Source organism: Hypomesus transpacificus, chromosome 3 (genome assembly GCF_021917145.1).
Source record: "Hypomesus transpacificus isolate Combined female chromosome 3, fHypTra1, whole genome shotgun sequence".
Classification (NCBI taxonomy): domain Eukaryota; kingdom Metazoa; phylum Chordata; class Actinopteri; order Osmeriformes; family Osmeridae; genus Hypomesus; species Hypomesus transpacificus.
The window spans coordinates 10,770,855-10,892,799 of NC_061062.1; the positions used below are offsets into that span (position 1 = coordinate 10,770,855).

Consider the following 121,945-nt stretch of genomic DNA (forward strand, 5'->3'; position numbering starts at 1 on the left):
ACCATTACTGATCTAAACTGCCTACTGGAAATGTTTGAATTGGAATTGTCCCCTTTTGTTTGCTTTAACCAAGTTGATAACCAAATCAATTTATAGAGTAATTACAAAATATTTGTGTTACTGCTCTCTTCAACATGAAAATAATCTAAACACAAAGTAATTAAAATGAATAATCAGCTAAAAACAGCTGGTCTTTAATCTCTCACTTTTGGCCTTACTGATGAGGTATTTGATCTCACAGGGTCTGGTACAGCCCTGTCAAAATGATCAAGACACAGTAGGCATTACCTTTTTGGAGCAGCTAAATTAACTTTTTTTCTGCTCCCAATTCCATATTTTGTGTCATATTGGGAAGCTACATAGGACGCCATGTACTAAATCACACTTTCTTAAACTTCAGTTTGAGTCATCATGACCCTAGGTTTAATCTAATTCCGATTATAAGGTTGCAAGTATACCATATTCCTAATTATAAGGTGGTTTCATCTATTACTCATTTATGTAATTAGTCATTACATGTATTGTATTGTGCAATACAACAAATGAAATAGCTCCTTATGGTGCAAATTCTAATTGGGCTTTTGACACTTTTGTACATAATATTTGGTTGTTTTATTTTCGAGAAGATCCTCCACTAAAAAGTCTATATACAGCATATTATATTGTACTTGAGGATAACATAAAAACCTTATCAGGATACTCCACACTGTCACGCATCACCCACCGTTGTCGTCATCTGCATACCTTTACACCAAGTCGTACTGTCTCTGTGTGTGTCCACTATTGCCAATGAATGGCTCCAGTACAGTCAGATGCAAAACAGATTGCAGCACACACAGTTCACACAGCATGGGAAACTAGTTTACACTACCCACATTTACATTGAAATCTGTGTCAGCCCACGGCACCTCACCAACACCAGGATAAAATGGAGGTCTGTCGGTCTGTGTATACATATCAAGATTTTGTATTTTGTCGTCGCTATGAGGTAATGATGAATATAAAACAGTTACTGTGTGTGGCTTGAAAGAGTATGGGGGGGAGAGGTGGGTGGCAGAGCATACTGTGATCAACAAAGTCAGTACAAAGCTAAAATATGAGCTCCACACAGGCAGCTCAAAAGGCTAGGTCATTTGTAACCAGGTTTCACAAATCATATGATAACTCTTTATGAAAGAAACGTTCATAATGTAGAAACGCTTTGAATCAAAAGTAAAGTTGTTGTGAACTACACAAAGTAGGCCTATGTTTGTAATGGAGCTGTGTTGACAGCAACATTCAAGACAGAAATATGATCTATGAGGCAATCTTTATCACATTTTACCTATTTTCTTTTTGACATGGGTTTTGAGCCAATACATCATGTCACTTAGAATACAGTTCATGGCATTGACCTGAAATCATGACATATTTACTTCATACTTTCTCATAATGGCAGCTATATTTATGTAGAAAAACACATGGACCGAATGCATCTTAACTGATCAAGGTCAGTTTCGCAACTCTACAATATTCATATTCATAACAAATATTTATGAAATACTGTTAAGAGAACATTGTTGCAAATTGGGGACTCTTACAATGTTTCATACTTTAACACAGCCACATTGGTCCAGAGAAACCATTACAAAATCACGTCAAAAGCAAACTGGATTAAATGGTCATCTTAAATTAACTGAAGCACTAATGGTATTAGAAAAGAGAAACCCTTTTCCAAATTCCCTGTAGTTTACAAAGATGAAGACTCTGAGATTACCAAGTTTACTGGTGTCATTTATGTTATTAGAGGGAGTAGAGTTCACAACTTTTCAAATACACTACTATGGTAGTTGTATGGTTTGCTTGTGTGGCCTATGTTAACCCACTAGAAGTAGCCTGGCCCAATGGGGCGGGAGAGGTTGACCATGTGGTTCACTTATGGCTCTTAACATACTTGGGACAGAGCCACATGTGGCTTTATAAAGTCATCTTGTATTAGATTGACACTTTCTCTTGTAATTCCAAAGTCAATACCTTTATATTGTTCATAATGAATCTTGTTTGGCGACCACAACAGGTATTGATGGAAAGTATGCTTGAACTATATATTTTTTATAGAATATCCTTAGACTTTTTGATGTACTGTATGTATAAAATTTAAAACTGTATAGGTGGCTCTGGCTGTTTCATATCAGGATGTTCGGCTTGGTTTGATTCTCTTATCAAACCTTCTCACTTTATGCACAGATCATGAAATAAAATATAGGATTTTACTGATATAAAAGCAATACAACGGTATTTACAGAGGGGAATAGCATCCAGATTGCCTCATCGATTTACCACATCAGATAAAAAAATAGGAACAGATTTTTCTGTTTAATGTTTCACCAAATTTAGCTTTATTTCACATGATACCTACAAACCCTCCTCTTCTCCACACAGGGCCACCCTTTTATGCATTAGATGGGACACAATTATTACTTCCACTTACAGTCCTGCAAGAAACTGCTTCTACAGCATGGTGAGAGTCCTGTCAAGGTGATGGACACACCATCATACTCACAATTTATACATGTTATTTGAGTACAAATGCCATCATTTTCAACATCTTTCACCCCATCAAATCCTTCTATACTCAGGTTTCTTTTTCATCTAGGTTTATTTTGACCACACGGGTATGTTAGACACAATGTCCAATAAGGTTCAATTAGTCTTGAAGTGCTCCACATGCACTGATTAGTATTGTGAATACAAATGTGCACCTAACGTGAAGTCATTCCAATTATGTTTTTGTTTTTTTCATTACAATTTATCTAACTGCCCATTCAAATAATTGCATTTTGTTTCTTCTAATTTGTTTAAACCCAGCATTGCAAACAAAAAGAAGTAGAGGAGAAATGTTCTAATATTCGACGTATCGTAGTAGGCTGTAGTTAGCAGTCAAACTAGGGTTTTCAAATTGAAATGTTGATACAAATACGGTTGAAATGCAAACGCATAAACGCATGTTTCGCTAACCTGGCACGCTTTTCCCATTCAAATTAGCCTAATGATACGTTTGCTAAATACTAAGCAGAATTTTCAGAAAAAAATACATCTGAGTTCTATGGATTGTATGAAATATAAAGGCTGTTGTAGCCTATAGCTATATTGGATTGTAACTGTATAAATCCGTAGCCCTATTGATAAAGTTCAGAGATCAGAAATTGCCTATGTGCTACTATAATGCTTTTAACCTCTCGGAACCGAAAACCAAAGACAGCAATAGGTATATTATCTAGGTTTTAGGATTATGCATGTATTTTAAATTGAATTGATTTTAATGAGGCTTTGTTTTTTCAGAGCCTACACGTTTAATTAAAGCTCCGACATGGCTATGATTAAAAAACAATTGACAAACAATTTCGATGTTTTAGATATGATTTAATGTATATTCATTATTATTGTATCATTGGTTGTATAAAACACAAGTTACCAATCAATTCCACGTTGCAACCTACTGCGAGGTTTATTTATCTCGAATAGGCTAAAATCAAAACTTTGCCCATTCACATTGTTAAATTAAATGGTTTTTAAAATGACTGTTATTAATTTAAACATCTTTCAGCTTTCAACGTTTGTTAAAGAAGTTCTACCACTCAAGTATGACAAACAATAGGCTATCAGATTTGTAACATGTAATATCCATATGAGATGTCAGATTATATTCAGGTACGCCATTAACTCCATTAGGTTTCATGTCATTATTACCGTGCGCAACATTAACACTTAAATTAATTATAAATAGTCTACACATATAGCAATAATAACAGTAATTTTTACTTTACAATTGTGCAACATAATGGCAACACATTTCATTACACATATGTCATCAATTCACATGACATTTACACTATGTACAAGTCCAAATCGTCTATAATAAAGGCATGTGCAAGATTTGCGCATCCACTTAAATGCAATGTTTTTTTTTCAGCTGTCTGAATCGACATCACTTTTGATTTCCTCAGTTTTCTCTGTGGGTGTTTTCGTTGTTTTGTTCCATTTCTGTGAATTTTCAGACTCTTCCGAAGACGACCTTTTCTGTCTCCTCCATTTAGCGCGCCTGTTTTTGAACCACACCTATATGTGAGAATAGAAAGATTTAATATTTACAATTATAAGTTTGATATATTTCGTTTTGTATTAAGTTATTTCATGTTCAAAAATAGGGTTGGCCCAATCGAACACGTTTCTGCATTATAGGGAAAACGGTTGTGCGCAACGTTTGGCATATGGGTTTGAGAAATATTTGTGTAGGCCTAATTCATCACAATAGACAGAGGAGCAACTCAATTGGAAAAAAAATACGATTCAGCCTACATCTATTTCTTCTAATAGCCTACAATTAGTTGCATGTGTCCTTAGTTTAAATCCCAAAACTCCAATCGCACGCAGAATAATAGGCTATCTACACAGGCCCAGACTCACCTCAACCTTCTCCTCTCGCAGGTGTACTTTCCGTGCGAGTTGCTCCCGTGTGCCAACGTCAGGGTATTTGGTCTCCTGAAAGAGGTTCTCAAGGGCTTCGAGCTGCTCATCGGTAAAGATGGTGCGGTGCCTCCTCTTGCGTCGGCAGTGAAGCTGGTTCAGTAACTGAAGCTCCGTCCGCGACAAGGTACCAACGTTCATATAAGACATCATCTGATGCGGGACGGGAGATAAGAGCACCGATCCAGAGCTGTCGTAGCCTACATGGAAGAACAAGTGATAAGTAGTCTAATGAAACCTACAGGCTAGTAGCCATACACAGAAACTTGGAAAATTATTTAAATGACTTTGGCCAGGGATAAGCAAGCATGACGTTTACTTTTGGCTACTTCATAAAACATAGTGACATTGGTCGAAACAACGGACTGTAGAACGTTATCTTAAACTGTGTTAACATCACTAACCAAAAACGTTATGAAAGTAGGGTTACTAGGGTAAGATTAAGTTTACAGAAGTAATAAAGCAGGAAAACAAAAAAGGAAACGTACCTGTCGGAATGCAAGGGCACTGCTGCGAACCGAGGGTTGGGATGGAACCACAGCACGCAGGGCCAGCGGGGCCCTGCACATGCAGTTGTCCATAGTAATAATTATTATATCCTAATCTGGTTCCGTTTACCGACTGAATACCGGGGGGAGACGGTCCAGTTGTGTGCGAATAGAGTCCATTATACTCGGTGGCAGTGTAGAGAGAATCCGTCAAATTCGAGAACACAACCGGGGCATTCCGATGAAGCAGCACGGAGTCCTTACAGCTGGGTCTCGCGGCCAAGATACTGTCGATGCTAAACATACCAGCGGGCATCACCAATACGAAGTCGATCTGAAAATACGTCGCTTAAAACTAATGAACTATTGTTAGAAGTCCGTAAAAAGTTCTTAAATCTGCGTCATAACGAGTTTGTTGATGTGTGTTTTTTTTCTCGTCTTGGTTGCAGTTTTCCTGTGTTCGAGGTAGCTACGCTTAGTTGTTTTCGTGGTCCAGTGGAAATCCAGCTTGATTTTATACTCGGCTGACGTCATCAGGGAGTTAGTCTGCCCTAGGAATGGGGATGACAACCCGAACCAGAGATTGGCTGTTTTAGGGTTAGCGCACAATGGTGTGAAAGGCACCGATCTGTGTATTGAGAATTAATGCAATTAAGTTAATCCGTTCTATTTGCAGACTTTTTAAGCAAATCCAGTGTTGTGTCAGTCGCAGTTTATTGTAGGCCTACAAGGTAATCAGATTAATTTCATTGTCAGCAAAAATAAGTGCAAACAAATTCCCCGAGAGATCATTAATGCAGATGTTAGCCTACTTCCGATCAAATGTATTACATTTCTGCCTATGCAGGCCTTCGTCGGTTTGTCATTACATTGATTACGGTTTGAGGCTGGTTATAGTGTGTGCGTGTGTGTGTGTGTGTGTGCGTGTGCGTGTGCGTGTGCGTGTGAGAGTGAGAGAGAGAGAGAGAGAGAGAGAGAGAGAGAGAGAGAGAGAGAGAGAGAGAGAGAGAGAGAGAGTAAGGGGTCTGTGTGAGTATCAATATAATCTTAGTCAGTTTTATTCTCCGTCATCGCAAAACTGGAGGCCATGATTTAAAGCCTTGGGGGGTTGATTAACAAGTGCCTAACCAACAACAACTTCCTAAATACGAAGGCTCTCTTTCCTCTTGTGCTTCATAATTCAAATGATTATGTCAAATCTAAATATCTAATATGTAATCAAACAAATCTCACTACCTATGGGATTCTGAGGGATACCGTAACATAGCCTACAGTAATTTATGTTCCTCATTTTATTTGCAAAACTGTCGGTCTGACACGACCGTCATAACGTCCGCCGCAGGAGATAGTTGTGAGGAGATGATCGCCTTTAACCCATCAGCGAGGCTATCTCAGCGTGTAGGAAATCGTGCGTGTTAACTTTAAACACCTCCGCTAACTACTGCGTTCACTGAACATATTACTCTAGCTGTGATAAGATAACTACCATTAGTGCTGCTATTCACCACGTAAACGAAAACGTATTACAATTACATAGTTAATCAAATGAAATGCGTGCAGGGGAAATAGGAGAATGTTATCCGAGAGAATATTCAATTTATCATGTTGTGCTTGCGAAGTGGGAACGTGTATTCTGAGTCTTGAGTTATCCATTCGGTAATTGAGCTCACGCGTTATGTGTTTGTATTCAGGGACTTGTTGATTGCATTCAGAGTCAGTGATAGACCGACCAGAGGTGCAAACACGAACCAGTGTTAGTAGGCTATAGCTCGATAGAAAAGTTTACTGGAAAAACTTCATTTAATTGAACACGATAAATAGGCAAACTTAACCAACCTGGATCTAGTAAAGCCAAAATAACGACATTGAGAATTAAAGTATCTTTAAAATATAGGTCAATATACACATGTGAGCGTTCGAGTGTCCACAGAGAATCTAGGCCTATATAGGCCTACTTAATGAAATGTAAAAAGTACAACCTTATCTAAAACTCTGGCTGTTTTGTAGCCTAACTGTAATTATGGTAGCTTTTAATAGCCTATTAGGCCCACAATAGCATACGTGTAGGCTACCCCTTATTCAGGAGTTTAAAATGTAAGCTATGCCAAAATGCAACCATAATTCCTTAACGCATGCTAGACAGTGTGATCAATAGAATTTATGTAAGATGAACACGTAGTAGGCCTACAATTTAAGTTGGCTACAAAGTATTGTTCGGCAAAATAATTGGGAGAATTTGTTATTGTCTTAATCACAAAACGACTGCTGACAGTCAGATGATTACATTTACATATCACAATTTTGACTAATACGTTTAGATTTTCGAAATGTTAACTGTTGTCGATCTATAGACTATCTGTAGGCTTAATATAGCCTATCTAGCATATACATGTCTTTGTCAAAAATGACTTTACAGTTTGTGTAAAGGGCGTGTTTAGATTCATAAAAAAAAAGGTGGGCTACTTTATATTTCAGGAGTAAATTATAAATTGCAGTCACTGTAACCGGCTCAATGTATTTATGTGAAAGAAAATACAAAAAGCTCATACGTCTTGGATATTTCTTCAGTGACTAGTGTTTAAATGAATTGCTTGTACTGCTTAACTTCATGTATAATTTGGACAGAAAGTGGCCCGTAGCCTTTTGATATGTAAACATTTCAGGCTTTTATGCGTTATGAAAAGGCACTTGCACTTTAGGCTCTGCTCTGCAAGCACACTGTAATTCAAGTAAAAAAAAAAAAAGTAAAAAAAAAAGGGTATATTATTTTCCTCCTTTTTTTAACATTTCTACTTCCTAGTGGGAGTGAAAGGAGAGAGTAAAAAGGATTGCTAAAACGAAACGGCCATTTGAAATTAAAAGCGATGTGAGAGGTGTGAAGGCGCCACTTACTAACTGAAAGGATAGCGTCAATCATGGACGTAAATGGTGGCCCAGCGGACAAGCGGATACAGATATGTACAATGGCAGCTGCTCTCTGCCTTCTTTATCCATCAGGAGCCTGATCTCTAAAACCAGTTTAAATACAGCAAATCAAACAGGATTGTATAATGCAATGGATAAATAAATTGAGGAGAAAACAAGGCTGTCAGCATCTGGGTACGAAATATGTATTTATTTGATTTAATAGCACCATTCCACCTAGTGTTTGCATGCCATCACAGTGTCCAATGTTTGACAGAGAAAACGATGGTATACAAATACTAGACACCTGACATGAAAAATCTAATGGATACATAGATTTATAGGGCCTACATAGATACATAGGATTATTCAACATCTCCATCCTGACAATCAAAATGGTTTACATGTCTGGAATTTGGTCAAATAAACATATTGAGCATATAGCTGTGGCATTGATACATCAACATTAGGTCTGATAATCAGATAATCCCTTCAGTGCTAAATGTGTACTGTGGAAGGATTGTGAGGAAATGCTAGGGAAGGGGGGGGGGGGTGACATAGACTAGACAGCTTTCTATTGCCCCAGATGTGGATCTAATGTGTGTGTGCATGCATGTGTTTGTTTGCATAAAAATGTAGTCTAGGGTGGAGTGTGTATGTGTGTGTGTAGTCGAGTGTGTGAGATGAGTGCTAGACGGATACACAGCCCCACATACCTCTGTCCGGTGCCAGAGTGGTCTGTGTGTTTATTTCCTGTGTATTTCAGCTCAGATGTATTTAAAACACAGGTTGAGCACACGATTAACATGCCTGTTTCTTTCCCATCTATCATTTCAAACACGCAGTGGAGAAATGTATATTTATTGTCGATTGTCAGACCTGTCATGTGGAGGCCTGTTTTACAGTATTGCCAGTTGGAACACAGGGGCAGCGTTCTATGTCAGCAATAAAACCCATGTGTACGGGCTGAGTAACAAGGACTCTCTAAAAGGGTGTGGGCCATGAACAAGAGCTGTAACTCAGGCACAAATGTAATATCAGCATCAAAGCACAAATGTACCATTTATTATTTGTATCATGGAGCAGAATGTAGTTGTTGTTGTCGGTCATCACATGTGTATGAGAGTATGCTGTAAATAGTAACCTTTTTCTGTCCCCCCCCCCCCCCCCAAAACACACACAATTATTTTCTTTCTTTTTTTCTCATAAAATATCATAAGTCGATAGAACAAATCTTGAAACATGGAAACATATTTAACAGTTAATGTAATTTTAATATCATAAGGAGAGCTGTTTAAAAAGACCATACCTATAAATTAGATACATGACTAATATTGCATGTTACTTGAATCCGTGTAATATCAATATCAATTTTACCTGTGGTAAAAACTGTCTATTATGTACAATGCTCAGGACTAACCAAACTAAAAGAAGCACATATGTAAACTTTTTATTTTTGACACTGTAATAACACAAGGGAAAATATGTTGTGTAGTATCCTAACATAGAAAGTTATGGTTAGGGTTAGGGCTACCTCATGCTTCAAAATGCTGAATCCAGAGGCTAATACTGACACAATAGGCTACCTTGTGCATCAGAACAGTGACATTAAGACTTCTGCTCAAGCGACAATGTATGATTTATATGGCAGAGACCAGACTAATGACTGCACATCTATACAATACAATGCTAAGTTTATTTATCATACCCTAAAACATAGCAAATGTCTAAAAAGTATTCATTCTGTATCAACAAAAGCAATTCAGAGTTTGCCTCCAAAGGATGACCCCTCATGAATATGTAGTAGAGTGAATATGTATGTAGCCATGCAAAATGTAATTTTCCTGCACATTTGTTACTTATCTTCTACTTTCTTCTTAAACATTTCTATTCACTAATAATAAAATAAAAAATCCTCCTCAAAGGATTGGAAAATGGCCTCTTAATTTCAAATGTTATCAATCATTCATTATAAATGAGAATCCATCAGCCAATCCTGGTAATTACTGATAAGATGCAGCTATACGGTCATCTGATGGTATCTTGGAGTGTCGTGTACACCGAAATTACAGAAACACATTTGCACACTTATAGGGTTGACACACACCCCTCCCCACCTCCCTTCCTTTCAAAGACCAGTGGAAAGGTACTACTTAACATGCTTTAGAATTGAAAGAAATTCCAACCAGTGCTGGTAGTCATGGCAGAATCATAATAGAACCTAGAATTATTCTATCAAAACAGTCCAGGAAGAGACATGAGGGGGATGGATTGAATGTAACATATTAAATCTTTAACCCCCACCACCTTAATTCCAGACTGAGATGCACTTTGAAATATTACATGTCTATGTGGAATTGTCATTGAAATGTAATGCATAGAGGTGCTAAAAAGCTTTCAATTACATTCAAATATGCCATTATATTTTCCACATAGTTATCCAGGTCAATCATTTCCATGACGAGGCCTCTTGGATGCAATTATTTTTTCATTTTTTATTCATGGATATTTTTAGTCTATATGTATTACAGTCTGGTTTGAGTTTTCAAAGTAAAATCCTTAGTAGCAAGACGTGTCATTGTTCTATTACCGTGTGTGACTTATTTGAACTTGACTATTTTCACAGTGTATGTCTAACTTGTGGAAAACACTATTGACAGCATCAAGGACATCTCCAGCTTGTTTGCCATAGGAGGGCGCAAGAGGGCTCACATTCGGATAGGCAAAATGCCCCTAACATTATGAATAATGTGTCATATACTGAAGTGAAATCACTCTCACTGCTTTCCACGTATTCCAAAATATAGTCAACATTCAAGGCACAGATGTTAGTATAGTGTTTTCCCAGTAGAAACACATGAACAAACATTCCAAAACCCAAACATTTGCTGATCATACCCAGACAACATTTGCCCTGTATTCTCATCCACTGTCTGCAAAGTACAAAAGATAAACAGAGAGGCTGAGGTCCAGGGTATATTCTCTGTACCGCACTCATAATGCACAGAAGAAAACATCAAGCCTCCAGGTGTGTGCCAAGCCTAGTTAGCATGAGAACAGACTTGGTTTGGACATACACACAGAGACAACCTCCAGTTAGCTCACCATGGCATAGAACCAACTCCGGGGGTGGAAGGGGAGAGAGCTGGAGAGAGCAAGGCCTGAAACAGAACCATATTGTTGTGATCTGGGAGGTATTACCCACACAGCACCTGGGCTGAGTTGGCCCGCCCCTCTGCCGTAACTCAATCTAAAATCTTAAATCTGTCTGTTACTGATGGTGGTCCCCCATTAATCCAGCACAGGTGCCAAGGAGCCTGTCCTGGCCGCTGCCCTGGGACTTGTAGATGGGAGCTCTGTATGCCCTTTTGTTTTTTTCCTCTAAACCCATGGATGATAGTGTTTGCTTGCATCGAGTTTATTGTAAATATTTAGGTTTGAAAGATTATATGAGCCATGGTCTAATGTCTATATTTGCCTACTATTAAATCTGTGAGAAAGCGGGTGATAATAATGAAATTAATTATATTGTAGTGAAGCACTATATCGTTCATTTTCTATTCAACAATGGGATACAAATCCTTAAAACCTCGAGGAGGAATAGTAATAAGACGATGCCCCACTAAACTTCAGGTCACTTCTAGCCTCTGGAAATTAAAGATAATTTCAACAGTGCCGCCATTGTGATTTACAAATAATTCTACGTGCCAGTTAATGATCTTTAATATCCACTGATGACAGAATGGAATTAGCCGCATATTTTCTTCCAAACATTCAATTTTCTTCCTCGTTGTGTAAGCCCAGGACCTAATCCGGTCTTTATATGACTCGAGTATTAACCCCACTGAAAAACTTGCTCAGAGTTTGCCAAGTGCGCGCTCTCGGACTCCACCGGCAAGGCGCGCTTGTTCACGAGCCCAGTTCAACGCGCCTTTTGTTGAACCGCGAGGTGTGCATAGTGCCAGCGCAAGGGGTTATTCAGGAGCCTGAGAATCAATCCAGCATTATTACAGTTAAGCTATGTAATAATTACCATCATTTGGCGTAACTAGAGCGCAGAGGGGATGGATTCGCTTTGACGTCGCCTAATACTGTACATTCTTAGGGAAGTTTATCATGAATAATTCAATAATCCTGGAAATGTATATAACCATTCCCCATATCTCGAAACTGTCAATGTTTCGCCTCTGGCACGAGAAAGAAAATACCGAGTTTATGCTCTCCCTGAAGCTTTAAAGGGTCAAATTCCGTATTTCCCCTCCTTTATCCAAATCCTAGGAGGAAGTCTTTACAAAAAGGATATTATTATTTTTTCTATTCTATTTCTAAAGGTTTCAAATAATCAGTGAAATACATTATAACCAGACAGACAAATGTTGTTCTTGACTTGAAAAAAATCACCAGTAATATATTATTTTGTTATAATTATTTACTCCTGTAAATACATGGACTATTCCAGTCAACTGTCTACTCAACTGCTAGGTTTCCTGTTTTGAATGGAAGTCACTTACCATATTTTCTTGATTAGGTCAGTTCATGGCTAAAATAAACGGAACATTCAATTACAGAAAGCATAACTGTTGTAACAAACAATGCATGGTAATGCTTTAAACCTTAACTCAACCTCAAACTACAACCTATCATATTAAACCACTTTCAGTATGTTGTTATTGGCACTCAAGTGCTCTAGATGTTATCATGGGTTGGGTAATTCAATAAGAGCAAGGACATTTTACCCATAGCCTCATATCTATTTGCTGTTATACAGTATGCTTAAAGTACTGGAATACTACAAGGAAATAAAAACCTTTGTTTTCCTGGGACTGCCTACATTATTTGTTTCTTGTATGTTCCATTTTACCACACAGATAAATGAATGAAAACAGGTTCAATAACAAGGGATTGCATTAGAACACAAAAACTGTTAATAAAAGAAACAAATAAATAATGTACAACATGTGGATATTAAACTGCATCAAAGTTCTAATGTTTGGATTATAGCCAACACAGTGCAGTATGTAGTGTATGTTAAATGTGTGTGTGTGGATGATGTGGCTAAGCTGCTGACCATCTATGCACCTGCAGCAACAGGGGTCATCTTAGTGTGATAGAATACACATTCACTACGGTGAGGTAGGGGATCAGGAAGGACTTTGGATGACTAATTAGGTTTTAACTTGCCAGAGAGAGAATAGTCATTGGCAGCCTTGAGCCCAATTGTAGAGGACAGAAAAAAAGGTTTTGAACTCTCATTCGCTTCAATTTCCTCTTCACTGAATGGAAAGGAAGATTAATGAAACATCCCCAAATCCATCCTGTTTCATTTGTATTAAATCAGCAGTGAAATTGAAGCACTCAGCCGGGCTAAGGAAGGGGGACCATGGGATAAAGTTTCAGTATTTAGCCAAAGAAACCCGGGTCTAATTTATGTCAGCGAGTGATGATGTTTTGAAAAGTCAGCATCTCAGGATGTACTTTACTTCTTCAGCAAGGAATGACTTCACCTTATTCAATATTGTAATAGTTCTTAAATACCTGAGTAAACAAGCCTATATAATCTAAAATAGGCTTACCATTCCCTTTTGCATGGGATTTAGACTTCTTCGCAAGTAAAAGAAGTCTTTAAATAATTAACTTATGTATTGTTAATACTGATATTGACCATAGATTTCACCACCAATGACAAAAAAACCACACATACAATGCCAACAGGTTTAATTGAGCTTGAGCCAACAGTTAGTGGAGACAGAAGCAAAGCAATAGAGACCAATGTTAATTCCACTTCCCCAGTTTACTCCATTAAGACCCACTATGAACATCCATAGGTTTACCTCCTTGGAACTCCCTAATCCCATTCCAAGTAAAGCAGGCTGAAGAGGCTGCTGTAATTAATCCAACAATGGAATGAGACAAGGAACAAACGTCTTAAAGCGCTAAACCCATTTAGGCCTGTGGTTATTCGTCTGCATCTGGGCGGGGGGGGGGGGGTGGTTGTCTATAGGGCCTGCTGTAACAGTCAATAGGTTGTGTAGTCTATTCGCAACTGGTCCCAGTGTCATTCATCTGGTAATTCTGAAACTTTGGGTTTGGGATGTGGTTGAACTGATCACCGATCTGTTTGTAAATTGTGACATTTTGACAATAGCCTTTACACCCAACTAGGTGACACAATATGTCCTCCAAAAGCCACCACAACCTTCTAGAAAGATGGACATGACAGATGCTCCTTTCCCCTAATTTCTATTTTCACAGCAACAAATAAGAAAACCTGATGTTACAATCCTAAAAGTGTATGAGCTACTCTAAAGTGGATTTATAACAGGGGGTTCTCAGAGGGTGAAGCGAGCACACCGTAGCAACGGCTGCCAAGGAGTCAGACAGATTGACGGACGAATGGACGAACGCACGGCAGCTTTAGGATATGTGGCTTTTAAAGCCACCATTAATCTCCTGAGCTGTCCTGCATCATACCTCAGGGCATTTTGTCCTTCGCAGACTGACAGTTGGCGTACTCAAGTTTGACGATGATTGTTTTCAGTGCGCTCTCCCCCTCCTCCACTCCCAGCCACTCGCCACCATCCCTACTGCCTCCCTTTACTCTGCACTCTGTCATTTGGAACAATAATAAACAAGCGTCGACGAGAGCAAAAAATCTGCTGAAATCTATTACTGGTAACAGTGCGGTCTATGGTGGGGCGGTCGGGAGAGCAAATAGGGATCGTTTTTGCAGTCTTGTTCTCCCCCCTCCCCCCTTCCTCCTACAACCCCCTATTACAAACATCAGTGTAATTTCCAGTGCTATGCTGATTCGGGCCAGGCTTGCCACATAGCCTTATCTGATACTTATGGGTGGTCCTCTCAGCTCGGATCCCCTTATTTCTCTCTACCTCAGTCGTGGAGATCATGATGTCTGTTCCATACCACATTCAGTTTGGGGATTTCAACAGTACACTGAAGAACGTTCGGAATTATTTTGAAGGGGGAAATGGAATATGTGTGGTTTGGAATGGAGGCTTTAATATATTTCACTCTCAAAAACTGAAACTGTAACTGTTTTCTATTTGCTTGATTGGTAGTCTGGTAGATTTTCTGAAAAGGATATTGGGGAAAGACTGTCCGTCCTTTTAACATGAAATATTATACTGCAAGCTAGGACTTTTCCCTGGTCTGCAATGTGACTTTACCGCAAAAAGATTAAAAGATATGTCCTATGATGATGACCTAAAGTGTATGTTTTTTTTGCTTGAACAGTCTGGTCAGAGAAAGCTCCAGTATTGTTTCAACATGAGATAAATTGCCACACATTTCAGTTGCACTTCACAGGCCAGAATATGTAGGTAGGAAGCGCATGGTAAAATCACAATTACCAGTTAATTATATAGTACCAACATGTGGAATTTGTGTTACTTTAACTTAAGTATCAATTGTCACCACACAGTTACCTAGTAAATACTAAGTACCAGCTGTAAACTGGGCTGTAAAATGTGGTATTACCCACAATTTATCATCATGACTTACCACTAGACTGAAGTGGTTTAGACACTTGTTTGACCAGATGGTGGACTACGTAGCACCTCTAAATCAAAGAGGTGAATCTGATCTCAGGGCTCAGGAAACCAGGTTACCCCCTTTGCATTGAACCCAGGTAGCCTAATGCTGGAGTCTATATGACATGGGTGTACATGTACATGCATATGAACAACACCCCCATTTGTCTTATTGCTTCTTGACAGATGAGATGACCTGTTCAATAACCTGTTCAATGTCCATATGAAAGTAATTATAGAGTATAAGACCTGTCTGTCTTTGATGAAAGAGGAAAGAAGTAGGAATAGTAATGCGTTGTCAATATAACAGTTGTTGGCATTAACAGACATTTCTTTGATCATACATTTTTTGTATCTATGTTGTAGGATTCCGTTTGCAGACCTATGAATCTTTTGTCTGTATTTTATGTATCAAGCAATATCTTTCATCTCTGGCATTTTATTTAATAATTATAATGCCATACACGTGTTTTCTAAATATGGAAAACACTAGCACACAACTCAAATCCAAAAGGTTCATAGCTAAATAAAACTACTATGAAATCACAATCCCATTTCTGAGATACACACTATATATAACAGAACAGTAAATAAATTATTAAAAAAATTAAATCGGACAAGAAATATTGCTTTACAATGGCAGGCCATTTTAGCACATTCATATGTCAAAACAAGCAATACTAAAGTTTTAAATCCCTCCCTGATGTTTGGTGAACCTTTTCCCTCACCAAGACATGAAAGTTAAGGTGCACTTCACACACAGCCAATCTGTTTTCGAGCGATCCCATGTACAGTAATGGTCAGGGCTGTCCACCATACTCTTACAAATGCGTTTTAGCCTTCGTCTCATGTCAGCCTCACGTTACAAACATAAGAATTTAATAACAGCTTGTCAGTGATGAATAAAAAGCCATCCAAATCGATTCATTCGTTTTCGCAACCTCATGAATACAGTTGTCTGTCCAAACATGCAATTCTCCATTTTGCTAATGTTATTCTTGGCTATGCCTAGCTCACAGATTAGATTGTATCGATAGAGAAGATGCATTGGAGATAGAAAATTAAATGGGCATATGCCTCCTGCCATAACACTAAATTAGTTTCAGACTTGTTACATGTGTTCTTAGTTAGATTTTAAGCTTCATAATAAAGTATATACGCTGCTGAAGCATCTGTTATTTCTCTGTGCCCCATTCTATTTGGTTTCAGAGGAAGTTCTTCAATTTTTCCTTCAGGCTCGAGGTCTGTATTGAGTACAAATTACGTTTTAAGAAAAAGGAAATTCTATGGTTGTTGGTGTACTTTTCAGTTAGAGCGAAATAAGACACCGAATGTTTGTCTCCTATTCTGAAATTATAAGGAACCAGGGAGTTGCAATACACAGTCATGTGCATTCAGTGATCCAGCTCAGCAATCACAGCTGATGACATGGTGATGATAGAGTCTGTCATTTCCATGTGTTCAATCTATTTCTCAGGTAAACATGTGAATAGATATTATAGAGGACTTGTAACAAAGAAACAAGGTATTCATCTGAATACAATATTTACAAACTAAAATAATAGGTGGTAAAAATCAAGAAATACAAGTCAGATTAAGTTTCCATCTCAGGTTAATTCTTTACTTTTCAACCTCAAATTAGACCAAGCTACTATGGCTGTGTGGGGTGACCTCATCGCAAGGACAAACCTGTTGGTCTCATCAGTACAAACCCAGCCATGTCCTAACCTGATAGAGCTAAACATAATGTCAATTGCCTTCATATATGTAACCATCTCCAGGACTCCCTAGAAACCATGTCAGACATCACAGGAAACCAAGCTTGAAATTAGAATCTGATTGCGTGGTTGAAAGCTGGATATAATTGGTCACAGTGTGAGTTGATGGTAGACTGAAGGAAAGTGCTCTGCACACTAAACGCTGGAGACAGGATTTGCCTAGTTCATCTACACTGTTAGTGTCACGGCCACAGCCGTGCCCCCCTATTGTTTTTGGTTTTGCCCTGCCCTAGTGTTTCCCTGTCATTGTCGTCACCTGTCTCGTTCAGTTGTCGTTAGTTTCATTGTGTTCACCTGTGTCTTGTTTGTTTCTATGAATTTAGGTTCCTGCTTTGTGTTCAGTCTTTGTCTTAGCATTACCCTTTGTCACTGCGTGTACCCTGTCTGTTTCCTGTTTTGAGAATTAAACCTGTGTTCCTCGCTATGCCTCGGTACTCCCCTGCATTTGGGTCCAACCCCACCTCACGTCGTGACAGAATGCTAAGACCAAGATGGGACCCAGCAGAGAGTTCACCCAACCCTTTCCTAGGGACCCGCCTGGCCTTTGGTGGACCCCAACGCATGCAGCTCAAGGCCCACCCCAAGTCCTGGTTCCAGCCCCAGCCGGAACCCCGACTCCAGCCTCGGTCCTGCCCTGGGCCCCTGCCTCGATCCTGCCCTGTGCCCCTGCCTCGCCCCGAGGTTGTGCCGCCCAGTGCCAGGCCATCCGAGGACTCCTGGCCGCCTCCTCCTCCGCCCGAGGACTCCTGGCCGCATCCTCCTCCGCCCGAGGACTCCTGGCCGCCTCCTCCTCCGCCCGAGGACTCCTGGCCGCCTCCTCCTCCGCCCGAGGACTCCTGGCCGCCTCCTCCTCCGCCCGAGGACTCCTGGTCGCCGCCTCCTCCGCCCGAGGACTTCTGGCCTCCTCCTCCGCCCGAGGACTTCTGGCTGCTGCCTGCCCCGGTGCCCGCGCTCCCATGCGCCCCGGTGCCTGCGCTCCCATGCGCCCCGGTGCCCGCGCTCCCAGGCGCCTCCTCGTCCGCGCTCCCAGGCGCCTCCTCGTCCGCGCTCCCAGGCGCCTCCTCGTCCGCGCTCCCAGGCGCCTCCTCGTCCGCGCTCCCAGGTGCCCCCGTGCCCGTGCTCCGGCGTCCGGGCCGCCCCCCGGACCTGCCCCGACCCTCTGCCCTGCCTCCGGGCCGCCCCCCGGACCTGCCCCGACCCTCTGCCCTGCCTCCAGGTCGTCCCCCGGACCTGCCCTGACCCCCTGCCCTGCCTTGTGGGTCGTCGGGTGACGTCCCTTGAGAAGGGGGTACTGTCACGGCCACAGCCGTGCCCCCCTATTGTTTTTTGTTTTGCCCTGCCCTAGTGTTTCCCTGTCATTGTCGTCACCTGTCTCGTTCAGTTGTCGTTAGTTTCATTGTGTTTACCTGTGTCTTGTTTGTTTCTGTGTATTTAGGTTCCTGCTTTGTGTCCAGTCTTTGTCTTAGCATTACCCTTTGTCACTGCGTGTACCCTGTCTGTTTCCTGTTTTGAGAATTAAACCTGTGTTCCTCGCTATGCCTCGGTACTCCCCTGCATTTGGGTCCAACCCCACCTCACGTCGTGACAGTTAGGTACACCAGAGTTCTTGTGAGCTATCCGAGCGCTAGAAAGAGAGATGTGGAAAACGAGTGAGGGGCCTGAAATGGCAGCAGATGCTGGCCCGACTCATGTGTACCCCACTCCACCCCAAGGCAGTCCTGAGAGGGTTTCTAAAATTTCCAGTGACTTAACACTTGCTGGAGAGGTTGAGTGGAGGATCTGTGAACGGCAGACAGACTAAAGAATACAGTTTCCATCCCACCTCCCATGTGGTGCCCTCTCCAGGCCCAAGCCCACTCCACAACCGTATTTATCCTATTACCACAATCTGCCAGGATCCAGTTCATACGCATACAAAACAGACGGAAAATATGTGATGCAACAGGATCGACAAGTATCCTCGCTTGTGGTGCACATCATGTCGCTGAATCTAATTCCTGCTGATTCCAGCTGCCAAAAATCCCAGACCGGCTTAATACTTCATATCAAATCCCTCTAAAAGCGTATAATTTCCAGTGATTGCTCACACTTGCGGCCTACTTACAAACACATTGACAACTGAGTCATGGCTCAGGTCCAGAGCACACATGCTCTGTCTCGCTAGTGTTTCCTGATGTTGCAAGCATATTTATTTTGCAGTTTTAAGTGGTGGCAGTGGATGAGAAAGGAAACAAAAAGTAATTATCAAACCATGTGCGAAGTTCATGTTTTTTTCACACTGTTCTGTGAAAGCAGACTTTTTGGTGTGTATTTTTATAGCATACCCATATTTTACACAGTTGAGACAGTGCAGACCATTTTACATCATCAATTCAAAATAACAATGAAGCAACAAAGCCAAGGAAAATAGATGGATTTTGCTAAATACATTGTAATGTATGAATTTAAAGCAACATTTCCCGAAGATATCCTATCTACTACACAAAACTGGCACCAAATATACACATTTCTTCCTATGATGGCTTTATAATTCAAGGCCTTGTGCTAAAAACAATGCAAAATGTATGGCTGCTGTTTTCTCCTAACACAGTGATTACCAGTGACCTTTCTGCGACCAAACAAAAGTAACCTTATATGTTTATATTTGGCCATGTTTTAGTACAATATGTAATTTAGTATGCATCAGGGAGTTAATTCTCTTGCTTCTGTGTGTGTGACCGCGTCGAACAGCTGCAAAATGTCTCATCCAGACGGACAAGGTCCCCTTCGTTTGATATCACATAATAAGTCAAAGCTCAAGTGGGGAAAGGGTCACCAGCGTTCCCCACACCCTGGCGTTGTCCCAAGTGAACCGCCCTGGAAAAGACTGCTCTCCTCTCATTCCTGTAGTTTAGTCTGAGAGAAAAAAAGAGAACATACCCAGAAAGGTTTCAGCATCATTTAGAAAGGGATAAACCCCCGCCAGTGCCCCATCCACTCCCAGAACAGAGATTTGGCTACTGATATCTAGCAACCAGCTTCTTGTCAACAGTTGCATTACCCGTTGACAAGTACTGAGGGTTTATTTTGGGCTACTGAGGGACAGAAGAGGGGCTGGCTAGCTAACAGCGGATTATGCAATGAGCTTCAACTCCACCCTCCATCTTTCCAGTTACTTGTGGATTAATGTCTGTTTACTCACCATTATGCTAAGTACCAGTCCACACAGCAGCCCCTGTGACACCATCAGCCCTGTTTTCCTACGCCTAATGGCCTTAGCTAACAGCAAGTTTTCCGACCTAATGAACGCATGATTAATTAAAGAACTTCCAAAGCACTGCAACGGCCAGGACCGAGGAGTTTCTTGGGGGCTACCTCAAGGTTAAAAAGTCACTGGCAGGCCCCCTAATTCTCCAACTCCCATGACATCATAGCCCTGGTCATACCCACACGCTGAGCAGGGACTCAATGACGTCATTTGGTTTGCTCAGATTTGAACGACTTTGTGTTCTTCTGACTGGTTCTTTTGTTTGTTTTCTTAATTCTGAATATGGCTTTCCACAAGTTTCACATTCACTCTAAAACTCAATTAGCTTAAACGTCTCTGTTTGACTGAGCCAACACCATGGCTCTAAAAGTTGCCGTTAAACTGTGGTATTGTAAGCTTTGTTTGCTTTTCGTGGCTTAATTAACAATGCAGTACCACCTTTTACAAGACCCCTGGCTATACATTTTAAGAGCTACTGGAGGTTCAATTTGCAAACGTTCTAGCAGAAGCCTTGTTGGAGTGCTTGACACTTCCACTGCAGTCAATACAGTGTTCCCCAGCAAACAAGAGATTTTTTAAGGTCTGCAGGGATGTGAATCCACAGAAGGACAACTTTCCTTATACCCCATGGGATTATATATCGTGAAATTATACAGTTTAGATAGATTCCAAGAGCAGCATATGAGAGCAAATATATTGCAGCATGCCCCTGGGAATGATCCAGTGACATATCAATTGGGCAAGCATTGAGAGGCTGTCTCTATGACTTGGCCTCACAACAGTGAACTGATAAGATACCATGACAGTGGGAGAGATATCCACATGATGTGCAATAGCAAAGAGCCGTCAAGAGTGAAGATATTTTTTTTCTCTTAATCGGTTGTAATGACCTTTTTTCTATTACCTCTTCATCCAAAGCCATTTTAAAGATTCTACTGGGACATTTTTACAGGCAAGTCATCGGCATCATGTCGTAAATTCTACCTACGAGCGCCGAGGAGAAAAAAAAAGCACATGGGTCCCTGTTTTATGAAGTCCAAGTTCAGTGAGAGTGCAGCCTAAACGTGAGGCCCACCGTCTCTGGGTTTCATCTGATTTGCGGTGGCAGTAAAAAAAAACTCCAGCGGCCCACATGCCGGTCGTCTCAGATGTGTTTTGGATTGAAAATAGGATTAATGTGCTAAAGTGTGATTAGAATGGTTAAACACGATTAATTGGAACGGACTCCCATCGTCAGGGGAGCTGGGGGGAGGGGAGGGCGTGGGTGTTTAGGGGGTGAGGAGCCTGTTCCTGGACACGCTCCAGCTACACACCAAGTGAACAAAGCACACCAACTGTCCAGGATTTTCCATGTCTCAGTGTGTGTGTGTGTGTGTGTCTTTGTGTGTGTGTATATGTGTGTATATGTGTGTCTACGTGCGTGCCTTTTCCCTTTGCATTTTCTCATAGCCAGCTTGTCTCAGAGCAGATTGAATACAGCTGAGAATGTTGGTCTAGGCCTGCAGCGGGCCATCCTCGGGGAATACGCAGGAACCGCAAGCCTGGACTTGGCCGGGCCTTGCGACGGTTGAAAACTGCCATGCACCCAGGGCAGAGGTCCAGGTGGAACGGCTGGGGAGAGGGGAGTAATTTGGGGGTTATTTAAAATGATCTATTAAACCCCTGAACTTTAATCAGGGTTGCTACTATACTGACAGCCATGATTTACTAACAAATCAGTTGGACGGGGATGGGAAGGGATGAGTAGACTCGCGGGCCACTTCATCTGATTGACTTTTTTGGAGGGTACTGCTCTTGGGTTGGGTGGATCATTGGATGGAAGACTACAATTATATCAGAATAATTAGCGTGTCTCCTAAAAATATATTTTCATCAGCAACCACTTTATCTGTTAGCATTACTTTTCAGCACAACCTGTTAACCATAGCTAGCTGCTAACTTTAGCCCATTGGGGCTTGGGAGCTGAAGTGGCTATATGGTCTTGTCAGTGGGGGCCAGAGCGCTCAGAGCTATGTGTAAACACGGGCGGGGCCTGACAGACACCCCAAGTCAAACTGCTTTATGGTAGGCTGGCAGAGTCACAAAGCAGGACCTTGCTCTTACAGGTCATTACCCTTGTCTGCCCTGTCACTGGGATAATTGGTGAACCACAGGCGTAGAGGTGTGATGTAATCCCTCTGCAAAACCACACAATTCACAGGTAATCAAATTAATGATTATACGACAAGTCCAATGAATGGACAGGTAAAGTTGGATGTTTAAAATATATTGGGGGGGATGAATTGATTAATACTGTAAATGGGCAATTTACATATTGAATGGGATGAAAATATGGTATCATTTGAAAATACAATTATGTGTTTGATTAAAAAAAGTGTATACACCATAATGTACAGTATTTGTAACTTATTTGCATTAGTTAGTAAGAAATATTTGTAATGTAACTGCTATGAAACAGATATATTACCTACAAGGATTTAAAGTTACTATTTCAGAAACCATTATCACCCCAAAGTAGGTACTACAACTATATGTGCTAAACATAGATTCTAGATACATATTTTATATGCCCCTTCCACCAATCCGTATGTAGGCTTAAGTCTTTATTAGTCTTGTAGGTCTTTATTAGATTGTACTGTACGATTAACAGCAATCAGGTGAGGTCAGACATGATTTCACTAAATGTGCTGTCCTCAGCTGTTACATAACACTAAGTAGATAGAGACTAACCCAGCTTCGGCTGGAAGGGACCTGTGGAGGAAGATCCTTAGTATGCCATAAAACTATATGGAGTCTGGCAGCTGCACCCAATAAATGACTGCTGAACCCTGTAAAGCCTTTACGAGTTCCTGCACGGGTGAACAGCAGAACGGGAGTCAAAACGGGGATGAACGCAGGGAAAAGACACCAATAAATCAGAGAGAGGATTAGTTTGGAAAAAAATGGGATTGCACGTTTACTGTCAGGGCGAATTGGCCTTGTCTACTGTCATTCCTACTGGTTGAGTGACTGGAGGGGTGAGAGTACATGCTGACCACACAGAGAAGTTGACAGCTGAGGGTACATTTTCAGAACGCCCTCTGGCCTTTATCTGAAAATAAGTGTTCCCATCAAAAAATAAGTAGATGTAATGTCAAAGAGCCGACCAGCACTTACTGTATGCGGACGGTCCAAGCCAAATACCCACCATATAACTTGGCAAACACCCCCTCCATGAAAAAGAAACATGCTTTATGAGAGTGTTAGCTGAATTAACAAATTGAAAAGGCAAACGAGAAATATGCACACAAGTAAAAACAACGCCAACTTCTTGTCAGATATCCAACATCGACCCCCTTCTCCTCATAGTTCTGATTCGACCTCCACACTGGCAGTTTGTGACATGCCCTAGTTTCTGAAAGGTGGAGGTGTTTCTCTAGATTAGATTTATAAGGTTCTGCAGTTTCCGAAAGAGCCAAGCATTAGCAAGTTTATAGGCTTTGGCCAAAAACCTGTGGTTGCTATGCCCTGACAGGAGAGCAATATGCACAGTCAGGAGAATTCAGACAGGACCCAACTTAAAGGGAGGCTTTGCTGATGCCTGTCTGTAATTGCCTTGGGTCATGGCTGTGGCTTCACAGCAGACGACCAAGGCAGGTATTATATATTTTTATACAATGAGAGACTTGAAACCTCCATAAAATAAAATATTTCTCCTAACTTTCAGTTCAGGGGTCTGGATTTTGTAAAAATCAAGATCTGGTTTCACTTTTTTTTTTTTACATATTCTTTTTTTTTTTTTACCGAGGTACTTTTCATCTGGGTGAGAGCAAAGAAATCCCTCAGCTTGTGGTGGAGAGTGAAGACATGGGAAGATTCTTTGGAGTGACTAAGTACCCTTTTTGAGCAGTGTCTAATGATGACCTGGCATGTGGTGTCTGTATGGGGATATATAGTGTCTCTACCCAAAATTACAACAGCTGCAGGGATTTTTCACTCCTCACAAGATTGAGTTATGCAAGTGTTAATTCTAAAATATCAGAGACCTGGCAGTCTAAACCTAGGCCACAGCACAGACATTAAGCCTGATTTAGACAGTGCCTCGAGTTATTTACTTTCTGAGAGGCTGAAAGTGAATGTGCACCGTCTGTTTCTAGCGGTAGTTCATTTTCCTGAAATCTAAAAAACTAAGATGAAAGTTGTAGTCCTCTGGGAAAACAAACCTCACAAGTCGCAGGGAAGTTAATTCCAAAAACATATGTGAACGAGTCGGATTGTTCTAGAAACATTGAGTACCATTGGGGTATTTGGAAACAGCCATCAAGAGCAAGTCAACATTCATTTGATAAATGAACACTACTGACGATTTTTCCCCTGTCCAAAGTTTACAGTATAACAATACATGGACTTGAAACAAGGACCATTAGCAATTGCATTGCTTGTTGTAAAGATTTGGGTTAGTGGACAGAAAAATCCCAGAGAAAGATGGCCCATCAAATATCTTTGGGAAAACATGTTTTATTTATTTTCATGAAAAGCATAATCCCTGTTTTTCCATGATGGTACTATTTTATGACTCCTTAAATTACGTTTTATTGTCACGGGAGATGATGCCAAGAGAAAGTAAAATTGCGATCACATTAAACAGTGATACTCTGAGAAGGTTTTTGGTTCAGAGTGTATTTTTGGATCAAATAACTATTACTTCCACTTGGAAATGTTTACACATATTGAAACTCCTATAGAGGTCTACTACTACTACTACTGCTCACATTGTATCTAAACTGTATCACAAACCAATCAGATTCAGAATTAGACAAAAGATGATAGAACTCAGGTTTTTCTATACGGATTGGAAGGTGTTCTATACCTCTGTTTATATAGGTTGTAGCGTATTATGTTTTACAGCACACAGAGTTAGGCCCTTATCATCCTCACAGGTAATCATACGTGTCACCTCTCTCCACTTCCAGTTGACAGGCCAATCACCAGGCCACTCCAAACTTTAAAACATCCTTTTACAATGTCCTGTTTTTTATATTACTTTTTTTGCTTCTCTTTTTTTCTTCCTTTCTGCTGGCTTCGTGTGAGAAGAGGCCTGTGACAGGCACACAGGGAGATACTGTGACACTGATGGAGGGCTGAGGGGATCATTTCCATGAGTAAAATATCAAGCCCCCGTCAGACCTGTCATCTCACCTAGTCAATACACACACACACGCGCGCACACAACTAGAGAGCCTGCTGTGAAGGATCAGAGGAGTCATGTCTCCGTGTATTTTTCTGTTTGAGTGCTGCCGACTCAGATGCTTAAATGGCGAAGACAGCGTTGGTGGAGGTCTCCAGGGAAGAAAGAAAGCATTCTAGTTTACATCTGCAACACATCAAGGAAGCAGCGGGATGCATGGTGGACATGTCTTCACTCAGTGTCAGGTGTATTACTGCTCGGCCGGCGTTGAAGGGAAGAGAGAGAAATGGCTGCACTTAGCCCCACATTGCAAGTCATTTTGTTTTCAGTTGGCACTATTTGCAGACATGCGATTGCGTGTGTTGAAGAGGTTTGGGGAGGGAAAATAATTTGTCTCCTTTATTTGTTTTTCTCCTTTCTTGTTGATTCATTTACCTTTTCTGCAACTTGTTTGTTGTTTTTTGTCATATGGCATTGCTCAAGACTAGAGTGCTAGGTCATAAACATATGGTCAATATACATTTTATAGGGCCCTGGGGCTTTGATGCAGTTTACATCACTGTCCAAATTTAATTTGATAATTTTATACATGTGTAATTCTCAATCACAGAAACACAGAGGTATTTTGATTGAAAACAGGTAATAATTGACACTATGCAAACGCGCTCTGCCGTTCTTTCTATCCGTCTCTTAATATCTCTCCTTTTTCTTTTTTTCTTTCTCATTCTCGCTCTCACTCTACCTCTCTTTTTGACATTAAAGTGCCTGTATCTGCCTTAACAAGAAACATTGGACAAAGACAACACAGCTAATATTTTATAATTCTGCTACAATCATATTATGTCAACACAGATTGTGACATCATGAAATCTCTTAAATTACCCCCAAAATTATAATAATACAATATATGTAATACAAAGAACTACCATCAGAATCATGTGAGACAACCCATTTAGGCCATTCCACTAAACAAAAACAGTTTTTTTGCCTTTATTCTCATTCCCCTAGCAAAATCCTATATGTTTTGACTCTCTCAACTAGACCATGGCAGCTCTGGATCCATAATCCTTGCTGACAGACATGATGCATACACTTTGGTTCCAGTTCCTCCAGAAAAGAGGCCAGATATATAGGGTTCAAACATACCAAAGCAGACACACATACACACACACGCAAACATGCTCTTATCACCAAACCCTGACATTCTCAATCTAGTGACTTATTATGTTCCGCAATCGCACCGCCCTAGCGCCACATAGTCCAAAGGAGCAATTTTTTAATCAGGAATGATGGAGCATATCACTTATTGTGATTGATTCTGAGGGCTTTGCTCTCCAAACATGCTCTGTTGTGTGACAGTAACCGCCCTGCCATGGGCCCAGACAAGCCAATGACGCCATTACCCTCAAACGACAAGTCCTGTCTAATAAGTCAGCATGGTTTTTAAGACAGTGCCACACACTTGAATATCAATCCAACCATTATGGGGGACATAGATCTGCATTCGGTGTTGTCCACTCCTCTCTCCTTCTCACATGCATCCCTCTCTCCTTTCCTCCCTGCTGTTTGGTTAAAGGAATTTCCCCATAACCTGCGATGGATGAGATTAATTCTGATTATCAGGTGCTGCAGGGGCCCTTGCCGACCGAGTTAAGTTTACTCTCCATCTGGTGACCTAATAGGGAAAGCAAACACAGATATTGTTGCTTCTTATTCGAGGACAATTGTTGCAGATGAGGTAGGGAGATAAGAGAGGGAGCACTCAGGGAGGAAATTGGGCTCCAGGGCTCCTTTTCCGGGCCCAGTGGGAGGCTCCTGGGTAAAGCTTGAATAACAAATGAGTTTTGCTGCGGATTTGGCTAATCATCTGGAGCCCCCCTGAAACCCCCCGGACAATTCTCGACTTATCGCAGGGAGAGAGAGAGAAAGAAAGAGACAGAGAGTGAGAGAGAAAGAGGTAGAGAGGGTCCGAGGCACTTGAACTGCGGACCCCTGTCCCTAATTAAGGACGGCCGCAAATGAAAAGCAGCTGGCAATAATTACATAATTAAAGTGCCTTTGGGGGGAAGAAAAGCATAATTTCTGTAGCCATCGCCATAAATCTTGTGCTGTCCGAGCCCATACTTTAACATGAACTTTTCCCCGTGCAGGTTAATGCATTACTCATATAAAAACACAGTTTCCCTTTGTGTTTTCCTTGGACCTGCGTAATAACAAAGAGTAGGCGACGAGGCGATCTCTCCGTGAGCGTTTCACAGAGTTTCTGGAGCATGGTGTGTCTGACACCTCTGTTAACTCCATGTGTGAACTTCCCCCACTGTTTTAAGTCGGGTCAACTATTGGGTGTGCTCCACTGTAAACCTGACTGAACCATAATACTGCGTTGCTGGGATAAAGCACACCCCAGAGTTGGAAGCAAACATCTAATGCCTCTTGTAACACCTGCGGTATTAAAGCCTCAAACTGGATTACATCTTCTTTTTTTAAATCTAAATATACGTTCTAAAGGAAAAACAAAGTGTTATATTTGTTCATCTTTAATAGTTTAAATACATTTATTGTGTTCTTAACTACATTACTTGATTCTAAAAGAAAGAAATTAGAATCATTTAAAAAATCTTAGTCAACATTTGGTTTTACTTTAGAAAATGTCTATGAAACTTGATTCGGGGCTAACTTTTACCATTTGAAACACTAGACCCACCAATAGACTGGCAATTAAGCAATTACACCCATTTCACAGAATAAGCTATAAACACCTCTAAGTGTATTGTGAATCGCCCCAGCACGTTCCGCTTGGCCCTTACGCGTGATCTTTTGTCAGCCCTTTCTCTCTGGGATGATTAATAGTTTAATTTTTCAAAATTATTTAGACACACAAATAATTTGATACAAGTAGGGGCTATTACCACATCTTGTAATAGACATGTTACCATGATGAAAGCTTTAATTTGTTTTCGGAACACTTAAAGGGTTAGAAAAGCCACCCGACTCCCTATCATCAATCATGTGTCACTTAGCAGAAGTGTTATATTATGTGAGCAATGAAAATATGCCGACTTAAATGGATGCAGTTGGACAGCTGGCTTCCCCTAGCTTTTGAATGTCTGCTTACTGTTTTCACTGTAGAGACAATTACAAGTAGTCGTCTAGTTGATGGTTTGTCCACTTGACATGAAGGATACTATTGGCAGCAAGCACATCAGCTATTACAACGTTTTTAACTTAGTTGAATGCCTGGATATGATGTCAAGTGAAAATGTGGTGACTGCAAATAAAATGCCAGAACATTATGTTTACTGAAAATGTGGTGACTGTTAAAAATACATTTCTTTTTAAGAATGACAAGGAACATGAAATTGTTTTTGCTTTAAAGAATTAAGTAACATGTTAAAAACAGTTATAGTCTCTACAATCTCAGTATCAAGATATATTTTAAAAGATGTGTTTCAGAAGTGGGGATGATGTCATATCATACTATAACATTTTATTGGACAAGGTTTTGTAGTGCTGGGTCATGTATGTGACCTCAGCAGAGGATTTTGGGATTGTTTTTAAGAATTCCCAGATTACCATGAGACTCCAATGACTGATGAAACAGTAACGGTAAAATTATGAGGAATCTACGGTTGACTCAAGGGCACAAACACAAGATAAGTGGACAGGTGGGGTACGTGAGTGAGTATAAGTGAGCACAGTACATTGATGTCAAGATATTCAAGATATAATTTTGTTTTCCCATTTAAGGTTTAATTAGTATGTTATCCATTGTTGAGCACCAAGTCCTAAATCCAAGGTTCTACTCAATGACACTTGACCCCCACAAACCAGACCCTTTGTTTTTATTTTCGCTAACCATAGGTGGTGTTATTTTGATGGGAGAGCAGTTCAAAAGTTGATACGACAAGTAAAAAGCTACAATGGATTCCCACATTAAAGGTAATCAGGATGACAAGGACCAAATCTGAAGCAGGTTTCCAAGTATTTATGTTACAGTTTTGTGACTTTAAACAGCGTAGACCAATTATAAACTCAATGCTTTTTTTTTACTGTGAGGATCCCGCCTCCTGTGTTCTCTCCAGCAGTACTGTAAATGAGTTTTCTATGCTTGAGGAGCGCTGTTTTCCACACCACGCTTGTTGACACATCAGCGTGCTGCCACACGGAGGGAGACGTGATTGGTACCATGAGTGTTCCAACGCATTTCAAAAGCCCTGACAGACTTCAGGGTTAAGATGTTCTGAATTAGATTTGAATTACAACCACTAAATGCCCCTGTCAAAGCTAATTACGGTTGACACTGCCCATGTGCGTTTAGCTGAGTCGGGCTTATAGGAAAGCATAGAGCTTAAACAAAGACATGCTCCAAAAGCATAGCCCCTGAAATTGTCATAGTGTAAAAGGGTAATAAGAAGGTATTTCTCGGCTAGGAATGTTAATCTACATTCAGTCTTTGTGCTATAGCCAGGCAAAGGAAAGGGCTGGAATATTTCTGGAGAGGTTTTTGTACTGAAGAATGGCATTTGATACAAGATCATTTCATGTTTTTAAGTTTTGTGATAAAAACCAGCTTTCTCAATCACCAATATTTAAACATATGAATGATGAGTGCTATTTGCATTACACAAATGTTGTTTTGTTCGTCAGAGGACCCAATTCTGTCGAACATTCACCCTTAAATCTAGCTAAACATTTAAACATTACTTGTTTAAATGTAAATGATTTAATCCTCAAAGAAAAACTACACAAACTGACCAAAATAATCTGTGAAATTACATAATTTTCCATTTATAAAACCAATCAACTAATCTAAACAGAAATCCAGCTTGAGTCATATCTCTTCTAGATGATGATACCACAGACCACTGTGACCATAACACAGAGCCATCCTTACCTCTTTAAAATGGAGGATCTTTCAATGTAGAGCTAAATCAGTCTTTTGCAGTAGGCCACAGATGTTTGAGCTCTTGCTTCCTGACACAGTAATTGCCCGGGATAGATGGCAAGGGGGGATGGGGGGGGGGGTCCTTAAACAACGGTCAAAGTCTCTGAGAAAAATGAAAGGATAAAGAAATAAATTTGAATTCTCGCATGAAATGGGGAAAATAAACAGTATGCCTAAATTGGCCACAGAGTGGCCTCTGCAGTTTGTCAGGCCCCCAGACCCCAACAGTGCTACAGTATGGGCCCTTCAGACTTTATATTGTCCTCTCTCTTTCTCTTTCTGTCTGTCATTCTCTCCCTCTCAAACACACTCTTTGTCTCCCTCTCTCTCTTTCTCTCTCCACCAAATCACCTTGTGATTTGGTGGAGCCCAGGTGTGCCAGCTTCCCACTCCTCAAAGCTATGCTCTGTTCTTAGGAGGTCAAAACTGAGGGCGTACTACAGAAAATAACTCTTAATGTACTTCTATTGTTTAATAATGGGGCAGAATTATGTACTGAATTGACAAAATATCTGCCAGTGGGTCTTTTAGAGAGGTTAGCAAATGGAGTATTTATGTATTTACGTAATGCAGTACAGAAGAATGATTGTTTTCTCCAAAACACCGGATTTGAAGACCAATCTGTTTTTATTCATGTTTACAATGGCTCTGCAGGGCTCTGATGTAATTCAAATCTATAACACGCGTCCAGCAACACCTCATTACTACCTAAGGTAGCCCCCCTCCCTTGTTCGGCTCATTTCCATACCCCTGCCCTCTGAACCAGTTGAGGTGCACCTTTTGTGACATTAACATCGGACCTCTTATTTCTCAAAGCGACCCCTCAAGACACACCACCAGCCTGAAAAGTTACCCCCACCCCTGCTCTTCATTTCTTATAGGTGTACATTACATACAGCAAGTGCAAATTAGGTTACTCAGTAATGTCCACAGAGCCAGACCCCGTGGGGTTCTCGCCAGCTCTCGTAGAGCGTGTTGAACAAAAACAGTTACTCAGCTTAACGCACGGCGGCTATTATCAGGGGTGGGATTAGACGGGGTATTTGGCCCGCCGTAAAAGTATCACAGCTTCATTAAATATGGACAACTTCACTGTGGTGCAACTGAACCGGATTGGTCCAAGTTGAGGGAGGGAGGTGAGGTTGGTGGGAGCATTTGGGTCAGTCCAAGTTGGGGGTGGGGGTAATATGGAGGGTTACAAGGCCCAAGGCTTTGCTAATGCTCTTATTCTGGACTTGGGGAGCAATAGGGGGTGACATGGCAAGCTACGGAGGGCAGAACAAACTGAAAAGCCTTTCCATCTGAAAGCACTTCATTAGGGGCCCTCCCTGAGCTTGAGTATGGCCCCCAACGTTCTAAAGAGGCATTAAACAGCTGAGGTCGAAAGTCGAGAAGGGCTGAGTAGATTCACCCCAAAGTGGAGGCTGATTTAGTCCTGTTTGAGCCTCATCATCAGCCAGTGCAGTCTCAGCTTACACTGTTGTCGGAGAGTCCCACAAATTACCTTTGATGCAGTTTAGGAATATTGCATAAACAACCAATTGTGAGTTTAGAGGGATTACTTTGTCTGAAACAATTCATCTTGATGGCCTCTAAAAAGAGGGGTGAGTGTAAAAAACAACAACCCAAAGGCCAAACAAGGCCAGCTGTTGAACAATTGAAACGGTTTTAGCTGTGAAGAATGAGGAAGATATTATATTTGGCAAAGCAATTTCTCTTTGGAGGAAATATATAAAATTGGGTGTTTTGCTTATGATGAACTGTTTGAACCCTTTGCCTCACAAAAATCCATGTGATTGCAAACACCCAAAAAGTGTGCAAACAAAAAAGGTTTTATTCCAAATGTTACACATTCTTTTTTAAACAGCCTATTTTAGGAATAACGCTGCCCCTTACTATCCTAAATACTCAAAAAGAATAATACTTTTCCACACCCTGAATTCAGTTATATTCTGCATACCAACTGTCCAAGGCCTCACACAAATACACCCAGAGCAACTCAATCCAATATTTTAGCAGTGTTAGGCCAATACAAAGCTCTTTACAGCAATATAGTTATCCTTGAATAATACTGCAATTCTATACAGGGGATTGATTTTTCCCACCAAAAATGCATGCATCGTGTTACGCTCTCTGTACAAATTAAAAGAGAGGGTAGTTCTGCATGCATCTCCTGGCACTCAAACAGACACCCCAAATGGAACCCAGGTTCTGCCTCTCTGCCCCATGGTTGTTAAAAAGAAAAATACATAGAGGAGAGGCTTGGATATCAGATTATCATCAAGTAGCTGCAGATCCCCCAGTATTTTGTCGAAGATTTTGGTATTAGGTCTCCGCTTCAAAGTAGCTAATTACGCTAAGTCCTGATTTCATGGTCACAGCTGCACTGTATTACCAATCACAACATCTCTATGTAGACAGCTGTGGTTTTTGCGCTCTTTACTGCTCTCTCTCTCTCTTTCTCTTTCTCTCTGCCTTTCAATCTCTCTCTGCTTCTCTCTTCCCCCTCTCTCTCTTTTACGCTCTCTCTCTCTTTCTCTCGCTCACTCTTTCTCTCTTTCTCTCTCACTCCCTCCCTCCTTCTCTCCCGTCTGTCTGTCAAGCCAACTTGGTAGGAGATGTGGTTTATCTCAAACTGTATCCATGTCAATACAGACATAGGCAGAGCCTATTCCAACTGATAACTTTTCCAAATGACATTGCTATTCGCAGCCAGTCCTATAATCCAGACAGGGTTTTACATTCCATATCTTGGATTTCAAGAAGGCAAAAAAAAAGAATTGCATGCAATTACCTTTATATCGCTCTCTCGAGGTCCAGATTTTTGGAATTTGTTGGTATGGATCCAGTGTCTGTATGAGGCCCTTACACCCCCCCCCCCCCCCCACACACACACACACACAAACTCACACACTTTACACAATCATAACACACAGCAAGCAAATCCATCCATCTATACTGTGGTGCTTCACTAAATTGCGAACATAAACATGATACGCTGACAGTGAAACTTGCATCAGTTGTCAGCCCCTAATTCAAACAGACACTCTCAATTGCTGTGGTGTAATGCTCAAGGAACACGACAATCACTCAACTTCATCTTCAATTTAGTAGTGCACGTCTGCTGCTGCTGTACTTCTGGGATGCCGGACACAATCAGGATAATATTTGCTGCTCAAATTACTAAAGGCTAATAATCATGGTGTAATGGAATAACAGGGTCAGTTCTACTCAGAGTTCAGCCAATGGTTTAAAAAGACAAATACATTTGGCTTGAACATTTTTGAACTTCACTCAAAAAATTGTCAAACTGGACCATATATGAACTTGATGTAATATATCTGTCTGTCTGTCTTTATATTATTATATTATAGTCCGTTCAGAGATTTTGCTGGTGTGAAATACAATGGGTGGACCTGTCCATCTTATTATATAAACATCTCACTTCAAGGACTTTCTCACACTCTCAGCCTAGTTATTGAAGGCTAACACTGGACAGAGCTCTACCATGATTCACAAAATCAGAAGGGCAAGACATTTAATGTTAAGCAGGGCTTTTCACACACACACACACACACACACACACACACACACACACACACACACACACACACACACACACACACACACACACACACACACACACACAACCTTGCACACACACCTCACATACTCACCAAGGGCCTATATGAGCTCCCCCCCCCCCTACACACACACATAAACACACATTCCCCCCTGTTGGCTGGGGGTTAACATTGGGCAGGACTCCCCAGCTGAGCAGAGAGGCTGCACAGCATCACTCCTCAACAAATCCATTGTTGCTGGTTATGCTCGAGGGGTTCAACATACAAGGCCAATTACCCTCAGATGAAAGAAGATGTATTTGAACCGTTCTTGACCACAGGCCTGATGTTAGGCATTAGGTAGTGAGCCACTCCAGTGACAGGGACCCAGGGTGGAGGGATCAGTTACAGGAGCTGTGCTCCAAGCATCAGACACCATAAGGGGATGGGGTTGGAAGGGCACTTGTTTGATATGAATGTACTGAAAGACATTTTTGCAAAATCTTCCCGGTAAAAGTTACTTTGAATATGTGGGTCTCGTTCAAAGTCCCCTTGATACTTTGACTGGCCTTCTTGGTTTGAAGTGAGGTCAACAATTATAGTGTTAAATTGTATTTTTGTTCAGTGTAGTAACACCTTCAAAAAGGTATTAGGTAAGTGTTAGGATTGGGTACATATAGGCAACTATTCTGCATTCAGTTCTGCTTTAAGACAATATTTCAAATCCTGGTGACAAATCTGAGTGATGATCCCATATGTGGAGAACGATTTGCATATGCATTATCTGAATAAAAGAGCACGAACAGAGAATTAGTTTAATTAAGGAAGGATGACAGTTCAACATGGCTCACTCTCACTTCTCTTTTTGAGATGAATACACACAACACACACCTGATCATATGGATATCTCTTTCCATCATCCAACCTAATTTTATACTTTACATGCTTGATTCAGCCTCTCTATTTCAGTGAAAGCGCATATTATATTTAAAGACGGTATGATTGAGTTCTTGCTACCAATGTCATCTTTCTTATTTAAGTTGAATCAGTGAGACATGTCCACAGACCTAAACACCACTCATTACCCACATAGGGGCCAGAAGTAGGAGCAATTTACAGTGCGACTCAGGGCTCAAAACACAGTTATTGGGCCAAGCAGGGGACAAAATGATTTTTTAATTATTTCTCGGCTCAATCTCCATCCCCATACCCATGCTGTTTCCAGAGGCGCTGCATGTCCAAACCTCATTTCAATATTTCAAAGATTGCATTTGTGTCTCATCAGTGATGGGAATGAGGAAAGGGATGCTAGGGGGGCACATGGTACGAAGGAGATGGGTGGGAGGGAGGGGGACACTGGCTATCTCAGAACAAATGTTGTGATCCTAACAACTCAACAGGGGAGGTGACGGCATCACTGGCAGACGGTCAACATTTCATTTATTTTCTACCCTAAACTCGGTCCATCACCTCATCTTCCTATGCCCTAAGACTCTAAGGCTTCAATCAGGTTGTTCATTCTCATCAGGGTTTTCATTTGTGCATGCGGTTGTTTTGATTATCAAGCTACCACTGGGGTTTCCAGATTTGATGCAAGAATAACAAGGGTATGGAGAAGAATAACACAAGTAAAAACTGGGATAAAGCCTTTACTGTAACATGGTCTTGAAACAGCTACAGCATGATTACTGCAGCAAAATCCTTTTGAATGTTTTCAATTCAAAATTGAAATTAATTTGATGATAATGACAAACACACCTATCAAAGTCATATTTGTACATTTTAAGTGATCAATGTCCCAAGACACAAAATGTCATGTTTTCCCATAATTCTCAGAATACACAAAGCCTACTGTTTAACTTCACAGGGGGAACATGAACCAATAGAAGGTGTTCATATATGACATATATTGTATGAATATCACAAATGGTATGTGTTACCCACAATATTATAGGGCTTTAAACACTTTTGTTATCCTGGGTAAATAGGGGCATTGAATATTTCTTTTTTTCACATGTTTTTTTTTTTACTCTTTAATATAATCCAAGAACAATGAGTCTCAGGTTGAAAAAATAAAGTATATATATTTTTCAAATGGGTCCCACAGATCTAAACACCACACAAGGGTTAAGTTTACAGAAACTCCAATGCCACAACTAGTTTCTGCATAAGTTTGTGTCTGTACCAAGGAAACATATATATAATGAAGTTACACTATTGAAAAGTGATCTTATCCAATATTCATCTCCACCATGTCAGTTAGTGCTAAGCACACTGCCAACACCTAGTGGTCATCTCAAATCTCTTCATGTATAATGAGATGAGCCTAATTTCCCCCAGGTCGTCCTCTCCGGACTGTGAAAACACACATAGAGCCATGCTGGTATATTATGCAGATAACAAGTCCACTTCCAAACAAGAGAGCCAGCAGGGCTAAGTGACTGTTAGTTCTAACATCCAATATCAACTGTTAGAGAGAGGTGTTAATCCCAGACAGGCCCTCCCATTCACATGCAGTGCCCTAGTGGGACTGCATAATCCCAGGGGGAGATGGCCAGGCCAAAGAAATGACCCATCAAAAATCAAGTACGTTCCATTCACAACTTAGTGTGATCACATGGTAATGGTGTTATCTTCAAAACTTTAAGTAATGAAGACCTTTATTTAAGAGGTCCATTGTCTATCTAGTTGTTCTTCTGTTACCTTTGTCAACCCTTGAATGTGTACTAGCGCCCTCTCTCGCTCTCTTAATCTCTCTCTCCCAGACTCACAAACACTCACAAACACACACACACAGGTCTGGATCTGGTTACCCGTGAGGAAGGCCAGACTCACCCTGTAGCTGAAGGGTCATCAGTAAGCCCCCGCATTAATAACCCATCGCTGGACCTCTCATTGTAATTGTCAGCCAGCAATTTACTGTAATCCTCCAAAGAGAGAGGAACAATGATAGAAAAACAAACGCGGCTGTGCTGTCTGTGGGTGTGTGTGAAAATAGTCGGTGTGCTTGTGTGTCAATAATCCATGTGTGGGATTGAGTGCTTCTGCATCAGAGTGGTTCTGGTTTGACACAAGTGTATGTGCATGTGGTTTAGGTAAATGTAAGTCCTGTTAGTGTGTTTACATGTGCTGGTGTGCGTACAAAACGCTCCATTTCAGTCGTGGTGCAGCCCCAAGGGGGCTCCAAAGACCAGAAAATAACAAGATGCCTCTGGGTCACGAGGGCAAGTTGTGTAACGAGTGTGTGTTGAGTGACGGACAGTTTAGTACTATCTAGGGACCCCACTATAGAGGTCAGAGCAGCCAAAAAAATAGTATTTTGGCAATGGAATGAGCAGAGAAACAACGCAAGGTCTGCATATTTATTTGCCATCTCTTTTGTTTTTACAGCGCACAGAATAAATGGCTCAAATGGCAAACTGCAAGCCTGCACATTGTCAACACAGGTAATAAGTCCCTATTACCCTCCCATTCCCACACTCGAGCCTTCAAAAAATCACACTGCCCTTGTAGACAAACAGGACCCAACCCTTATTTGCATTACACATTGAAACGGTACCGAAAACACAAGTTTGGTCTTCCGGGACAGGCAGACAGACATTTAATCCACCGCAGTATTTCACAGGGGCTAGGCTAAGCTTCATTAAGTTTACTTCAGATACAACAGGCTCAGATGTCCCTTGTGACTGCCCCAGAGCAATCAATTATTAAGGGGCTCATTATTTATTCTCATCCCCCCTCCAATCTTTTTCTCTTTCTCCTTCAAACACAATTCTCAGATTTGTGGGGAGATCAGTGACTATATACCTTCTATTCTCTCCTCTGTCCTTTGACAATTGTGGTAGTGTCGTATCATCAACAGTCACATATGATAGGCCTCACCACATGCAGGACAATAGAGAGCGTGCCACTGACAAAACTATGGTATGCTGGTTGTGTGTCACTGACAGATGACGAACTTGCATTGGATTTTTAGTGAGAGATTAACAGAAATTGGTGTATGGTTAAGAAGGCTGGATTTGAACCCAGGCTGTTGCGGTACTGCAGCCAGTTTTCAGAGCATGCACACTAACCCAGTGAGCTAACAGGGGAGCCATGCATTCATCTGGTGTTCAAATTTTTGAAACTTGTGTGAATCGATCGAAGACTGAATCGCGATTCATATGTGAATCAATTTCCCCCCCACCCCTAATTATAATCCAACATATTTTACCCTTTCCCCTACCCACCCCATGCAGTCTTTTTCTATTAAAACAAAAACTACTTACATTAGTTAACATGTAAGACAACAAAGTCTGATTGAATTTAATGTATTCACTGGGGTTGAAGACATTTCTAAGGATATCCTTACATATTAACATATGAGAACAGTACATGTTTCTCTTCGTAATGGTTGAATAATACATTTAATGAAGAAACACTTTAAATGTAACCATGACGTAATGTATCAAATATTAAGAGTAAACGTCAGATGTGTACCTTGGACTTTGTACCATTCATTTGCAGCAATAAAATTGATAAAAATGCCTGGTTTGAAGCTGGTTCAGTAAGCATGAAGTCATTTCTCTCCTTGCAAGTGTTTATAAATCTTATTTTCTCGGAAACTACTGCAATGCATAAGCACAAAAATGATATTACTAACCTTATAAAGAGGCCTGGGAGAGTGTAAAAGTATACTTAAGCAAACATGCACTTAAAATGTGCTTCATCTATTTCGTAGGCCTTGGTGTGAGGTAATGAGAGAGGGGGTCAGGGTTTCTGTGTGAACCCTCTTGTTGCCCATAAAGTGACCAGCCTCTGGAAGAGGCTGTGTCGGGTGCTGAGCCCACACTACCACCACACACCTCTAATATGGTAGGTACAGACAGCTTGTAATGGTGTTGTCCAAACCATGAAGTCAATAAATGTTGTGGTTCCAGCACAAGAATGTACAGACATTGTATGTTTCATATCGAGATTAAGCCAACTAAGAGGATGACATCAACACCAAAATGACCATACCATAACTTTATTGTAGATATACTTGGCTACAATTACAAAAAGGAAAAAAACAAAAGAATATTAAAGGTATTCGTGATCCATAAGGTGCAGACTGCAAACCACTGCAGCACGGTATTACAGTATGAGTGAGAAGTATATATTTTTTTTCCTCTCGTCAATGTCCCTTAAAATTCAGCTGCAGGTTGTGATGGCCCATAATTTCCCATACTGAAATCATTACATCTATCCAGTTCCATTCTATTTTGCTCCAATCTGCTGGTGTTCCGCTGTATGGAAACAAAGTTCATTTGCCCTAAAGTCATCGTTGAGAGTCCTCACTGGCTTTGCTGGAGCAACTTACTGCTGTAAAGAGTGCATTTGATTTAGATATCTGTAATTTCATGTCATTTGTCATCAAAGGCATTTCTTTATGGCCTGTACACTTTCATCCTTGACCAATTTTTCAGCCCTTGTTTACCAATGCAAAGAGCTGGAAAATTGTTTCATTAGACCAAAATACTAACACAAAGTGAAATACACAAGGGGGGAGGGGGGAACCTCTTTACTAGACATGCACTATTCCATATGGAACTAGTTAACTGGAATCTGGGGGGTGAAATAATAGACTAAACATAATTCAAGTCATGCCTGTCCAAAAACATGGTCGTTTCTAAGGTTACATTACAATTCAATATTCAAAACGAATCATATTTAAGGCAGGACATCAATGTATACACAATACATACATTGAGCCCCAAATCACAGAGATCTCTACTTTTATTTACTACAGTGTATTCATCAGATAACCTGCAGGCACAATGTATCTTTCGTCAGATCATTTCTTCTCCTAAATACAATTGTAAAATACCAGCTATTGAACAGCAGCAAAGCCTGAACCACATTTTTTTTTATTAATCATTTTATTTTTGTATCTGTATTGTTTTTACTTCCTCAACGTAACGACATATCATATACACTTTTTCATCTCGCTCTTTCACTCTCTGACATGAGGTAACGTATGGCGCCCAAGTGCAATGCTCAATTGTGCTACATGTACAAAATAAAATAAAGCAATAAAAAAAAAGGAAAAAAAAGAAACGAAAACTCTGCCTGTAAGAAAAGTGTAGCAAACCATAGAGGACTACCTTTACAAGTTAACTGCCAAAGACAATTCAACACTGAGGTTTCAGAAATTTCATGTTGCTAGATCAATTATCTTTTTGTAATTATGAGAATATCCTTATTTTTATCCACCAAATGACAATGGGTGTGGCACTGTATGAGCGATTTCACATTAACTTGAGTGTAGTCCACATTTCAGCTTGAGGCCAAGAGAATTCCATGAAAACAAAACCAAATGACATGATATTAAATTAATGTCAAACCAGTTCTTATAGTGTGTTAATAAGATAACACCCCAACATAAAGCCCAAACTGTGTTAAAATTCCAAGGTCCGCCAGGATCAAACTCATGCTTGACAATGAATCCCAGATTGCACTCTATTTCACAGCTTAAGCATTTCAGAAGAACTGAAAAGGGAGCTCAAAGTAAGTAACTTCTACCACAGTTAGCACTTGTGATACTTATGTTAACTTTCAACAGTTCCTATCTTTTGGAAGTCTGACTATGTAAATGAATATTTAATGTTAAAGAGCCAAATTAATTGTAATAAATTCACACATACTCAAAATGAACAAACAGCACAGCTGTAGCTACTTTCTGGCTGTAGCTTGATTATAATTATACTAATTCCAAAGGCACTGTCTCAGCTTGCACTCCTTCAGTTGACAAAAATATATAATATCAAATTGATACAAGTTTACTCTGGGAATGTTGAGTGCAAAGCATTGTCTTGTGTTTCAATAGATGTTCTATGTTCATGTATATCTTGGTTTTAAAAGGTACGTATATCACAGTAAAAAGACTACAGTATATGCCCCTAACATAGCTATTAGTCAAATTGCAGGCATTTCCAGAAATAAGTATAGTTCATTCTTGTTTATATAATGATATAAGACATAGTGACTGGCATTGATCAGAGTGCAGTATCTTCTGAGGTAGTAGCACCTACAGTGGGATTTGATGGCTTTACCATACATTTGTCAGCCATACTAACACATAGCTTAAAAGTATACAATAAATATATATATATCGTGTTCAAATACTGTACAATCCTTAACAGGAGTCTGAAATGAACGGACCTTGAGGACTACCAATAAAAATCTGGTTCCTCGTTTAGACAATGTGGAAGATACAAGTGATGTAGCTTCACCCGATGTTTTGGGGCAACAAGAGTATAAGATTGTTTCAGCGCTGGTAACCACACCCTGGTTGGTACCCAACCGCTGGTAGGCTACACAAGGAATGCAGAGGGAAATAAATGAGCTTCAGAGTGGTATGAGAGAATTCAAATTCAATTATCTTCCAAAAGTTATATATGCAATTTAGAGTGCAATCTGTTTCTCTACAGGCAATGAAAGGACCCTTCAGACCATCGGGTAATATGAATGCATTGTGTGTATATATAAAATGATATGGTGTATGCTTAGGCTTATGTTTGGAGAATACCCTTGGTGTCAACCCCAAATCTTCAAGCTTTCAATCCAGGGAGGATGGGTCAGGGTAAGTGGATGGGGGGGGAACACAGCTCACCTCTAAAGCTGGATGGCTGATAGAACAGGACAACCAACAACAGATTTTAAAAGGTCAAATAAAGAGGTATTATAGTTACAGTGCAAAAAGATGAGAAATTCAAGCTTAATACAAAAAACATAGCACCAAAAAAAAGCATGCAATTAACTGAGGTATTCAAGTGAAAAGGGCTGATTGATACAAGGAGGGGAAGGAGAAAAAAAAAAGACAAGGAAAAAAACATTTAGGCAAGAAGCCGTCCACAAAAGGTGTTTGAACTAAAATTTAAATAAAAACCAAGGCTGGTATCTGTATCCCTTAGAACTGACTTCACATGTGCAACCCTGTAGTGTCACATCTGCTATAGCTTTGGTAAGTGATGGATGTGAGAACAGAGTTGGTTGGATTATTACCTTGCAGCTCCTAATGACTAATGTATTTTAAAAGGTGCTCCGTGTCATTCAGAAGTATCCAATTCATATAAAATATGCAGCATATTGCTTGGGTGATATGTTTTCCTCTTATGTGTGTACTATCAAAACCCAACGATTCAGTAAATGAAAGAACAAAAATGAAAAAACAACATTTAAATGCTTGAAAATGACTGTCAAAAGGAACATGCCCGTTCTTGGTATCGAAATACATTTTGCTGGAACCAAGGGGATGACTTATGTCATAATAAACATTTAATATCTCTTTCTCTTTAGATATATTGATAGATTCTTTTCGTTTATATATAAGCCATTCAGTTGCCATGGTTAATACATAAGTTACACAAACATGCATCCTCGAGTGCTGTTAAAAACTTTGAAATTACAGTAACTGGGAATGTTGAATTTCTATCCATTTCTCAGGATGAGGGAGGGCCTTAGCAAGTAAGGCAGAGAATAGAATAATAAATTGTTCTATATATATCGCTACGCATATGATTTTGGTGTTCATTTGACCACACAATTCTCCACATAACAGACCCTAATGGAATAAGTGCAAAAATTATTAAGAACACCATCAAGACAGAATTTTTTTTTGTTTCTTTTTTTTTTTTTTTTTTTTCAACAGAGGTGACACTGGTCCTGCCCTGGTGGTGTCTATCCGTTAGTCCCACCTGCCACAGCGAGTACAACTGCCACTAGTGCAGGCTGAGGGGTTTAGCGTATTGTTTTTTTCTCTCTTTGTTTTACACCTTTGATTTGAACTATGTACAAACTAACACTACATGTAATACGCATTAGCCTCACATCTCACTGACACAAAGCAAAGGTTAAACAAACAAAAGAACAGTGAGAAATAGACAAAGCGACACCTGACCTTTTTTTTTTTTTTTAACACTTTGCTAAACGTTAATAAAGCACTCTTGTGATTACACAAAGCAGAAGAGAGAGGGAAAGTAAGGATTGTGTTCGCGCAAAAAAAAAAAAAAATCCAATATGAAATCCGCTGCGGTGTCGGCCCGCGTGTCTAGTTGTCCCCCAGTGTTCCCTGGCTGCCTTGGTTGTGCCATTGTGGGCAGAAGATACAGGTTTTAAATATGTGATTGCTAGCAAAGCGTTAGGTTTCTATTGTCTGTAGCTAGGATGCTAGCAACGTTGGATTAGCTAGCACGAGAAAGAAGCTCAGTTGTTCTGGACCTGAGGTTGGTTGGCTTTCAGGCTGCGCAGTGCTCGTCGAGCGGCGGCAGACTTGGCGATGCGGTAGCTGCGGCCCACACCTTTGAACTTGCCCTTGCCCACGACCTCCACCGTCACCCGGACCTTGCCGTCGTACGTCCGCTCCGCAGGACTGAGAGGGCATGGAAAGCAGGGTTAGAACCGAAGGTGAACACTTAGACGGACCGGCATGGATTGGCTGACAGCAGCACCAAGTTGATTGATTAATGTATCGTTTTAATCAATCGATATACGCACAGAAATACAGCACAACTACATTTTAAAAGCCTGAACATGAATACCTATGCTAACATGGGGACATGAGCAGCATCAGTGTTATTTGAAAGTACATTCTGATTCAAGAGGAGACAAAGGACACAGTAGTGGACATGTTCCCACCTGAACTTAGCTGTCTCTGGCTCCATCTCCAACAGCTCTCGCACCGGAGAGCGGGGGACGTTTGCTGAGAATTTCTCTGCGAGGGGAACGAGAACTTTAGAATATGACTCCCTCATCTCTTAAACTTCTTGCCAGGGTGCCACCAGGACACAAGATATGAATAATATGAGAACATTTGCACATTGCAAAAACATGGTGGGCCTCCCTGCATGAACCGCCGAACAATCAGAGACAAGGAAAATAAAATAGTGGTGCAGTTTGACTCTGCGTCTAGTTTTCCTTACCTATAAGTGGCCTCATCATTGGATAATACACTTGCCACACCGTCTCAAGTGACATCCTGCTATCCATGTAAATTGCTCCGGCTAGCGACTCGAAGATATCCCCCATGGCCTTTGGGACCTCAATGTCCTCCTCTTTCTCCTCATCTTCCTCTGAGCGGCGAAGCTGAGTGAGGTAAAGAAAAGGAGACAAAAACACAAATTGATTTGTTAGTGGTGAAGATGTCCTCAAGGGGATGGTGTAAAACAACTTGGCTTCCAAGACAAAATGTTGTTCAATTCAGAGAAATAATGCTAGGAATTTTAACCCAGCCTATTCATGTGCCCATTTAGTGTCAAATGAATTCTGTGAGTAAAAGGGGAAGACAACATGGATACATTTGATTATGTTACTGTTGCAACCTTCTGTTCACCGTGCTTGGTAGCTGAGGCTACTTTCTGATGAAGCTAGAAAATGGGCGACAGACTTTCTTGACTGACCACTGGAATATACAGTAGTACTATGCACTTCTGATCCTTGATCTTCTGCTGTACCTTACACTATTTGTAAGTCGCTTCAGATAAAAGCGTCTTGAATGAATTAATGAATAAAATGTCAAGAATACAAATCGATTTCTCAGGAAGTCTCAAATCCTTTACACATACAAGCCAACACAACATCCTATGGTTTTAATACCTCGAACGACCACACTACAATTGACTCCACTTAACTATAAATGTGCCCCTTTTCTGTTCAACAGTTACTAAGTCTAATACTTAGGCATAAAACAAACTAGTTGAATATGACATTCAGATCCAAGACAGTCTTTGAGACTAATTCAGTCCAACAGCATCTCTTCCTTGAATCTACGAAATCCAAAACAGCCAGCCAATGTCTTGGGACATGCCGTTTAAAAATGTGCAGACATGTTAACACTTAAGTGATGATCAGATGTAGAAGACCCGCCACACACCTCAGAGTCCATGCCTTGCATCTCGTTCTTCTCCAGCTGGAATTGCACAAAGTCGTCAATGACGTGGAACAGCTCCGGTGAGACGGCCTTGAAGTACTTGTGGTAGTCATACTTGACGGCCAGCGAGGCGAAGATGGTGTTGTTGACGAGCGCAGAGCGCAGGTCCGTGAGCACGCCAGGTGAGTGCTGGCGCGGGTCTTCATAAAGGTGCTTAGTTATGAGGTAGTCTAGGATTGCATCGCCAAGAAACTCAAGCCGCTGGTAACAATCTGGGAACGGGAGGAAAAAACAGAGAATGTGTTGTCAGCTATAAGAACACAGAGTTGTTGAACAGTTAGACAAAAGAAAGCATACGAGAGACACTAACGGCACCTGGTCAGGTATTCAATCCACAAGGTTGATCCGATGTAATATCACCAATATTACCTCTGATAATAGGTGCTTGTAGTTGTTGCACTCACCTGTAATGGTATTGTAATGGTAGGAGGCGTGAGTGAAAGCCTGCAGCAGGTAGGCCTTGTTCTGGAAGGTGTAGTTGATCTTCCTCTCAAAGTTCTCAAACCCGGAGATGAGGTGGTTCAGGGTGCGCTCCGCGTCAGGGTGGTCAAACATGCAACGGGGTGGGATCTTCAGCCAGCCGTAGTGGAGGTCAAGTGTCGTGGTCAGGGCAGTCATGACCTCACTTATACTATTTTGGCTTTTCCTCTCTACTGGCAACACCTGTTCAAAATGAATGAAACATTTCCATTGAACACCAAAAAGTTTACAAAATGCTCTATTTTAAGAAGCGGAATTGACTCAACACAATTACGTGCCCCGAGTTTGGCACAGTCAGGGATCGCAGTTCTTTCATGTCAGGTAAAGCAGCCGCACAGCCGAGCAGAGGCCATGGTCGAAGGCCTCACCTTGAGTCCGAGGGAGCAGAGGAACATCTGGGCGGCTCTCTCTCCACAGCTGGTGAGGTAGCACCCCAGCAGCGCCTCCACGCAGTCGGCTATGCTCTTGTCGGCGATGCACTGCTCCGTGTGGAGGTCGTATGAGATGGACTGCTTGCCCAGCTCCGCCCCGCAGTTCTCCTCCGAGGGGTTCCAGAATCCCACCACAAAGTCGTCCTCCTCGCCCGCCTTGCTGGGGTCCAGGTAGCACATGGCATCCCACGAGCTGTAGTCAAACTCCTCCGCCCCGCCCGAGACGCTCCCCCCGGCGGCGGCCGCGTCCGAGGCGTACTGGGCCGCGGCGGGGTGTGAGGACTTCTTAGGGGGCTTCCACTCGCTGGGAGGGTCGGCCGCAGGGGAGGGGGACGGCGAGGGTGAGGAGGCGGCAGCCGGGGTGGGAGAAGGGGGGAAAGTACTGAGGGAGATCTTCTTGCCGAAAGCCCCTGAGCCCATGAGCATGTTGTCGATGAACTTGATGTGCTCATGGTAGTACTCCAGGTCGTCCTCCATGTTCGCCTCGTCCTTGGGCTCCTCCTCCTCCTTCCACATGAGCTCCTCTTCCTCCTCAGGCTCCTCCGCTTCCTCCTCCTCGTCTTCGAAGTCCTCGCCGGCTCCGTTGGCCAGAGGGTCCTCTTTGGCCTGACAGGAGGAAGGAGAGAGACGTGGAAATTTGGAGTGAGCAAATTAAGCAAAAAAAAAAAAAAAAGTGGAATTCGAGAAGTACAGAGAGGAAAGGGCAAGAGAAAGTGAAAAGGAATGACAAATGATGATTGCCAGTGTGATTTTTATTTTTGTTAAAACAGGAGTGGAACGAAGACAGAGAGGTACATAGAAAAGATTACAACTTGAAATGTATGGTTTTATTATTAAGATAAACTCCTATAATCCAGGGCCATTGACTTTTAAAGACACGGTCAAGGATTTCAGTGGGATTTGGGGAGATTATAGTCTCAGGATTTCAGTCTAACCGCAGCATTAGGTCAGTTAACAGGACTTGTGTAAGGAGATGCTGCCTATCCAAGTCAATGACTCATTCCTCTAATGCAATACAATCTCTGACGGGTGAATGGAATTTTGCATTTATAACTGTTATTGTTCCATGATCTTGACCATGTGGGACATTAAGGCATGTTCATTAGGAATCAATGACAACGTTTTTGACATTTTATATTGTAATGAAAGAGACCTGATACTGAGGATTACTTCTCCCTTAGTAACTCACACGATTTAAGGAAATGCAGGCTAGCCAACCTAGTTGTATCCAACTGTGGCTGACCTATACTCTGAAACACATCTCCTTACCACCACCTGACCAGACAGCTTCCAAACCACTACCCATGTCCTCATTTTCCTTGGTCTATAGAAACTGGGGCTATATATAATATATATAATTATATATATATATATTTTTTTTTTTTATCACACAACTTAAAATATATATCCTACAGGTTGAGGGCATAAATGCTACATAACACAATTCAGCTCTCATGTAATGATGCATATAAAGAGTACACCTTCCAAAAATTCAAAAGAAATATCCATTATTACCTACATGCTCAAAGGAATGATGGCAATATGGATATTTGGAAGGAGGAAGCCTGCTCTCTAGTGGCTTGGTGATGCAAATCACAAACAACTGCAGAGGAAGGAAGCTGCACCAGTGAAGAGACAAGCGTACCTCATCAGAGTCCCACTTGTCAGGGCTGCTCTTGTCCTGGTTGACAACGTAGCCAGGGGGCAGCCAGTTGACTGGGGGGTCAAATATGGAGACCACCATCCTGCTGGGGAGACCCTTCTTCTTTCCCAGACGGTATAAATTACAGTTGCTCACCTGACAGTGAAGGATTAATGGTGTAGGTTCATTGAAAAGACAAATACAACAATTCAAATTGTGAAGAGAAACCAAAAAACCATGAACACCAGCGCCCAAACTGTCGTGAATAACTCCAGTAAACATGGGCTCTCTACCTTCTTGCTCCTCATATAGGACAGGCGCCCCTCGTGCGCGTCAGGATAGGTGCAGAACAGGTAGGTGGTGATGGCATGCTTGAGGAAGGAGTCGCCCAGCATCTCAAGGCGCTCCAAGTTGAAGCCATCGCTGGCGTTGGACAGGGTGAGGGCCTGTAGGATGAGGCCCGGGTTGGGTCCCAGGGTCTTGGGGGAGTCTGCTGCCGAGGAGGTGTCAGGTGAAGGTTCTGAGGAAGCGGTAGGCCCCTTGGCTGCAAGGTGGCAGCCGTCTGAGGTAGGTTTATTCACACGTCTGTGGCCCTCACAGGGCTCTGAGGTCCTCCCTGGTCTACATTCGTCGCTGGCCTGGGGTTGAGGCAGGTTCCGGGGCTGGGGAGCAGGAACTGATTTCTGGTTCTCGGTGCTGGGGGAGGGGTGCACAGGAACTGAGGTAGTGGTTTGTGTCATTACATGGCTCTCCAGCGGCAAGACAGCCTGGGAGCGTTGGCAATTCTTGTCACATCCGTCAAGGTGCGTTTCATGGCCGCCGCCGTGTTCGCCGGCGAGGGCAGTGCCGTTAGTGAGGTTCCTGGTGCAGGCGGAGTTTTGGTCTTCAGGCTCCGTCTCCAACCCCTCGGCATTGTGGGATTTGTAGTCCTCAGAGGGGTCAGAGCCCTGGTTGGGTGGGGAGGCGTGGATACTACATGGTTGCTGGGCATCAGGTGAGTCGGGTGCTACAGTTGTATGGTGTTTACAGTGATCCTCGCTGTCCTCGGCACACGAACCAGAACAGGAAATGAACGACTTGCTGTCGATCGACCTTTTCCAGCCAAAGTCCAAGTTTGGATACCTAGATTTTAACAAATACAATGTGAGGGATCAGAAAATAGCCCACAGTAAAAAAATAAAAATAAAAAAAAAAGGGCCCCAAATATATAAGGCTGTTTTACAATCAAAATTGATCTTCAGTCAGATGTAATCTCCAGGAAACAACTTACACCAAATGGTTTTACCATTGAGGTGCACAACTAATATAATGCTGTAACACCTGTAAATAGGACCACCTACTAAGGCCCAGAGATCCTAAGACGTGCTCCAAGCCACACTGAGCAGGTGTACCTGAAGTCGGGGGGCAAGGTCTGGGCTCCCACCCCGGCATCGCTGGCTGTCTGAGCCCGGAGCTCCTCGGCGGTCAGGAGGCAGTGGAGGCGGTACAGGATACTGGGCAGGCACACAGCCTTCCTCCACAGGGAAGCAGGGATGGGGTGGATGGCACACAGCTCTGGGACCAGGATCTTTGAAACAGTCCAAAAAAACAAAGATTGATTGGTTAACGCCCCAGCATGTAATTATGTAAAAAATTATTTGTATGTACACCGTTCACTTGATTTGTTCTACCTGCTTGTTTTGAAGACTCTCCCATTTGGCCTTCCTCTTCTCAGCACTGCTGAGAGGGAGGGCTTTTCCTTTCTGGTTCAAGTGACGAGGGGTTAACAGGTTCAGTCTGCAAAGAGACAAGGACACAAATCTAGTTAATATGTGAAATACAAATATAAATAAAAAAAGAACAATATACTGCCAAACAACAATGTAGATGAAGATTTGATTTAATATCAAAATGTTTTTGTCTTGTGTACAATGCAAGACAATTCTTATCATCCATGTTGGTGTTTTTTGTTGTTGCCGTCTGACCTGGAGGAGGTGTGGTCGACATCCAGGAGGGGCTGGTTCAGGTTGGACAGGTCCAGGTTATACTTGGTTTTGTAGTACTCTGCAAACGTCTCGTACTCTGGTGAAGGGAACTTGCTGAGTGGGGTGAGGTCCGTGTACACATCAGCCACGTAGAAGCGGTGCGGCTGGTCAAAGTTGCGATACCTGGTTGAATGGAGAAGTGGTCAGGGCTAACTAAACTAACATGTATTTTGGTAGGTTCAAAAATATATCAGTATTTTGTAGATGCACGACTTAACCAATCCCAACGTGTAAAGTACTGAAAATGTCTCATAGTGATACATTGTCTGTCACCATATCAAATGGGTGTCAAGTAAGTATACCTTGGAATGATGACAGCGTCCTGGTAGTCCTCCAGTTTGAAGCTGAAGGGGTTCTGCTTGGTGTACAGGGTGGTGGGAATGCCGATGCGTGCCTCAGACTTCTCAATGTCTTCCATGAACTTAAAGTCCAAATCTAGAGTGTTGGAATCATCCACTGGAAGGGGAAAGCATTGTTATCGGTTCAAACTTGACAGAGAGCAGTAAATTAAGCTCAGCTCCGATCGCCATTGCAAAGAGTGAGGTTCCATACTGCCTGTTTCAAAGTGTTCCACTAACCATAGTTGAGCGGTAGTACACAATAAGCAGAGTCCGCTTGCGTGGGCCTGAACTCCAGAGCCGGCTTCTCTAGACGCAGGATGTGGGAAAATATGTACTGGTGCAGGCGTGTGATGAGATCCAGCTGGGCCGCACTGAGGGTGAAACCTAACTTCTGCAGCTCAATGGAGATGGTCACCTCGCCCGAGCGCGTGTACACTGGGAAGTGGGGGATCTGGGAGGAGAAGAGGCAGGTATGGTGACATGGGTATGCCTGCGATATCAGTTAACTTTTAAACATAAAATCCAAAGTAAATTGGTGCTGAGCTTGACAGTCTGAGATACACTATGAGTTTGTCTGAAGGTAAGTACACAGAACTATTTTCATTTTGTAATTTGACTGAGGGTTAGTTTACTTACCCGAGGAATGGGTTTGGCCGTCAAGATGCCGAAGCACCTTGTAGTGTCCTCAGGGGGATAGAGCTTCCTCCTGCGGAAGTTGAGCTCGTCTGGGAGAGGGGTGGTAAGGACCATGCCTATCACGTACAGGTAGTAGGACTGCGCTGGAACAGGGTAACTGTCCCGTAGACACTCCGGTATCTGGGGAAAGAGAGAAAGTTCTCCTTTTCGTCTATTCCCCATGAGCTTCTTGGGATAATAATAACAACAACAATAATAGTATTTACATTAGTATTTACAATACACTTAATATTTAGATAAAATGTCAAAGTGCTACAGGTTAAAAACAAGAAAGGGTGCTAAAAATCATGTCTAACAAAAAACAACAGAACAACAAAACAAGAAAATAGGACAGAATAAGAGAGTCAATCAGCCAAAGGCTCTGTTGAAAAGGTGGGTTTTGAGGTGGGGAGACCAGGGAGCAGTCCATCTTCTCATTAGAGGGCCTATTGACATCTCATATCAAATCGTTAGGTCGTTCTGGAACCCTCTGAGGTGGTTCAATGAATCAATTAAATGACGTACGGCTTTGGGGTAGCACTGCCTCCTTTTGGTGGAACCCGGACGGCCTGGGACACTGGTCTCTTCTTCATCATGGAGGTCCAGCTCCTCCTCGTACTTCACTGTCTCCTTCCCCACGGGCATCAGGTGGTCATCCAGCTCCCCTGGTGGAGGAGAGAATGATGCTGCTGAATGACTGTCACAGAAGCCTACAGGGTGACCTATCAAATATCTTCTGTTGATTTTTACCTATCTTGTGAAGCTTCTCGCAACATAGAAGTGCAACTGCTTTCTCTGCAAGTCTGCCACAATTCATTATTGGCCCCTGTCACGTGGAAAATGACTACATTAGCATTCAAACAACAACATCACTACTTTTTCAAATGACCATGTCATCAGGTCTGAAAATAATCTCAACTGGATGTACATCATGGTGCTTCCCTACCTTGACGGGCACTCTCAGAGGGGAGTTGATAGGCAGGTAGAGAGTGGACTGGTAGCGTCCATCCTTGAGCTCCGCCGTCTTGCACTTGGGTGCCAGGTGGGTGAATGGGTCACTTGGTAGTCGGGCACAGTACCTGTCGGGTAAATGGAATTACACTGTCAAGAGCGGAAGGCTGGTGAAATCCCCGCTGAAGTGACACACGCTTTTTTCCAAAACAATTGCCATCTGCTTCTGAAGATTGAACATTTTAAGTTGAAGATTATTTTGAAAAGAACCTGAGGAAATGTGTGTCGATTTAGAAGATCTCCAAGATATGAACCGAGGTAGTTCAATCAGGTGTATAGGTCAAACCTTCTCCCAATGATAATATTTAGTTAAAAAAACACAACCACATAGAAAACAATCTACTTGCAAGAGCTAACATGGTCAGTGTTTGGAGCTTGCTGGGAGTTCAGGCAACAAATACCTGTTGATGTGCCCAATGGCTGTGTTGATAGTCACTCTGGGGCCTCCATCCTCTGAACGTAGCACATAGGGTGGAAGAATGTTGTCATCGTCCAGCACTTGCTCCACCTCAAAGTCACTCGCTTCTGCAGACTTGGAGCACTTGTTCCTCAGGATCTGGACAAAGAAGACATATGTTCATCATGGCCATTGTGCTAATGAGGACAGTCCCCCCCAGCTTTGTGAACCCTTAGTGACTATAAATGTGACGCTTTCAACTGAAGGTTGAGTCAATTCCCATCCAAACCTGGAACATTGGGTTTTAGTTAACATGGGGCCTAAAGATGGGGCCTAAGTCACTCAGATGTACCTTTTCTATGGCCTTATAGGTCTTGAGGTCCTCCTCAAAGGTTTTAGTCCTCTCGCTGTCAGCCAGCATGATGTAGTTGGAGACAGGAGCTCTGGCTCGGCCTTTAGACTGCACATAGGACCTGTACTCAGTGGGCAGGTCAAAGCGGACCACCAGGTTGCACTTGGGTATATCCACCCCTTCCTCCACAATGCTGGTGGCAATAAGCAAGTTGGTTTCGTGTGCCCGGAATTTGCGGAGGACCTGAGAAATTCCCATGAAAAAAGGGTCAGACCAAACAGACACAATGGCTCTACCATTCTGATATCTGAATCTCAACGACACATAAATAAAGGATGCCAGAAGCATAACAATACACGGTCAGTTCTTACTTCCTCCTGCTTCCTGAACTCCACCTCCATCTGCTTGTTTCGGGGCTGGTTCTTGCCGATGCTGTGGCCAGTGATGAAGTTGCTGCTGATGTAGGCCAGCTCGGGGTCCTGCTTTCCTGCCTCCTTAATCAGCCTGAGAGAGATTGCCAGTGTCATAAATAACAACTTATGAGCTTTAATTCATTTTTTGACTTGTAAGGACAGTGTAACTAGTAAAATGGTACCAACTATTTGTTAATAAACAAAATAGCATTATGTAAAGACCAGTGTTAGGAGTAAAGCATTTGCCACAAACTAAAATAAATCCCCTTTCTTTCCTACTTCTTGGCAGGTCGTATGCATGTATAGCTTAGCTAGTGAGATGGCAGAAAGGACAGCCTTTACGGCATGGAAGTATAATTTAGAATTTGTGGGTGAAAGGGGCAAGAACATCACAATGAAATGCATATTGTGCCTTGGTGTGTGGCAGCTGCAAGGTGCTCTACTTCTAATTTGAAGCACCTGCAAGCTTTGCACAGAAGCTCCATAACACTGGTGGCAAAGCCCATTGAGGACGATCAATGCTACAGCTCAAACAGCACGGCCTAGCTTTTAATTCCGCTAAAGCTGTCCCTCCGAAGCAAAATAAGGGAACCCGATCGATGTCAATCCTCCTCAAACATACCGATTTAAGACAACTGCTGTGTAGCGCCTCTCCACAAAGATGATCCCACACAGGATGTTGGTGAACGGAGACGGAAAGTTGGCCTCGGGCTTCTCCTTCACCTCCACCTCCTCATCCTCGTCTTCATCCTCCGAGTCGCTCCAGGAAACATAGTTGTCCTGGTTGCGGTTGTTGTACCACTCCACACTCTCAAACTGCTGCCGTTCGAAAGGTTTGTACTCGTGGAGGATCTCCAGTAGACGGATTACCTTGAAGTAAGGATGTAGATGTTATTATATGACATCTACTCCCTTTGGAATCTGACTTAACGTTAGCAATTTTAAAGACAAGGGGCTTGAATTGGAAAAGGGGCAATAAATGCCAGAACCCATACTTTGGGTGTGACAAACTTGAGGTCCAGCGAGGCAGGGGAGAAGTGCTCCTCGCAGAGGGCGTGCACCTTGCGCAGGATGGTGTCGGTGAACAGCAGGAACTTGCGGTTGAGGTCCTCTTGCTCGTGCTTGATATACTTCTGGAGCTCGCGTACCATGATGCCTGCCACCTTGTCTGCGCACCATGGTCCCAAGACCAGCAGCACAGCCCGGCAGTCGCTCAGCACCTGAGGGGACATCATCATCGTTAATCGACATAGTAACAAGAGGTGCCATTGTACATTGTATTGCACTTACATCACTCATAGCTGCTACGTGTTCTATGCTGGATTCCTCATTCGGAAATAACTCAATCTTCCTTTTCAACCAATGAGGTTTCTCTCTCATGGTAAGGCTTAGCCCTCATTCTTAAATGGTAAGTTTCGAGGACATCTGCTGTTAAATTATCAGGGAAGTCAGATACTCAAAAAGGTAGCTGTAGCTCTATTCCTTTCTGCGAGGCTCACATACCTGTTTGGAGATGAAGGTGGGGTCTCTGTCCTCCCGGGCCACAGGGATGTTGCAGTCGTTGAGGAAGTGGAGAGCCTCATCCAGCTCTCCCAGGAGATGCTCCGACAGGCCACTCTTGTCCAAGTAAGGTCCACAATCCAGCACCACCTCTCTGGGCTGGGATGCATATCTGATACACACACACGGAATACTTTGACACACACTTACAAACACGGTTTTACCACAACGAGAAGGCATCTTGCGGCGTATATTCTGTCTGTGTCGAAGCTCATTATGACACCACCAACGCCTCGTTTCAATTACTGCAGAAGCAATGGTGCACATGAACACGTGTTGATGTCGAGGTATACGTACCGGTCCAGGACTACAAGGTCTGTGGCCGTCTCAGCGTTGCTCCTCAGGATGCGCTCCAGGTTCTGGATTTTCTGCTCTAGTTCAGATGGGTCACACTTGCCATTTAGAATGGAAGCGGTGAGACCCAGGATCCGAGGGCTGCACGGACAGCCCTCACATAGCTGAAAGACACACGGAGGGCGAGGTTCAGTCAATGCAAAACACCTATATGGGTAATGGTGTGGACGACATGCATCAGTGTCTGGCTGGTTCATGCTCAATCTCAAGGTCCTCCTCATAACCTACAATAACTAGTCTGGCCTGGCTAGCCATGGTCTTTTGTAATCAAACAATAGTTGTCCATCAAATACAATTGGCCTGCTATATTCATACTTTGACAAGTAGGGAAAAAACATGCTTTAATGCGTTTAATATTGAACAATGGATACAAGTGCATTGGCAATAGGACAAGGACTGACACCTTATAATTTCCAACATGGCGGATATAATGACTATTCATCCATCTATGCCTGTCGTCTTTTCATATAGCAGGAGGCATATACGGACACGCTCATGCTACAAACGTAATGCATAGGTAGACTATGTCATTTCACCTTCATTATCTCCCGATAGGGATGGTCCGTGATTGCCAGGTGACATTCGTCAAACACCACCAGGTTGATTTTTGATAGTGGCAAGATTCCATTCTTCAGGACATGCAGGAAGATATGACACGTCATTACCAACACCTAGAAGAAAAGATGACAAATTGGGATAGGAAAAAAGATGAGGAGTGGAACACAACAATGTCAAGTGAAAAGAAAATCTACAGTGCTGTTTGCCTAGCCACCTTCACATTTGTAAAAAGTTACACCAACTTTCAGTAAAGTATTGCACCATGTCTATGATGCGTTATTCTGGTAACTTTGCAATTATATAAAATAAAATAAATGCTTCTATTTTTGGACATAAATGTTTAAGGCTGAATGCACCTGCTTTTCGACAATGTCTCGACTCCAACGTTCATCCGTCCATTCCAAGGTTCTCTCCGTGCTGGTGTACTCTCCCACTTGGAGATCAGAGTGGGTCCTAACAGTAGCTGCTTGCTGAATGACTGACGCTGCTGCACCATAGACAGGGTGGGAGAAACGGATCAGCCACTGACTGCTATGTTTCTTTAATACCCACTGCGTTCCAACAAGTTGACTTAAGCCAATCAAATTCCAAGCAGCATTAAGTGACATCTTGAGCAAGCAGTCATACCAGAGCAGGACACTGAAAAGCTACTTAGGCCTAATGAGCAAATGTGAGTAAATCGTTCTGTGGTATGACAATGATAAGGTAAAGTAAATGCTTCGACCTACCTGCGTTAACCAAGAAAACAGTCTTCCTTCCATGTTTTTGGAAGTCTCCTCGAATTTGATGGGAGAGCTCCTTTGTTAGGAGTACTGCAATAAAGGTCTTCCCTGAGCCAGTATTTAAGCAGACAATAGTATTGTGTTCTAGAGCTGCTTCAAGAAGTTCAACCTAGGAGGGCAGAAAAGTATTACACACAGAGCTGTCATAAAAGTCACAGTTGTGGTGAAATCTACATCAAGAAAATAAGGATTACAAGGCATTATAAACACCATCGGATATTTTCATGGTTGAACTCCCTCCTAATTCCTTGCCTGATATTTCCTAGGCGTGTAGATGTTGTCGTGGATGGCCTCCTGTTGCCAAGGGAGACCAAAGAAAGGCCCCATGGGTGAGGAGGCGGGGGTGACCAGCTGTAGGCCAGCCATGCTTCACGGTCAGGAGGGGTGCTGGGGCAGGGGGGGCAGGGGGGAGTTGGGTTCCTCCACTTGTCCACTCTTTATCTCATGTCTTCCTCCTTCAATAAAGCTTAACGTTGAAAAGAGATTGCAATAGAAAATATCTGGAATTATTATTATTGGATTTTTTCAAAGCCACCTTCTCTCCCTCTCGGTACCACAGAGGCAGGCACAATTGAGTTAACCTTCCGGGTGAGGGGAAGGTCACACAAATGGAAGTAACTAGTCAAGTACAGCATCATAAAATACATTAAATAAACTCACAGGTAGGGTCATAGACTCTCTTATTGACCAGGAAGAAGTTATTCTGGGCTTCATGTTCAATTTTCCACAATCAGCTCATGATACTGCCCCACATCTATCACCTGGAGGAGCTGCTCGCATACATAGGAAAATGTGGTTAGGTCTACTTACTGAAAGCATTATCTGAATCTCATTAAGAAGCAGGGGACCCCATCTTACCTCTAGGCAGCTGATAATGGGCAGTGTGTGGGCCTGAGAGACTGTTCCTATCCTGCAAACAGACTGACAACCAAGGAAATTTGAACATTAATATCTGAATGCTAAAAGTTAGAGAAGCTCAATGGTTGGAGTGGGGTATCCACATATTGCATACAGTAACATCTGCCCCAATAATTACTTTGCCACCCAGAAGTCAAGACCACACCTTTCTTCTGACCACCAATGTCTAACACAGCTGCAAACAATCCCGCAAGTCATTTTAGCTAACACGGCACAAGCCCTGAATTTCATGAAGTGCTCACATTTGCTGCTGGTTAACAAATTGTCTCGCAATGACTCAATGGAGTGAAACACATATGGCCAGGATAAATCATATCAAAATAACTTTGTACTGGGCTCAGATGAAAAGCTGCTGCTGAGTCTAACACACTATATTCCCCTCTTATTACTTTGCTTGTATCGTATTAAACAAATTAAGTAAGCACCGACGCAAAATTGTGTGGTCTGTGCAAACCATGTTTCATCCAAATCTTGACTTGTGTAATGAAATGGTAATGCAAAAGGAGACACACCGTTTATGATATTCATTGAGGTTTCTTGCATCCTTGGGTAGGACTTGGGCATAGATACAGTCTAGGCCGTAAGAGTGAATCTCAATTTCATCTCAACATCGTAGACACTATTAGGCACCTTTGTTATTCTCTAGTCTGAATCTAGGATAAGCCCTTAAACAGATATCTGCTTTTCATCTGACTATGACCCAGAAATTACATCTAATAAATAAAACACTGGTAGTCTAAAGATCTTGAATGATTACTCTACAGCCATTTTGTTTTGCATCTCAGCTTCAGAAAGACAGTGTCATTCATATGTGGCAAATGTGTAAGATCCTACACACCAACCCGTGCCACATGACATCTGTGAAAACAATTTATGCTACCATGTGAACTCAAAGGATACGTTTTTGTGTTAATGATTGAGGTTGATAAGTGTGCTGTAGGTCTAAGCAGGAAGAGATTATATTTTACTTTGACAGCTACAATAACAATAGCTAGCATAGCTAGCTAACAAAAACAGCTTTTGTTGGCTGTGACTACTGTGCTAACGTTAGTTAGCTAGCATGCTTGCTAACTTGCAGTAATTAACATAAGTCAAATGGGCTACATACAACCAAATCCTGCTGGAATATGATATGACCAACTTGACAGGCACAAGATATACAAAGATTTTAACTGCAGTGTTAATTGCACAAACTGATGGAAAACTACGTGCTTAAAAACCTTCCAAGTTGACTTGCAGCTTTTCAATTTAGGCCTCAACTAGACCTTACCTTGGCCTTTTACGATGACACCACGGCTTACTTAGTGCTGCGTCTCGCCACTAGTACTACTAGCTACCAGTACATTACCACGCTCGTTCATATTGACTTGATGTGGTTTGAAGTATTTGACACCAGCAAATATGTAGAATTGTTGACACGTTAACCTACCTAGACTATCACAATCGATGGAAACAATAAATTGGCACAATCGATTATGTGACACATTAAGTAATCTCCGATTGAGGAAAGGCAAAATCTGAACTCCCACGCGTGCAGCTAAGGCGTGCAGCTAAAGCGAGCATGCTAAATTAGCGAGAGCACCACCACGTTTAAAAGGATTAACGCAAGCTACGGCTAAAAATACTAGGTATTAGGTAAACAAGCGTACTGGTGTACTGTATGATGCGTACAATTGACAGACAAGCAAAGAGCCCGGCTACTTATCCGCGTAACGTTCCATGGGTGATGCACAACAACACAACAGTTAGCTAGCTAGCTACGTGCAAAGTTAGCTTATTGCGTGCTCTGCTAGCTACTAAAGGCGAGGCCACGGTCGCATTTTGTCTGTCGATACGGCGCGGATAAAAGTTGTTACTGGTAAGCAACATGCAATCTGAGTACCATTTAATGTTGCTCACCTATTAAATTGTCTTTATGTGGCCGTCTTGAATTAAATGTGTCCTCATAACTCGTGAAGTACCCTATCCTCCATTCCCTCCTTCTGCTGTCAGGGACAGGGATTAGTCCACGCTATTTCCAGTTCCTCTCACCTGGGCCTTCAAAACGCAACATAATTACGTAAAGTACGTAATAGTATTGTTTTCCATGCTCACACACCACGTGGGAGTGCGCGTATAGTAGTCAGGAATACAGAAACTGCTTTCGGAGCGGATTTCATGGGTAGGGGTCAGAAAACGACTGATATGGATGAAATGCAAATGTAAAAGAAGCGTGAAAAAGTCATGCTTTTATTGGCAAGTGATATATATTATTTTATAATAAGACTTTATGTCTAAAATAACCATATTGTATAGAGCTAATCACAATTACTGTTAGGCTTTCTATACAGCCAACCAATTCTATTTATTAAATATGTGTTAAACCCTTGCGTAGTTAAATCGTTGTTTTATGATGCATTTTTTTATAAAACCACAAAGATTAACGCTGGGACTTTATATGTGCATGTTTGTTTGCTGAAACCGATTTTAAACCCATTTACTGTAACTTTAAATACCAAATTAATGCACGCTGTTTTCTATGTCATTTGGTAAATGTTTTTTTTCCCAGGATAAAAACATTGTAATGGCTCATGACAAACATTGACCTCAAGATGGCAGTAAACACTAATAAAAAAAAGTGGTAGTGTTGAAGCAAGCGATTTCAAATTGTATTGCATCAACTATAACGTATACTTTTGGATAACATTTGGCATTCATGAAAGTTAAAAAATTGTTGGACACAAACTCAATTTAATAAAAACTTGTTATCACGGAAAAATAGCTGCATAATAAAATACCTTTTACCAACTGTAACTCTAATAAAATGTGTTCAACATGGAAAAGGCAATTTAGATTGACTGTGGAATAATTCTTAACAAAGGGGTAAAACATGTAATTTATTGCACTTGACTGGTGCCTTTGACACAATTAGAACAGGCTGAGTTCCAATACAAAAGCAAGATGCCACTTCTGAAGCTTACTAGGTCAGTCCTTTCAGAAACGAAAGAGAGGATTGTGTCTTGTAGGCATAATCATGCAGAACAGTTTGAGAATACCACAAAATCCGTCCATACACTGAAGATTTAGATGTGTAATGCTATAGAGGTGATCTATTTCACAGGGGATTCATGGCTTTTTATTAACCCTTTCACACAGAGACATGTATGGCTTTAGCACATACTATAGACACACAGTAACATAAAACATTGAAAGTTCATTCAATTGAAAGTTAATTTGTTCAAAATGTGAATATTGTGCTTGTGGGTGGGATATAGCGGTGGTACAGTGGACTCTAAACTTGGTTGAATAACTAAAAAAATAATCATACTTCATTATGGTCATAAAACAACAACAAAAAACTATTTAATTATAAAGCATTCTCATTTCATTCACATGGTCTCAAGCTCAAGCATAGCTGAATTACAAAGGTTCTGAAAACCCAAATGGCATACATTAAAGGCATGTTAAATGGAATTAATCAACAAAGTTCATATTTTCAACCGACCATATAACATTAAAATATGTATGTGTGTGAGCATTGTCAAACCATAAAACAAACTTAAACATATTTATAATTACTTCAGGACAACTTCATCTCTGATGAAAATATATTTAAAAATATTTTTCTTGTGTTTTCTTTTTGTTAGCAATCCAAACACTATCTTTGGCAGTTTACATTATGTGTTTTAAAATGCAACAAGCACACCAAAATCCTTAACCAAGTATACAGAGTGATGTTATTAATTAAGACCCTCCACTGAACTAGTAACCGGTATTCACGCTTCCTATTATCAAATGTGTTATTCAAAAGGAAATTAGCCATACCTTAAATACCTTATTTATGAATATGCCATGAGAAAATTGGGTAGGTATATAAATTCATGTTATGTACTTTTTTCCTAAACCATGTGTGCTGTATCATCCTGCTCAGTATTCTGTACAGTTTAGAAACACAGTAAGGTGTTTTCATTTATCTTTTTTAATTGTAGAAAACTATTCCTCAATTGAAGCCTCATTTTTTTAAGCTCTTAATTATTATTAAGTTTTAAAAGCCTTCATTTGTGGATATAAAAATGTACTGAAATTAAAAGAGGAGGGGGCAGTGTAATCATGATTGGAGAATATACCCAAGCTTTATGTGTACATACACACAAGTATGTGCACTGTACTGTGTGTTGCTTTAAAGAAGTGCATTAAGAAAGTATATAAACAGTGTATTGTATATGTATCTCTTTGTGTGTGTTCAGTCTTCCAGGTTAAATAATAGGCTGGGTAGGGTTCGGATGTCAATCTGTGGCAGCACCAACAGGCAGTAGAGGATGAGCCACATGATCAGCAGCATGTACAGCTCTGACTTTGTCATCAAACACTCAGCTGCTGCAGAAACCTTTGACTCCTTTCGGCTACAGAAAGAGAGAGAGAGTAAGATAAAGGAGCAAAGTTTATTATGAAGTCACTACGATTAAACAGATGCAAAGCTAAAAAAATTCTACACAGTAATAAATGTATAATTGTGTATTAAAATGCAGGGTCAAATGTGGAGAAGGTCTTAGTGTACTCAATGTACTAAAAAGCAATTTAGGGAATATTATTAATCATTACAGTGAAAAAATACTTGATTATCAATTAAAGAGACAATGCACACTATCATTCCTGATATCCAGTCATCTGTTTCTAGCGTCAAGTTTGGTGTCTGTCCCCTGAGAGTAAGATGATGCAATCATTTTACAGAGTTACAGTCCCCACCACAGGGAAAAATAAGTTGAAATAGCTCCGATGATGCATCACCTCAACATACAAGGTAGTTGTCAAGGTAATCACTGATTAATTGATGGGTAAAAATGTACACACTTGCAGATATATACACACACACACACAGAGCTGAGAAAACAAGAACCCAACTGTTGTCCTCTCGTGTGTTGTAGACACTCACACTAATTACAGTCAGCCATTTTACAAACATTTTTTTTTTTTATCAGTATTGACTCAAACCAGCCCCTACACCTTGAAACCACTTGGAAAGGTATACATAGTCCTCACCGCCAGGCAGAACTGTTGACAGGTTAGCTTAGAAAACTAGTAGGGTGCAGGATGCCTCTCACATATTTAGCACCAACTAAATATCCTCTTCTATTACCTTACAACTATCTTACAACAACACTGGAGCTAGTCGGACAGTCGTACCTGGTTTTGGAGTTGGTGCTCTGAGTTTGGCTGGTGGCCACACTCTTCTGATTGTCCTGCAAAAGAGTGAGTTAGGAATTGTTAAGAATTTGTACATGTGCATTAATATTAATCGTATGCCTTGAAATGTTCTTTGTACCTACCCGTAACTTATCAGATTCTTCCACCTTCCTGTGGCAAAGACTTGAAAGCTGTTTTTCTAGTTTTGCTCCATTACTTTCTTCTCCTCCCCTGTTGGGAAGAGCATAGGCCTGTTATTATACTAATCTTTGAACAGTCTTGGTAAATAAAATACTATTACCTAGAAATCTCTAGATGGAAAGGAAAGAATTTCCGTAAACACATAGCCCAAAGATGCACAAAGCAATTAAGTACATTTAAGTTAATCTCCCTATCAGACTGGAAGGCCCAGTTCTTAAGTTACTTTGTTTGCGTTTTCCAGTGTACCGTTACTAAGAATATAAAGCTACCTCATAGACTTCATGTTTTCTCTGGCAGCTGCTAATTTCTCCTCGTCAGTTTTGATGAGATCACTGTGTTTAGCAGCATGATGAGACTCAGCCTCCAACTCTTCCAGAACACCCAAGGATCCAGAGGATTGGTCCTTGAGAAGGGTGCACCGTTCCTGGGGTTTACCTTGCTCACCGGCACCCTCATGGGTCTCCTCAGCCATCTGAATATACACAATGTGGGAATGTTAGTGAAGTGCTAGAGAAGAGAAAACTGTAGAAGACAAAACTATTAAGACTAACACATTCATTTGTTGTTTGTATTGAGTGAGGGTGAGGGGATGAAAACATGGGATGCATGGGGAAACAACTGACAATAAAAATTTTGAGGTACCAGAGAAAGTGCAAGGCCAATGGTAACGGGTACTTATGCACATAATTTCTCCTCTTCATCTGGTTCTTTGGATGATCAATCATTCATAAGCACATAGATATGGGTGGGAACATCATGTTTTAAGCAATGCATAAATTGTCAGAGGCACAAACTCTTTAGAGAGCTGGGATTGCTACTTGATGATAAATGCACTGACAGATCACTTCAAAGTGCTGTTAAGTTGAGAGAAAGTGACCTTGTGTATGAAATGTCACATTGTTTGGGTTGTCAGGGTCAGCTAGTGCCCATCCTGACACATACACACACATTAGATGTTGTCCTTGTTTCCCATAAACACTAGATTACCTTATCCCGTCCCTGCATCATCCTGTCCTCTTGGCTAGTTGAGCCATCTCCAATTTCCACTTCACCTAGCGGGTTGGATGAGTGTGATTCTGTCAGACTGGGAGGGTGTGTCTCCGGCAGACTATGGGTGTTCAGTGGTTCTGAGGCTGGCGCAGGCTGTAGAGCAGACACACTGAAGCAGGAAGAGAACATACTCTCCTCCCGCTCGGGCTGGTCTGACAACATGGCTTCTTCTTTATCTGGGTAAAACAAATCCATTGGGTCCAAAGGCTCACTCATTAGTTCTTCTAGAGGAGAACTCCTATCTAAATCTGCATAGAACAAGTCTGCTGATTCACTCACAGCCTTCTTTTCAATTTTTGCCACTTCATTGTCATTCGCCAGTTCCACAAGCCTGGATCCATTGTAGTCTGTATCTGCCATTTTGTTTATGTTGTGTTTATCTGAAATAGCCTCATCTCGATCACCATTGGAGGGGCCTGTGATATCAGTCTCTGCCTCTTCCTTCTTTTCAGACTGAGCAGGGTGGCTGAGAGTGTTTATGGCATTGGCTAGGGTGTGTGACTCAACCTCATTGTGGTCCACTTCTGTGACAGGGTTGTCACAAGCCTGGTTGACATCTGAAACCTCTATGTTGTGAAGATGGTTCACCTGATCCAAAGGTGACCCAAGAGGATATTGTTGAGTTTCTATTGTGTTGTCTGTGGCCTGAATCACAGTAGAAACAATAGAATCAGTGGGTTCTATGGAATCATCATGTCTACTTTCTACATGTCTACAGATGGCACTCTCAGGTATTTCATCAGCCACTCCTGCAAAGTTTGGTTCATTACTACTTGCGTCAGTAGGCCTAGGGCCATCAGGGGTATCAGCAGTCACGTTAATTTGGTGACCTCCAGAGGACCTACTTTCTCCTAGGTCTTCATCTCCAGCCTTCTCATCTCTCTCCACACCGCCCTCTGGTAAATCACTTGTTGAGGATTGACGATAGACTGCATCTAGTACAGATGTTTGAGAGTCTGTTTGAACAGTGTGGTTCTCCTCAGCGTTCAAACCTCCTTCTTTAGATCCGGCTTGGCTGGGCTGAATCTGTTCCATGTCCTGAAATGGCTGTGTATCTGTTTGTTCCATTATATCATTCAACTCCGAGCAAGCATTTTCTTGTGGTTCTTTGTGACCATTTTGTGTTTCTGCTCCTTTAGTAACCTCATCTTGCCTTTTATCTACAACATCCTTTAATTGTTCCTCTTCTCTTTCTCGCTCTGAAACAGAGGCTGTTCTGTGTTTGGTCACACTTACACTTTCCACCTCAACTTCACCTATAATCTCGTTTTGATCAAGGCTATCAGATTTTTGACTAAATAACCTCTTTTCTACATAAGCTTCTTGTTCCACCATGTCTTTTGAACATTCCAAATCCTTGTCTGTTCTCTCCTCAACACTTTCTACTTCTTCAATTGGCTCAAAGGTGTCAGGGTTCACTCGATCAAAGCTGTGTGGTGACTGGCTAGTTTCCACAGGTTCAGTCTGTTGTGGAATATCAGAGAGTTTTAAAGATGGTTCTCTCTGACTGGGATGTACATTTCTCTGACCTGTGCTCATGCCCCTTTGTTTAGAGTCCCTCTGAGTTTTGTTTGAGGATTCTTTTTGATCAGGCATGTGCTCAAAAGACCCGTCCAGGATGTGGCTGGAGGCATCATCCTGCTCATGCTCCTTTTTCTCAATTTCCTGTTTCTCTAAGCTGTCTTTTCCCCTTTCCAGTGTGCTATCTAATGAGCTGAGTGAGTAGATTCCCTCATCAATAAACAGCTCTGGCAGGGATTGCTCATCCTGGGGTTTCCCTGTCACCGACGGCAACAGCTGCCCCTCAAGAGTGACCTCTTCAGGGGTTGAGGGAGGGAGGTTGGCATCCAAGGCCATGACGCTGTCAGTGGGTGATCCCTCACTACGGCTCTCTCCAAACCGGTCTGGTGTCGCTGCCTCGCTCTCGGCCCAGGAGTCTGGCGAGCCGATGGCAGAATCACAGATGACAGACTCTGCCGCTGAAGAACTGGTAACAGAGTCAACATAGGATGGCTGTGGGGAGTTTGAAGTTAAGATGGTGAAGACCTCCTTCCCTTCATCTTGGGGGTTTCCATTGGGGCTGGTAGTGGACTGCCCTGACAAGTCCTCACTGGCCCAGGAAAGGCTGGTCGGGGAGGTTGGCGACATGGCCTCCTTGTCGTCGGACACAGTTGAGACGAAGATTTTGGGCGGTGGCTGGACCCAGTCCTTGCGTACCACGTATGGCCGCTCTCGCTGCCGACTCCGGTGCACACCGTTCCTCATCAGCTCATAGTCACTGCTTCGAGAGCTGAGTCTGCCCATGGACACACTTCTTTCAATAACCTCGGAAACGTCCTGCGGCTGGGGAGGTAGCGTGAAAGAGAGGGAGATAGACATTAGGTCATGAAGTGTATCTGCTTCATACTACACATCCGTCATTCTATGTGTCTATGACCTAACATAATCGCAATCCCATAATATACCATACATCCCTACCTCCTCTATCCCAGGGAAGTGCTCTAGGAACTGGGACACGTAAGTCATGATGGACTGCTCATCCGGAGGGTTGATTGTTACATCTGAGGAGATCAAACGTGTTCAAAGGTAAACAGTGTACATATTCCCAATCACCCCCATGTCATAGACTGATGCAGAGCAAATCAAAGTCCCACCATGTTAGGAGTTTGGCATCTACATCTACACTACCTTCAGGTTCCAGTAGGCGTGGTATGCCCAGGCTGTAGTGGGCGGTCCTGAAGGCATCCTCTAGGTTCTCCTTGGCCGTCCTCAGGAGAGATCTTCTCATGTCCACCAGGGTGGGGTCGATGGACTTGATGACAGCCAGGAAGGCAAGGCCACTGGTCCAGCTCTTCCCAAAGTCCTGCACCGCCACGCCATACCTGGTATAAACAGTGTTGCCTTAGACTGTAGAATGTATGGATACTGTATAAACGGGATTGAACTCACCAAACCTGCCAGAATTCTTGATTGTGGTACAGTAATACACCTATGTCTTGCGGTTTATATACAAAAGGTTGATCAAAGGATTGAGAATATATGCAGCCTGTGTACTGTAAACATAGATAAACTATGCTTCAAATCCAATCTGACCCTTTACTGACCACAGACACCATCTCGGTGCAATCAAACACTCACTTCCTGGTCCGCCTCTGGACCCACTGCAGGAGGGTCTTGATTACTTTCCCATGATCCCGCATGGCAATGGAGGGCCGTCTCTCCTCAGAGGGCGTGCTGGGGTGGGAGGTGTCTGAGTCAGAGCTGGTGGGGATGGAGGAGAGGCTGGAGGAGGAGGGGAACTGGCTCTTAATATTCCCAGTCAGCTCTTTGATCTGGAGAGAAGAGGGTTGGACACAAGAAAAAAAGTGGGGGTGCTTAATGCTGTGTAACACAGGAGGGAGCACAGAGCAGTGTGTGCGTGCATTGAGCGGTAATGATTTCCTCATGGTGATTTTCCAGAGTTTCGGGCTACACCGTAAGCAGTATAGGTCGATCTGTTCTGTTATCTACAGGCTCAGTACTGGGCTGTATGAATGGAAATTGCACAGGAAGGCAGTGGAATAGGCATGAGACATCATTTCTCAGAGGAAAGGAAGAGAAATAGAGTCATAAAACGTGAATGAGAAAGAATTAGAGATGGAGCTAGCAAGGAATATTAAATAAATTGTGTATAGGAGAAGGGCAGTCAAAGAGGAGTTTACCTGGAAAAAGAGAATAATATTCCAGATGAGCCCAAGAACAATGGATGCGTTGCCATCAGCGACATCCGCAGCATCGATACTGACTAGCTTCACCTGTGCAGGTAAACACAACCAGATTAAAAACTCAACCAATCATCCATTTGGATAGTATAGTAGTAGTTTCCAATTTGTATATTTACTCACATTTCTTTCTTCCAGAAAAGTGAGGACCTTCGCTATGTTGTTGAGTCTGAAAATGCGATGTGAGGATTTCTTGAAACCATGGAGCTTGAAAATGAGAAAGTTCACAAAGTTATTAATAGCAATTGACTCATCAAAACAAGAATGTCATTTCTAAAAGGTATCATTAATCTCACCAGCTTGCATCCGGACAGTTCCTCTAGCAGGGCCATAAGGATCTGACCATCCTGAATGTCCCGGAACAGATCTTGGACCTCCATGGGAGGGTTACACTGGAGCAAAAAAGATGACTTAACACTAACAATCTGAATTCTCCAAACAAGTTACAGGGCAGCACTTTACCTTATGGTTACATTAACTACCATGTACCTACATAGCAATACCTATTATAGTATCAACATTGTAGTTTTATGGAATTCTACAGCTATGTGGTTACACTTCATTGCTGTTTAGTTACAAGTGAAACGTGGTATTGGAGGATGACCTTTACAAGTGCTAGATCGTTCCCTATTGTTGTTGGTTCCTACTGACAACAATTTTTTTTTAAAAATCAACATAATGAGCAGCCAGTCAAAACAGAGATGACATCATCCTTATGAAACTAATAATTAATTCATGCATCAACGTCCTCTGAATGGTTTACTGGTAGGCACAATTGACAAGCACTTTCCAAAGCAACAGAGAGGACAAATGTAGGATTGTCAATTAGCGGGACAGAGATCTGAAGACATGCCAGGCAGTGAGTAATAGAAGAGAGAGGGGTCATTGTGAAAGAAAAACAAAAGCTTAATCACTTGGATTCCCAGTCGTTTTTTTCTCTCAGACTATAGGCTGGTATCTTCTCTCTGAGTGCCCTAAAACATTAGAGCCAGGCAACGGCCATGCCAACGCAAACAATGGTGTAAGGATAGAGTGGTTAAACTTGGTGAATAAGTGATAAAAAGCTGTGTGTGTGAGAGAGGGGCGTATCAGGCAAAAATACATTAATAAAATGTGTGTCTGGTGTATGGCACGATGTATTCCTGAGAGACTGGTGTCCTGCTGACTTTTTTATTGTACTTGAAAATGTGTCGGAGAGAAAGTGAGGCTGAGCTTTAAGTACGGAAGTTAGGACGGAGTGAAGAACAGAGGGGAAAAAACTGATTAAGTGTTTTTAACACACCTCTACCTCTTAGTACATTCCCATAGAAATGTCATAGCACAGTCATTCTGAACAAAGAGCGCTACTAAATCTCCCCAAAAGCCCCAGCGCACGGAAGAAGGAAGATCATTCAGTCCCACTATTTACATAACCACCTGTTTAGCATGACAATGAGATTCACCACCAGGTCAGATGAATTGAATCTAAACATTCAGATTAGTATTTACAGTGAAATGAAAGTTTAATGCAGTGCATTAAAACCGTTCCATAAAAAACATATATAATTCATAAGACAAGAGGGAGGGTCTGCCACTCCTGTTTGTGCCTGATTACATTATGTTGGTCTATAACCACCAGGAACAAAGCCTTGTAAGAACACTGGTGAACAGACCTGAAGGTGAAGGTGAAACAGTAGTTTGGATAAGCACCTATATTGGTCATGCCATGTCGTGTGGAAAGATATATGGACGTCCAAACCCAATACTTGAAGGTTGTGTGTTTTGGGGGTGGGGGTTATTAGGGATCGATCATGAACCACTGCCATGCCAAGTTCAATTTGATACCATGCATGCCATGCATTTTTTGGGGTGCTTTATTTTGGACCTACTTTTTCCAAATGCAGATTCATCCATCGTGTAAAGGTCCTCTTCTGGACAACTTCTCTTTCCACTGTAAAACAAAAGAAAGCATGCATGCCATGAAGAATACTGTACTGTCTATACAGTATATCTGTAATACTGTATATCTGGTCTTTGAATCAAACATGTGGGTCAAGAGAAATAAAGAGAGAAGAAGAAACAGTCAACAGTAAACACCAGTATTCATCATAAATCTGCCATTTTTCTCTTTCCGGCCGCAGCCATGGCATGTCATCAGCACACCACTGCAGTGAGGAGGGATGTGGTGTGAGCTACTGTGTGAATGTCTAACACACATTCATGGAGAAGGAGGAAGCAACCAGTCAAATAGTGTGCATCTGTATGCACGAATCCACACACTTTCTGTCTCTCTCAGGAATCAACTGAGCTAAAGAGCTAAGAGTCACAGAAATTCTTTGACCATGGCTGCAGAAGTGACAGCTAGGTAGCCATGGCAGCAGTAGAGAGCAAGCACTTGTAGCAGAGGCTGAGAATGAGAGAAGACTAGGCGGAGCCCCAATAGTAGTAACCATGGAAACCGTGACCATTGTCATTACCATTGATCTGTTCGTAAATGCACATGACAAGCACACTGCCAACACCCAACAGATATGTAGATATGCTATTCCAGTAGTCTAATACCCTGAGAGAGAGAGAGAGAGAGAGAGAGAGAGAGAGAGAGAGAGAGAGAGAGAGAGAGAGGGAGAAAAAGAGAGAGACTGTCGCAAAACACTGGTAGATAATGGAGAAAGGATCAGGGGGTGAATACAAAGAGAGGGGAGGGGGAATTATGGAGATAGAGAGAAGGCCTAGGGAAAATTAAAAGTATAATCCATTCACAAACTGATCTTTGGGACAAGTTTATGACCCATTTATGAACAGAGCCTGGCAGCACAAACTAAAAAGGAACAAAGTGTGTATTGACTTGGTATTTTCCACTTGTCCGTTGTGCCAAATGTTAGGCATCATTTGCTGGAAACCAACCTGCTGTCCATACTCAGGGACCAAGCTACCAACGCCAACCATCCAGAATTAGGACCTCGAGGCAAGGAGCCACATATTGACTATAAATCACCAGAGCTTACAATGGTAGACATTCATAAGAACGCACACTTTAGTGGAGTGAGGTATGAGTGGGTCCGGATACGGTGACCTAATGTTTCATAAACATGTCAAACACTTTCTAGCCACAGCAGTAAGTCTTTCTCTATTAGGTCATGGATGGAAGGTTCTATTTAGCCACATAGGGGACTGATATTTCAAACAGAAACTAGAGATTTTGGATAATGTACCTAGAAAATTATAATGGTTGTGAATGGTGGTGACAGGGTCCAGTGGACAGTGGCGTTTGGAAATGGTTGCAGTAAGGTTTCATTCACAAACTTGACATAGGTGTTTTCTTAGACTTGCTAATTAATCGCAACGGTTGCTGTGCCTGTCAGAAGGGCGGCGTAACCGTGTTTCTACTGTCTACAATATCACCTTGTAATTATAAATGATCTCATAATAAATTGAACAAGGAGGATGAAAAAGAAATCCAAGTTTAGAATACGTGACACACTCATTTGGTCTCTGAAGGCACAGTAGGGTGCATAACAGAATGATAGTGGGAACTCCTCATTAACAAGCAGGCCCTCCCTCTTAATCTCCACGGCTTTAGCTCCTCACTTGCCTCTCACTAAAGTTCTTTTGCAGAGCAGGATTTTACTGCATTGTGCGTGTGCGCGCCTGTGTTTGCACGTGAGTGTGAATGAGAGACCGATAGGGAAAGAGCAGGAGCAAGACACAGATAACAGCGAAAATGAAAGGATTATGCAAGGATACATCTTTCAGAAAAGTTTCACTCCAGTCACAGAATGTGCAAGAGTGTTAGTTTGTGTGCACACACAAGTGCATGTGGCTTTCTGGAGTGTGTGTCCGTCTGTGTGTGTAGACCCATCTCTTTAATGAGGGGCCTGTTCCTCAGTTCTGCAGCTCTCTCACCATGCCATAAAGACACAGAAAGCCAGGCTGGGGCCGGCCTGGGCCGGGGGCCTGGGCGACAGCTTTGAGCACTCAGCTGTGACAGAGGGAGACAGAAAGAGATAGAGAGAGGAAGAGAGAGAGAAAGAGAGAGCGTAAACATGGGAAAATGAAAGAGCCAAGGGGAGACATTGGGACAAAGACAGTAAAGATATAGGCCTGGAGCAGTGATACACAGAGAGAGAGAGAGAGAGAGAGAGAGAGAGAGAGAGAGAGAGAGAGAGAGAGAGAGAGAGAGAGAGAGAGAGAGAGAGAGAGAGAGAGAGAGAGAGAGAGAGAGAGAGAGAGAGAGAGAGAGAGAGAGAGAGAGAGAGAGAGAGAACTAGTGAGAACATACTAAGCTGAAACAGAGTCCCAGTCTGGATCTATACTCTTCTAGAAACAATAAAGTAGCAGCACTTCCCAAATCCCAATATATGCTCTCCAAACCTCCTCCCTACAATTAAACTTTGTTTCGATAGCATTTCTGCCCTCCAGTCCGGGTCAGGAGTTTATGTATTACTCAACAGGGATGACGGCCTATTGCAGTTGTGAGAAAATGTGTTACATTAAAAACAAACATAGCACACAAGCTGGGAATGATGACACGCTGAGTGGTGCCTGTGGCTGGGCCAAATAAGGTTGTCACAAATGCCATCTATCAAACATGACATATTTCCAAGGTGTTTCCTCTCACTAACATGCGTGTGAGAGGACAGTTGGGTGAGAGTGTACTCCATGTCTAGGAACCTAAATACACAGCCAAACAAGACACAGGTGGACACAAGAACAGCAACAAGCTACCAGAAAACAACACACAAGACACAAGTGAAGACAATAACACAGACAGTAAACTAGATCAATGTTCACAGGGCATGCCAAGCTCGGGTGTTACTCTGGAAATATTGCACTAATCTCCAAACTTCTTTTGTTAGAACTGCCCACGGGTCAGCTTAGTGGAGCGTGCTTTTTCTTCTCTCCTGTGAAAGTTCAGTTGAAGACATGGCAGCTTCCATTACTCCTGCGCCTGGGGGAGAAGTCACCTGGCTGGAATGTCCCATTCTGTTACTGAGGGAGCTTAAAATATTGATTGCCTTTTACTAGGCAATCATGTGACAATATTGTAGGTTACCCTGTGACATGTGGAAGCTTGTGTGAACACACTGTTTTCAAAGAAATGTTCGCACATAGGCCTTTCAGCTTCCCAACAAATGACACACTGACATGCAGGTAAAGGCAGATCCATGACCTCATCTCTCATATCTGTTGCCTTTTACAGGAAGGACAGTTCTAAGTAATAAAGACAAGGAACATGCATCATGCTCCCTGGCATATTAAACACAATCTTGACATTGTTTCACAGCATGACCAAAGTTGATGTTCCGGTGCAAGCCGTGTGTGACAAGAAGGCCACTTCGAAAGAAACTAGAATATTAACATTTGAAAGATCTTTGACACAATCCACATGTCACTATTATGTATACTATAAACCATTCTTACAATTCAGACCAGGTCTGTTGATGCTGGTTCTAGACAAACACTGAAACCCATAATCCTAACCCTCTCTATTTGGATACCATGCAAAAAGCTCCTCAGTCAAAAGAGACATCCAGGAAACCTATTCACGGTGACATAAATGATTGTTTTAAAATGACTACATTTGAATTACATTTCAGACAGTCAAATATGGGCTGGAGTGTCATGGTGGGGCATCATTAGCATTTAATTAGCTTGGCACTGTTCCTGACCATTGATCTACAAACACTAGACATGTAACGATTGTTCATCTAGGTGCCAGTGCAGAACAAATCCCACCCTATGTCTACAAGATAATCCATTCCCTTAAAAAGACAAGTGATGGATTTTAGAGTGCAGACAGTCAACCACACAACTAGATCTGTGGATAAATATGTGGCCACAGCTTAGAAGATACTAATGGTACATGTTAGTATGCAAGTCAGAACGACAGGTGCAGGTCACAACAGAACACTACATAAAACTTATGTAAATACTGTCTCTTAACAAACAGAATGCCCATAAATTCCCAAACTAACCCCTGATCCGAACACACCATCCTCTCTGACACAGTATCTTACCATTAAAGTGGAAAGGGACGGAATCTACAAACAGAGTCCACCACCTACAAACAAGGTTCACCACCATAGCAAACTGTGTAATCCCTCCATGAAGGTCATTACTTTAATGAACAGGTCTCTGACTCATACTCGAGGGTAACCCAAAGGCAAATCCGGGTGCAGAACTGCGAGGTTCTGCCTCACTGGATGCCATTTAGAGCTTTTGAGGAGGAGCGGGCGAGGGGCTCAAGGTTGGTCTTCCTCTCCGGATGGAGAAGGAGGCCTCCACATGTCCTGGCACTTCCTACGCACCTTCGCAAAAGTCAGAACACGAAGAGCAGAAAGACTTTGAAAGTTGGTGAGAGAGATGAGACACAGCGTGATGGTTCATCTTCCCAGAACAGGCTTCACTCCCTGAGGAGTTTGGTTGCTTTCTACTTTGATTGTAGCCTTGGTATAGCTGATCATATTCTTTGTGTGTCTCAATGTTGAGTCTGTATCTCTGTTCGTTCGAGTGTTCTTTGACTGCCACACCACAAAAGAACAATAACAAAGAGAAGCAGTCATTGAAATATTAATACAACCTCCATGATACCGGCTTCCCTAAAGACGCTGCAGAAAGGATTACATAACTCTACAGTTAGGATAAAATGTTCTCAATCTGCTCGCCCCCTCCTCTAATTTAAAGACTTACATTGGCTCTAATTCAACACATGTTTAGGTTTAGTCAAAGAGGTGCAGGTTTCATTTCCCAGTGGGAGCATAATTGGAAACAAAGTGGGTATTCCCAGCAGGTTGCTATGGAAACAATACAATATGTAAATAAAAATACCTCACGCACCTTATAAGACAAACCGGGTAGGGTGGGGGTCTGTTTGATGAAGAATGTTTACATAAGCTGCCGCTAAAGGAAATCATTGGCCTACATGTTGGGTGCACAGAATTGCTCCATAGGGCCAGACAATTACACAAGCAAATGACCATATAACTGCTCATTTCTGTGCAGGACATGAGAACCCTTCTAGACTGCTGATCGATAGTTTAAGCAAGAGTTGTGTAATTAATTTCAAAATTATTCCATGTAAAAACCCTGGTGTGCCTTTCTCAATTGTTTATATGGAAGAAATGTGTTTCATAAAATCTGAATCTGCATTAATCATTGTTGCTCCACATAAAAGGATTCAGTCCATAAATATCTAGCCAACATTGAACAGCAAACACACCTAAATCACTTGTTTTGCCTTCACATATAAATTAGAGGGAATTTGTAGTTTTCCCTTGATGCTTACTTCTGGGCACACTTGTTTTCAAACTGGCCAAAGACTAATCAGGTTATTGCAAAGTACTAACCCGATTACAGAGTGAAAGAAGAAAGTGGCTAAATCTCACCAATAGTTTATGAACTAGATATGTTATCTGACTGATTAGCAGGGACTACTACTAACACATGGATCAACATTTATCAAGATGAGATCATTATTTCCTTTTGACCTTCATGCACTCTGATAAGCATTCAGGTACACTAGAATAGACCTAATTCATGTGCAAAAAGAACTGAGAGATGAGGTCAGGACCATTTAACACAAACACGCAAGCAGATCTAATCTTGACCATCTTAATGGCTCATACTAACTCAGCAAAGCTTACTTGGCGGCAGATACCAAAAGCGAAAATACTGTAAGCGGCTACCAACATACCGAAAGATCTTACACACCTTTACAGAGAATTGAGAAGTACTCTTAAGTAGCTGAAAACAGTTTGTGGAGAATGCCCTTGTCCTCGCCAGCGGAGTCTACTTGTGTGACACCTCCTCAGGGCATCCCGTATTGATGTCATCCATCATGGCCGCTGGTCTGTCTCAGACTTAGAGAAACCCCTCAGAGGCTGGGGTAGGACTGCAGAGGAAGTGGGTCACCTCACTTCCACTTCACCAAGGCCTGAATCAAATAATTTTACTTGACTCCTTCATTGCTTGCTTGTTTGCTTTAGACCAGTACGCATCAATCTTACGTTATTGGACAGGTGAAAGTACGTCATTGCATCTTCAAACTGACCACTGGGAAATATAGAGAAACTGATGGGAAGATTTTCTAGTTAGAGAGGAAGCAGTAGCATTTGATATGGCTATTGTTTTGTGTGTTTTGTGAGTTGTGTATATAGAGTGAGCATCAAACCAAGCAACTGCTACATAATCATTTGATCTTAGACCTTAAGAGAATCCATTGTGGTGTGTTGTTGAAGGCATTTTCACACAGAGCTAGTCCAAGCTTGAGTCCCACCCACAATACTGCAGGTTTACATGACATTTCCCAGAACTTACATTTCCATGATACCAAACATTTCTTGTTCTAAAGTTCAGTTCAGGCAGCAAGGGGGTTTGTGCGAGAGCCAGTACTTTGTAGAGTGGTTTACAAAACGTGACCAAAGCTGAGTGTACCACAACAAGACCATAATGTGAGAAAACCAAAGCACATGAACATAATTTCCATAACCAAATCATTGAAAGTTTTTGCATTGCATCCTATCCAGACAGGGCAGTAGGTCTACCTGCTGTGAGTTACAAAATGTAGACAGTTCAGTAAAACAGGTCTGTCTACAAGTGTCATTTTTGGAGTACAAGACTTTCACATCAGAGTGAAACTACCAATTCCATGGACATCCGCAGCATGTTGAACTGAGAGGAACTGAACAATGGTTGATTGATCCTTCAAATCTAAGAGGCAGACTGAGCAACGCATCTTGCAAAACAACTTGGAGTTGTTTGAAGAACAAATATAAGATGCCCTTTTGTCATCCTTTTATTTTCCGTCTGCCCTCACATTCCAAACCGATGAAGTATCCAAACAAGAGTCATCACTAAGCAAGCTGAGACACTGATGAAACAGATAAGCTTCCAACATTATTTCCATATCACAGTAGTCCTTTTTTCTTGGCCAAAGACCGACAGCAATGCTGTTACGTGAACTATTTTTCTGACTGATCTTCACTCATACATATGGTGAACTGAAATCAGGTTGAACAAATTTAAAAAAAGCTTAAGAACATTTATGATTATGTGAATTCAACACCTAAAACCATCATAAGTTACAATTATGTAAAACTTTAAAAGTATAGCGTTAGAAATAAAAATGATAAAAGGTAGAGTTCAAAAGAGAATACAGGTCAGCAGGGACAGCAACAGCATGAGATCAGGTGTAATCAAGAGTCAGGTGACTCATAAGCGCTCCTCCAATCATACCTGCTCACTGACTACTACAGGTCAACCAAACATTATAGTTGCTATTCATAAAACAAGTTCTCCAAGCAAAGCAAAGTTAAATATCAACTGCGTTGCCGTAGGAGAGTAACTTTATTCAGCTCCATCGGAGGTCTGCTGGACAGTTCCTACAGGCAAGCAGGAGAAAGACACCTGCAACTAATAAAGTTGAGGTTTTTTTTCCTTCAGTCCAGTTATAGACCTCAGACAAAGAGTGACTTCATCACATGATAACGTCAGCGACTTTGTGCCGGTTTATCCAACAATATAACTGTTGCCCTTTGGAAAAACAGTGGTATTTTTAGAAAGATGGTCATTCTTTTAGGGTAAAAAAATAACGTTTTGAGCGTTTCTCATTACTCACTCCTTTTCATCCTTTTCCAAGTACTTATAAAGTGCTGCTGAGTGGGCATGGATGGCTCCTGCACGATAATGGATATACACACATTCATGCTGTCAGATGTGATGAGTGGAGTGTGGGTGGCTAAGATATGAGCAGCAGGGAAAAACAGTACATGGGTCAGATGAGGGTGCATCGTAATGAACACCTGTTCAGTGTGGGGGTGTGATTCAAAGCTCCAACCACATCATCAGGGACATTGACAGCAGACACCTTATATGGAATTTGTCTAGTTTGAGGTCTGCTGTACGTGTTTTGAATGAAGCTGTTAAGACAGATTTATTTGGACATCCAAAAAGCTTCCACTATTATAATGATAGTGCATGTGTCTGCGCTGTCCACATCTGCCATTAGGCATTTGATATGACCTTTTTCAGTTTGGATTCAATTTCTTGCTGCTGTCATCCAGATCACTGGTTGAGTACACAAGATATTCCTGGACACCTTGCTAACTATTTACTGTATCACATCCTCTTTCAGGTACATACTGGAACTGTAAGGGTAGTTGAGTGTAAGGCTATCATCTTCTATATAAGTGTAGATGTTACTGGCACCACAGGGTACCTCTAAACACACAAGACTGTGTGCCAATCTGGCACTGAAACAGTTACTATGCCTTACATAATAATTCTGCAGCACAGTCTTCTGGATCTTCACATGTTTTCCTCTCTTCCACACGCACGCGCACACATACTTTAAGGACCACTTATGCATGGTCCTCTGAAAGCATGGTCCACGGACTAAATATAGACTCTAATGTGCCCATCTACAGGCTCGGTAAATCCTTGTTGTTCTACAATCGGGATGTCCGGGAAATCCTAACAAAACAAGAGAGGAGGAGCAGGAGTAGATCAAACATGCTTCCTCTCTTTCTCTCCTCAGCACTGAGACCTACATCGGGAAGGTGACCTTAATTCTGCTTTTCAATACCGTACTCCCACATTTTGGGAGTAGATTGGGATGAGATTCATTGAGTGAAGGAGAGGGAGGAAAGATAGAACCAGAGAGGCTCAGCAAAGCAAATGAATACTGCATGAAGGATTGAAAACGGTATGATCACAGTGCAGAAACAAGAGTGACTAGTAGAATAACAGACCCATACAATCCTCGACACACCTCTTACAAAAATGTTATTCCTTCTTGGCAAATATAAGTATACGAGTTATCTATGAAGAGGTGAGAGTCTGACAATCTTCTAAGTTTGTTTACTTGAGCGTCCTGCTATTTCTTATAGTAAATGGTTTAATAATAGCATCTCAAGTTTAAAGTCATCTCTAGTCTCTCATCAAGTACAGTCAAGAAAACAATGTCCCAGAGGGTTAATAAAAGTAATCACATTTAGCCTTGTTTATAGAAAAACAGGTTTTCAAGGGCCGTGGTAGGATTTGGGGGGGGGGGGGCTGAAATAAAAACAAAACAAAGAACAGAGTGAAAGAGCGGCATGCATTGCCCTTCTGCCCTCCACAAAACTTATACCACTGGACCTGAAAGCTCTTGTCTGGAGTCACTTTGCGGCTGGCTTGCTTCGATGTGAAGTATGGAGGGGATGATGTGTGTTGCGACTGAGTGTAAGAAGGGACTGCATGTGTGTGTGAAGAGAGAGAGTGTGTGTTTTGAGTGAGAGTGTGTGTGTGTGTAAAGAAAAACCACATGAGTGTAAAGAGGGACAGCACATTCAAACAAGTGTGAGAGGACAAGCCACTTTCTCCGTAGACACGCAGAAATTCAGTTCTGTTACTTGGGTGAGGTGGCTCTCTCTCTCTAAGAAGTCAAGTGCACAGCAGTGGTGGCTTTTACTTTGGCTTAAGGCTTGTTTGAACTTTTTTTCCCCATACTGTAGTGGATTTAGTGCAGCGCAGTGCTTTTTTAGAACACTTTACCAGATGTACACCCTTTAAGGTAGACGCTTCAGGTGTCAGCCCTAGGATTCTCTCTCTCCTAAGCAGTGATGGCCACGTAGCCTGCACAGGCTGACTGGTCCGTTTTGAGCGTACTATGCGCATGTGCAAGTGAAACTAAACCTAATCCTTCTGAGGGCTAATTGAAATACTTTTGGCTATACCTTAACTGCAGTCATTTAACAACAACATATCTGCTAATGTGTCAAAAACAAAATCAGCAAATTTCTACTTACTCAATTGTTAACTTTGAAATGAAAGGGGGTATTTGTGTTTTACAACTAGTCAAGTTTCGTGGGTGAAGAAGATCAACACATCTAATGAGTTAAGTAAAATGCTATCTTACCGAGATCATTACCAGTAGCTCTGGCCATATAAAACACAAAAAAGTTAAGCTCTGCTAGCTAAGGATCTTGGCAAAGCAATGAGCTGCCGACTGTTGAATAACTAAAGATGCTTCTGGTCAGGTCAGAACAGAGAACAGCACTCGCTACCCACCAGCTCAGAGAGCCATGCAACCCAACGAGGGACTCTCTCAGGGAGTTGGAAACGTGTGTGTTTGTGTGGGTTTGTGTGTGATGATGTGTTTGCGGGTGTGCTTGTGTGATTTGTGTGTGTGTGTGCGCGTGTGTGGGAACGTAAAACTCGGAGACTCTCCAGCGCTGTGAAGCAGAGGGCCTTGCCCTCCCTTGCTTTCCTTCTCTCTGATGGGAGAGTGTTACATAAGACCCTTCAGGCCATTGTTTTAGCGTGCTGGTTTCTCCATCTTTCACTATGCAAATCACAGACTTTTTTGAGCCAGCCCTCAGATGGAAGTATCACATCCATGCGTGTCATGGAGACAGAACTGAACTCTGAAGCTAGGGAGCTCATCTCCTTTCAATTGACTGTAAAAGAAGTGACTGGATATAAATCTATTCCACTGCAGCGTACTGTACATATCAATGTATCGCAGGGAAGTAGCATGAATGAATTTAGGTTGGAACTTGGGGTGCAGAATCTATTCGCCACACACACATACTGCAGGGAGGTTAGGTGTGTCCACAACAAAGTAACACAGTTTTGCAAACATAATGTAACACAGTGTAAATATGCACACTATACCAACTCAAGTACTAGACTAATAAAAGGGCTATGGCACAGTTGAAGTTTCGGCTTAGCAGGTAGCCTGTTTGCCTGTACGCTGATCAGTCAATGGCAATGCTGGCATGATACTCTTAATTGCTGAATGAACCTCCTGAGTCTCCCTCATTCTCAGTACTGTCAGTGAACAAATTATTGCCACTCCACTACAGAAATCCACTGTTGGTAACTAGGAACTACAATTAGGGTGCAGCCCAACAGGTGTTAGTTGCCATTAGAAAGAGGATGAAGTTGTGAATGACCCTATACAACTGGACGGTCCCAGATCAGCGTTCTGATTTGTTCCCGAAATGAATTGCTTGCAACATGATATTTCATCCGTGGGCATTGTCTTGCAGCTTTCTTGAGTTGTGTATTTTGCATTGTCCCCACAATGTGCAACGCTGTGGCATAAATGAGTAGATAAACCCCGAATAAGCATGTCGCATAGTAGGATTAGACTACATTATATGCAAAAATCCAGAAGTTGTAATAAACCAGTGACCTATGCACTTTGTAAAGCTTTGTAAAGCTCTCTCTTGGAAGTCTCTTGGAAGTCGCTTTGGATAAAAGCGTCTGCTAAATGAATAAATGTAAATGTAAAACCTCGCTCCTTGCACCGACACACTGCTTTTGACTATGAATACCATAAAAATCTATGGTATCTAAATCTAAACCTGGTAGCTTAGTTTACGGTAAGCTGCTAGGCGGCACTTTAATATTGTTGCTAACATACTGTAGGTTAGTGCTACAAAAATAATGCAGTTTAACAATAACAAAGGGGGGGGGGGGGGGGAGACACAGAAGCGTTCGGCTAAGCGTCCACAGCATACCTTGAAGATTTTGCACTCGGATATCGCTGATCTGTCCGATAAATTCCTCCCGTTCGAACCAATCTTTCCACTCGTGTCCAGCCATCGGGTCGGACGGGAAAGTTCTCATCTACCGACACAAAAACACCTTCGGAAAGCAACAGAGATGGCAACACTGTCCCCTCTTTAGCAGTCTATTGTGCGGGGCGCCGGACGGGAGCCATGCGTCCAGTTCAGGAAAAGGTCTAATCAACCAACACCCTACCGGGAAGATGGTTTTAGCAAGAGCATTGTTGTCGTTTACTATCCCCTCATGACGTAGAAGGCACGATATACGCGCTGAGGACGCGGAAAATGATCGAGATGAACAGATTTCATGAAATGGAGAGAAGGCAATAGGAACACCTGGTTAATATTTCGTGGTGGGATGTAGCAAGATAGAGTACACGCCCACCATCCCGTACAGTGCAACAAGGTAGTCTGTGTAGGTTTGGAGAAAGAACATTGGTTGAAGCACACAACACCGAACACATTTCGGTTTATATTCCTCCAAATAATGTCCACAACAAGACATTGCTGGAGGTGCAAAGCCAAGTGTTTGAATAAATCTAATTTTACGAAAGATACATTGTTACCTACAGTTCAAGAACTGCACGGGCTTTGCCATCCTGACAAGCGAATAATATGGTAACAACACTCAAGTGCGCGTCCCTCTGCTTCAAAATAGAAAAATGCCAACAGGTGTGAATTTTGCGTATTAAGTTGTTACCAAGAATGCTTACAATCAGATACTTATTAAATATCTGGATGTCTAATGTTGACTCGCATGTTATTTTCTTTCAGTCTACCGTTCTTTGTCAGCAGCCTATAGGCTATGGCAGTTTGACAATATGGCACTCAGGTCTTGGGAACTAGAAACAGGAGAAGAGTTCAATAAATAATGTTGCCCCCCCGGGGAAAGTCCAGTTTAAGTGGTCATTTGGATCAAAGGTTTAAGACAACCCATTTTTCCATGCACTCTGCGGGTTATCCCATGTAAAATGTATTTTGTGTGCAGGACATAATCAAAAACAGGCTGGCTACCGGCCACCATTAAAGCTTTGGAGTCATTAAGATTGTGGTTTAGTTATTAGCTTTAACCTAGGATCATGCAGCATTCAGCAGACTAAATTCTATGCTAAATTATAGTGATCTGTCCATAAGATAAGATAATGAGTGCAATCTAAGTAGATTTATTGGAACTTGAATGGCTTACGTTACCTTATAACAACCCAAATAGTTACTGAAACTCATTGACTTAAAACTTTGGCTTCAAAAGTAATTGTTTAAATTAAAAAGGAAACCACAGCATCTTAAAATGCAAACTAACACATTTAGTGTCACAATATCACGTTCGCCGTTATTGCCCATAAGGGACATTGACAGCAGTTACAAGGGCCCCCCCTCCCAGCAGTTACAAAAGCACCCCCTCCCCCAAACAACTGGGAAACTTAGATTAATATTTAGAAATAAAGTTACATTCAAGTCAAATAAATTCATTAGTACTTGGTACTCTCGCACATACTTTGAAGCAGGTGGACATGTCACACTCTCTAGCTGGCAGACAGCCCTCTGGCACAGGCAGGTAAAGGGCTTTAGGCCTACCTAGCAGGTGGTTCATCCATTTTAAATTAAATCCCCCCTACGTTGGTAGTAGCTCTGCTGATGCCAATTTAGCTATAACGAAAACAACTAATTTACAATCCTATGTGTCGCTGACATACACACTAATACACACAGAAAATGCATTAAGATTTGTATTCACAGCATAACTAGTGCACAGTGCCTGTGATGCCGATGATGAATATATTGGTGACACACAAACACAGATATTCCTGAAATTATACAAAGTACAATGGTCATGATGTTGTGCCTGTTAGGCAGCTGCAGTCATTATAGTAAAGAATAAATGCTTTAAGATATAATGGAATGAAAAAACTAAAGTATTCTGAACATTGTACTTTTATACTGCAGCACAAGTACAGATGACAAGAATGAAATATAAAAAATAATATTTGTGTAAAAAACCTTGGGTGCCAAAGACTTTTGTCTGTTAATGAAACAAGGCACATTGAGCTCTGTATCCTTCCTGGACTGCCATCATTAAGTCCAGAACGTGACATCTGGGTAATGTAGTGTGTCAGCCCCGCAGGAAATGGAAATCAATAATGAGTGAAGTGTGTATGTGCAGCAAAATAGAAAGCAGGCATATTTCTTTGGTGGATATCTGTGTGCCTTGGTTGTAATGAACTTAAGTCTACAGTACGTGTTGATAATTTATGTTGTGACAAGATAAATGAGTGCTCTTTGATGAAGATGGCGCCGATGATGGCAGCCTCGGCAAGTTGGTGCGTCCTGTTTTGTCTGTTAATTCAGTGTACTGCCGTCCACCTGACAGCTATTGCACTACTCACAAGCCACCTTTATCTCAGTATCTCATTTGCACTATGTTGCCCAGTCATGCTGCTCACTCATATTCTTATTCTTATTTTTACATGTATTTTATATTTTAAATGGTTTTATTTTTTTATAGTTTAATTCTTAGAATTAGTTAAACTATTGTACTTTTACTTAATTTAATTTCCGTATATATGTTTATTGTTTGCACCTTCCTGCCACAGTAAATTCCGTGTTTGAGTAACATATATGGCGAATAAACCGAATTCTGATTCTGATGAGGAACCTATCAAACCAGAGTTTCTGACCTGTGTTTAGATAGATATATAAGATCATCTATAAGGCTAATTGAGCTTTGTGCTCATTATGTATTAGTAAAATACAAACTAGCATAAATTTACACCTTGCCATGTTACATGTTTATCAAAAATGTATTGTTATTGTGGGTAATACATCTGGAATGATCAATGAGATCAACTCATCTTCTCATTTAATTAACATAAACAACTATTTTTTAGGTCAATCTTTTTTAACAAAGTTTGTGCAAGTATGAGTGCACATAGCAATGGGAACTATGCTCTTCATATCTTCAACAGTTGTGGCAGAAGTTGAAAAGGTCACAGAAAAATAAACCTAATCAAGCCCACAAGCATGTAGCATTGTTTGTATGTTAGCAAGCCTGGTGCCAGGGAACATCTGGCTTGTAGTTGGCAGTGCTGAAGGGAGTAGGGGCATCAGCTGTGACGGATGGAAGAATCCAAAGAAGGAAGGGTAGGGGAGAGTTTCCTGTAAGTTAATGATGGAAAGAGAGAGAGAGAGAGCACAACCATACTTACATAAATAGTTTGATCTAATTTAAGTTAGATTCTAGCTCCTCCTCCAAGAGTGAGTGGGGAGACAGAGGTCCTTGAGGAGGAACTGAAATCGTACTTAAATGTTGTACATGGACACAAAGCCTGCAGAAACGAACTGCCTAAACAAATTACACCAACTGGGATTTCCTGCATCTGAAGATAGACGAGAGAGTGTATTTCCGATAACGAAGATAGCACATTCATTTTTTTCTAGCCCCCCATCTCTCTCTCTCTCTCTCTCTCTCTCTTTCACACACACACATTTGTGATTAAGAGGGGGTCATTGCACCCAAGCCCACTCTGAGCATGAGCCAGGAACAGTTGTTGTGTAACCAGGCATCAGGATGAAAGTGATCTCTCCTCCCACACACAGAACTGGATGTGGAATAAACAAAAAGGTAGCTGCAGAAGCTACAGAAATATGCATCAACCACATTCAATTGCATCTCTATGTAGCCCACGTAAAGCAGTTTCTCTAATTAGTGTTGACAGAAAATACAATATTGTTCTTGACACTACCTGGATAGGTACACACACAACACTATGTTGTGTTCTAGGCTAGTAGAAATAATCACAACATCAAATCTCTGTAGTATTCTGACATGTTAACCTCATCCTTGTCTGGATGGGAATCTAGGCACATTCAAGATCACAAGATGATATGGCTTGGAGCCACACATCCAATTAGGGATTGTCTGTCTGACAGTTTCATGTTATGATTATGGCCACGGTGTGGACTTTATAGCCTATCAACAGAACAGGAAATGGGAGTTGGGGTTTGTAGAAAGGAGGGTGGGAGAGATTCTGACTGTTTATTTTCGGTGATAACTAGTGGAAGTCTGGTACAAGTTTGAATGTGTGTTTTTGTTTGTGTTTGTGTAGGCTATATTGAATCTGCTCTCTGTGCATACAAACCAAATCTAGCAGGTGAAATTGTAAAAAGTTGAAGAAATCTATGACCTACAGCTATTTGATAGCAGTGTTATGTAAATGCGTAGGTAAAGACCACTGCACTAATACATAATCTGTCTTCACTTTCAGTTGCCTGAGAGCAAATAAACAACTTCACACCAGCCCTCACTCCCCTCACACAATTCCATCCTCCCCCACATCCCTCCACACACACACACACACACACACACACACAGAACACAGCGTCCATTTCTCCAGTCCATCTGTCGGTGATTGGCTGGATGTTGGGCTGGAGGTCAGAAGGACAGCCACCATCCAGCCAGTGCTACAGGGAACCTGCACGTGCCATCTTGGTAAACAGCAGTTGGCCTACACTCAAACTAATGTGCTGTTTCACAGGGACATGTGCAACAAATGCATGACATGCTCGATGGAATGAAAGAAAGCACAGATTTAAGACCGTTCTCGTGTCAAGGAACATTAGCAAGCAATCACTGCTGTTCTCCATCTCTGGCAATTTTAAGTCATTTTTGGTGAAAACATTTAATATTTCATATGAGGATAATATGTGGATTAGCACATAACAGAAACAGATGTGTATGGATTAGCAATATACCCATAAGAAAGAAATGCATTCATTGAAATAATTGTGTACTCGTTCAAATTATCAAAGTTCAAATTTTTTACCAACATTACATTATGCCAGTTGGAATTTGTCTGCTCATCCCATTCTACCACCAGATGTATTATTGAGCTCTCCTGAAAGCTGTCTTACCAATCAATGGAACCACCCTGAAAAGCAATGCAAATCTTTTTGACCAATTTGTCACATCTTAGCTTCTTATGACAGCATGGGGCACTGGTTAATTCCCAAAAATATCAATTTAACATGTATTAATAACATTTGCAGTTTTTCAGCGTTTTGTTTAGAGAGGAATTAGTATAGTAAAGATGACTAGAGAGTGCTTGGACACCCCAGGCCCTCGGGCAGTGACAGAAAGAGTGTAAACAAGAGAACCGTAAATCTATCAGGACACATTCATGACAGGTCACATTCCAAGAAAACCAGCTATGGGGGAAGGGTCTGCAGCCAGCCACGTACACTGGGGGATTGCTTCCCCTATTACACTAGCTTGTCCCTTGGGTCTATGGTGTGAGATTGACATAGGACATTTCACAGTACATCTGTCATAAGGAAACAAAAAATAGTACAAACTTTTGCCTGAAATGTATGCCTGAAAGGCAATTTTAGAGAAGAATTCTGTTTTTCCAGCCTGTGAGTACCTCTACTAAACATGGTCATGACATCAGAATTTACGAGGTCATCTCTGATGGGCAACGAACCTGTGATAGTCCAGCAACCGGCTGCCATGGCAACGCGGTAGCTGCTTAAATATTTACCATTGTGGGTGAGGTATCTGAGAAAAGCTAATTCAGCAGATGGAAGCTGTCAGTGCTAGAGGAAAGGCCCCGGGTGCATTGTGAGTGAGGGAAGAGAGCTTTCATTAGCTGTCTGCAGGTTAAGTGGTCACAAGACCAACACAGGTGGAGTGGATGACCTTTGAACCACAGCACTGCATGACAAGCCTTGCCATGCCTGTAAAACCTGTTGGTTTTAGACTGTAGGATATAGCACACTTGGTATCATGGATGATAAATATGTATTATATGAAGCAGTGGCATCACAATTGTGCGTCTATTAGGTTTGAGTTGTGGTGGTTGTGGTTTCATTACTTTTGAGGCTTTTCACAAACCATAATCCACCACATAAAACAATGTTTTTGTTTTTAATGAGAGTATATATATATTTTTAAATGGCATACTTTTTGTGTAGACTAATCCAAAGGTTTTCCCTTGTCAGAAAACACTTGTTCTGACACTGAATACATATAAATGGCTAAAGTAGCTGAATAAAAAGGGGATGGTATAGAGGTGTCATCAAAAAGAAAACCTCAGTCTATCTACTCTCTAATGCTGTATCCTCCATTATCTTTCCCATTAAACACAATAAAACATGCAGACTATCTCTCTCCAAAACCAATGAATTATCCCATAACATCCCCTTCCCTCTTAGTCTCCTGTCTGACCTGCCTGATAAATGATCCAATTCCTAATAAGGTAATATAATCACAGCCCGTTTGCATGCATCCCTCACCTCAAGTATTGTACTAAATACCAGCTTTCACCAATGTTGACTCTTCCCACTCAAATGAGAATTGGATGAATCTGGTGACAGTAATAACATCAGTGAGGGCTCAGTTCCGGCTGGTACTAGCTGCTCCTCTACCAAGGACTGTAGCCTCCTGTTGACGTCCACGCAGAGACTGGATCAGACTGGAGTTTTATGGGGTGTTTTATAGCATGCTATCTCCTCTTTATACCTCCTCCCGTCTCAGAAATCACAACATAACATTGGATAATTTCACAGGAATCAATGGCTAATTGTACAGAGCAGACACAATGATATACAATGCAATTACAATCCAGCAGAGGATGAGCGTGTTGAAATGAACTCAGACTGGTCATGCTTTTATTTGAACATCAATGACTTCTGTTGTGTAGATCGGAGATTTGAGAGACCAGCATGATACCGACAACACCACAGTGAGTCAAAGACTAAATCAGGGGCTTTAAAACATTGAAAGGGGTTTAGCTATCAGTGCATTGTGTGTAAAGAGTCGGGCATGTTCAGCTACTGCTTGGCAGGGGACATGCTCCATGGTCACATGGTGGATGTGTCATCTGCCATATGGATGTGTGCTTGTATATGTATTGTATGTGCGTATTGTTTGAACACCTATTGTATCTTTCAACTTTGTGTATGTAGCCCTACATCTGGACGTGCGAGTGTGCTGTACTTTGTCCACTCCAGAGATCATGCATAACTCAGCCCTCTCCCTGACTCTAAAAAAAGAGACTACTGCTACATTATTTACTAAACATTACTTACACCTGAATAGCAGATCAGAGCTCATTTCGACTAATTCCATCCTTTGAACACAATGGAGGAAAGACAGAAAGACTGATACACCACATTGCGATGTAAGCATTCTTTTCCTCTATGGCAGTTGGTGTCAAGACCTGGTGGAAGGGAAATACAGGATTTTATACTTCACTGGCAGAGATACGAGCCCAGATTGAGCCTCACTGCTGTTTATGAGAGAGCACCATGCCTCTTATGGAGACACTGCAGAGAGGAGAGTGGGTGGATGGATGGGTACAGGAAGCACACACACACACACACACACAGAGGAGATGAGGACTGGTGGGATATTGTGCATGTGGGCGATAGGTGAGGAGCAGTAAAGCACACTCTGTATCACTCCCTCTCTTACACACAAACCATGAGTTTCATATAAAATCAAATCAAATTTATTTGTGTAGCCCTTTTTACACGCAAGCATGTCACAGAGGGCTTCACATACGCCCATAGAACTGCCCCTCAACCAACCTAAACCCTCAAGGAAGACAAGGAAAAACTCCCAGAAAAACTCCCAATGGGAGAAAAAATGGAAGAAACCTTGGGAGGAGCAATTCAGAGAGGGATCCCCTCCTCCAGAGACGGTTGGTAGGAGAGAGGAGCAGAACACAAGCTAAACATAGTCATACAGTGTCAATGGGTTTTGAAACACCAAAACCCATTGTTCGCCTTTATAGACGTCGGATGGGACTGGGAAACTCGCTGTTGGCCGTCATGGAGACTGGATTCCGGGTGACGACCTGGTCCAACGTTGGCAGACCGACGACCAAGCAGGTCCTGACAGCTCCAACCCCCCACACCACAGGGAATGTGTGGGGGGGGGGGACAGAGAGAGGAGAGCAGGGATTAGAGAATGCCAGGAGCAGCTAACAGTTACAGTCATGATAGAATGAGATCCCCACCGGTCAAGTGTGGACTAGTGCAGCAATTTAACAGAGCTAAAAAGGGTATTTGATGCAGCCCCACACACCAAAACAGCGACAGCCCCCCTCGGTTGGAACATGAAATCTGTTCCAGGGGAAAGAACTCTAAAATAGGTTATACTTATACGAATAAGGATGAAAACAACCAGTCCCCCGTTGTCTCCAACTAGTAATAAAAACTATAATAGTAACAAGATACAGTAACCGGTTTACTTTATTTGTAACATCTAGATGGGCAATGTGAACATAAGCTATAATTACAATTTAAAAGTGACATGTGATACACACATAGGCAAGCACACACCCCAGGTTTACATAGAAAGTACACAAATACTTCCTTTTAACAGTCATAGAATTGACTAAACAAGAACGTTTTAATCTAGTTTTAAATGTCGAAACAGTATCAGCCTCCTTAATTGAGATGGGTAATTTGTTCCAGAGAAGAGGTGCTCTATATGAGAACGCCCTACCTCCAGCTGTTTTTTTTCTTAACTTTGGGTATTACCAGATAGCCGGCATCTTGAGATCTTAGAGTCCTAGCGGGGCAATAGGGTGCAAGGAGACCGGAGAGGTACAGTGGTGCCAATCCATGCGGAGATTTGTAAGTTAGTAGTAAAACTTTGAAATCAGCTCTGGCTTGGATAGGGAGCCAGTGTAAAGAGATAAGAGTAGATGTTATATGATCAGACTTTCTTGTTTTAGTCAATAGTGTAGCAGCAGCATTTTTCACCCGCTGTAAATTTTTTAGGTAGGTAATTGGGAGGCCAGAGAACAAGTTTACAGTGCACATATGCAATAGAGGATTAGATCATCTTTCAACTTCAAGAAGGCTATCCACGTTAATTAGCCTCCTGCACAGAGCAAAGTGTGCTAACGTTGTTATCAAATTCAGACAGGTAGGGCACAGGTAGACAGACAAGCACACTCATAAAAAGCCTTTTAGTTCCACCCTGTGCATGAAAAAGGCTACACCCCACACTTAAACATTGTTAGCAAATGTAACTGGAACAGTAAGTCATCTGGCAGATGTTCAATACTAACACAGTTCGGCCTCTGTTTTCTTATCAGGTAATGTTGTATACAGTAGGTGGTTCTGTATGTGTGTGTCCGATTTGGCGAGCTAATCCCCATCCATTCTTAACAGACAGATGTTTGGCAGACGTTTGGCCATTATAGTCTTACGCTGAGCTTGGTCGCACTTACTGGTGCGTTGTTGGCCTACATTACAAGTAGATAAATGGTACACCCAGTTGGATGTCATACAACTCCAAATCTTCAGAAGTTAACCTTTAGTGGGGACAACTTTGACGATCCCATGTTATATCAGAAATTATGCTGGAAAAACAACAAGACAAGTGGTTGTGATTACTGTGTTAACTACACCACGTTTCCCCGCCTCAGATACTGTAAAAACATTTAAACATGGGAGGACTTTGGGATTGGTACAGTCAGTCAATTATTTACTAACCAATGAATCAATTTACAGTACTTGTTAACCAAAGAATGGTATGTTAAACCAATAAGTAATTTTTCTTCTTAGTACATTAACGTCTAAACAGGACATGACAAAATGCATTGGTTTTAAACTTTGTATACATTGCATATTTATTTCTTGATGGAGTACAATACAAAAATATTGGTTAAATACAAGCTCTGTTGATATACAGTATTTGAAGCATTTCCATTGAGTTCCAAGACCATAATAAAATAGAGTGATTGTACCATTGTACAAAAGAAAATCCTGCCTGTTTTTTAAATAGTAATTTTAAAGTCTAGACTTTGAAATTGTTTTGACTCAATTTCTTTGCATAACAAGCTACTCAAGCTAAAGTGTAAAGTCCATTTGGAATATTATTCATTAGTATTTCTCAGACCAATAGTTGTACTCCATTCACTCTGCTTTGCAGAAAAATCGAATACAATTTTCCCACTTTCATCCACTTTGCTGCGCTTATCCCAACTCCATCCAGATTCCACAGCCCTATCTTTCCAAAATAGCACTTCTGTAAGTCATTCAAGTTATTCATATGGATTTCTTTTTTCATTGCTACACACAACATCCCAAGCAGTCTATGTATTTAAACGGCTTTGATTGTAAAGGGAAACAAGCATGCAATATCTAGTATGGACTAAAGCTGTGAAGTGGGTTTGGCTATTCGTACAAAAAAATTATATTCTGTTGATTTCCTGTTCTATATGTTGCATTTTGCTTTAAAATCATACATAATCATCTTCAGTACTAGGTTTGCTGAATAAATACATTTCCTACAAGCATTGCATAACTTGGATTAGATAACAGTTACATATAAATGGTGTCCATGGTAAAAATACAAGCCAGACAAGAAGTGGTTCACACTTCTTGTATTTTCCATCAAAATGTTCAGCTCATTGTGAAACATGGTGTTAGGCCTAGCCCCCATCCTCCTCCCGGCACCAAAGTGTGCTTTCATGTAACTTCGTAAAATCTCCATCATCCCCAGTCTCTGGGAACTTCAATCCAATTCAGAACCCCAAACTTTTTGCGGAAGTAACCTCTTCTTCATTTGTAAGAACAAAGACCACATCCTGAACTGACTAACTGGATTGGGCCTCTGTTGTCATAGTAACATGTGGGATATTTGGAAGAAAGAAAAGCTCACAGAAGAATGTATTAGAGAGGGGTGGGCAGTGAGAGAGAGAGACAGAGTGTTTCCAGTCTGTGCTTCGTCAAAAGTTTGCACAAAAAAGGACATTCTACCATAACAGGAGCTATTTCCATTTTTATAACTCAACGGTAGAAAAAAGGGCCCAAGAGAATACTGGCCCCAGAAAATGTAGAGGGCATGGGTGACTGGGTGCTTTCCAACTGCATTTTCAACAGTGAACTATGCCTAAGAATGCTTACAATGGAGTAAAGAATAGTACTAGAATAGCACCTTGTCAAAAGCATCATTCAACACACATTCCACCAGTACAAATAAGATGTTGTACTGAGGAGAGATTAAAAAAATTAAATCCTTAAAGAACTGCCAAACGTGTTTGTTTTTTTAAGATAAAAATAAAATAAAATATCATAAACAATTGACCCATGATAGCCTAGCTATGGCCAGGTCATAATACTTTCATAGCAAATGAATACACTAAGCTATGCTTTTGCAAATATGATTTAAATATTTGATACTTGATGTTTGAATTTTGGAAGATGATTGTCTTTTTGGGTGCGTAAGATTTGATGAGAGGATATCAGCAGCATCCTCGAGCATCATGTTCGTCAATATTCATTAGTTAGAGAGAAGAGGATTTGGTGTCCTTAAGACAGAAGGTGTAAGTGAGAGAACAAGAGTGTAAGAAAAAAGATAGAAAGCATAAAGTGCAAATGTGTGTGTGTGTCGGCCTAACTGTGTCAGCTCGGAGTGTGAAACAGCTTGAGTCAAAATGAACAAGTGGAAAGAGCCAAAGACGCCCACACACCAACACTTACTGTACACACACGCACACACACACACACACACACACACACTCACTCTGGTGCTTGCATCCGAAGCCGACAGAGAGTGAGGCATTAAGTTGACCACCAGAGTGGTCACGCAGAATCTTTTACACAGTCCATTGTACTCATTTCCAGTTCACTATCCTTGAAACTGAACCTACTGGAGATGTAGAAAGCTAGCATTCTACAAGATAGAGATATCCCTCTAATATGCTGGCGGTCTGCCCTATGCTCGAAGCAAGTGAAGAGATCCATTGCTGTTCAGCTTGAAGAGCAGTTGAGGCTGACCGTAAAATATGGTTTAGGTTGTCTGGGTTGATAATCTCTCTCTGAAAAGCTTTGTGTGTGTGTGTCTGCGTGTATGTGTATGTAGATAGATGGCATCATCATCTGTCCTGGTTTATGCAAGGATATGGGGTATTGCGATTACCTTCTACTTTAAATAGTGGAAGGTGAGTATTGAGGTCAGGATTAGCGATGGATTGAAGGTTATATATACACAGCATGCCATTTCTCTTAGACACAATCAGCCATTGTTATCAAAATATCAAGCAGACATTACAGAAGCCCAAGGTCATAGGTCATACTTCCAGGCATCCATGATGGTAAATTGTATTTGATGAATGCTTAAGCTGTATTATATTCTATACTTCTATAAATGGACAGTGTGGTCCAGTGGTTTCAAATAGAATTTGTATCCAAACATGGATTATGGAAGTTGTATTCCTCATTTAGTTCTATGAGTAGGTGGAGTAGGTCCGTAGTGGAAGAGCTTGTGACGAGGATTTACGGTCAAATAAGTTGGTTTTGGGAGTTGTCGGCCATGTATGGATGTTGTAGTACGTGTATAAATGTTGCAGCCCATAATGGATGATGAGTTGTCGTCCAAGTACAGGTAAGTCCATGTGTAGATGTAGGCCTGCTGTCTATGTTGGCGGAGGTCCGTCGTATCGCAGCATGATGTTAAAGGAGCGGGCGAAGTTGTTGGATAGGGAGCAGCTGGCCCCTTCATCCATGAGGGGCAGGAGGAAAGCCAGAAGGAGAAGCGCCAGCAGCAGGATCTGGAGGGGTAATGCCACCCTGCACACACGGTACAGCAGGCTGGGCCTCTTCTGCTGGAATAACAGAGCCCAAAGAGAGAGGTCGGCACTCACATGTAGTAAACACACACACATATATTGTACAATAGATGCACTCTACTGCAGATACCCATCAGACCAAATGCTGCATGCACATTTTCAGCAATCACCCACAAAACTAAATGCATGTAAGCGGTATAACCAAACATACCAAAGGCCAAAACAACTGTTCTTTCGTGCTTGAAAAGCAAGAGAGGAGAGAGAGCAACACGGTTCTTTTGAGTGAAACAAACACTCGCCCACTGCCATAACCTTCTTGCCCTCCACCATCTCTATTTTACTCATTCCACCAACCGCCTCTTCATCCACCTCTTGCTTAGCTTCAGAATGAGAGGAGGAGGAGGAGGAGGACGATAACATGAAAGCCTCTCAACTGAGCTGTGCTCTCTACCTCTCCATCCACACACCAGAACCACCTCAAACAAAGCAGGTATGAAGCGGGGGATGTGTGATGGACAAGCGTTAAGCGCCCCTGAATACATAAATCAATCATTTTATGGAGGTGCTAAATCTGTCAAGCACCAATTACCCCACACTAAACCCTACCCAATGCCTTTAAGCAACACTCTATTAGTGATTGCAGCTTAAAATATTTTAAACAGGAATGCTAAAGATAATTGTGATGCTTGTGGTGGTGTTGATTATGATAATTGTTGTTATTTTTATGACGTAAATGGCAATTTGTTATGCCTCAATCAATTAAAAATGTATTTGTATTATGTAAATGTTGATTCCAGTCTTTGAGGATTTCAGGACTACATTTAAATTAAGACAATGGAAGACTGCTGAATGATACATTTTCATTTAGTTCTATGTTCTTTATCTATACATAAGTTTATATGTTTGTGTTGCCATGAGAGTATGTCACCTACAGGAGGGTGTGCTGCAGACGAGTGTGCTTGTGAAATGTGTGTGTGTCTAAACTGTTAATGACTGGTCGGGTAGTAACAGAAACTGACTGCAGACACCTGAGATGAGAGAGTTTACCCTCTGATAGGTACTATATGTGGAGCATGGATGAGTGAGATTGTGTGGCTGTATATCTGCAAGATTGTCTGGATTTATCCTGCCACTAATAGCAGTTAGAACCATGTGGTAATAACAGTCATTGTTACAGTATGAAGGCACAAGGCATGCTTTGACTCATAAACACAGTCATTACTGCACTGTAGTTTTATCTGTATGCAATCTAGACACAAGAACACAAACTAACAGGAGACCCTCTGTGAAGGAGATATTACATTGACATTAAGACAACATTGCATTGCATACTGTATCATCTAGATACACACTATCAGAAAAACATAGCAAAACATGACGATCGACAACAGGTACCTAGTTTACTGTACAGCAGCAGAGAACGTCTGATTGGTGAACATGTCACATGACTTTGCTGCTGTTTGTAAGTGGCCTAGATACTGTGTGGACTTCAGACTTTACTCTCCATGTGACCCAACTGTGGGAAGCTCCACGGTATCATCTGGAACCTTTACTACTGTTTAAATAATGCAGAAAATGTGGGGCAGACATAAGTCATATTTTTAGCCCCTCACTGTGCATCTGCTCCAGTCTCAGTCGGTCTGATCGACACAGGGGGCAGTAGAGGACAGGGTGAGAAGGTTGAATCAATAAAACCAGTTTCAGGACGGTTTTGTGTATGACTCACAAAATAGTTAAGGTCAGGATTTAGTCTGACAGTTAGGGAAGATGGACGCGATGACTCATCAACCGGTAACCCCCCTTCCCCAAAGTTGTGCTTGGATAGTTGTAGTTATCAACCTTTCCTCCTACGTCCTACATCTAACAGTGAAGAACAATAACAAAAACTGACCTTAAATCAAGGGGTTAGTTGACTCAACTTTAAAACAAGGTGTATCTTATGGAATGTTGTGTGTGCTGAGTGGTTGCCCTGTGAGCATGTGTGGGAAGACGAGTGGATGAGTGGGGGTATGGTATTTCTTAATCCCCCTCCCAACAGTGCTAAGCAACCAGGCCTCAAAATCATGTCAGCGTAGAGACTTGGGGCACGCTTGAGTTGGTGTCAGTCTTGGGTGGTTAAATGAGTGGTTCTCCAACTCAGGACGCACGCGGACCAAAGCTGTTACAACCCAACAGCTTCATTCTTTTCTTTTTGAGTATTGTACACTTTCACATTCTGAAAGCTGAAAACATACATTTTGACATGTTCCCTGTGTATGATGTTATTGATGTGGAAACACATTTTGAATCGTGTGTTTCATAGTGGTCAAATTGGTTCAGTAGAAACAATGGCAAGTCAAAGGGGAGTTTGGTAAAGGTACCTTTTGTATTTTGGTGGTCTCATCTTGTCCTGCTCTGACACCCTGGTAAAATATCAAAACATACAAATTAAATGTAGCCATGCCTCTGTGCTGAACACAAGTGAAGACAACAGTTGTTGGGTTTTAGTGTAACATTGCCATCTTGTGGAGAAAAGCAACAACCACAAGGTGAATGTGGTGTAACATAAATGTCAGTGTTTCCCATAAAACTAATTTCAGGCCTTGGCGGTACACACCGAAAAACCCTAGACAGACAAGGCACATGGGATGGCAGGTTGACATATTTTACAAAAGAGAATAAAGTTGGGTGAAAACGGTTTTGAATGTTTTAATCCTATTTAACTATGATACGGGTTAACATATCCCAGTACTAAATGTAATGTTTAATATGTTATGTTTAAATATATACCCTGCCAATGCTTGAGATCATACACTCTACATCAGTGCCTCAGAATGCTCTTTAACTCTGTTGGCCATCTCTAAAAAACAGCTCTCACCTTGACACTGAGGTGAGTCTTAAGGTCTCCCACATCCTTCAGTTTGGACTTGTAGAGCATCCAGCGATACCTAAGCTCCTCCAGACTCATATCCTCTACCCCAGGCTCTGATTTGGTCCTGACCCCTGAACCAGGACGCTGGCCCACCTGTAGAAGGCTCTGGAACTGCTCCTGACCCCAGCCCACACCTGACCGCAAGGCCTTTGGAGGGAGTGAGAAAAAGAGAGATACATGGATGGAAGGGAGAAGAGGGGAGAGCGATGGAGAAAGAGTGATACAGACGGAAGTAAAAAGGAAAGAAAAAAGATGAGAAAGAGAGGGGGAGGTCACAATAAAACAAAAGAGGGAAAGAGAAAAGATCAGGGTGGAAGAAAGGAAGGGAGAATAGGATATGCAGTGTTAGAGGAAGAGAAACATGGAAGAAGATGAAAGAGAGAAAGAGAGAGACAAGACCACATTTTGAACAAAGGGCTCAAAATGAACTGTTTGCAATATCCTTCCATGTATTATTCCCATTGTGGCAAATCGTATTTCTTTCATGCATGAACTATCAAGCTCAGCCAAGGCTAAGATAAGTAAATCGCAACAAATGCTTCAAGGGATAAGCTAGTATCCATAACAAAAAATAACTGTATGCAACACCAAAAAACTAAGCATCAGTGACTTTGTGTACTGTCTAGCTTGCAGCACACCTGATCTTCACTACAGACCACGTGTCTCTTAAATCCTCATAATCTCCATTGAAAGGGGGTTAAATGGCTGAGCGGTTAGGGAAACGGTTAGATAAACGGGCTATCAATCAGAAGGTTGCCGGTTTGATTCCCGGCCGTGCAAAAAACGTTGTGTCCTTGGACAAGGCACTTCAACCTACTTGCCTCAGGGAAAATGTCCCTGTACTTACTGTAATTCGCTCTGGATAAGAGAGTCTGCTAAATGACTAAATGTAAATATGAAACAGGGCTTAGTCTTCAGGGGTCATTGACAATGTCTGTCTTCATTCAAACAAATCAATCCCCACACAATCCCTCTCTCCATTGACTAAAGTGTCTTTTTATTTCTTTATGGAAGCGGGTGTTTGCGGTTTCCCAAGCCTGTGATTTGCATCCCTTGTGCAAACATCAACTGTTTGACTCAGTCTGCAGAGGTTAACTTAGTCGATTGGTTACCAGCCTGATACTTTTTGGGGTCTGAACTTTATTGTTTTAGAGTTACTAGAGTGGCAGCTAGAAGCTTTGGTGCAGTTTAAAACATCTTAAAGCTATAATTCAGACTTCTTAAGAAGTTATTGTGTCGTTAATCTTAGTTAGTCCTGAGGGACAATTTTTTTTAATCATCCACAATATACTGAAGATCAGTTCCAAACCTTAAATAAATCAATGCAGAATTTTTAGTATAAGTATATTTTTCACTATTCTTTTTGTGGCTTTTTAGATTTTTAATTTATCCATGTCACGTGGACAACACTGGCAGAGAAAACAACAAACCAACCTTGAGTGTGTCCTGTCTGATCTTGAGTTCCTTGCTGCTGATCGACCCCCTGGAGTTGAGTATTCCTGAAAGGACTTCATTCTCTTTGAGTAGCCAGGCCTCAAACTCCCCTCTCCTCTTCTCATACTCAGCTGTGCTCAAGGCCTGCCCCGGGCTCCCCTGTAGGACCCCACCAGTAACGGCATTAGCTCAGCAACAGAAAGGGAACTTTCAGTCAGTGTCAGTTAATTTGGCTTCATGAGGACAGCCTAGTTTTACAAGAAAGTAAAAGAAAAAAAAAGAGAGAGAGAGAGAAGTTCCTGACGGATCAGCGCGTTTGCTGGTGTCATGAAAAACATTAAAAGAATGAAAAACGGTAAATCAAAGAAACACTCAAGACATCCGAGAAAGGACCTCACCTCTACATGCTGCGTGGCTCCCACGGCGCGTTTCGTCATCGCCGAGTTTCGGAGAGACAATGGGGTCAACCCCGAGCCCTTTCCAACAGAGGTGAAGGCCCCTCCCTCACCCAAGCGCTCCCCTTCGCTTCTCCCCACCTCATCTTCTCCTTGGATCCCATGTCTGCTGCTCTCTCTGCTACCGTGACCGTAACCGGCGCGCACAGACGCCACTTGTGTGTTGACCGTGTCCCGGGATAGCTGCTCGTCCATCCATTCCTCAGTTCTATCACTGGACTTGGAAAGCCCCAAACCCCCGCTAGTCTGGGCACTTCTACCTCCTCTTAGGGTATCTTGCCCTGTAAGTTGAGTCCCCCCCCAAGAGTCAACCTCCTCTACTCCGGGGCCCTGTCTGCCCCTCTCCCCCTCCTTCCCTTTCCCAGTATGCCCGCCCCCACTCCCCGCTCTTTGGCTTGCCTCGTCTTGTAATCTGGACGGAGTTTGATTGAAAGTGCCCAGTACTCTCACTTGCATCGGTGAACTGCCCATAGCTGCCATGTTACTCTCTTCAAACCCACCCTGGACCCACACACCCTGACCTCTACTCACCCCTCTTTGACCTGCCACAAAATGATCTTCTTCCCTTTCCTCCATCCTACCCCCTAGCTCAGGCCCAGAGCTCTCGCAAGCCCACACACTGGGGCCCTGTTCTGGGTTGCCCTCTGGCTGTCCTTGTCTCTGACTGTTGGAGCTTTTGGAGGCCATGAGCTGGCTCCCTCCCTCCCTGCACAGAAGCTTGTTGTCTGTGTGGTCACCACTATGCTCTCTAACCCTCTCGTTCTGGAAGTCTGAGTTGGAACTGTGGCTATTCAGCAGCCTAACAAATGGAACAAAGAAACAGTGGAAGATTTTTAGTCAATGACTCACATCAAAAACCACTGAGCTGAAGTTTAGGAACCAGATCTACGGAAATTACATTTAAGATCAGGCCACTCAAAACAACAGAGATGCACTCATACATCTATCTGAAGCAGGATACCTGTGTGTGTTCTGGGCCATGGTTCCAACAGTACCTGTAGAGGTTGAGGCTGAGATCGTGGAGGGCCATCCAGGACTCTCGCAGGCGCCTCATGTCGCTGAGGATGTGCACCGTGCCCTGCTCAGAGGTTCTCTCTAGCACCCCCTGGCCCTGTGCCTCCATCTGGTGGAGCTGCAGCTCCTTCTCTGGAAACTCACCCAGCGCCTTCTGCAGGACCAAAAGGGAAATTGACAGACAACAATACATTTTTTAATGAGCGAAATTAGAATACAGAGAGGAAATTGACTGAAACACAAGCATACCAACATCACAAAGAACTAAAATACTGTGTCTTCCTAGTGTGACAGGAGTAATCGCGCAACTCGTCAGTCACTTAAACCCAATCTTCACTCGCACCAGACTTCAGACATTGGCAAGGCCTCAGACTTGCCAACCCAAATACTACCCAGCTACGCTGACGTGGGTGGACTGTACTTATACTGAGGAGCACCTCGGCTACACAAGCATCTAGTTCCTCTAACTATCATCACTGTGTTTTAGCAGGTACAGAACAGGGCAGCGGTCGTGCTTGCTAATGCAGTGCACTAGCTACCTGGGCCTCCTGCTCTCTGTTGTCCACGCTCCACTCCCCAGACGGGCTCTGGTAGGACTCCAGCTTCTGCCTCATGATCATCAGCCACTTCTCCACATTCAGGAGGCTCTCGTGGAAGGTCTCGTGCTCAGCGATGCTCTCCTCGCTGTCTTTCACCCTCACCTGACACACAGCAACACATAGAGAACAATAAACATGAGTACACAAGGATGTGTGCACACAAGGTGAACACACATATAGAGTACATATATATATATATACTCTAACTAAACTAAACATTCACAACCCTCACCCATCCTTTCATCAACACTCCTTCATACACAAAATATATCCCGCCCACCAAACACACACACACACACACACACACGCACCCACACCCACCTCCCTCCTCCCTATCTTACCCTGACAGTCTTGTACAGGAGCTTCCAATCCCCGTAGAGCCTGTCGTACTGGGCTCTGTGGGTCTGGCTGCTGGACACCAGGGTCTCTAGGGCCATGATGTGGGCTTCACAGTCCTCCAGGTCCTTTTTGACAACCTGGGAAACAGGGAAAGAGCAGAATTCAGCTGCTTATAGGATAAAAGTCGTTCCAACTAAAAACTTTTCATTAATACAGCAAGAGAAAAAGAAAGACTTCCTGCATCTGCAGACAACTTTCATCACTTCCTTTCTTAATTCAGGTGGTATGAGAGTGTGTAAGGAGACGGTTTCCTGGTTATTTACCGATGCAGCTTTACACAACAGAATGAGTCCAGGGTTTGTGGGTGACCTCTATCAGCCAGAGTATGAGGCTACCCCGAGGACATCATTGGCCAACTATCACGTCATGTTCTCTGACGTGACTCGCATTGCAATTACTCTGGACAAAGTATCCTGCCATGTGGTGTAACAGATAACCAAACACAACTTGGATTCCCTCTGCTTTGAAACACACCTAAAGTACCCACCATCAATCGTGTGGTATGGCAACCATTTTCTGACACCTTTTGCTAACACGTGACTCATTGATAAATAGATAAATAGATAGATAGTAGGTTGATATTCAATTGAAATTGAAAAACAATTTGTTTGTTGGAAAGGAATTATACTGATAGAGAGATATTACATTTCTATGTATTGTTGATTCATAATAGGAAGTCTCAGTCCCTCTGGGGATACTACAGTCTATCAGACAGTATTTGAGCCATGGCAAGGCTGCCAGGGTATGGTTAACAAACATACCCTGAGCTGGTCTGACTGGCTCTTTTTAGCCAGTATATCTGGCTGGAGGCTGTCAGCTGCTACCAGCCGGTCTTTCAGAGGAGTCAGCTTCTTGCGGATTGATTCATAGGCATCCCCAAAATCTTTGGTCCTGGATATCAAACCCTAGAGAGGGGACAAGAGGATAGTGCAGATTGAAGAAATTAAATAGTTTGCTATGCAAGTTTACTTTCATAATTTGGGAAAATAAGCAAAACATGTCTCAAGATAAAGAAAAAATGTATCCCAGTCAATACTCTGCGGATCTGGCACTTAACTCCAAATCGACTTATTTGGAATCAACCAAAGCAAACAACTGCACAAACACGCACACACTCGCTCCTCCCCACCTGCAGCCGGCTCTTTCTCTGCAGCAGCTGGCTGTGCAGGATCTCTCGGTTCCTCATGGCCCCGCCAAGCTCATCCAGCAGCCCCTCTGCCCCCTCGTGGCCCAACACAGAGATCAGAAGCTCCTTCTTCACCTGCAACAGGCTCAAACGCTCCTGCAGCTGCAGGCTCGGCTTCAGGAGCCGCTGGAAAGGGAGAGGGGAGAGATGGGGTAAAATGGTAAGACGGGGAGCAGTGGAGTGACAGGAGGGTGGTAAGAGAGTGAGGGGGGGGGTTAAAGTGAGAGTGCAACACAGGGAGATGTGTGTGTATGGAGGGGTCGAGGAGGGTATGATGAGGAGAGGTGGAATGAGATAGAATGGCAGAGAAGAGGGTGAAACAGGACTGTATCAGTGTACATAAAAAAGAAAAAAGAAGAGAAGAGGTGTAGAGGGAGACGTAGTTTGAAAGGAGGGAAGAGAATAAGTAAGAAGGAAGTAAACCTGTGGTGGTGTGGTTGTGAAGGGGAGCGGAGTGAGACAAGAGAGGCATTAACTACAGGAGATGTAAAGATGAGTGCCAAAGAAGCAAATGGAAAGTACGAGAGAAGGAGTTAGGAGAGGAGACCAAAAGGGAGGAGAGGAGTCAGAAAGTAGAGAAACCTAAAATAGAGAGTTTAATCACCACTGTTGAGTGGCAAAGGAGAGGAGAATAAAGAGAGACAACATAGAGGAAATCCCCCCCCAAAAAGAAAATTATAAAAAGCTAAATCAGACACTGAGAAAAGGAGGCAGCAGTTAGATGATAAAAGGCCAGATGAGGAGAAGTAACAAAACAAGAAGGAGGGGAACAAAAACAGAGAGAAAGAAATAACGAGCGACCACACCACAGATGAATGATTCTTTTTTGTCAACAGTGTGTAGGATCTTCAGATCTTCCCTTTCATATTACCTGGGATTTATTCAACCACCTGCATTTGCATTACAGCACACCAAACTCAGAAGAGAAAAGGGCAGGTCATTTTTGTGGTATAAATGTAATTTTCTGAGCACAATAGCCTGCTGTATGTAGGTCTGATTTGATTTCCCTAGCTTACCTAATATCCCTGTGACGCTCTGGTTAGATTGTCTGTTGCTCTACCAGTTAATGGGTTAGTTATTTCCCTTCACAGTTCTAGAGAGCTGCAGCGACTTAAAGTTTCATGTCTTTCAAGTCTATAATTGGTTGCCGGATAGATGGTTGTCTTTTTCTTTTGAACAATGCTAACAAGACAGCCATTCCTTTCCTTGACTCCTATTCCTCACTGAAAGTACTTTTTTATTTTATATTTTCTTTGATAGAATCTCTCCTCAGCTGCATGCATTCAGTGCAGATGAAAGAACAAATTAAATAATGTATAATATAATTATATTAAAACAACTGAGTGCAGAACCTTGCACATTTAGAGGGTTCTCCTCACCTCAATGTCCTGCACCAGCCGTGCAATGTGGGAAAACTCTGACACTTCATTGGAAGCTTCTAGAACTTGAGACACCCTCTGGCTCCACTGTGAGAAGACATGGAGGGGGTCCTGCAGCACCTGCCTCAGCCCTGCTTCTGCCTCCGAACACAGCTTCCCCGCCCGGCACTTCACACTGGAACACAGAGGTGAAAGACATTTGTTTTAAACAACGGAAAGCACCAGATGGGGGACTTGATAGTCATGTCAAGTTGTAGAGACGACATGCCCAAAACTAAAATTAGACTCCAGGCCTTTTAACCTGTGTGGGTAGATGCTGTTTCTTGATTTAGATCATGTTTGTACTGAATATATTCTTCACTGTCAACAACTTTCAATTGCCAACAGTGCTAGGACTAGCAAAAAAGCAGAGGGTGTACTTTAAGATTGTGTTTCAAAAGTTTCAAGGGCCTTGTTTGATTAACACCAAATAACAACAATCTTGGAGAATAAAAGAAAAGAACAGTTCCATTCAGTTTGTTTGCCACAAAGGGAACAGGGACATCTTTAGAGTATTAAGATGTGTCCAAAGTGTGTATACTTACCTCTGGTGTTCCTTGACTGCAGCCAGCACATCATCTGAGAGGTGCCGGGAATCATGGGAGAAGCGGAAGAGTTCTTTGAGCTGGGTCTTGAGGTGTTCCACCTGGGATTCCTCAGCCGCAAGAGCATTCCGAACATTCTAAGAAAAAAAAGAAGAAGAAAAAATTGGATTCATCAGTCATGTAGAATAGTATGTATGTAGAATGATTACACCAAAGGTTGCGGGTAACTGTATTCATTTATATTTATTTTATGTGTTTATTATATGCTTTTAAGTAACACACAAACAATACATGCAAGTACAGCAGATACTAAGAAGAGTACAGTTCTAACAACACAGTTCAATCATCTGAAGTTATATTGCAATGATGTTGACAGTTGGAAAAGTAAATGATACCTTGAAAATTGTTCAACAAACATTCAAACTGGTATGAAACTAATCGAATCTTACCCTTACTCATTTCAAAGTGGCCTCTCTGTAAATGCATCAAATTCTCTGACATGAATTTAAATCAATCAAAGTTCAATGGTGGTTCTATTATTGCATGCATTTATTAAAATCAAGCTATTCTTTTATATATATATATACACAGTCAAAAGATCATGATACACTTTTTTTTTTTTTTTTTTTACTTATGAGTTATAAACAAAATATGCAGAGCAGTGTTTAGTTGGGTGTTGCTATATATGTATGGTGAACACGTTTCTGTCACACCCTTCCTTGTACCAGTGTAGTTCTAAAACGGATATTTGTTCCTGAGAACCTTTTCATACAAATTGTCCTCAATACACAGCTCTTAACTGCTCTACAAAAACAAAGGACTGATAACAACATGATATACGCATTACCATTACAATAATTTGACATTTGAATAATTTGGGACTGGAGCAGAAGAGACAAATGATAGCTGATAATTATGATCTACCTTCAGACTCTGACAACCTGCTACGCATAGTAGTCTTATCACCACCCCTTTTAGGCATGTTGCCTGTGGCACATTCCAGAAGAGTAATACTTAGATTAACCACTTAAAAACAGGGCTAGCACAGTCCCTATGCACTGGTGTGAAGGACACTGGGTGTGAAGGCAAGTAAGTAGAGGTAAAAAGAGTGCTCATTATTGCACTGAGGGAGTGAAAGTAACAGGGAGGTTACTAGGTGCTTAGAAGAATAGAGAGGGGGCGTCTGAGAAGACATACTAAAAGAGGAAGAAAGAAAAGGGAGGGAGAAGGAAGTGGCAACATTTTTTATGAGGCAAACCTGGGTAGTAAGGGACGGGGTTTGAGAAGGAACACACAGAGGGAGTACAGAGGAAAAACTGAAGAAAAAAGAATGCTGAACCTGACTTGCTTAGATTTCTCTAATCTTGGCAAAGCAGGTCCGGTTTAGGAACATAGACTTACTGTGTACTTCCTCCACTGTACCACCATCTGCTCCTCCGTCTCTCCCGCCTCTTTTCCTTCTAGCTCTCTGCTAAGCCCCTGGAGCTGGGCCCTGAGCCCTGCAATGTCCTTCCCCAGTCTCTGACACCGGGCCAGGTACTGGCTCTGAGAGTCCAGGCTAAACCTCAGGCCCTCACCGGCCTCGTACAGCCCCTGCCTCAGCCTCTGCCAGCCCAGCCTCAGCTCCTCCGCCTCCTCCACTACCACCTCCGCCCCTGCTGGAGAAGTGTGGGAGTGCACGGCCTCTGCCAGGCCTTCGATGTGCAGCAGGGTCTTCTCCTCACTGGCCACACTGTCGTCCAGAGTCTGGGAATGAGAACCGTGAGGAGAAGGGGAAGGGGAGAGGATAGGGAGAGAAATGTAAAGAGGAGAGGGGAAAGAAGAGAGGATGTAGGGGGGAGAAAGCAGCAGAGGAGAGGAGGAAAGGGAGTGGATATGGGGGGGGGGAACAGACAGAGGTTTGATCTTGTCATATGAGCAGATATAAAACAGTAAATTAGTTGAAGGAACGCAGTCAAAGGTCTTTCAATAACATCTTAGCTGAGACAACTTCTTGTACTTTCCATGAACTACAAACTGTTTCTATTTTCGTAAAGACACACTCAGAATTGATAAGTAACTGTTTTGATATTTCCTTGCGTCTTTCCCCCTCAACAGTCAAGAGCTATATTTTCCGGAGGGAAAACTAATCTTAGATTGGTGAGTCCTAGCGTAAAGAGACACATCTACCTGTTCTTGTATACATGCTCACCTGTAGGGCTTTCAGCCTGTTCTCTGGAGAGCCCTCCCTCTCCATGAGGATGCTGAGTTCCCCGGTCTTGGACACCAGCCATGACTGGAACTTCAACACAGAGTTCTGGTACATCTGGTGCTCTTCAGCCATCTTCTGAAGCAACGCTAGACGCTCCTGCCAATGACCGGGGTTGTGAAAATCAGGATGGAGCTGGGTGAAGACAGGTCTGGTCTAACTGTTAACGAGTCATGCTTTATAGATGTGCTGTTGAGTCTGTTCTATTCTAAAACGTCTCTTTGTACCTCAATTGGAATTCATCTAACCGAATCCAATGGTCAATGCTTAATAAGAAGCACTAAAGAGTGTAATTATATCTAACAAGACTAAAATCTAATTTATTTAATAATAAAAAAAATCTACAAGGACTCTCAGCTACAGCACTGTGATCTCAATACTTGAGCCAAGTCAAAAGCTATAGGGCTTATTACACATGGACTTGCTGCTTCAGCATAAGTACAAGCCTTCGGAGGAGCTCCCCGTTGAGCACCCCTAACCCACATGAAACAGGCAACATGAATCATCTGTGTAGTTTCTCCCTTTGGACTAGTTGCATGGCGCAACCGATAGCGAGGCATGTTCAAACGAGCGAACATCACAGAGACTCTTAGAAATAGTGCGGAGTCTTGCACTGCATGATGTCATTAGATGTTTCAAAAGGGTACATGGTGTTTTGGAAGAGGAATATGAAAAAGACAACCAGGAACAATGTCTTGGTTGTCTGAGGAAAGAAGGAAGTACCCAAAACACAACAGCGCAAATGAAGAAGTAGATTTTCAAGCTTCCTTTCTTGGTGTAATGGGTCTGGATATAATCGAATGTTTTTCACGTTTGACACTGTGCTTTAAACACAGTGGGAGTGCATACCAAGATTTTGTTGACGCAATCTTCAAATTAGATACAGAATTACTGAGAGTAATGGAACTGTCAATCCATTCCTGAGTGCACCAACACATCTGTATTGCATTATTTTGCACACTCTTAAACATACACATACCCTCACATGCACAATCAAGGACACACACACAAACAACCACATGCACACCTCTGACTGGTCCCTGATGTTGTTGTAGGCCTCCTGAAGACTTTCCTGGGCCTGGGGGTCCACACTGGGGTCCTGGGTGCGGTTGTGCAGGGCAGCAGCCTCATCCAGCAGCCTCTCCAGGAGCGGGGCCTGGGCCTGGACATCGCTCACTATCACCCTCAGGTGGTCCACCTGAAACAGGGATGGGACTAGCTCAGTGTATCAGCCTTTGAAGGTGGATCAAGAGATCCAAGGTTCAAATCACCCCTCCCCCCCGATGTTACTTTGGGGGGGGAAAGTATCTTTATAAAAATGTATTCATTATCCAAAGCAACGTACAGAGCAGGATTTGAACCTTCCACTTCTAGACCAACAGTGAAATGCTCTACCATTGAGCTACCCCATCCTTCATTCACATTCTATCCAATTTCAGCCAGCATGGAAAGTAACACACCTGCCACAGCTTCTCTTTCACGCCCAGCTGAAGCTCTGCCTCTGCGTCTAAAGTCCGCCGTAGCTTGGCTAGCCACAGCTCAAACTCCTCGTAGGCCTTCAAATACTCACTCCAATGCAGCCACACCCACTCTATTCGACTGAAGGATGAAGAAGAGGAAGATGAGAAGAGTTTATATGAAAGCAAAGAAAATGTGACTATAATTTTGGGGTGAGTGTGTGTGTGTGTGTGTGTGCGCAGGAGGGTATGTGTAGATATGGAGTTCATAGGACTGACATGCTACCTGTGACAGTGAATGATGTAAGTGCAGGTCTCCTCCCATAATGCTTTGAGGTCCTTCAGTTTGGTGTGGGTCTGGTTCCTTGTCTCCTCATCTCCGTTCTGCAACAGAACCTCAGCGGCCACCAAAACCATGTCCATCTTCACTCGACCATCATGCTCTGACTCGTGGATTTTCTGTCAGACAAAAAACATTCAATATGAGCATTGATAAAATCATGTTATTTTAATGACGTACACTTTCATAGCATACCCAGGGGTTGTTTAACAGTATTGTGAGAAAATAAAATTTAGAAAGAAGAGAATCTAAAGTTACACACCAATTTGTCCGATTCTCAATGGACAGTCATGCACCCTCATATTGTCTAAAACTGTTCTCCAGTGCCGCATGTTAGGCCCTCTTTCTCTATGTGGGAGGGTGGGTGTCAAAGGTGAGACATAAGGCAGTTCATCGCCTGGGGTGGGTCCCTCACCTCAGTCTCTCGCAGGCGGGCCTCCAGGGCTGCCCGGGGGCCCTGAGTGTTGTCGTTGGTGCGGAGCCTCTCTTGGATGGCCTGCATCCAGCACAGGGCTGCTTCCAGGCTCTCACTAAACTCCTGCTGCTCTTGCTGAGTCATGAGGGGATACACGTCTTGGGAGGATGAGGAGGAAGAGGTATGCATTTATAGTAACATGATTACAGTGGCACAGTAAAACATCTTCTAGTAAAGTCCCTTCTCGGAAATTGTGCAAATATTTCCATTGTAAATGTGACATTTTATATCCCATATTTGGAGGAATGTCACAGAAAGGTACATGTGTGTCTCCCTCATACGTTCAGTATTGCACAACCCAATGTATCTTTAAAGAACATAGCTAGGCATCACTGATGAGTATGTGAGCCTAAAGTTACACCCTCTCTGATATACCTGCAGAATCAGAGTGACTGACAATTTAACAATGTACCTCTGCTAACCTTATAGTATTGGAAAAGTGGCATCCGAAGTTCTGTTCAAAAGAAACTAACTTCACATTCAGATTATATTTAGACAGCAGAGAGCAGTGGACAAGGGGGCATGTGGTTAACAACATTGGTAACTAACCCATTCTTATTCTGAGGAGATATTGAGAAAGGGAACACCACTGTGAGATGAGTCATCACAAGGTCAATTAAAAATAAGGAAGATGAAGCCATTAAAGCAAGGAGAGCCATGAAGGCCAAAGCTGTAGCGTTTTCTCCACAGGAAAAAGAAAAACTAGTTAGAATGAGCCCTCTTCCTGAGTGAGTCATTTCTCCCACCACAAGATCAGAACCACCATTCCCTCCCTCAACAGTACCCACAAGTTTTCCATTAAAGCACATTGGTGTGCTTCTAAAAAACGGTATTGGTTTGATTATACAGGGAGTTGCCAGCTCAACTAAGACACAGTTGTGCTCCTTACAACTACGTAGCACAACTCAATAGTGTATTCTGAGCTACTTGTACGCCCCTCCCCTCCCCGCCATCTGTTTGACAGCTATAAACGTAAATAGACTTACAACACGACAATTGATACATTTCACACACAGTCGCCAAATTGTATCATTGTCGTGAGAAGTCGTTCCCAGTGCGTAATGTTGACTTTCGTTAAAGATTGCACATAAAACCTACCTGATTTTCATTTATTCAAATAACTTCAACGGTACGATTAGACACGATCAAAACAATAATAAGATAAAATGTATTCCAGCCCCTACATAAAAGAACATTATTAAATAGTTTATTTTGCGATTGTACGCGTTAAAATGTCATCTATTCAATAGAAATTTTATTACTGCAAAGGAGACTGAAGTTTACCATTGCATATTTGCGGAAGAATTAGCCATCAGTTTTAAGGCTGCACACTAATACCGATCAACAAAAAGAGATAGACTGGTCTGGTAGCCCTCTAAATTATAGTACAAAAAACTTACCAATAACCTCGCATGTAGTGAATGTAGAAATTGGCGTGCCGAAATAACGTCCCGATATGACTTGTAAACTTGTAGCGCAGGAAGTAAAGACACAGGCCCGACAGTGGCATTGAACATACTAGCCGACCAGATTGAACCAGACGAGAGCAACAAATCCGCAGAGCAACCGATAATCGTGAAGGGTGTACGCGCTCTACGTCAAGAATTCAAACCAAAGGCGCGTCCCAAGAACAGTGAATACACGTGCGTTGATTGACAGCGCAATGTGCACCGCAGATTAAAAAACGCTTCACCGGCAAAAATTGAGTGGGGGATGTGGTTTAGCCTACTACATTTCAGACAGGCTTCTTTCTGTATGACAAAACTGAATGTTCTTCTTCATTACAAATCAAGATGTATTTAAGAAATCAGAAGTAGCACACAATGTTATATGATCAGTGAGGATTTAGAGGCCAATAATTAATTCATAAATAACTATATACAAACATACGTTTTTTATTTATTTATGTGAAAGCATACGCTATGAAACAAGGACTCAGATACAAACATATTTCATCCATTATATTTTTATTGTTGATCACCTAATTATACACAAATACATTCTTTGATGTTTCAGCATCAACTGAATGGGCGATAGCTGCATGAATTGAAGGAAACTTTTACCACAGTGACCGTGTCAAAATTGAGTGGTTTAAGTGCTAGCCACACACCATGTTTATTACATTTTCTATTACTGTAAGTAAAGTTGCATTAAATGAATGAATAAAGCTTTGCATGTGCACACAGAAAGTGGATTAAAAAAGTGTTATATTTATAAATCTTATACATGTACATATATGTTGATAAAAAATTATATAATTGAAAAATATTAAACTTAAGACATGCTTAGTATGGATCTCAAATGTTTAATCATATTTTTTCTTTCTTCATGTGCTTAAAGTACATTCATTTGTAGGTCACAAACAATTTAGCCAGCTACAAACATGCTTGAAAATGACTGGAAAGTATTTTGGTAGTGGTAAGTGTACGCATACAGTTTCTTTACCATTTTGTCAAAGCAGAGAACCAAATTAAGGGTTGGTAATAATTATTAACCCTTTAACAGCTTTTTACTACCGCATAAAACAAGCAGTGATCCGCAAACACGTTATAGTACATTACTTACATTACATAATTACATCACTATTTGGTGACACCTTTTCCCACGTGAAGAGAGTTAGTGCACACCCTTCTTTTAAACACTGCACTGAAATAGACAGGTGATGTGGTGCTTGGTCAAATAGACTTGAACACAAAGCAAACAACAATGCTTTATATAAATCACCGGCTAAACGACAAACTGACGAAGTACTCAGAGATTAATAGCAGTACGGACAAAATAGCTTTTTAACACTATGTGATACCATTTTGCACAGCTTACTCAGTCAATAAACGTCAAGAAATTCACAATAGCAACAGTGGTTGAAAAATTTAGCTGGCAGTCTTTGTCTTTTTCATTTAGTTAAGTAGGAGATGTTGTCACTATATTCATAAACACCTTCAGAGAATGTAAACTCTAGGAGAGATCCTTAGACAACCTCTACTGGTTTTCCAAAAAGAACCGTGCAAAAACTGAAAATGCATCTTGTCTAAAACTGCAGATACTGGAGTGTGCATTCATTTTTATATTGAAGTCTGTGCCAAACAGAAGCCTTCAACTTCCTTAAGTACGAAAGGTTTGAATCTGGGTCCTTGTCCATGCAACATTGAACTCCAAAACTCCAACTCCAAAACATTCGTACAATTGTCTGTGTAAATTCTGATAATCCATTCAATGTGGACACTCCTACATGACTGTGTGTGTTCTCAGCATTGCCACCGAGAATAATTAATGTTTTCTTCTTCAACGTACTGTTGGTCTTGCATCCCAAAATGTCCTTACAACTTTATTCTTTTTCCAACTCCCCTCAGCTCTTTACAGTATCAAACATCTTTCTCAGCAGTAAACGGACCAATAGATGAGATTAAAGAAGATGTAGGATCCAGGGAATAACATTCTAGAGTACTTGTCGATCGCATGAGTGTTTTGAATGATGTTCAGGGCCCGTATGCCTTTCTTCTTGGTAGTGGTTGATTCACTGCTCACAGATAAGTGGACAACCATGTGCTCTGGTTTCTCAGAGACCTCATGCATCTCTGGCTCCTCCTCAGGCACCATGGGGTCCTCAGTGTAGCCTGCCAGGCTGTTGGTATCAGCTTCACTGTAGGTGCCATCCAGCATCATGGTGCGTGTCTGAGACATGCCACAGGTGCAGGGTATAGACTGGACAAATATAAGAACAGAAGAAAAAAAGGAAATAGGCTATGGAGATGAAAGGCATAAAAAAAACAGAATACCCGGCAATCTGCTTGTACAATGAAAAAATGACAGGTTCAAGCAGACATATTGCTCAGTTGTTTTGAGGTCCACAATTTTACAGAAGCCCAGAAAACTATATTTGCAGAAAACGTGGACAGACAATTTTATTACACTGTACATGAAAAGGTTTACACTGGGAGAAAGAAAGACTGACATTTGTTGTTACATGTTGTCTAGTTCTGGGAAATAAGAGCATTACCTGTGACCTAGCTCGCTCACGTAGCTTGCGTTCTCGCCGGTCTTGAACGGTTGACAGGTAGTTGACAGCAGCATACTCCAACACAGAAAGGAAGACAAACACAAAGCTGACCCACAGGTAGATGTCCACAGCTTTAATGTAAGATACCCTGGGCATGGAGGCGTTGACGCCAGTGATGATGGTGGACATGGTCAGCACGGTGGTTATACCTGGACCACGAGGGAGAGGGGGGAGGTAAAGAACAAAAGCAGCAAACGTCACACAGTACTCTACCAAAGTCTGCTGTAGTGATGCTATAGTATGGATCCTGGTGGACAACAATGATCATACCCAGGGAGACTCTGGCAGGCACGGCCCTGCGGTCGATCCAGAAGGACACCCAGGACAGCATGACCATGAGGGTGGCGGGGAAGTAGGTCTGGAGCAGGAAGAAGAAGATGTGGCGCCGCAGGGTGAAGTTGATGTAGAGACGGTTGTACCAACCTAGACAGAAACATTTTGATGTCAAATGATTGACCCGTTCCTTCCATTCATCAGTTTTTAACCCCCCACCCAAAAGTTTGATGGCTGTCAAGCGTGTATACCAGTGCTGCTGTAGAAGGCTAGGCGTGAAGTGGTATGGAACTTCTGGATGAGGAACTGAGATAGAGAGATCTTATCATCCGTGCTCAGAGATTCATCCCCGCTCTTCCAGTACAACATTAGATCCTCGTCCGTATAGGCGTCTAGAGGACACCCCCCCCCCCAAAAAAAAAGGAGACCGTTACTGACTGTTATGGCTGACTCTTTGTACACACTGTTAAAAGAGAGTGACTGAAAAATGAAAATGACCGTGTTAACATAAATGTAAGTGATTCAGTAGGAAGGTATACAAGTGGTTTTATTTGTTAGTTTGTTCCTATAAATGAGTTTTAATGGTTGACATATCACCAACCTTTTGGGGTTCATGTATAGTACAAACAGTCAACACTCACAGCTCTCAAGCTCCAAGGAGCAGCTCTGGGTGTCCAAAGGAAAACGGCTAAAGTCCATATTACAGGCTGCCGTTACTGTCACCCTGTCCACAAGAAACAACAGAGATCCATTATGCCACACAGACCATACTGTAAAAATAATTGGTAGCGTAACACCATATAATCTACACCCCTTTGTCAACAATGGCCTAAGTAGAAAATAACATTGTTATTAATATCTGAATGTTTTTTTTTTTTATCCAGTCATGTTTTTTTTGTTGGCTAAGAGCAGATGTAGGCTGGACTTTTTGCTGAATGCAATGTTCTTTTACCGCATTGATTTTTAAAACATCAAATCAAGTTTGTGTCTATCTGGTGTCCCTGATTGGGATTTGGATAGCTTACAATGATACAACAGTGACCCCTGCAATGCAGCCTGACAGAAAAGAATGGGGCCACTTTTACCGATAGTAACGCGTAAGATTACGTCATTTCAGATAACTTTGTCTGGGACAATTATTTCAGTTATTTAAACAGTACAATGTAAAAATATCAGTCTTTATACTGGAAGTAGCCCAATTTACTTATTTTTTTCATGGCATCAAAACCCTTCCAGACAGATGTTTCTAATTTTAACATGGAAGCAAAATGCAAATGAGGGGTGACAGCGTACTTCCTGTATCAAGCCTTTTATTAGTACAGGCTTACATAAAGGCTTGGAAGAACAAGCATTCATGTGTTTTAAACTTGAATTGGGTTGTCATTTGAACATTGATTTGATTGTCATTCCAGTAGCGTTGCAATTATACTGAAACTATGCATAGCAGTTAGCTGTGTATTGTACTGCAGACACATCCAGCCTACCTCCATCTGGCACACATACAGACACATATAAACACGCTGACCCAAACCCACCTGAGGCTGTAGAGGACATGTCCGTCAGGAAACACCCTCAGCATGATGTTCTCGGTGGTGGTGTCATGGATGAAGGAACGCTTGGAGTGGACGAAGAACACATCAGGAACCCAGATCTTTTTCACCAGCCGCCCATCAAAGGTCATGCTCTTATTGGTGGTGCTGGTGAAGGACAAGCGCTCGTCCTTCCAATAGTGTCGTAGGTACAAGGTCATAGTAAAGTCCTATTGGAGATAAGTAGAAGGGGTTTCAATTAGTTACCAAAAACCAACAATTTGACATTAAGTCTATATCACAGAGCAGTGTTTAGCACATATGTGGAGCACTTAATCTACCAGCGAATGATTCATCTTTTTGCACTCTATTCAATTTTCTTTTTACTCTCCTCTATCCCTTTTTCCTGTCGTTTATCATTATGTAACACCAGACAGTGGGTGATGGACATAATTATGGCCATCTGCATGGTAAACAAAAGCTTTCCCAACATCTTGTATTACATCACGAAGGATAAAAAAAAAAGAAAGAAAAAACATTTGGGAATGCCATATGTTTGCTTATGTATTTATTTTATACAATACATGCTATTATGTTCACATTTCTCACAAGATAAACTATGTTTCTTTTCTTACCATATCTACTTCAGAGATGCTGTCCAAGCTTTCTACTTGAACGTCCACTCCAACGGGGATAGCGGGGCCTGGAAAATGACAGCACACATATTTAAAAAAACAGTGACATAACTGACATATAATGAACATAAAATTGATGGATAATAGATGGATGCTGACTGGGAACCATTTTCGTAATCAGCTCCCACAAAGGGCTTACATTTGGCCCACTTCGAGTGAACACTTTTTTTGGCCGTGTATTTGACCCACTTCTACACTTTTTTTGTGTAGACTCTAGGCCAATGTTTTTGCCAATTAAGCTGTCTAGGAGCAAGGGACCACTTCAAATTACACATGTGAACACAGTAAGCATTTGAGCATAACAAAGTAGGGCAGCCAAGCACTCAAAAGCTCGGGGTCATTTTGAGCTTAATAGTTTGCAGTGCTGTTGCTCAACCCAAAGGGGGTGCTGATGTAACACTTTAATCCCTAAGCAAATTCTAAATCAAAGACCACACACAAGCCTTGGTTAAATACCATTCAAAGCATGCCTATCTCTTACACTGGTCTGGGAAGTTCATCTTGATCCATCCCTACACCACTAATCACTCTCAACCTCAGTGGAATGAGGATAACAGCACTGACCCTCTTATAAAGCGCATCTACTAGGGTGTGCAACAACACATAGATAACACAGGTCTCGGATTTGATGTTCTACACACGATTTGTACCACTTTACTTCACTTATCTCTGGAGTCTGTAATCCAAAGAGATTAGTGAAGATGCTGAATGCTAAATTAGAGTTCTGAGACCAGAGTCTAGGAGTGGCGAAGGGATGTATGTCGACCGTTTGGGATTACTCTTCAATTGCTTTGACAATGACACAAGCTATCACTATCTGAGAAAACCACTCAAATATGTGGTGTCACACTGAAATTAATACTGTACATTCTTCCACTAACATGTTTCTAAGAGAGGTTGAAATTATCTTTGCTGTCTTTGAAGCTTAAATACTTCATGTAAAAATCTTCTCACTATGTCATCACTATCAATCAAAGCATCTGTACAAAAATTTGATATCAAAGTTGCTCACATAGGCAAATGGGAGATACGCCTATTAGCTTTAAAGTGGAAGCAATTACAGGCTAAGTGCTTTGTGACATGATGCCATTTCCCATTTTGGACCAGTGAACAAAAACACAGCTACCGGTATATTAAAGATTGCACACTTGGCAAACATCTACTCTGTAATTTACATCTGAAGCACATATACAATTATTAGAAATATAAGCTATGGGAAAATGATAGACTATCAAAATGTTGGATGTTCATACACTTTGTGAGTTGTCAATTTTCTAGTCCAGTGTAACCATGTTATGAAATGGTAAATGTATATTAATAGGAAGATGGTTCAATAACTGCATGATAGCACCTATTGTCAATCCCTTTAAGTTCCCTTTAGCATATGGTATGCTTTATGTATATGGGGTTATTTGGTGTATGTCATGTTGTGAATGGAATCCTGCTGCAACAAAGTCCTGTTAAGCCATAAATATTCAATACGTGCTATGGTCAATGGCAGAGTGTGGAAGCTTCAGTGAGCATGTTCACATTCACACAACAGAAGGTCTTACACAATGTTTTTATTGTGTTCTTACGTCTCCCATGGATAAATCTACGATTCTCTCACATGGGCTCAATAAATTCCATTTGAATTTCTCTGGAATGTTTGTATTAATTGGTTGAGTAATATCCCTTATTCAATGGATTAATATCCAGTAACCCTTTTGTAATGTTAGAGAAACATTAAAGAAGTCCATGATGATAGGTGCGTTTGGTTGGGTAAGGTTTTACTAAATATGTATAAATATACTCTCTTGTAGTGATGTGAACCTCCTGTGGTGCAATCAATACTTTATATGTTTAATCAGCACACCCCAGTGTCAGTAACAGTGTGTCCAATTACATTGACCTTGGTGGGAATTGCCCCAAATCTCTATACTGACCTTTACTTAAGTTAAATCAATAGTTTCTGGTGTGAAGTTGTCAATAAACTGTTCTCTTTTCAGAGTGATATTTTCATCTTGCCAGTGTAAACTACCATGCAAATAAAATGGTTTTGTAGAACGAGTAGATGGTTATTAACAGGAGTATAAGACTTCCAGCATAATACCATCTACTGTCAATTTGAAATGAAAGGAGATGCTTAATCTTAAATAATTAATATGATTTGAGAATGAATGAATCAAGAGCTCATAATATTGACATTCCCACTTGATTTAACATGTATATTATATATATAGTAAATTATATAAAAATCATGTCTATGTGAAGCTCATTTTTTGACTGAGGGGGCATGAATACTGAAGTGCTATATTCATTAGGTTTTCAGTTCAATGCATAGTAGCCGTTAGTCCACCTTTTAACCACAGTTTTTTAAACAAACAGGTCAACTGGCCTCGTGTTGAGGGACTGAATTGGGTACAGAGATTCACTTCAAGCACACTAAATCAATCAATTCAAGCACATTTAATCCTCAAGGTTAACACAAACGTAAGAAGTCTTTAATAACTCCCCAATGCCCAATGACTCTTGGGTGGTTTAATAACTGAGTGAGTATCCAGTCCCCAGTGTCTACAGAGCATAACAGCTGTTGCTCAGGTTGTGCTCCTGACGGCACACCTGGGATGCAGCACATCACTGTGGTGCTTGGTTGGGGCCATTGGCATTCATAATGTTTTGCATTGGTAAATGAATGTCATGAACTACAGGATCTCCTGCCAGTCGGAAATCATATCTCTCCACATACAGTACAGTAAGATTTTCATTTGGCCCTGAATGACTGGAGGTGAATGGGCGCATTCCTTTGAAGTAAGGAGTTTCATGATACTATCTGGTAATTGAATCTTCAGACCAAACATCAAACTGATGATAAGGCCATTCCCAGCAGGCTGCGTTTTATTATTTGTATGAACCAAAATCACGGCTACACCCTGGTGCTCTTTCAAGACTCACAATCAACATTTTCCCAACATTTCTCCAAAAGGAAATTATAATTTAATTCAATGCCTACATTGCTTTGGGTAAGATCATCTCTGGCTAGTAATAATATGATGTGTGAGTGGACCTGACATTTGAACTTTGAAGCCCAGTAAATCCCTAAAATAAAAACTTTATGAAAAGCATACAACCACTTTAATGCCTAGTAAACATATCAGAATTGTGCTTGCTTATCTCTTTATATACATACTATAAATTATCTGGGGGATTCTTCTTTAGGCATTGATTAACAAAATGCTTAATGTGTTATCTTAGTCAGGATTAAGAGTACAAGTACGCCCATGCATTAGCAAGAGTCAGCCCTCTCCTGCGGCTTATTCCATAGATCCACCTGTAATGTATGTGTTGGTGTGCATGTGCAGCGGGAGTGGGTTTAGATTTGATCATCAACATTACACACACACACGATAGTGCCCCATGACATGCATACATAAGCTTTACACTTCCCAGAAGGCACCACTTTAAAATTCAATCCCCGTCGGACAGAGAACACCTCATCTTGAGCAGAGCCAAGAACGTTTTCTTCACTGTAATTTGCATGTTAAACTGGTCCACTGTATCTGTTATGCAGTACAACAGGCACATCGGCACTCTCTCCAGTATGTGTTCTGTGCAAGCTTTTCAAAGTCATATGTTTGGGTCCATGTATGCATTATTTTTTCTGAGAAGTTGTTTATAGTTTTACTCAGGCTATTTCCAGCCCGTTGCGCTGTGACCCCCTGCAGTTTATAGACACCCACCCCAATGCTGTCACAGGCAGAGACACTCAAAACAATGAGACACTTTCGTCAGCTGCTCCAAACAAGGAACATGCTCAGAAGAACATCAAACAAACAAAAAAACACTTGTTCATTCTTTTCTTTATTTTTTATTTTTTGGTATGCTAGCGAAGGCGTTCACTTAATAGCACCTCAAAACAGCATCAAATAATTTGCTCTACCAAGTTTGATTATGAGTTCGCAGTAGATTTCCCAACTGGGAAGTTGAACTTTGTAAGCATAACAACACAATGTGTTAGCCTTGAGCTGTGGCTTATCTGAACTCATTCAGTGATATGACTTGATAGTCCTCCGATTTCAAACACTGGTTCACAGCCTTTCCAGAAGCACAGCTTGAGCCTCGAACAATGACATTTCTGGCAAGCCGACTTCTGTCTGTACTCTCTACACAAAACACAATTGTGATTCCAGTCAGCCTACTGTAGTACTGCAGAAACAACTACAATGGGCTGCAGTGTATAAGTCTGTCTGACGATCTGTAGGGTGGTGACAATTTAGAAAATAGCCCAAGAAGGTAGAGTCGAAAAATCCATCTGAATTCTGATGCTATATCATTTTGAATTGCTTCAGAATACACTGTGGCAGCCTTATAATAGTTTGAGCTGGCCATGGAGAAGAGAGCATGTTAAATTGACTCTCCCCGATAAGGAGCAGTCAAATGTTAACTGCTGTCAGTGGGGTGACAGAAATGAATTTAGAAACAGATTGAAGTAGCACTGGGTCCAAGAATATAGTGATAGAAGATCAGTAGAATCATTATAAACTTCACATTATAAACTACACCATCCTACTTATCATTACTCACGGAAAATAGTGTGTGCGTGTGTATACACTTGTATGCTGGCTCCCGCTCGTGTTTTTTTCATTGTGTGTGTCTGTGTGAGTGACGTGAAAAATCAAACATACCTCCGAATGCTGGTCTCATGGTGAAATCATGATCATCTACTTTCAGCAGCTGCTCCGTCTTCAGCTTCCGAGATTTCGTCACATCTGGAGGCTTCTTTGACAATGAACTGTTGGGAGAAGACAACATCTGTCAGAATCAATGCCAATAATTGACGATTAATTCCACTTGATAGCAGCAACACTACTGACTTTTTTGGAGGTAGTAGGCCCAGCCTATAATCCAACACGCTATTGATTTGTGTAATGTGTGCTAAAACTTCCTGTGGAGAAAGTGCCGCAAAAGTACGCATTTCGCAAACCCCAAATTACTTCTAGGCCCAAATAGATCTAGAATAGGCTACTGCATGTGGCGTTCATTCATGATGTGGATTCACCTCACTCTTTATGAAAACTCCGTTGTACGCTTTCTAAACCACCTGACGATTGTTTAGGCCTTTAACTCCGCTGACAGATGGGCAGAACGTGCCTGCAACGAGGCTATCTAGTTGCGACAAAGCATGCCAGCCAATTGCCAAGTCCTCGCCGTCTGGGTCATGGTGAATCTGAACCCTGTCGTGGCGAGCTGATTATTGTATGGCAGAGCTGAATTAATGTATGGTAGGGTATTAAGGATATATGGAGTCACACTGAAGCCCATGTTAGGACAAGCCAGTAGGGGAGTCCTATTTAGTCTTCCCTGCCTAGTCTGTTTAGTGGCCCTGCGTCATTAGGCCAATTTGTTAATATAGCCTAGAACAGTGGTTCTCAACCCTGGTCCTCAAGTAGCCCTTGTCCTACATGTTTTGGATATTTCCCTGTTCCAGCACACCTGATTCAAATAAATCAGTTGTTATCTAGTTATGCAGAAGCCTGCTAACAACCATTCATTTGAATCAGGTGTGCTGGAACACACTTGAGGACAGGGGCGAATCTAGGTTCCCACTTTTGGGGGGGCTAAGCCCCTGGATAAAACTTATTATATTTTCTGTGACCCAGCAAAAGTAGGGGGGTGTGGGGGCATGTTCCCCCAGAATACATTTTTGAAAATATCATTTTAAATAGTGTACTCTAGTGGGTTTTAGGAAGAGAAATTAACTAATTTAGATTTAAAAATGAAAGGATTTTTTGGGGGGCGCTAATGAAACTTTGGGGGGGGGGGGGGGGCAAAATAGGGTTAGATACGCCCATGCTTGAGGACCAGGTTTGAGAACCACTGGCCTAGAGAGTAACTGAAAAACTTCATCACAATCATCATCGCCGTCATCGTGATTTTACAGTTCATCATTCAGGGTTTACTTACACAATGTAACGCCAGGTGTCGTAGGCCTACATAATACCGCTCATAGATGGTAAATTACACATTCTCAAATACAGCATAAGTTGTTGCGATTACTTTTCTGTACAATATTTTTAGTTTTTGATTTGATTTGTTGTCTTGCACAACATTCACATTAAAACGTAGGCTATAATTAATTGTCAAATAAAATAATTCTAAATGTTTTTCCTTATTCTTCTGTATTCTGAAAGCCAGCGTTTAAGCCAACACTCACGTCCCATGCTTTTGGTTCTCCACGGTTCCAGTCCATCTCCTCACACGATGTCCGTGTCTACGGCATTCCCCAGTAAAGATAATACAGAGAAGCAAAGTCGAAATCAGCGGTTTGGTTAAACCCGGCATAATGAGCTCAAGCGTCGACTTCCACAAACAAGTCCGTAAGCACCTCTCTGCCCATGCTCCGTTGTCTTGAAAAACCAGCGCATCCTTGTTCAAAGGAATCCGTGCGCATGGTGTGCTTTGTAATTCATTGCCATCTTCATATAGGCTACGATTTGAATACCACCGTTTGTGATCCTACACTCCTGACCGCTTCCAGCTGCCATTGGCCACTGGTTAGCAACTGCACAGCTGTTTCGAGGCGTCCAGTAGTTCCCAACCACATGGTTGGTCTGGTCATCACTGCTAAGCGCGCACTCGGAGATAAAGCTCCGGGTCTCACTGCCCACAATCACATGCTTTAAAATGTTGGGGGGGGATTAGACTTCAGTAAGTACAACTCAATTTACAGTGCAGGGCTGCAAAACAAAAACAAAAAGAAGAAAAAAAACGTCCCCTTCTGATAATGGCCGAATTTGTGCGTATTCGAGTGGGAAGTGTCTTGAAACACGTAGCCTGTTAACCAAAATCTCATCCTGTCAAGTAATTTAACATTCTTTCATTAATTAATGAACTGCAGACCATCGTAGACATCTGTAGAATAGGCTTATATTAATACTCATCAACTTGTTGCTATTACATGTTTTAACATTGAGGGGAATGGTCATTAGGTATTCTCTCAGAGTCGCCCATCCTGTCGACAACCTGCAGTTGCCCGCGGGACCTCCACGGCGGGGCTCCGGACTCCATGCTGGGAAGTGGGCCTCTGTTGGAACTGCAGGGGGTTTCAAGCACAGACCTGCAGGAGAGCATATCCCGAGGAATCATGACCTCGGGAGCGCGCAGAAGCAGCAGATGGTGTAGTTTGATGTGTTTTGCTCCCACTCACTGCGCCCACTCTGTAGCCCCCTAGAAATACAGTTTATCTGGGATTTTGCTGCAATTCTCGCAGTGCTCCACACCCAGAGTCACCCTCTGTCATTGGTAGACAGCTTCTGAGCTGGACTCACGCCAATGCCGCTTAAGGAGGCGTTACGTAAAAGTTGGTCTGGCCTCCCCAAATTAAACGAGAAATCCCGTCAGTTAGGCTACTTTAGTAACATTGCTGTCATTCCTGTGAGTAAAATGAATAAACACTTCACTTTCAACAGAGAAAAAAAACTAAATTGCACATGGGCTACAAATAAACAGTCTATAGAACTGTGAACAGTGATTTATTTGAGAACCTATACTGATCCCCGCTCATCATCATGTTTAAGGAAAGATGAGCACGTGAGACTTGTGTTGCCGG

The 121,945-nt window shown here is 42.0% G+C and overlaps 5 protein-coding genes across 7 annotated transcripts; all 5 read right to left on the reverse strand.

Annotated features, from left to right (window-relative positions):
- Positions 1 to 3,381: 3,381 nt before the first annotated feature.
- gsc (goosecoid) lies at positions 3,382 to 5,502 on the reverse strand. Its single transcript, XM_047016217.1, has 3 exons — positions 4,995 to 5,502; positions 4,447 to 4,706; positions 3,382 to 4,098 (listed from the first exon to the last, which is right to left on the reverse strand). The coding sequence occupies exons 1-3, from the start codon at positions 5,308 to 5,310 to the stop codon at positions 3,949 to 3,951; spliced, it is 726 nt and encodes a 241-aa protein (XP_046872173.1). The 5' UTR covers positions 5,311 to 5,502; the 3' UTR covers positions 3,382 to 3,948.
- Positions 5,503 to 39,137: 33,635 nt separating this feature from the next.
- dicer1 (dicer 1, ribonuclease type III) lies at positions 39,138 to 59,067 on the reverse strand. 2 transcript variants are annotated; one of them, XM_047047647.1, is made up of 31 exons: positions 58,931 to 59,067; positions 56,972 to 57,034; positions 56,774 to 56,883; positions 56,366 to 56,568; positions 56,060 to 56,222; positions 55,688 to 55,818; positions 55,310 to 55,444; positions 54,717 to 54,877; positions 54,363 to 54,531; positions 53,855 to 54,079; positions 53,482 to 53,729; positions 52,818 to 52,950; positions 52,447 to 52,689; positions 52,099 to 52,253; positions 51,633 to 51,765; positions 51,437 to 51,512; positions 51,212 to 51,351; positions 50,648 to 50,827; positions 50,249 to 50,462; positions 49,973 to 50,126; positions 49,611 to 49,793; positions 49,317 to 49,422; positions 49,038 to 49,213; positions 47,940 to 48,768; positions 47,650 to 47,802; positions 45,942 to 46,610; positions 45,498 to 45,756; positions 45,037 to 45,305; positions 44,087 to 44,249; positions 43,803 to 43,878; positions 39,138 to 43,536 (listed from the first exon to the last, which is right to left on the reverse strand). In XM_047047647.1, the coding sequence occupies exons 4-31, from the start codon at positions 56,477 to 56,479 to the stop codon at positions 43,371 to 43,373; spliced, it is 5,823 nt and encodes a 1,940-aa protein (XP_046903603.1). In that variant the 5' UTR covers positions 56,480 to 56,568; positions 56,774 to 56,883; positions 56,972 to 57,034; positions 58,931 to 59,067; the 3' UTR covers positions 39,138 to 43,370. The 2 variants fall into 2 exon arrangements, with proteins under 2 accessions (XP_046903603.1, XP_046903595.1); XM_047047639.1 differs by having other exon boundaries at positions 56,366 to 56,579.
- An 824-nt stretch (positions 59,068 to 59,891) lies between these two features.
- On the reverse strand, positions 59,892 to 81,088 carry clmna (calmin a). The gene is made up of 13 exons (XM_047013964.1): positions 80,691 to 81,088; positions 69,075 to 69,136; positions 67,503 to 67,598; positions 67,330 to 67,413; positions 67,147 to 67,239; positions 66,584 to 66,777; positions 66,134 to 66,327; positions 65,924 to 66,006; positions 63,383 to 65,788; positions 62,665 to 62,867; positions 62,338 to 62,425; positions 62,195 to 62,250; positions 59,892 to 61,413 (listed from the first exon to the last, which is right to left on the reverse strand). The coding sequence occupies exons 1-13, from the start codon at positions 80,797 to 80,799 to the stop codon at positions 61,254 to 61,256; spliced, it is 3,828 nt and encodes a 1,275-aa protein (XP_046869920.1). The 5' UTR covers positions 80,800 to 81,088; the 3' UTR covers positions 59,892 to 61,253.
- Positions 81,089 to 90,349: 9,261 nt separating this feature from the next.
- syne3 (spectrin repeat containing, nuclear envelope family member 3) lies at positions 90,350 to 109,344 on the reverse strand. 2 transcript variants are annotated; one of them, XM_047052013.1, is made up of 19 exons: positions 109,204 to 109,344; positions 107,744 to 107,901; positions 107,275 to 107,447; positions 106,992 to 107,130; positions 106,559 to 106,729; positions 105,475 to 105,630; positions 104,685 to 105,029; positions 103,284 to 103,420; positions 102,700 to 102,874; positions 101,264 to 101,446; positions 100,896 to 101,039; positions 100,077 to 100,211; positions 99,676 to 99,837; positions 99,118 to 99,290; positions 98,066 to 98,921; positions 97,668 to 97,826; positions 96,180 to 96,380; positions 95,683 to 95,724; positions 90,350 to 93,355 (listed from the first exon to the last, which is right to left on the reverse strand). In XM_047052013.1, exons 2-19 carry the CDS (start codon positions 107,885 to 107,887, stop codon positions 93,170 to 93,172), a joined length of 3,681 nt encoding a protein of 1,226 aa, XP_046907969.1. In that variant the 5' UTR covers positions 107,888 to 107,901; positions 109,204 to 109,344; the 3' UTR covers positions 90,350 to 93,169. The 2 variants fall into 2 exon arrangements, with proteins under 2 accessions (XP_046907969.1, XP_046907963.1); XM_047052007.1 differs by having other exon boundaries at positions 90,350 to 93,358.
- Positions 109,345 to 109,878: 534 nt separating this feature from the next.
- gabrr2a (gamma-aminobutyric acid type A receptor subunit rho2a) lies at positions 109,879 to 120,984 on the reverse strand. The gene is made up of 9 exons (XM_047016080.1): positions 120,551 to 120,984; positions 119,022 to 119,128; positions 114,298 to 114,365; positions 113,669 to 113,892; positions 112,775 to 112,857; positions 112,385 to 112,525; positions 112,131 to 112,283; positions 111,801 to 112,009; positions 109,879 to 111,505 (listed from the first exon to the last, which is right to left on the reverse strand). Exons 1-9 carry the CDS (start codon positions 120,676 to 120,678, stop codon positions 111,179 to 111,181), a joined length of 1,440 nt encoding a protein of 479 aa, XP_046872036.1. The 5' UTR covers positions 120,679 to 120,984; the 3' UTR covers positions 109,879 to 111,178.
- Positions 120,985 to 121,945: the final 961 nt, after the last annotated feature.

Bases quoted from the DNA above. Each gene is read 5' to 3' on its own strand.
- gsc (XM_047016217.1), bottom strand. From the start codon at position 5,310: ATGCCCGCTGGTATGTTTAGCATCGACAGTATCTTGGCCGCGAGACCC. The intron at 4,707-4,994 runs GTACGTTTCCTT...TCTTCCATGTAG, and splicing joins GTGCCCTTGCATTCCGACAG to GCTACGACAGCTCTGGATCG. The intron at 4,099-4,446 runs GTGAGTCTGGGC...TCTCACATATAG, and splicing joins TGCGAGAGGAGAAGGTTGAG to GTGTGGTTCAAAAACAGGCG.
- dicer1 (XM_047047647.1), bottom strand. From the start codon at position 56,479: ATGGCTGGCCTACAGCTGGTCACCCCCGCCTCCTCACCCATGGGGCCT. The intron at 52,254-52,446 runs GTACATCTGAGT...TTCTTTGTCCAG, and splicing joins CCTATAAGGCCATAGAAAAG to ATCCTGAGGAACAAGTGCTC. The intron at 51,513-51,632 runs GTAGGGAAGCAC...TCCACGTGACAG, and splicing joins CTCTGAGAGTGCCCGTCAAG to GGGCCAATAATGAATTGTGG.
- clmna (XM_047013964.1), bottom strand. From the start codon at position 80,799: ATGAGAACTTTCCCGTCCGACCCGATGGCTGGACACGAGTGGAAAGAT. The intron at 69,137-80,690 runs GTATGCTGTGGA...TTTGTTTTACAG, and splicing joins CCGAGTGCAAAATCTTCAAG to TGGAAAGAGAAGTTGTCCAG. The intron at 62,868-63,382 runs GTAATCTAGTGT...GTGTATATTCAG, and splicing joins TGATGCAGGGACGGGATAAG to ATGGCTGAGGAGACCCATGA.
- syne3 (XM_047052007.1), bottom strand. From the start codon at position 107,887: ATGACTCAGCAAGAGCAGCAGGAGTTTAGTGAGAGCCTGGAAGCAGCC. The intron at 105,631-106,558 runs GTGTGCATGTGG...GGTCATTGGCAG, and splicing joins ACATCAGGGACCAGTCAGAG to GAGCGTCTAGCGTTGCTTCA. The intron at 98,922-99,117 runs GTACTGTTGGAA...TCCATTTGTTAG, and splicing joins CTCAGCCTCAACCTCTACAG to GCTGCTGAATAGCCACAGTT.
- gabrr2a (XM_047016080.1), bottom strand. From the start codon at position 120,678: ATGCCGGGTTTAACCAAACCGCTGATTTCGACTTTGCTTCTCTGTATT. The intron at 114,366-119,021 runs GTATGTTTGATT...GTCATTTTCCAG, and splicing joins CATGAGACCAGCATTCGGAG to GCCCCGCTATCCCCGTTGGA. The intron at 111,506-111,800 runs GTAATGCTCTTA...ATATTTGTCCAG, and splicing joins GTGAGCGAGCTAGGTCACAG to TCTATACCCTGCACCTGTGG.